The 114,571-nt window shown below is 36.4% G+C and overlaps 1 protein-coding gene across 1 annotated transcript; it reads right to left on the bottom strand.

Annotated features, from left to right (window-relative positions):
* Positions 1-342: 342 nt before the first annotated feature.
* On the bottom strand, positions 343-106,842 carry LOC150086005 (18S rRNA (guanine-N(7))-methyltransferase). Its single transcript, XM_090373649.1, has 12 exons — positions 106,749-106,842; positions 98,780-98,852; positions 86,366-86,403; positions 76,243-76,335; positions 51,593-51,675; positions 47,949-48,045; positions 40,304-40,400; positions 24,192-24,242; positions 21,646-21,731; positions 11,178-11,276; positions 10,733-10,822; positions 343-576 (listed from the first exon to the last, which is right to left on the bottom strand). The coding sequence occupies exons 2-12, from the start codon at positions 98,819-98,821 to the stop codon at positions 522-524; spliced, it is 831 nt and encodes a 276-aa protein (XP_090229775.1). The 5' UTR covers positions 98,822-98,852; positions 106,749-106,842; the 3' UTR covers positions 343-521.
* Between the last annotated feature and the right edge of the window lie 7,729 nt (positions 106,843-114,571).

Here is a 114,571-nt window from a genome sequence, read left to right as displayed (position 1 = left end):
ACCTTACTTGAAACAAACTATATTTCTCAAATGAAAAGTATGTTCCTGTTTATTTGTTATCTAAGCTAAAAACAAATGTGCCTGAAATTTCCATGCATCTGTTGTGGACAGGAACATTACATACAAATTGCAAAATAAGTTGGAGTATTTTGTGGTTTGCAAACAGAGGTATAAAGCAACATATTCTAAATTATTCAAGTTTACATTCACTAAACAGAAAAGCAAATGACTGGATTTCTAAATCAGCAGTCCTATTGCAATAATCACAGAAAAAAAAGGAAAAGTATGAGAGAAACAAAATGGTTGCAAAGTGCATTTGCTTTCAATTTGTTGTGTCCCTTCACTTGCATATTAAATACCACTTAACTCTTCTGAGTTCTTGATGTGCTACTACACTGTAGCAGACAAAAAATATAGGAAGCCTCACTAGATACTTTCAGTAATATTTAGTTTCTTGTTTTTCTTTTATAAAAGAACAATTCACAAGTCATTTTTTATTTTTTTATTTATAAACACCTTTTCTAAAATTTGCCACTTCGCCTCCGGCCTGTATATTTGCTGTCTGCTCTCACCTCTCTGAAACAAAACAATCAGTACAAAAGAAATACATTATGAAATGCAAATTACTGGGATATTAGAAGAAAATATGACAGTTCACAAATACGATTTTAATATAATGTAGAACCTCTCTGAAACAAAACAATTGATTACACTATAATAAAACAGTCAGTACAAAAGAAATACATTATGAAATGCAAATTACTGGGATATTAGAAGAAAATATGACAGTTCACAAATAAGATTTTAATATAATGTAGGATACCCTCTGGCCTAAATTACAAGTCTTCATGGAGCACTTTCTGATTTATGTTTCGATGGAATAATTTTTCCACTACACAGTGGTGGTACGTGGTTCAGATCAGACTTCTAGCAGGAATAATGTGACAAATCACAATCAGTGCCAAAGCTGTCACAGAGATTTGCGAAGGAGAAATATACTTTTCTGCATAAGCACTGGAACAATGCAAGCATAATCAGGAAAGACTTACCACAAAAGCCATTGGTTCCAGAAACAAAGTTAAATTGCTTCTTATCAGAAGTTAGAAATGCCACAGGAGGGAAAAAATGTTCCCCACCCTATTTTTAACAAAGAATTTAACTTTGTTAAAAATAACTAAATTAGCTGAGAAGTTTTCATTAAGTAATGCAGGTGGTAATCATCATTCAGGTTATTCAAATTATAAGTCTTTTAATACAGTAATTCAAAGTGTGTACACTGAAATTGAAATCTGAATTGTGACCTGTGAATAGTTTGTCTATTTAAAAAAAAAAAAACTGCCAAAATCAACTACAGTCAAACATCATTACAATGAAATTGAAAGGGCTATAACAAAAATTTGCTATTGCTCAGCATAATAATTATACACCCTCCCCCCAATAATTGTGTGGTGTGCAGAGAGGGAATTCACATACCTCTTTGCACTATGAGCACAAAAATAATACATTTAAAAATGCTGCAAGCAGTAGCTAACCCACGCTTGACAGCAAGTGGCTGGTTTCTATCATGGTGCCAACTAAAGGTGGTTGACTATTGCCAAACTAAGTTCACGCCAGTTTGCATTACACAGTGAGTTGCTCTCTTAAACTGCATTCTATTAAGAAAAGGAAAGCAACCAATTTTTAAAAATGCCCTATCACTGAAACCAAACAATACTTTGATCAGCCAGTGATAAAAATTCAAAATTTCTAAACACAACCACTAATCTTTGTCATCACATGTATTCATCCAATATCAGAGAATTTTTATCCTCCAGTAAAAAAATACTCTTACACTGGAGGGTTAAAAAAAAATAATAATTTATAACATTTATTAATAATGTACGTACAATGATGAATTTGCTTTTATCAATTTCTCACACGTAAGACTGGTGAGCTGATTGAAGGTCTATACTGATTTAATTTCATTGCACTTAAAGGAGTTGCTACCTTTGCCGCAACTCCCAATTTTTTTTCCTTATCCTTTATTATGGTTCTGATAGTGAACCTCCACTAAATCAAATGTTTTGTACGTTAGAAATTGAATTTGATATTGTAAAAAGACTGGATTCTCCCGAATCCAGTCTTTTGTTATTTCTTGTACATACTGGATACGGCTTAGTCGGGTGTGGTTTTTTTTTTTTTTTTTCAGTTGGCCGTATAGCCAACTGAAATTCTAAATAATGAATTTTACGCTCAGACCTAATCTTTGGAACATTTAGAATTTTTTTATCCAATCAAAGATTCAATGTAAATTCTGTCAAGTTATGGGTTCCACCATAAAATGTCTGAAATTCAGAGAAACCCATAACAGAAAAGGATGTATGCATTCTGCATTTATATTTCTATAATATGCAAATATTTTTCAGCCATCTGGTGGTTCTTAGTGCTGAATAATACTAGAGCATTTGATCCGATCGATCTATGAGCCAGAACTGTGCGGCTCTTCAAATTCCGAGTCACTCATATTTTAGGGGGGTTTTTTTGTAATTAAAAAAAAAAGAAAAAAAGCAATACAACATACACAACAAAGACTGTCACTGCAGCAGATTTACGCACAGCACTGACTCATGTACAGCAAATTCTCTGCAAGTTACAACACTGATTCAATCGAGTTAACTTGTAGCTTGTAACTGGCTGCTGCAAAGAATTTTCTATTACACATGCCAAATAAGAGATAATTTGCAAGGCTTTTTTTTATGAGTTTTGGTAATGAATATATATTAGAATTTGGGGTTTGAATAATTTAACATGCCTAACTCAAATTAGCATCAGAAACCAGTTTACCCAAATAAGCCTTGGCACAACAGTCGTGTTAAATTACAATACGGTAAACCCCCGCTATTCGTGGTCGCTGAAAGTGCCGTGAACATTTTCTGCCATAAAAAAACATGGGCGTCGCTAAAATTATCTTTCCCGGTCAAAACAGCGCTCAGTGAGTAGTGGGGGGTGACAAAATCGCGAGCGTGGATGTTTCTCGCTAATCCTTGTTCAGTTATGTCTTATGCGCTTGTCATGGAAGGTTTCGTCATTTGCTTTTAATTTATATGCTTATAAATTGATATGCTTACAAAAGTGATAAATCTACCGTTTTGCAGTGTAAAACAGACTTTTTCGAGTGTGTTAATGGAAGAAAGTGACTTTATTTGGACAAGTTCTTTCTAACCCGTACAAAAATATGGTTACGAATAAATGGTGTCATCACCTTTGGTCTTTACAAATTTCCAAGGGAAATTTGAAAAGATCAAAGGTGATGACATTAGCGAATAAAATTGAGTTATTAGATAAAATTTCTAATCGTCAAAGTGTCTCCTCAGTGGCAAAACATTATAAAATCAATGAGTCAACGGTACGATCAATCAAGAAATCGAAGAAAAAAAAATCGCCGTAGTGTCCGTGAAAACGCACTAATTGGTTCAAAACTTTGCTCTGTAACTCGTGATGTTAAATTAGAAAAAAATGGAAAACGCTTTAAATCTGTGGATAGAAGACCAAACTCAAAATAAAATTCTGTTAAGTTCACTCATTATTCGTGAAAAGGCAAAACACCTTTATCAAGCACTGACGGGAAAAGTTTTTTATTTAGTTTAGTAAAAGCGCTGGTTTGAAATTTCTAATAAATATTACATTTAATATTAAATTGTTTCTTATTTTCATTTCGATGCCATATGCTTGCATTTCACTATGTACAGTCATATTATGAAGGTACATATAATACATACGTAGACAAAATTTTAAGACTAGTTTTTCTTATATATTTCATACTTTGGAACGGAACCCCTTTATTACCATGGGAGCCATAACTCAGTATTCGCGGCATTTCTCAGGAACGTAACCCCCGCAAATAGCAGGGGTTTACTGTATTTTCAATTTTTTAAAATCACATTGAGGAGCATTAAGAAGTTTCAAAAGGCCCTGCTAGTGGGTGACAACTCCCAAGTTATCTGGAATGAACAGTGCTTTCCGCGGGGGGGGGATAGAGTGCAACTCTTGGGTATCAAAATAGATGCAGAGTGCTACAGCAAACAAAACTGTGATCCACGCTATAGTGATTATGGAGAACTGTAAATTATAGCCTTAATTTAATTTATTTTAAGTATGTTCTATTTTGCAGGGTAACAATCAAAATGCTAGAAATGTAATGTCCTAGAAGAATGCATAAAAAAATAAGTGTTTTGTATGATAACTAAAAGTCTCATATAAATAAACTCTGGGAGTTATGCATAAAATTTTATATTAATATCACAGGAAAATACCACAATATATTCTCTGCTGCATATGTAAAACTTTCATATGCAGAGCATTAATGTGATAAAGCATTACTGTACTTTGTAATATGATAAAGCATTACTGTATTTTGTAAGGAAACTGCAAAAACAGATGAATTGTTTTGTTTTTAATTACTATTCAAAATCCAAAATATATATATAATGTTATCTCATTTTCTAAAAGAAAAAAGTTTTCAGGGTTTATAAATATGAACTGTTTTGCTAGGCTGTTCTGAAATGCTACTGATAGTTTATTTAATATTACAACGCATTGCTAGGCTGTTCTGAAATGCTACTGATAGTTTATTTAATATTACAACGCACAATCTGACAAAAGAATTAACCATTACAAAAAATACAAACTGATAATTGTTTCTCCACTGCCGATTTAAAGGAGGGCGACAAAATTTGCAAGAGGACACTAATCACTGTTTTTATAAGGAACAGCGTAGAAGGTGCAGACTGAGAAGTTAGCAAATAGCACGTTAGAGAGAAGCTGATTGAGGTGTTTAAAGCCCTGAAGGGGCTAAGTAAAATGAATGAGAGAACTACATTCTCACTGGTAGAAGGATAAGAACAAGGGGAAACAAATAAAAATATCTTAAGGTGTAAACAGAAGACTGGATTTCATGAAGAAATCAAAATGTCTTATCATGGGTTGGCAGCTCACACAGAAGCAAAGCATTTCTCAATTTGTTCGATGACTGCTTTTTTACACCAACATGGAAAAACAATGTTCTTGATCTGGTAGTCAGCAGTGATTCATAATGTATAAAGAATCTTCAGGTGACCACACAGAGATATGGGATTTATTCAGAGAAATAACTACAGTCAAGGGTAAAAGGAAGGGATTTTGTTTTTGCAAAAGTGATTATAATACTCAGACAATTTTTAAATACTTATCCGTGCATCCAACTGGTGTCTTCAGAAAATGTAAATTCCAAACAGGAATTGCTTGCAGAGGTAAATAGTAGAGGTCACAATGTTTTATACTGATTAAAAGATGCTGTTTATGACTTAGACCAAAATGGATGTCAGATGAACCAATGAGTTTTGTAGCAGAGGAGAAAAAAATTCACGTGATATTATTAATTGTCAAGGGATACAGAGGCCTATAATAAACTGAATAAATATTTTACATTTGCATATGAAGTTTTTAGAGATTATTTAGCAGCAGTCTAACAAATATTGACTTGGATTTTTCTGTTCTTATGAAACCATTAAATAATTTCATAATAACAGAAAGTAAAGTTGTAGAGAAATTGCTGCAGCTAGAAGTGAACAAAGCACCCGGGGCTGATGGAAATTTATCCATTTATATTCAGAGAAGTTATAAAATGAGGTAGCTAAACCTTTAGCCATAATAATGAGAGCATCCTTATGTTCATGAGAGTACCTGTAAACTGGAGATGTACAAACATATCCTCTATTCACAAGGGTGGTTCAAAGGGTAGAGTGAATAACTACAGACCTGTCAGTTTAACCTCTGTGTCAGGGAAAATAACTGAATCATCAGTTAAAGAATGCAAGATCATCATAATAGAAGTGGAGTCATAAAGCAATCACAAGCATGGGTTTGCTAAAGGGAGATCTTGCCTCACAAATCTGATTTACTACTATGAGGTCTTCGCAAAGGAACTGGATGCAAAGAATTTTTGACATCATCTAGTTAGATTTCAGTATGGCCTTTGATACTGTAATACATATGCGATTGTTATATAAATTGGTGCTATGGCATTATGGAAAAGTTACTACTATGGATAGCTAAGTGGTCACTACTCATGGAATAATGTGATAAGTGGGATTCCACAGGTGCTATTTTGGGTCCTTTACTGTTTTTAATATTTATTAATGATACTAAAGTAGGTATTTTAAGGTTGCTGATGATACAAAGATGAGGATATGATACTTCAAGAGGATCTAGATATATTCATGCAAATGGGCTGGAAAGTGGCAGCTGAGGTTTAACAGTGATAAATGAAATGCACTGCATTTGGACAGCAGTAAACAGAATAGCTGGTTTTTTTTTGTTTTTTTTTTTTTGTACCATCTGGGTGGTACCAAACTGAAGGTAGAGAAGTATGAAAAAGATCTAGGGGTAACTACAGACTGACATGAAATTCCAGAATAGTGCTAAAACAACCCAACATGGGGGTTCTGTCAATGAAATGTAGTAATTTTGCTAGCTGGACAAAGGCGATTATCCCATTGTATAAGACAAAGGTTAGACCACATCTTAAATACTGCATACAAGTTTGGAAACCTCGTTTTAGGAAGGACATAACTCTGTTGGAAAGGGTGCAGAAAGGAGCAACAAGCTTAGGACACAACAGGATATTCTTACCAGGACTTTCTGTTAAATTGCAGTCTCTCGAAACTAGGCATCTGCGGCATGACCCAATTGAAGTGTATATGGCTTTAAAAGAGGTAAGTAAACTAAATGCTGATAGAATCTTGACTCTTTCGGAGATGAGACACATAATGGGAAAAATTTAAACTGGAAAAGACCTTTGAATTTCCCCAAACTATCAGATTCAACAACCGATGTAGGTAGCTTATTCCAGTAATTTATAACTCACTGGCTAAAATAAAACTTCTTGCAATCAAGTCTAAACATCTCAACCCTGTAACTTAAATTTATGGTGCCTAATTCTAGAATCATTTATAACCATGAAAATTTCATCCTCATTTATTTTAATTTGCTTCTCTGTTGGAACAAATTTCCAACTAGTGTTGTGGAGGTAGATAGTTTGAAGAAATTGGGAGGAAAGGACAAATTAAAGGTTTTTTGGTGGCTTTGATTCCTTGCACCATACTGCCAATACTAGCATCTCAGCACAAAATGTTTCTTGCCTTTCTGCACATTGAAAAACTATTTTTTTTTTTTTGACAGATTTCTCTTTTAAACAACTTAGGTATCAGAATAGAGATGAGACAGACTGATGTTTAACAAAAATTAATAATACTTAAAAAAAGAGACTGACATTGGCTGTTAGTCTTTTCTTTTGTTTATTATTTCTATTTTCAATTCTTTTTCATTGTAAGATATTTCATTTAATTCCTTATTCCCCTCTCTTCTTGTTATAAGAATGTATATTATTTAGCTTAGCCACTTTAAGGTGTTTCCCCCCCCCTTTCCTTCTGCCATACACTTTTTCTGTTTTAGGAGTCTAGGTTTATTTTAAGGAGCTGTTGTTAAATAATCATCCTGCCATATACCAATATAGTTAAACTTTATATAGTTATAAATTCCACTATCACAATAAATTTTCCTATCCTATTTTATACATATTTTCAGTTATTTTCTTATATTAGATTTAACTTTTGTGTACATTCTGTTTGTATATTCATACCTAGGTGGGCCAGAATATTAAATAACAAAGGTTACTGCATATTGTGGCCCATTCTTGAACATAAATATACAATTTATTATTATTATAAACTATTTTCTATACAATAAAATAATTTTCCTCCTAATGATATTTATTCAGCCAATGGGAGAAGAGAGGTGCGGGTTACGTGGTAATACGTAACAAAAGCTTGTTTTACTGTGGTAAAATAAACTTCTGTTTACGTGTGGTCACACGCTATGTTTATTTAACATGACCATGCAATACCATTCTTGATTTCCATATGTAACTTATTTATGTAAATTAACTAAATGCAACAAGGAGTAATATTTTAAGAGCTTAAGATTCTATATCTGTATGATATCGATGTAGATACACTATAGACAACTCTTAAAAGAAAAACTATGATTGTAGTGTGAAAGGCACCCACTGATGAAAAGCCAACTAGCTTTGATATTGTTAATTTTTTTTTTTTTTTTTTTATGAGCATTAGCAACTAAGGCCATATTGCTCTGGGGATATGAAGTGGTCATTCCCTGACCTTTCCACATCCTCCGTATTTGGTGGTCATGGGCTCGAACCCTGGTCTAATCAAGAAGCGTGTGCTACGCACTGCTGCTCCTGCCCACCTGGCTACGAAGGCGCCAACTAGCTTTGAAAAGATGCCATCTGGGTGGTGCCCACCGAGAATAAGTGACAATAGTCTTCTCTATTAGTGAAGCATTACTTATTCAAGGTAGTGCAATACATGGTAACTCGTGAAGAATAAGCACAATATGATATACAGAGGAAATGATGCCTTTCACACTACGATAGTAGTTTTTTCTTTAAGAGTTGTCTATGGTGTATCAACATCAAAGTTACATAGATATAGTAACGTATTTATGTATTCACAGCTGAGGAAAACACACACACACACCCGAAAGCTTCTGTATTTTATTTATTTTTATCAAAAGAAGCACAGTAAGCAGGGGACAAAGCCCCCAAGTTATTATAATTATAAATTCGCATTTTATTTCATTAAATTTTTATATATATTTTTATTTATTTATTATTATTATTTTTTTAATTTTAGTTTCTGGGTTCTTGCCACAGTGTAGTATACCCTAAAGGAGAGAGATCATATCATGCAATAAGCAGCATTTCCTGAACTGTGTTCCACGGAACATGAGATGCGAAGAAGTGTTCGGTGAAAACTCGTAATTAATAATTAAAAAAACAAAAATAATAAATTTTGCATATATGTAGCATAACACCAGTTTTGTATCATTATAATTTTAATTTTTTTTTTTTTTTTTTTTTTTCGGTTATTAATATACTGGCATAGACTAATAATCAAATAGACCGCGGAATACTTTATTTTGGCGGGCTTTGCATAGAGAAGTACACGGAGAGGTAATGCCATCTACAAAAAAGTAGCAATGTAGTGATCTAATATGCCATTTGTATGCAATTTAGCCTGGAATACACAGGTTGAAGAAGAGGGGAAGCAAACCGATATCATAACTAAACTCACTTCCTTATATAAATCTTTTTTTATAAATACCAGTATTTCAAAATATTATTAAAATAAATGGCCATGGATTTGTGGTTGAAAAAAGGGACTTTAAAACAAGAGGCAAGTATTTCTAGTATTGCAACTCTGGTCGATGAAAACGAACACAATATTGTCACACTTCAAAGTGAGGATGAACAATCGCAGCCTTTTGTTCCCCAAAAATCTGAAGTGAAAAAACAGAAACCAACTAATAAAAGACGAAAACGAAAGTATGATGACAGTTATTTGAATTTCGGCTTTACATATGTTGGAAATAAAGATGCTCCTGATGCATACTGCATCGTATGTAATAAAATATTAGCAAATAGTTCTTTGGCTTCCACAACTAAACTTGTGTTTCGTAAGTGTTCCGTAAATATACTGTGAGATGAAAAATGTTGTGTAAATATATTACGAGATGAAAAGTGTTCCGTGACTAAAAAAGCTGAATCCAATGAATCTAATTTTTTTTAAGCAGAGCAAATGATGAAAATTTGACACAAATTATCTACTCTGCAATTCTTATGGTATTTATTGAATGTAACATTCTGTTGCAAATATGTATATATTATTCTTATCAAAACTAAAGAACTAAAATGGTCTTGGGCAGGACACATAGCTCGAAGACATGATGACAGATGGACTAAGAAAATAACAGAATGGTACCCAAGAGGAGCTAGAAAAAAACCTAGAAGACAAAGGCGGAGATGGATAGATGAAATTCATGAGTTTTTGGGTAGTAAATGGATGGCCAGTGCTCAAAGTTGCTGGAGAGGCCTTCATCCTGCAGTGGATTGAAAATGGCTGATGATGATGATGTATATATTATCGTTAAAAGAATGAATTCTATGGGTTTTCACTTCGTGACACAAAAAGAATTGGCAAATGATCTGCAAAACATCCATTACACAAAATCCTCATACCACCTATTATATCCTCCAGCACAGATATATCAATTACCATAGCTAATTTTAACATCATCACTACCAGATCCATTATTTTTTTTTTTCAGCTTTCTGTTTACATTTTATGATATCAATCTAAATCTGATAAAACATATTGAGCAACATAAGCCCTTCCAGGCATACACATATAGTACATTATTGTTAGTTTTTAAACTAAACTGCAATGATGGATACACATAGTATAGGCTTATAAGCACAAATAATATAACTAAACTTAATTATGGCAAAAAAAACTAATAATATGTAATTAGGATAATAACATAAAAGTTAAGTTTTGAAATTCAGATATAATGACATCATTTCCTTCTTTGAATTCCAAAGTCCAGTTCATAAAAGTTTATTACCAATGGTAATTATATACATATTTATTAAAAAAATTAAAAATTCTACCAGATATTTGAAATTACAAATATTGTGGAGAAGAGTTCATGCGTAGCCATAATTCGCAGTCACACTTGAGAAGTTTTTCATCAATTGTGTCAGTAAACTATATAATTATAGCATATCCAGAAGTATTATTTAATTCTCTACAAATATAAACTTTTCCTAAATTTTCTTATTGTTTAAAATATTTACCTTCCTTGCCTTCGCCTTCGTTCCTTCTTTTCTAATATCCAATCTCTAGATTTTTTGACAGGTTTTCCTCTAAGATTTTTTATTCTTTTTCTGTACAGCAAAAAAATATTTCTTCATTTCCATCACTTAGTATTAAGTAATAATCTTTTGGTTATTCGAAATCTAAAATGTAATAAAATTCTAGATACTAAATTAAAAAATTACACCAAAAGACACTAGTTTATCAAAATTTGAAAGTTAAATAATTGTTTTATCTTTTCTTTCACTTTCTTGGTCATGAAAAACCCCCAAAGACTGGGTGCAAAACATGTCAACAAAAAAAAGATAGTTGCTTGTCAGCTGAGTGCAGGGTTACCTTCTTTTCAGTCTTTTGCATAATTAAAATTCCAGTACACAATGAATAAATGTCTAATTTAATTTAAAAAAGGAAAGAAAACAGGACTACCTTGCTGCAGTATAATCTGCCTGGGCAACATCTTCCTCTTCTGTACCTAAGGCCTTTGGTAAATTCTGTGGTCCAGAAGTAAACAGTACCAAGAATATTCTTTAAAAAAATAAGATATACATGTATGTATGTGTGTATATATATATATATATATGTTTACAAGCCACATATATACAAATTAAAATCACACATATTCAAAATAAATCACACATATATGCAATTTATAAAAATTACATACTACCTGTATAACAGCAATCATACTACAAGTTGCCAGGCACTTCTAGTTTCAATCATGTTTCTTTATCTATTTTGCAAAGTATCACTACTTTTTAAAAAAAGTATTATATACAGGCCGATCATTCAATTCACAAAGCAGCAGTGCCACAATGCAGCCAATCAAGTTTCAGCAAACTGATAGAGTACACCAAGAATATACTGATCCAATTGCAATTTCTGACATTTTGTCTAGTCGCTGAAAAGTGACCTTAAGTTATGTGCTGTTAGTGTGAACCATTCTGCATAATGGAACATCTGAAGATTGAACAAAATTTTGTTATTCACTATTTTATTCAATGTGGTATGAGTATTACAGACTAAGAGAAATGTCAGAGGTTTACAGCAACAAGCATGTGAAAAAAAAAATGCAATTTTCAAGTGACATAGGTACATTAGTTGAGAATCAACATTTCCACCATCCAATCTCAAAGACATAAAAAATTGGTTTCTGGGAGTGGATTCATTGATAGTGCAAGTGTATACACGTCAAAGGAGGCTATTTCGAAAAGAGAGAGCAACAGCAGACCTCAACAATGAAGATTAAAATTAAAGTAGGTCCATTCTGAAAATTAAATAATTTGTGTAAATACTGCATCCTCCCAGTACCCACAATTTTGAAACACCTTTTTTTTGTTGTTGTTGTTCTTGTACCATTGTGCCAAGTATGTTTAAACTTCAAACACCTGAATTGTAACTAGCTAGTAGAAAAAAAATGTCTATAGGCAATTAACTTGTGTTTTTGTTGTACTTATGATTGTGCAAATAGGATAAACAAAAAGTTACATGAACATAAAATAAGTCCATTTTTTAAATCTGTACACTGTCCAATTAAAACATGGCTCCCTCATGTTTTAAAAATCAGTTATTCCTTGCCTGGGTGCATATGTGTTGCAGTGAGAACAAGTAGATGTAGGTTTGTGGCATGCAATCCATACAAAGTACTTGATCAACACGGACAAGGGACATGATCTGATGGACTTCAAAAAAAGGGATGATTTTTTGGGTACTGGTTGAAGGGTAGCAGTATTATGGAAGCTGCAAATCTTGTGGGCTATTCACAGAGTGTTGCAGTTAAGGTGTTGCAAGAGTGGATGGATAATGGACAAAGCAGCAGTTGTCAAGCCAATGGCAGATGTCCATGCCTCATCAACTGTCATGGTAAGATAGGCTGTCCTGCCTTGTGCAAGCCGATAGTCAGCAGAATGGCTGACCATGGACTTTAACTAGGGGACAACCAGTGGTGTTTCCAAGACCACAATCCTATGACCCCTCCTCCATATGGGCCAACAGTGTAGGCACCTGGTCAAGGTACTCGTGCATAAAATTTGCATCTGAATGGCATCATTAGATGATTGACTACAGGCAATTCCTGCTTTGAGTTCCCGGGTTTAAGAGTTCTGTTTTTCAAGTATCAAAAAAATCCAAAGTATGAACATTAATTGCAATAAATAAATGCTAAAAATTCATAAATACGGCATTTCAAACCAAGTGTAGCTGTAAATACAGTACTACTGTGTGTGCATTTGTTTAGGCAGAAGAGAGCATCTCACTAACTTACATAACATAAGGTAGTTACCACGCTGACATTAAAAACAGTGGTTGTGTTGCTCTTCATTTTTGCTGTCTTGTAGCACTAGAAAAGTTGCTACAGATATAAAAAATGCTTATGCATGCTATCATGAAATTTATAAAGAAAACAGAAGTGGAAACAAACTATCTTGAAATTACTGAAGAAGAAGACAACTCCTTGTGTTTCCAAGAAACGAGTGCTGAGCCAACAATGAGTGATGAACCATCAATGAGTGTGCACTTAGTCAACGATGATGAAGAATAAACATTCTTTAACATTTCTATGACATAAATAATTTCTTTATTATTATAATTTGCTTTATTTTAAAGGCTATGTTTTCATTTCTGTGGGTAAACAAATCATTGTTTAAGCATAAACTATTATTTTGTTGACCTTTATTTAACATTACTATGGTCAAATTTTATTGTTGAGAACGTAACCTGTTTTTAACATTATATCTATCGGAAATAAATTCCCGCTTTACAAGCATGTACTAGGAACGAATTAACTCAAAGTTTGGAACTGCCTGTACTGGAAAAAAAGTTCACTTTTCGATGAATCACGTCTTTTGCCATGCCTCGTGTGAATGGTAGATGGAGGGTATGGTGACAAACAGCAGAGAGGCATCACTCCAATGTCCTGGTTCAACAGAAACAGGGTAGGTGGTAACAGTGTTTTGGTATGGAAATGTTCCTAGGAATCTCTTGGAGCCCTTGTATACTTAGACCACACTGAATGCTAAAAACTACCTATCCATCAGGTGCACCCCTTCATGGGGCTTCCCAGAAGGAGTAGCTGGAACTCCCAGAAGGAGTTCCAGCAAAATAATGCACCCATCCTATCAGTACTGTTTGAGAATGGTTCATCAAACACATAAGTGACTGGAAATCACTTATGCATTTGATGCAATCCTGGCAACATAGTACAACAACATATCTCCTACAATGTTCACAGGCCTTATAGAGTCCATGCCTCACCATATGGCAGCAGTACTGATGGCAAGAGGAGGGCATACTCACATTAGGGTCATAATGTTTTGACTAGACAGTGTATATACATACAGAAGTGTACATTTTTATACAAACATCAATGATCAGTAACCAGCAAAGTTTCAAATAAAATTATAATTAAATGCAAAATTTGAACTTACTTGTATGAAATGAAACTTTTAGACCTAGGTTTTAAACTGCTCAGGGCCACAATTAAATCATTTTCTGCAGATGTACAAATTTTTAATATGGCTTTTAATTACATCATAAAAAAAAAAAACTTGCCTCACATAAACAGGCTTATATGAACAGGAAGAGCACTGCAAAGGCCATTTTACCTCCATTTTTCATATTCATCCAAACACAGAAAAGCCACCATGTTTCAAGATCTGTATCTTCAGTACTCAATTAGTCAAAAGCTCAATAAGTTATGTGCTTAATAGCATTCTAATATGCAGTTCTGAACAAAAACTGGTTCGGTCTATTGGCAATAACAGTAGGTAATTAAGGCTAAAGGTGGATCAACATGTATATACTGCATGAATAAAGGGCTCCTTGAAACATGATTGTCTGGTTATTTTAAATTTTAACAAAAAGTGTGTATGCGCACGCATGTGCATGCAGAATAATCAAAGTAACTTAATATAAAAATATGTATGTTTTATATAAACATATTTATCAGTCTCTGTGCAATAAAACATAATAACTGAGTTGAGTTTAATTGCATGGCCTCAACTTAATTCCCCTCCAACACAAATGCTCCAAACATGACAGGTATCAGAACATTATAGTATTTTGTACTGTGCATGCATTGAAAGGTGAAAAGATGGAAGATATTTGTTGAAAAGTAATACTGACAATTTTTGTATATTCTAATTTTCTGGAAATACACATAAATGAAAGTTGGAGAACAGAAGTAGAAGGGATAAATGAGGAAGAGAAAGTTTATCCTGTGAGTTTGGAGTTTGACAGTGAATAGATGTTGGCTTGGTTGATGCACATGTTCAGAGTGGCTTGGAAGAATGTGATGGAATCACAGATGCCAATTCAAAAGAACAGTGCCCATGGAACTACAGAAAAAGCAGATACTGAACACCTGAGGCAGATTTGTGGAGAGACCTCATAAGAGATAGATCATTGACTAAACTGACTGCTCTCTTTTGAACTGAGTCCAGGAGTTTGAGGGCACTACCCCAGATGAGAGAACAACATTCCATAGTAAAACAGATCTCAGATTTATACGGTCAATGGCTGTTCAGAATAAAAGTAGCGCAGAGGGCAAAAAAGAAAAACCAGTTTTTCTAGTGCAGAGGAAGCAATATTTGTGATGTATTTATGCCAAGAGAGAGAGAGACTAAAAGTCAGGGTAATCCCCAATGGAGATGTGTGGTACTGTCTAGAAACCTGATTTTTACTGAAAATGAATATAGGAACAATAGACTGTTCTGCAGAAAATAAGGCAGCACAGTGTTTCAGAAGGATTAAAGTTAACTTTTCTTTGCCCCATAGAATTTCCAATTGCAGATGTAATGACTATTTAGGCTTGTAATACTTGTCAAGAATCTCTCAAAAATGATTCCATTCCAACGTTTTCAAACAGCAACAGTTTCAGATGTTTTCACATTTTCATGTGTACAGGGTACACACAGGCTTTTTTTCAGGAACTGGCTGGATATGGGCAAATTTCCAATAAGTCAGCTAATAAGTTAGAGAACTGAAGATAAAGCTAATAAGTCAGCTTTATCTTCAGTTGCTGATACAACAGAACCATCAGGTTGTAAAAGTGGTGAGAGTATAGATGGATAGAAGTTGCAGCCAATACTATGGCTAGAAAAGGGAAGGCTTGACTATACTTAGACAAGAAGCAAGTTTTCCACTCTCAGCATTTCAAAATAAAGTTTGTATTCATTAATAATTGTTTTACAATTGTTGGAGCTTTAGTGTAGGCAGAAAAGGAAGCTGGATATTTGGATATAAGACAATTATGATAATAGATTCTTTCTTGAACAGCCTTAGTGCATTTATTGAAAACCAAAGTTGAAATAAAGGGAAAGATTTTAGGTGGAAGGCAGAATAAAAGAATTTATCCCTATAAGAAAATTTCAGTTACAACATCTAAGAAAAAAATTAAGATCAGAAGATTTAAAACAGTAACCAAACCAAGGGAAAAGAGCAATAGTAATCATGCAGACCATGCCATTTCACATTATTTAATGCCAAACATGAGACTGAGAACTGTTGTGTGAGGGAAAGCCTCACTGCAAAAGAAAATGACATCAAGTTGTAATCTGAAATACCTAGATCAGTGTTTCCCAAACTGTGTTCCATGAGATGTGAACAGGTGTACCGTGAAAAATCATAATTAATAATTTAAAAAATAAATCAATTTTGCATATTTGTAGCGTACACCACTTTTGTGTCATTATAATTTTTAACTTTTTTTTTTTTTTTTTTTTTTGGTTATTAATATACTGGCATAGACTAATAATCAAATAGGCTGTGGAACACTTTATTTTGGCGGGCTTTTGCATAGAGAAGTATGGTAGAGGTAATGACATCTATGAAAAAGTAGCAACGTAGTGATCTAATATGCCAGTCGTGTGATTTAACTTGGAGTACACGGGTTGAAGGAGAGGGGGTAGCGAACCAATATCATAACTAACACTTCCTTGTATAAATTTTTTTTGATAAATTTCAGTATTTTGAAATATTATTATTAAAATAAATTACCATGGATCTGTGGTTGAAAAAAGGAACTTTAAAATGAGAAGCAAGTATTTCTAGTATTGCAAATGTGGTCGATGAAAACTAACACAATATTGTCACACTTCAAAGTGAGGATGAACAATTGCAGCCTTTTGTTCCCCAAAAATCCGAAGTGAAAAAACAGGAACCAAATAATAAAAGACCAAAACAAAAGTATGATGACAGTTATTTGAATTTAGGCTTTACATGTGTTGGAAATAAAGATGCTCCTGATGCACAGTGTGTTGTATGTAATAAAATATTAGCAAACAGTTCTTTGGCTCCCACTAAACTTGGTTTCGTAAGTGTTCCGTAAATATATTGAATATACTGTGAGATGAAAAGGGTTCCATGACTAAAAACGTTTGGGAAATGCTGACCTAGAGGATCAGTAAAATTGATTATGTATTCTAAAGGGTTATTGGTGAGAAAAAATTCAAGAGTAATAGGTGTGTGGTTAGGATTATCTGGTATTCTCGTAGGTAAACAATCAAGTTGTAAGGTAATTAGTAATGACAAAAATATTGACATCTCAGCCAGCTGGAGTCACGAACATTAAAATCACCAAGAAAAATTACTTCACTGTTAAGAAAGTCAGAGTGGAGAAAGTAGAGTTTCATAACAGGGAATGAGATTTTCAGGCAGAGAATAACAAATAGAGGAGATTCAGTATTATGAGTCTGACATGGAATATAAGAACTGACGTAAGTACATACCACCCTTAAGCAGAAGAAATTATGGAGTGAATAATTAGGGTAATTGTGATGAGTGATGGTTGAGGAAATGAATATTTAAGATTCTATCAGAAAAAGTAAGTTGGCTTGGCAGATTGATTATATGGAAATGGATTTCATAAGACTGAAATTGAGACTACATTATTTGTGAAATGAATGAGGAAATGTAAATTTGTTCTGTTAGACTGCCCATTCATGACACACTAAGAAAACAAGGTAAAAGTGGGGGGGGGGCTGTACAAATTAATGAAATTTTTGGATATGGCATACACAAGAATATACCCAACCCCTGTCATAACATGGTCTCCACAATGCATCCCACATGCACAATACTCGGGCTCCCTCCAGTCACTAGTTGGCAGAATAGAGGCAGTGAGATTGTAGCACTCAGTTTCATGGACTATATCTAGTGGCCAGCTTGCAGAAAACATTTTAAAGTTGTGCCCTTGAAACAAGGAATTATGGATCTTGCCATGACACCTATTATAAACACAAAAGGCATTATTCATACTGCATGACAGAGAAGATGGGAGGATGCTAGATCATTGCTCTGTAGACTAAACATGGATTTCACAACTTCAAGCTTTGAATAGGCAAACTTGTGGCATTATAAATAACTATTGGTATCTAGTCACAATGTCATTCAATTGAATCAACAATCCCAATTCAAGTAATAAAATTACAAACAGCACAGAAAAGCTGGTCTTCACATTTTTCTAATCGCCCTCTTTTAGTTGTGCAACATCTTCTGGGTCATTTCTGTAGAAGCAGTATTTTAGACACCACCCACAACTAGTAATCAGTAGGGTTCAAATCTAAACAGCAAGGTGGCCACTCTGGTACAAAAGCTTTAATAACCTTTCTTTCATAAAACATTCCCTTAATAATGCACTAACTCTCCAGTAAATCTATGGGGGGATGCCCCATCCTACTGAAAAGATCACCTAATCCATGGATCCAACCCCCCCCCCCAGAACATAATTTTCCAACATATCTATCAATCTCTGCCCATTTGCAAATATAATAATGAAGTATCCTTAACTATTTTTTCAAAAAATGATCCAATTATGAAAGTGAGTGCAAAACCACATCATATTCTTAACAGTGTTTGTTATATTTCAATATCATTATGTAAGGATACTGGGCCTTGAAGTCACCCTGAAGTTCTTACCTTGTTCAAATACTTTGAAAAAGATAAGTCCATATCTGTATTAATAAATTTTTAGTGAGATACCCTTATTATACAGTAAACCCCCACTATTTGCGGTATCTGTATTCGCGGTCGCTGATTTAATATAAATGAAACCTAAAAAAAATGTGAATTTTAAAGCGCCGTGAACATTTTCAGCCATAAAAAAACATGGGCGTGGCTAAAATTATCTTTCCCGGTCAAAACAGTGCTCAGTGGGTGGGGGGTGGGGGGGTGACAAAATCGCGAGCGTGGATGTTTCTCGCTAATCCTTGTTCAGTATGTGTTATGCGCGCTTGTAATGAAAGGTTTCGTCGTTTGCTTTTAATTTATATGCTTATAAATTGAATGAATTTATCAATTTATAAATTGATATGCTTACAAAAGTGATAAATCTACTGTTTTACAGTGTAAAACAGACTTTTTTCGAGTGTGTTAACGGAAGAAAGTGACTTTATTGTGGACAAGTTCTTTCTAACCCGCACAAAAATATGGCTACGAATAACAAGGGAAATGTGAAAAGATCAAAGAAGGTGATGACATTAGCAAATAAAATTGAGTTATTAGACAAAATTTCTAATTGTGAAAGTGTCTCCTCAGTGGCAAAACATTATAAAATCGATTCAACGGTACGATCAATCAAGAAATCGGAAGAAAAATCCGCTGTAGTGTCCGTGAAAACACGCTAATTGCTTCAAAAATTTGCTCTGTAACTCGTGAAGTTAAATTAGAAAAAATGGAAACAGCTTTAAATCTGTGGATAGAAGACCGAACTCAAAATAAAATTCCGTTAAGTTCACTCATCATTCGTGAAAAGGCAAAACTCCTTTATCCACTTTAGCGAAACTGGTGATAGCACTGGTGGGATAAGTTTTTTTTTTTCCTAGCAAAGGCACTGGTTTGAAAGATTTGTTCGAAATTTCTAATAAATATTACATTTAATTTTAAATTGTCTCTTATTTTCATTTCGATGCCATATGCTTGCATTTCACTATGTACTGTCTATGTACATAGTCATATTATGAAGGTACATATAATACATACATAGACAAAATTTTAGACTAGTTTTTCTTATATATTTCATACTTTGGAAGGGAACCCCTTTATTACTATGGGAGCCATAACTCAGTATTCGCGTTTTCGGTATTCGCAGCATTTCTCAGGAATGTAACCCCCACGAATAGCGGGGGTTTGCTGTATATACTCTACAGAATTTTCACATTTCTTTCAATTAAAATATATAAATATAAAGTTTAATCATACCTAAAAGTCAACCTAAAAGAAGAGCTGCTGTAGCTAGTTTTACCAGAAATAACAATTAAATGAGATTAGAAAAAAAATTCATTGCTGTTGCATCCAGAAGATAAATTAAAATCTCCACATAAGAAAAAAATTGGTGAGTAGGAAAACAGTTTATCAGGTAGATGATTTTCACAGATGCATTATTCATTGCACTATTTAAGAATTTTAGTGTTGATAGAAAGGTGCCACTTTAAATAAATTGTTACAAGACAAATTTGATTTTCCATTCAGGAAAACAGCTGTACATATAATTTTGAAACAAGTGTGGTTTAAATGGAAGAAAAAATAAAAGAAGCCAAACAGAAAGTTTTAATGGAAAAAGACAACAAAATATTTATAAGCAATTATGTATTACCACAATTCTGGGAAGAACCTAGTTTTTTTTTTTTTTTTGATGAAACCCAAGTGGACAGTAATTTAAATTTTGGGAAGTGTTGGAGGTTTTATGAATTATCTGGAGTCATGGACTATAGTCATGCTGCAAAAAAATTATTATAATAAATGCAGGAAATATAAAAAGCTTTATTCCAAACTCTACATTTATACTTAAGGCTAAAAACACAACTGGTGACTGCCATGGTCAAATGAATCAACATAATTTTGAAACATGTGGTAAAAGTAGCAGCCACAAATATTCAGGCAAGTTCTGTTTATAGTTTTCAACTTGATAGCATTCAAAAAGACAAGCTTCCAAAGACTTCATCATGGAAACAAGATTTTATAGAGTGGTTGGTAAGACACAAGGTATCATTTCAACATAAATGTAAATTATTAAACCATTTAAACATTCCGAAAACATACAAAGTGGATAGAATACCCCATGATCATGGAAACATTGCCTTAAGATTATTGCCATACCACTGCGATTTACACTGAGCCGACAGAAATCATGGGATACCTACCTACCTAGTAATGGGTAGGCCCATCTTTTGCCCAGATAAGGGCAGTCACACGCGAGGCATTCAGTCCACTACTTCATGAAAGCATTCCACATGTATTTCCATCCATGCTTATTGCACTGCTGTCCATAATTCCATCGCATTCCTGGGTGGAGGATCCAAAGTTTGAACAGACCATTCTACAGCATCCCAAAGACGCTCCACAGGGTTCGTGTCCGATGAATGGGGAGGCCATTCCACGGTGGTAAAATCTGCGGAATGCTCTTCGAACCATGTTCTAATCACCACAGCTGTGTGGGGAGGTGCATTGTCCTGCTGAAGAGTCTATTGCCCTGTGGGTACACGATGACCATAAAGGGATGCAGATGGTGTGCAAGGATGGAAACATAACCTGGACAGTTCAGAGATGCATCTAGACATACCAGAGGTCCCAACTTGTACCAATTGAACACGCCTCAGACCATTACCGACTGTCCACCTGCCTGAACAGTTCCTTGTTAACATGGCATAGCTTCATGCATAATGGTGCCAGTGAAAATAATGACAAGACATTATGCAGTGAGTTGATTGGATGGCATTTTTTGTTCATCCTAACATGATGGATCTAGTTAGGATGCACTTTTGTCAGAATATTGATAAAGTTGCTATCTGCACCTTCTATAATGTGAAGGTTTATTTTTCTAAGGATACTGGTATAAAGAACTTTTCTTATTTTAAAAAATAATAAGTTACCTTTCACAGACTTTTTCTTGAAAAATACCTACTTTTTAGCCTTGGAACTGTTTGGATAATCAATCACAAGACCACCAGTGAATCCAGCTCTCATTGCTTGCTGAGTGATTAATTCTACCTAAAATATACAAATAGTGCATTAGGAGCTCTACAGATGTTTTTCTTTTTTATTTGTTCAACAAAAGAAAAGGTATATTAAATAAAAAAATAAATATGTATGCAAATGCTATATTAAAAATTATATAAAATATTACATACTATTTAAAAATGTAGGCAAGTAGTAAAAATATCAAAAACCTATATATAATATTTAAAAAAATCATAAAATACATTGATACCATATTGAACATTTCAGGATGCATTCCTGAAGAAAAGCTTGTGAGGTCATTACAACATATGACACATGAAAAATGGTTTTAACAGAATGTTATTTTTTTTATCTACGAGTAGTACACAATAGCTTTTGGCAACAGATACAGATATAAGCAAATGAATAAAGAATAAACTTGGGTCTATGCAAACATATTTCAATGCAATATTCAATTTTAAAACTACATGGTATTTAATTTAAATTAAAAAATACTTTATAGTGCAAATGATAAAGAAAATTAAATTGATATAATGCAAATGATAAAGAAAACTAGGGCTATAATACACCAAAACCATGTCCCATACAAGATAACAGCAAAAATTCCAGTGAACTAATTACTTAGGTCACTATGTCAATATGTATTAAAAAAAAAAAAAAAAAATATATATATATATATATATAGTAAAGAAATAATATTAAAATGTAGAGGCCGTCCTGTCGTTTAAAAACCCGAAGCAATCCATAAACTAACCGGACCCTAGGCAACAATGTAATTTCCATTCCTGTGATACGGTTGAAAAGCACTGTCTGCTTCGGGAAGAAAAATAATTTTTCAAAATTTACGTTAAACTTTTTTTATTAATTTTTTAAATTGTTTTTTGAATTTTTAATTAATTTTTGAATTGTTTTCAATTGATTTTTTAGTGTAATCATTTTGCATTATATTTTATTCTTTTTAATTTCTGGAGAGTATCATATGGAATTGTTCTATGTATCATATTGAGGCAAATTTCTCTTATTCTTCTATAAATTTTTATTTTCTATAGGTTGAAGAAAGGATGTCAGCCCAAAACATCACCTTTAGCAAAACTGAAAGTGGAACTGTTATGAAATACCAGTTTCTACGGGGGAAAACACCAAAGGAAATTCACGTTGATATGCTGGTGGCAATAAGAGAACAGTGTCCATGTTATTCAATCATCAAAAAAGCTGGGTTAAAAAATTTTAAATATGGTTTTTTTTTTGACACAGAATGATGGGAGGAAGAGCAATTTCTACGAGAGTGTCTGAAAATGTTGATATTATTCACACCATGATATTGTCTAAAGACAAATTGCTGCTAAACAAACAGCTGAAATTCTAGGCATGTCCAGAGGCTGTGTTGGATATGTTATTCATGACATTTTGGACATGCAGCTTTCTGCTAAACAAGTCTCCAAAGAACGTTAATTAAAAGCAACAAAATTCCTCTTTAACTGCCATTCTTCACCATTTTGAGCAAGCTGCCAATGATTTTTAGTGCAAATTGTGATCATGGATGAAATGAGGTTATTTCATTATGATCTGGAGACCAAATAATAGTCAAAGTAGTGGAGGCATAATGGTTCCTTTGTACAAAGCTGTTCCACACCCAGAAGTCTGCTAGGAATATCATGGCCTCTGACTTTTTGGGACAAGGATGGGATTTTGTTTATTGACTATATATTATTTATTAATCTGCCCTTAAATCTACTCTCTTTAAATGTCTGACCAACAGTCAATTCCTTTTAAATTTTATTTTAAATCTGTTAAATATACTCAACTTATTAAATACCTGAAAGGGAGTAAAACGATAACTGCTGGTTATTATTCATCACTTTTGGACAAACTGAAGGAGGAACTGAAGGTCAAAAGCAGGTGAAAGCTCATTTGAGGAGTGCTGTTTTTGCAGAACAATGCTCCATCACATAGCACATCAAGCACACACCAAATTGGCTGAACTAAGCTTACAGCTTCTTCATCATCCCCCATTTCCACCAGATCTTGCACCTTTGGACTACTACCTCTTCCCAAAACATTTATTAAAAAAAAAAAAAAATTTAATGGATATCAAATTTGCATCAGTGATGAACATCATGCAAGCAATGGAAGCCTGATTTGGGGAGCAGGCTTTCAACTTCTATTTGAGAAGTTTACAAATGCTGGCACATTGCTGTAGAACGTGTGTGGATTTGAAAGCAAATATGTTGAATAAACTATATACATAATTAGATTATCTTGTTTCTTTCTATTGTTAAGTAAGAAAAAGAGAAAAAAAAAAAAGCCCCATCAGTACAGCCATAAAAAGGCATATTTTGTGTAAACATTATGAATAAATCACAAAAGATGGCAAGTATGGATACTCAAAAGAATTCAAACATGTCTAAATATAGTTTGTAGATATTACAAACATATACAAGTATTATAAATCAAGTTGTTTATTTCAAAGAAAAAAAAAAAAATACTTACTTGGTCATTGTTTTCAGGATAAAACTGAAAGACAGCTTTACTTCCTCTTGCCTGTGAGAGAGAGAGAGAGAGAGAGAGAAAAATTCTTTGTTTAGAAGAGCAATGATATGCACAGGACAAAACAATACAATAGTGAATATGCATAGGAACCTGTGTTATGTTGAAATTTCAACATAACACACGACAGTGAAAGAATGATAAAATTAACAAAAGCAGTAAATGTTATAGCAAAAAAAAAAATTAAAAACATTAATACCCATACAAATATAAATAGCTATTAGAATTTAAATAAAAACCATCTAAAATATCTGATTCCTGGCAAGAAATGGGATCCGAACTGCATGAACGGTGTACAGAAAAGGGTGTGATCAGAATCAAGGGTAGTACATCTATGTTAACCATGGCAGCCCAGTTAGCATTTTTAAAATCATTTATATTTAAGTTATCAATATTCCATATAATGCCATTCATCAATATATCAGTAAAATAAAAAGTCTTACTGTCATAGGTTTAGCAAGGCAGGAGAACTAATCAGAAAATGCATAGAATAACACCACACAGCTACTGTCAGCACAAGATGAATAATGATATCTGTTATGTTGTTGGTTGGTTGGTTATTTGGTTTTTAGGAGCATTAGCAACTAAGGCCATATTGCTCCGGGGATATGCGGTGGTCGTTTCCTGACCTTTCCTCATCCTCTGTATTTGATGGTCACGGGCTCAAACCCTGGTCTAATCAAGAAGCGTGTGCTACGTACTGCTGCTCCTGCTCACCTGGCTATGGAGGCACCCATACCTATTATGTGTTAGCATAACACAGCTGTTGTCAGGCATCTCATACTAGCTTAGGCTGGCCATTTGTGAATAGTAGTGGTTGGAACCACAATTAGAAGCGCCAACCCGGTTCCTCCATTCAAACATATCATATACGCTGCTCGAGTAGAGAAACTGGCTACATTTGTTAGACACATAACCAATTCACTGCCTTGGTGATGTTATTGGAATAAAAACAATATTGGTAATTTTATGTCAACTTGTGAATAAACATAGTTGTTTCTAAAGTTAGCATAAATCAAATCTCTGTCACTGGAGGGACTATTGTCCCTCCAGTGACAGGATAATGCTGTTTTGTGTTATGTTTTTCTGGCTAACTGCTTGGAGACAAATGTCTCCAAGCAGTTAGCCAGAAAAACATAATACAAAACAGCATTATTTTCTCATACTATTTCAATACGTGCATTGCAATGGGGCGACTTCGTAGCCACGTGGGAAGGAGCAGCAGTGCATAGCACACGCTTCTTGATTAGACCGGGGTTCGAGCCCATCACCACCAAATATGGAGGATGTGGAAAGGTCAGGGAATGACCACCGCATATCCTGGAGCAATACGGCCTTAGCTGCTAATGCTCCTAAAAACCAAACAACACAACACACTACACAACGCATTGCAATGGTATCCAACTTTTAAAAAAAGGAGGTGATTTTACAAAGAAAATAATTTTTTTTAAATAATTTTTACAATTTTTTAAAGCAAATAGCAGCATTAAATCATCCAGATTTTTGTTTCTAAAATTTAGAAAAGAAAAAACCTACTACAATTGTGAATACAATATTTCATTTCCATTAAAGCATAAAATATTGCTGACCACTTACAAAGCACTAAACTAGTCACTTATGGTGGATTTTTTCTGTTTCTTTTTTTAAATAACAATAACATGAAAACAGTACTTCACAACTACATTACGAGCCAATATATTATTGTAAGAATATTTAATAAGAAGCATTTAAATGTTAAGATTACCTTATAGTCAAATGCAACTACTATATGATCATATATTATTACACAATATTATAAAGAAAGCACCCTTTCTAAAAGATTATATGCAGAACCCCCTTTTTAAGAGCTATATTCTTACTTTGGTATTCTTTTCATATATAATATTGATTTTTTTAAGTGTGCTTATTAAGTGATGGCTTATGTAAGTTGGAAACCTGCACACATTTTTGGCACTTTAAAAAGAATGAAATTTTAAAAATATTTTATTAAATTAAACTAAACATATGAATATGATAAAAATAACAGTGCAACCTCAATATAACACAGGTGTCAGGAGACAAGTTTAACACCTGCATTATAAGCAAAGTGCATTATAGTCGAAAATAAAATTTATCCAGTTTTTTAATGTGTATACACAAAAACTAAAAGACACCGTATGAAGCAGATTATTTTTTTTTTTTTACTTTTAATTTTACTATTTTGTTGTCCGAAGATGAAATATTTTAAATGGCAAATGCACTGTTATTGTAGTTTTTTTTTTTTTAATAATGCTGTAGTTTAAAATATTAAACACTTCAGATGATTAAAAAATAAAATTTTTAAATTGTCAGTTTCTTATAACAGTACCATGCTTCAAAATGAGACATTTTACAGGAATCCAATTTATTGTATAATTAATGCATTAATGGGAAATATGGAACAGCGCAGCCACATCTAATCTAATGGCCACTGCAGCTAAATGGTCAAAAGTAAGGATTAAAAAAAAAAAAAAAAAAAAAAAACCTGTTTATTACTATCAGGTACCACTTGGGCCAGTGGCGCGAAAACTTATTTTGCTCGCAACCCCCTTTATTAAATATAAAATTGACATGACCCCTCAATGTAAAGTCTGAGGGGATGACCAGATTTTTAGAGAAGAAAAATGGCATTTTATAATTATGTAAGTAGAAAATTTTATTCGAGTACTGAGAGAGGAATAAAAAAATTGTTTAATATTTTAAATGAATACAGCAAAAACATCAAATCAAATTCTTATTCTTCAAATAAGATTACGAAACAATAAAAAATGGATTACAAAGCAAAACAATTAATGAGAAGGACAAGCCTGGATAACTGATAATATCTGGTTCATATTTTGGTGCAATGTTTGATTTAGAAATCTCATGTCATCTGGATCATGCGTGGAATGCTTTATTTATATAGCTGTTAATTTCGAGAAGCCAACCTCACATAAATATGTAGACCCGAAAGGTAGCAACGTTTGTATCACCATTTTCGATAATTCTGGATACTCGTCTCGAAGAGAAAGCCAAATATTTTCAGCAGTTTTAGTCTTGAAACGAGCACTTATTGCTTCGTCAGACGAAAGGTCGATAAGACCTTTCTTTTGCTCAATGGTAATTTTGGGATGTGAAGATATTTCAAAAGCACAGGGATCACGAATCCAATACAACTTTTGTTTTCTGGAGATACATTATATCATTTGGAAAAATTGTTAATTAGCATTGTTAGGTGGGTGGCAATAATATCCTTAAATCATAAAATGTCAATATTATAACAAAATCAGATATTATAAAATGAACAGAAAATGGGAGGCTGAGATGGTTGCGACATCTGCTGCATATGAATGAAGTGAGATGGCCTAAAATTATATATGAGTGGATACCACAAGGGAAGAGAAGGTGAGGATGCCCTAGTAAAACATGAAAGATGCCCACATCCAGCAACTTTGGAAAATGGGAATGACAAGGCGGTGATCTGCCGTATTAAGTTGAGCATTAGCATTAGTAGAGGCATATGATGCAAGAAACCAAGCTTATGCAGCATCGGCCAAGAAAAAAAAAAAAAAAAAATGCTCCAATTTCACCCCTCCTTTCGTTCCAAATACCTGTTCAGCTCAGCCTTAAATTTATTTAGGCTAACAACTTCCACAACAACAGATGGAAGTCTCTTCCACCAATCAACTACCTGCTGGCTAAAGGCAAACTTCTGCACATCTATCCTACATCTGTCTTTCCTCAATTTGAATTTATGCCCTCTCAGGTGATTATTCTGAGCAAGAGGAAGAATCAGCATTGAGCATACTCAAACCATTCAAAACTTTATACACCTCAGTCAGATCACCTCGCAGGTGCCTAGTCTCCAGACACTAATTTGCAAAACTTAAGCCTTTCTTCGTAAGAGCAACCCTTTGTTCCATTCACTAATCTTATTGCCCTTCTGTGTACTCGTTCCAACAGCTCTACATCCTTCTTAAAATGAGGCCTCCAGACCTGTATACAGTACTCACGGTGTGGTCTGACCATTGCCTTATACAAGGGGATAATCACCTCCTTATCCCTGCTAGAAAATTGCTGTATATCATTGACAAGACACCATGAGCTACTCTTGCAGACCGTCTGCATTGCTCAGAAAACTTCATATCTGCCTGCACAATTACCCCCAGGATCTTTTCATTCTCTACCACTGTCAGCATAGTACCTCTATATCCTTCTTAAAATGAGGTCTCCAGACCTGTATACAGTACTCAAGGTGTGGCCTGATCATTGCCTTATACAAGGGGATAATCACCTTCAAACTAAACAGGCAATTACAAACACCCCAACACTCCTTGTTGGATATCAAAAGGTATAACCTCAAAAAGGCAAACTGGCAGATTTTTGCAGAACATACAGCAGCTCAGCTGCAAAGACAGGAAAATGAGTGGTCTAGATCAAGCAACTGTAGCCCGGACAAGCAAGCACTGACTATGACAAACATTTTAAGAAAAACAGCAGACCTGTCTATCCCATGGAAAAAACTGAGGAAGCAGGCAGTCCCCTGGTGGTGCCCTGAACTGACTTTACTCAGGAGAAGGGTGCATCAGGCGAGGAGAAATTTTCAGAATATCTTGGCCACAAAATGAGGTGGATGCACTGAGAGATTCTTATAGAATCTCTCAGGCTATTAATACAGCCCTCATAAGAGACAAGAAAAAGGAATGCTGGAGGCACTTGGTGGGAACCACTGGAAACAATAACCCTTGGGGAGTTCTCTACAGAATAGTGACCAACAAGCTGCCAAGAAGAGATGTCTTAGAAACAACTGTCAAACCAGATGGAACCCCAACCCTGTGTTGGGCGGACTCTGTAAATAACATCCTAGACAATATTATTCAAACTGAAACTGGGGACCTTTCCCCCAACCCAGCTGTACATTATAAAAGAAAACACTGAATATGAATGCCAATATCGAACCTCTGTTCACTATACAAGACTTAGAAATAGCACTATCTAAAACCAAAAACAATAAATGCCCAGGTTTTGATCTCTTAGAGGTTGAGATTATTAAAAAATTGGCAGAAATAGCACCAGACAAATTAATAGCAGTATATAATAACTGAATGATAGAAGGTATATTCCCAAAAATATGGAAAAAAGCAGTGTTAAGATTAATTCTCAAAAACCCTGAAAAACTTCCTACTGATCCCAAATCATATAGAACAATAGCCCTACTCCCTGTACTAGGGAAAATATATGAAAGACTAATATATAGCAGATTAGCCCAATATTACACAGAAGCAGATTTACATTCCAACAATCAGTATGATTTTAAGCAGGGCAACTCTACGGAGGATGCCATGCACCACCTACTGACAACAGTTAAAAACACAGAGGAGAAATATATGCTGGCAATCTCCATTGACTTTGCTGGGGCATTTGGCTCACTCTGGTGGCCTAGTGTCCTTAGGAGACTCTGCCAGGCAAATGCCCCACAAAACCTCTATAAGGTAATAAACAGCTACCTTACAGACAGAAGTGTCTCAGTGCGCACAAGGTTCCAGGAATTGACATGCCCTGTGAATAAAGGCTGCCCGCAGGGTTCACTCCTTGGCCCTTTCTTCTGGATGAATTTCTGATTTCTGGCCTTGGATCTGGGCTCCGTGGAAAGCCTGACCTTTGCAGATGACATGATTTTCCTTGTAAAAGGTAACACACGAGCGGTTGTAGAGCAAAGATCAAATGCCTCCCTCTTGCAGCTGCAGGAGTGGGCACAAATGCACATGCTCAAAATATCACCTGAAGAAACCAAACAAATACTTCTAAAAGGCAATTTGGACATAAGAAGACTTCCATAAATCAAAATTAACACAACCACTATAAAAATGGTAACAGAACTAAAATATTTTGGAGTGGTCTTTGATTCAAAATTAACTTTTTACCCCCATTTGATCTACTTGGTGAAAAAAAGTGAGAAATTATGCAGGTATGATTGCCAGGATCAGTCGAGCAGACTGGGGATTCAAAAGAAAGACCCTGGCAATCACATACCGTGCAATGTTCCTATCTGTTGTCACCTATGGAGCCAGTGCGTGATTCACCCGTTCGGCCATAGTAAGAAATAGGAATAAATTAGAATCGATACAAAGGACAATACTACTCGCTATTACCACAGCATGTCGCACAGTTAGCCCACCTGCGCTACTGTTGCTGGCCGGAGCTCTCCCACTTTACCTGGAAGTAGCCAAAAGAGGCTTATATTATAGATTTAAAAAAGGCATACCCACAGAATTTCTGGGGATAGCCCTTGATACAACCAACACCTTCAATGATGAAAAAACAAAAAAAAAAGAATAGCCACAAAACTCCATGAGCTATGGCAAACAAAGTGGAAGCAGGAAACCAGAGGTCTGGTTACCAAATGGTTTCTGCCATGGGTGTCAATGGTTAGCCCAAAGCCACCTAAGTGGTATGCCTCTGGACTTTTTACAACATTTATATTGACAGGTCACAGCTCCCTAAAGGCAAAACTAACCTCCTTAGGGCTGACTGATGACCCAAACTGCACTTGTGACAAGAGTGAAGACTGGGCACACATTCTATATGAATGTATAATATATGACATCCCAGAACAGAGCTAATAGCACAGATTGGTCTCCTTCCCAGGGAAGAAGAACACCTGTTCATCATAGAAGCGTTAAAATTATAGTTATATCGTTCTTCTTTCCAAAGCTTTGCAAAATAGAAAATCCTCCAAAGTATCTCCCTCATCTGACATATACAATAAGTTGAGCAAGGTTTTAAATATCTGTGAATTCATCCAACTGTATTGCAAAAATTGGACTTTCTCTCAATCGCTTTAATAAATTGAATTTTATGTTGTCCGTGATAACTGTAATATGCTGCGAGACTGTGGTGGCTCTGGATAGAGGAATAGTATTTAAATCGTTGCTGTACTTTTCTCCATACATAATTGAAATCATTTTTATAGCAGCAGGGAGAACAAGAGATTCCACAATAGTATGTGATTTCAAATTTTTTCCTATTAAATATGAAACTTGCAATGATTCTCTTAAAGCTTTACAAGGAACTGAAATGTTTCTTCATGAAAGTTTTCACACCTTGTACGGCATCGGCATCTCCTTTGAAAAGGATTCATTCTTTTTCATTATCTCTGGATGTTTCATATGTAAGTGTCTTTTTCATTTAATAGGTTTCATGCTTTTGTTAGCCAGTTTTTTGTAACATATTACACACACTGGACGTTGTTCATCATCAACCAACACTGTAAGTACTTCATAAATTCTTCTTGATATTTTCTACTATTTTTGATTTGGAATATGACAGCTCTCTACCAGAAATTGGTGGTTGCATACACTTGAAATAACATTAGTGTCCAAATTTCACAGGATACATTTCTTACCCTTTCGGCTTCTGATGTATCTGTAGCAACATTGTCTTCACTCCTCGACCATTTTGTTCTGATTACCCAATTGTCCATGGTAAAATATATTTTTTAATTCTTAAAAACAACGATACTATAAAAAGTAGCAGAAGAATGAAAAACACATCCAAGTTGACGTGAAAGCATAGAATTACGAGGCAGAATAAAGCGTGCATGCAACAGATTTGCTATTTATTGCCACCGAATATTCACACCTCTGGCCTTTAGGAAATTCCTGTAGGAAGCATGAATTAAGAGCTAAAGAGATTACGGTTCAGTAATTGAGGAGTACTGAGAAGTATTAATACATACTCAGAAGTCACAATAGCCAGCTACTTTCTGTGTGTCTATAGCCAGTGAGCAAATTAAGCCGTATTACTCACAAGGACAATAAGTAAGAAAGCCAACTGCATTGCACGTGAAGCCACCCTAAAAATAAAATGGCAATAGGGTTCATTCATATCTCAGACTTTGAGTAGTAAGGTCTCTACACCTACATATTGAAAAAATAATTTTAACAAGTACATAAAGGTTTTTTAAGCCTTTATGCACAGAATAACTAATTTTATTTAAAAATTGCTGTGACCCCTTTAATTTATCCTGCAACCCCCAGAGGGGTCAAGCCCCATAGTTGGCACACCACCGGGTTAGACTTAAGATATTCCTGAAATCACTGGCTTACAAAATCGTTTTCCATAGAAAATAGCATAATATGGCTGAGTTACATTCTGGATCAAAATACCCCCCCCCCCTTCCATCTCAAGGATGTACTACTTTGAGTTATAAACAAAAGTGAATTTTACAGTATGGTACTGCAGAATAATTACAGAGAACACTACACTACATAGTTTTTGCCATTGTAAATGTGATTTCACGTTTAGAATGACCTTGAAAAGAATGTTACATGCTGTTTACAAAAATTTATAACTGAATACAATACACCTAACAAATACAGTAGCTGGTCCCCCTCTCAGAAAGAAATATTTAGTTCTGAAGGTGTCCTTGTGTGCAATTAATATTTCATTGATGTATTTTTTACTTCATCTCTATGTGAGATGATACAGGAGGAATTGAACATCTACAGTAATTATTCTCGAATAAGTTCTGTTTATAAAAATTGAATCACCTAATTGAGGGAATATACCACAGAAGAAAATACAACAGCTCAGTGATGATCCACACTCTGAAAACCAGTTGCCATTGGTGGTTCCCCTCTATGAGGTATAAAGTCCATTTCTGCTAGTGTCTATTGTGAAATTCGTGGTTTACCATAAACTGCAATTTTTTATGAACCTCTTGGGGGATGTGATCACACTTGTGTTACATCCAAAACTTGAGTATTACCATGCATGATATATTGAGGTTGCACTGTATTAATGCAGTCATTAGTGAAATTAATTAAAAGAGAAATTTAACTCTTGCAAAAAGAACATTTGAAAAACGAGAGATGTGTCCTTAGACTTCACAAGAATCTATGCCAAAGCATAGGTTCTTGAACACATTCAGCATAGATTCTTGTGACATGCTTTAAGACAAGTTAAGAAGAGAGAAGAAGAAAGTAGTGCTTGAGCATGTCCAAAGCATCTACAACTTTGGTACAGGCGTAGTAAGCTAAACATTGATATCATCATTACCTTTGTCACTCTCTTGTCCATTAGGTGAGCCTTGAGTGAAGTTTCTGATAGTTTGTAACTTGCTGTCAATGAGATCATCATCTACAGACAGAGTCATCAAAATCTGAGGGGTGATAAACGCAACAATAAATGGCTGGACAATGAGTTGTAAATGGCCTCTCAAAGCTTTGAGTTAAATACTGTATAAAATAAACAATCATTTCTGATACATGTAATATACACCTGCACATTCCTAGATTTATCCCGGGGGCTCACATCTGGTGAGTATGGGCTTGGCACACCCAGGGTCCTGAGCTGGATATCATCATTCTTCTCTTTCTTGGTGATTCCCTTCTACTTTTGACTCTCTCTCTCTCTCTCAGGGTTACTCGGGAACTTTTTTTTTTTTTCCTGGTGCAGCATAAGCCTCAGGCTTCCTTGCATCATATGGATATTAATAATAATAATTTGGTCTCTATCATCCCTTTCCTGAAACTAAAAATCAAGAGAGTTATATCCAGGTAGTTTACTTCCTGGAACCTTATTAAAAAAAATTTAAAAAAAAAGTATTAAGTGGGAAAGTGTCGTGAGTGCTATAGATGTTAAAAAATGTGCCGCACACTTCACAGGAATTCCAATGGAGGGACTGAAAAGCATTAAAAGCTGGATCATCATTCTTCTCTTTCTTGGTGATTCCCTTCTACTTTTGACTCTCTCTCTCTCTCTCTCTCTCTCTCTCTCAGGGTTACTCAGGAACTTTTTTTTTTTTTCCTGGTGCAGCATAAGCCTCAGGCTTCCTTGCATCATATGGATATTAATAATAATAATAATAATAATAATAATTTGGTCTCTATCATCCCTTTCCTGAAACTAAAAATCAAGAGAGTTATATCCAGGTAGTTTACTTCCTGGAACCTTATTAAAAAAAATTTAAAAAAAAAGTATTAAGTGGGAAAGTGTCGTGAGTGCTATAGATGTTAAAAAATGTGCCGCACACTTCACAGGAATTCCAATGGAGGGACTGAAAAGCATTAAAAGCTGGATGATACTGAAGCAAGAGAATTCTAACTGGAGTTTACAGTATTTGGTTTACAGGGTACGCCAAATGTTGTGAGATACTTTTTTTTTTTTTTCATATTTAAAAAACTCAGCTGAATATATAATGTAATTACCATGATACAAAATAACATTTCGTAAACTTTATAATTATCCAAAGTTAGCCTGATGTACAAAATGACAGCAATTTTCAATAATACAAAACTATTTGTGAAAAACATCACCACCATAATAACAGTTGTTTCTATCTAATATATTATCGTTCAGATAACCCAACATAAAAAAACTATGGGGGGGGGTAAATATAGTAATCTTGGCACATCCACTTTCCAAGAAATTTTTCACATAGATATCATTGCATTGCAAGAGAACAATAGGAAGGGCACTATCCTGCAAATAATTCTTTACCTTGATGAAATCATTTATCACGTTTAGATATGAGTAACCAAGAAAATTAAGCGATAAAGGATCTAAGCCAAACAATGACTCCAAAAAGAATCAATTTATTTTTCAAATTGAATGTGATTCTTTGTTGCCTAATACATAGAATTATGACAATTAACAAGTCCAGTTTATTTGGGAAACTACCTCATTAGACCAATCTGGTTAGGAAAACTGTTATCATTCATTTGCAGAAAAATGTTCACACAAGTGATCTTCACCAAGAGGCTGACTAATTTGGGAAAAAAACTTGAATCCAATTCACTTTAAAATTCTTTTTATGGAGGTTCTTGATATCTTTATTTCAATGGAAATTCTGAGTCAAATTTTGTCTGCACTTCTCAGGTTGATTTCCTGCAGATTTCCAGTACCAGATTTATTTGTAATTGTACTTGCTGTACCATTATCTTAGAAGATAATGCTATTATATTATCAGACAATTGTATTGTTGTTCTGTAACTGATCTTGAGGATGCTGGAGTAGCCATAAGCCCTTGCACACTATCCTCTACAACTTTTACACTTTGGTGTTTTATATAACCACACTTTTCCCCATTTGTAAATGGAATTTTACAACAAAGGCAGGAAGATTTAAAAAAATCTTTTGTGACTTTTTCAATTTGTTCAGAAGTATCAGTCCAGTACAGTTTAATTAAATTTTTCTCTTTTTACCTAACATAACAAAGGTGTGTTTGTCAATACAAAAAAACCACAGCAAAATGTAACATAATGTCTTCTTCTTCTTAGGATTTATTCCGTTATTACAACGGTTCTCTTCAACCTAACATGAAGTCATTCCTTTATTCTTTTTTTTCCATTTTCTTCTATCTTCCCAATTTCCATCCACCAGTCCTCTTCTATTCATGGCTGCTCTCACACCCTCTATCCATGTCGTTCTCGGTCTTCCTCTCTTTTTCCTTCTCCATGGCTCCTCTGGGCAATCTCTTGTCCTCCATTCTCTTCACGTGGCCAAACTACTCCAATCTTTTCTCCTCTAATTTATTAATGATGGTCTTTTGGGCATTCATTGTATTCCTTATCATGTCATTTTTAACTTTTTCAGTCCTAGACTTTCTTGCCTATCTTTGCCAAAAATCCATCTCAATGGCCAGTAGTTTATTTTTTTGTCTTTCAGTTAAGGTCCAAGTCTCACATCCATATAATAAAACACTTTGTAATATTGCATTATATATTTTATGTTTAGTTTTGTTAATAATATTTGTATTCCACAGCACAGAATTAAGCATTCCTATGACTTTCTTACCTTCACCCAGTCTTCTCTCAATTTCCTGCACAGATGATTCGTCAGTCTGAATAATTGCAACCAGGTATTTAAATTGCTGTACAGTTTTCACTTGTATTCCATCTAAATCCAGAACCTCCTCACTTTGATTCATGTACTCTGTCTTATTAAAATTAACTGTCAGTCCCTCCCCATGTTTTATATTCTTCTAGTAACTTTCTGCCCGTGTAGTTTACATCATCATTGTCCTGTACGACCACAACTTGGTTGTCTGCAAACAGTAGATTGTAAAGGTACAATCTACTGTTTGCAGACAGCAAATTGTAAAGGTACTTATTTTGACCAAGGGGAACACCCATTGAACTGCACTTCTGTGACCATGGTCTTAGAACAACTTCCAGGTACAGCTTAAACAAAGTAGGTGACAAACAGTATCCTTGAAATAGTCCTTCTGGAAGTCTTAAATTTTCTTGATATTTTTGAACCAATTTTTATACAGCATGTATTGTTCTTGTAAATTCTTCTAATTATTTCAATTAATGGCTGGCTTAATGACATTTTTTCCATAACCTTCCACAAAAGATTTCTTGGCACATTATCATACACTTTCTCTAAGTCTATGAACAGCATACCTACATCTTGGTTTGTAACCTGACATTTTTCCAGAATTTGCTTAACAGTGAATAAATGGTCTATACATGAGCATCCAGTCGAAAAGCCACACTGTTCCTCAGAAATAACAATCTCTTGTTCCAGTTTTGATTTTATCACTTTTCCAAATAGTTTAGCAATAGAGCTCATAACACAGATTCCTCTATAGTTGGAGCATCTTCTTCTATCACCTTTCTTGAAAATTGATGTAATGTATCCGATTGTCATCTCATCCAGTATTTCTTCGCCATCGCATAATTTGTTGAACGATCGAGTTAGTGGATTTATAATTTTTCGACCTCCATATTTAAGCAGCTCCATGTTAACTCCACCAAGGCCTGGTGCTTTTCCATTTTTTGCCATTTTTATTTCCACTTCCTTAATTTGGATGTTCAATCCTTTTTCCATGACAACTGTCTCTGTTTTAATTTCTCTAAATTCCTCTCTTCCTTCAAAAGCTGTTCATAATAATTGACCCATTCCTCCAGATCTATCATTTCCACTCTAGCATTTTGCTTATTGAAGTTTCCTTAAACTCTTCAATACTCTCCATGCCTCTACAGACCTTGTACATCCTAGTTTGCTGTTCACCTCAGCACATGCTCTATCCCAGGACTCATTCTTTGCCTTGATGACTTCTGCTTTCACTTCCTTATTTTTTTCTTTATATATTTTTCTATGAACTTCACTTTTTAAGCTTAGCCATCTTTGGTATGCTTCCTTTTTTTCCTTTATTAATTCCTTAATTTCCATGTTCAGCCAATCATTTTGTTTCATTTTTTGAGATTTTCCTATTGCCTCTCCAGCAATTTTCTTCACTGTTTCCTTTAGGTATTCATATATATCTTTTGCACTCTCCCCACAGGTTTCATCTAATTCTTGGTGTAATCTTTGTTGATACAAGCCCCTAGTGCTCTCATGTTTTAGTGAGTCCACATTGAATCTTTCGGTATCAAGTTGTTCACTCCTCTCAAGGTCTTTCTTCCTTTTCTCCTTCCATTTTTGGCACATCCATGGGAATGACAACATAGCCTTCACCAAAAAGTGATCAGAGCCACAACATGCTCCTCTCTGGGCCCTAACATCACAGACAAAAATTCTGCTTTGTTGTTTAGTGATCACATAATAATTTATTGATTTTAGTCCTTTTTGTTTCTTGGAACCATGTGAACTTATGAATGTCTCTATGTTGGAAGAAGGTGTTACTAATCCTCAGCTTATATTGAGAGCAAAGTTCTATCAGTCTCTCTCTCCATTATCATTCTTTACATTTTCTCCATGTCTTCCCACCACTTCATTGTCAGCAGCTTGTTCCGCTCTGGAGTTCAAATTCCCCATTATAACTATCAATCTGCAATGTGGAATTGCTTCTATTACTTCTCTCAGGTTTTCCCAGATACCTTCTTTAATATCTGTAGGAGATTCATTATAAGGAGCATATACCCCAATAATAGTAATTTCTCTTCCATATATTTTAATTTCAAGGGTCATGATTCGTTCATCAACAAAACTCCATTATTTTTCAATAAACTTTCTGAGATTCTTGTGAATAAGTACAGCCACTCCTGCCTTAGCTCTTATATGTCGGTCGACACCAGACCAAGGGAAAATATATTCTCCAGTCATTTCTTCACCTCTTCCTTTGCCCTTTGTTTCAGTTAAGACCGCCACATCCAATTTATATTTTTCCAATTCCAATAAAATTTCATCTTGTTTTGTGCTAACTTCTTGTACATTCCAGCAGCCAAAATTTGTAATCCATTTCTGTTTGCCAGTTATCCCTATTTGTCCATCCAATATTTTCTCTTTTAGGTCTTTTAGCATTGAAAGAATGTTTTATGATGAATGGGGAGCTGACCCATTGCATCAATTCCCAATCTGGAGGACCAGGGTATCTTTTTTCGTCTGGTCTCTAGCTACAAACCTTCTTGGCTTGGGGGGGCTTTGCCAGTAGCAAGCTACCATGGTAAAGATACCATCGATATCTTGACCTTGTCGGTAAAATATACCATACAAATAACTCAAAAGTGTATATAGTCCTCCATGACAAGAAACGGGTTCATCAGTTGTAGCTCATATGGAGAGATCTGGATATAAAATCCTACTTGTGAGTGGAGGAACGAACACTCAAAGCCTCTTAAATCATAATTGCAGTCAGTCAATCTCAGGAAGAGGAGTAGTCTTTTCCATCATGAATCATTCAGTGTTTTTCACCTTCACAACATACAAATTAGCAAGTGAACACATACTTATACAGGCAATACACACACACAAAAAAAACCCACATATTTTAGGAACCATGGCAATAATCATTAAAGTAGTTGATGACGCAAGAAAATCAAGAAAAACAACAACAATAAAAAGTGTATACTATAAGTTTAATAATGGTTAACTATCTGAGAAAGAAAACTTCTGTTACTTCCTCTTATACATCAAAAATCAAAATGATATTCTCCTGAGCTCAAATCTCTACAACCATACACAACATTCATTCTTTAAACATTCAAAGGTAAAGTTGGTTTAGAAAGCAAGATTAACCTTCTTTTGCAAGTACAGTGGGTGCCACTTATTGTGTTCACACTTGGTTTATGAAAATTGATAAAATTAAGCAGAGAAGATTTTTTTGATGAAATATAAAAAATTTTTATCTTACGTTATTTATTATCCAGTACAGCATATATAGTACTCTACATACACGACTACAATATAAACACATATCAACCAATTTCAGTGTTGAAATTAAAAAAAAGAAAAGGAAAAAAAACGAATACAAACACACATTATAAACATACCAACCTATCTAAAAAATTTATCCAATGTTTGTTGTTTAAAATCCTTAGCAGCTAAATTTTCAATACTTTCTTGTAACCTGTAGAATAATTTGTAGTTCACTTTTCCCTCCCTTAAGGTCTAATACACCCTGTAACGCTTCAAAAGATTTCCTAATTTCTCTGGTTGTTGGCATAACTCTCTGGACCATGATATTTTTGTTATCAGAATCCATTTTCCTCAATGTCAGGTTTATTTCATATAATTCCATCACTTTATTTCATATAATTCCATCAACATCCTGTTATCAAAATATTTTCAATTTTTACCCACTTGTCAAAATTGTGTGTAATATTAAATGAATTACTGATATATTCTGTTGGCACTGCAGTACTTTCTTCAATATTTATAACAACACCTAGCTGAATAAATCCAGCTTTAAGAAACAGTTTGTGACTTTGTTCAAAAATGAAATCCCAAGCACTAGCAATCACATCCATTGCATCTAATAAGTTAATTCTTTTTTTTTGCTGTTTCCTTAGTTTGGGCATCATTGCTTTCTTCAATGATTTTTCGTTGCATTGCACTCAAGTTAAAATTCAAGTTAAAGTAAGAAATTAATATTTAAAAGCATTTATGTACAAAGTCTTTTTATTTTTACAAAACTTCAAATCGTGAAGAAACTCACTCCCCCACAGCCCACCACTATCAAAAATTCACTACATGGGACTGTAAGGGTTAAATACTAGTAGAAATACTCTTATTACCCAGCATTAACAATTTTATAATATTAAAAACAATCATCTTAAAATGTCAAGGTATATATACAAATAAAATGCATATAAAGTAAAGAAGCATACCAGACATGCATAAAGTGTGGAGAAGAATTTATATAATCGTCTTGATGGTTTGTGACTCTTCTTATCAGCATTACATAACCACTGTAAGGCTGAAATACTTCAAAAACATATATAAGGTCAGCTCACTATTATACATATATTCTATACTCTCAAAAGCACTTAAATACCAATAATTTTCAAGAAAATTAGTAATATATGGCCGTAATCCTATCAGGGATACTTCTGACCAATTCACAATAGTAAACAATAAATATTTTTCTCCACTATTTCTTCAAAATAGTCATCAGCTGAAGAACCAAAGAGGTGAAAATTGTCTGTGGCCTTATCTTGTATTCCACCCCAGAAATGTTTCAGTCAGAACTCTGTACTACCCAGGTGCCCATCAGCCTGGTTTTGAGACCTTAAGTAATTACTACACTGGTACACATGCAAGATTCCAAATTACAAAGTGTAATATGAATCCGGAGCACATAGGCCTCTTTCACCAGAATGGAAGTGTCTGAAAGGTAGGCTATGATCATGTGTCAAGGAGCCCTGGTCCAAGTTGAAGTATCCCTAGGCAATTTCTTTTCAGATCTCTCTCTCTCTCTCTCTCTCTCTCTCTCTCTCTCTCTCTCTCTCTCTCTCTCTCTCTCTCTCTCTCTCTCTCTCTCTCTCTCTCTCTCTCTCTCTCTCTCGGTAAAGTCTTGAGCTACCAGATCACTTCTAACTATTGCATTACTCTTTTTCTTCCATTTTTTCACACCAACTACAGTTGACTTTGGAAGGTTTAAATAGATAACAGGAACAGGCAATATAAAGTGACAACCAAACTTCTTTGAAATACCAAAAGTTCTACTTCTGTTGCTATCAGCATCTGCAGTACTCTGACACTTTTACATCTTCTCTTACTTTGCTCACAGCTGATCAGTCCTATTTCACTAATATCATAGATGTCTAAATACTTTTGAAAGTATAGTATTCATAACATTTAATTTTTTAATTATATAAACTTTTATGAAATTCAGACATAAAACTTCAAATTAAGGCTCACCTTTAGCCTTAGTGACAACCATAATCCTACTAGAGATAAAGTACATTTTACTTTATATTTTATTTTAAATGGAAAGCTGAAGACTAGGAAACAAAGGTTAAGAAACTGAGAGTCATACTGTGGGCAAAAAAAAGTAAAATATATGTTAAAGCTCTACTACAGATTGAAGGAAGAAGTAGGAAAATACTGCAAAGCTTAGTGGTCAGATGCCTTTTCACAAATACAGTAGAACCTCATAAATCTGGTACCCCTGGGATCGAGCAATGCCAGATTTTTGAAAATTCTGATTTTTTTTAAGGTTATGCTCATACTCTTTCAAGCATTCAGACTAATTTGTTATTTTTAATAGATAATGTAGTAGCTCTGATATTGTACCAATCCGGCAGTATGGGTTAACATGTTGACTAAATGCTGGTGACTATCGTTCTGTGGAAATTGAGTACAATTGGTATAGATTGGTACTTGCCTAAGAAATAAAGGTGTGTTCAAATGCTGCCTCTGGTATGAATAGTGCAATTGTCCAATTTTTTTAAATATGAGTTATAAATTGCAATATGATTTCAGCAATATAATCACCTTAAAAACTAAATACATACTACTGTACTATGAAGTACACTAAGTGGATAGAAATCATGGGATACCTACCTAGTAACGGGTAGGCCCACCTTTCGCCCGGATAAGGGCAGTTATGCTGTTGTTATTTTTTTTTTTTTTTTTTTTTTTTTTTTTTTAGGAGCATTAGCAACTAAGGCCATATTGCTCCGGTGCAGTGGTCATTCCCTGACCTTTCCGCATCCTCCGTATTTGGTGGTGACGGGCTCGAACCCCGGTCTAATCAAGAAGTGTGTGCTACGCACTGCTGCTCCTTCCCACCTGGCTACGGAGGCGCCTATATAAGGGCAGTCACATAGCGAGGCATTGAGTCTACTAGTTCACGAAAGCCTTCCAAAGGTATCTCTATCCATGCTTGCTACACCACTGTCCGTAATTCCATCGCATTCCTGGTTGGAGGATCTAAAGTTCGAATGGACCTTTCCACAGCACAGGGTTCATATGTCCAGTGAATAGGGAGGCCATTCCATGGTGGCAAAATCTGCAGAATGCTCTTCGAACCATGTTCTAGTCACCATAACTCTGTGGGGAGGTGCATTGTCCTGCTGGAGGAGTCCATTGCCCTGTGGGTGCATGATGACCATGAAGGGATGCAGATGGTCTGCAAGGATGGACACAGAAACTGGACCATTCAGAGATAAGTCTAGACGTACCAGAGATCCCAACGAGTGCTGGATGAACACAGCCAGGCCATTACCGACCACTCACCTGCCTGAACAGTTCCTTGTTGACATGAAGGGTGCATAGCTTTGTGCAGTTTCCACTAGATACACACCCTCCTGTCCACTCAAAATAACTAGAAATGGTACTCACTGGACCAGGAGACCTGTCTCCAATCATCCAAGGTCCAGTGCTGATGGTCTTTCGCCCAGTTGAAGCATAGAGTACTGTGTCGTGGTGTTTGGGACTCTGGTGGGTTGGTGGCTCCCATAACCTATTGCAGCTAATGATCGCCTGATGTTCTTGGTGGAGATGTTTCTGGCACCTCCCTCATTGAAGTTGGCAGTGATTTGTGCCACTGTCGCTCTCCAGTTGGCTGAAACGATGCGAGACAGACGTCGACGGCCACATTCATCCATCGCCTTTCTCCACCCACAGCGCTGTCCACAATGACATGTTATTCCAGAAATAGCATATTCCCAATACACTCTTAATACTATCGAACAGGGATAGCACAATTTCTGTACCACCTCCAAGATAGAGTGACCCATGTGTTGGGCACCCACTATCATCCATCTTTCAAAGTCAGTTAACTCACGACATTTATCCATACTGATATTGAATTACCATCTATGTGAATGCTGCGTACCTATATACCTGAAAAGTGGTGGGTTTGTCCACTAGTGAGAGGGGGGGGAGTGACAGCATCGAGCTGCCCAGGAACCAGGTATCCCATGAATTCTGTCCTTTCCATGTACTATACCAAGAACTAGAATGTCTTGCAAAATGAATGATTTTATACATAAATTTTACAATGGCATACAGTGTAAGAAATATGTAGAACAGAAAGAAACTGGTGTTGGAAAATTATTAATGGATCATAAGGCATAAATCTGTTAGTTACTGTTACCTGTGATGCTCTTTTTAAGGCCTATTGCACCACTGCCTTGTACGGTTGACTGCACTTGGAGGAATATTCAAAAAAAAAAGTGCCGGATTTTTGAAAATTCTGTATTTTTGAATATCGAATTTTTGAGGTTCTACTATATTAATGCACCTGAGATAAGAAGTTGTGTTTTTAAAGTACAACATTTGCAGAATTAACATTTGTATATTCTACTACAGACTGGAAATGTAAAAATAACATCCTCATATAGTAAAAGGCAAGCAATTGGGCATCCAGAAAACTCATGCAAATGACACATTTTAAAAATTATACACTAAAAAAAAGGAGAGTTGCACCACCTACTTATCCAGTAGCAAAAGAGATCATGAATTAAATAATTAAACATTACAAAAATGGATTAAATAAAAACTAATGTTTAAGAGAACTGAATTACAACTTATTTTTATTATTTTAGAAATAATAAAATAATTTCTTATCTTATTATTTCTATACAGGCAGTTCTCGCTTTATGAGTTTTTTTTCCCAAGTATCAGGTGTCGACAAAATCGAAAATAAGAACATTAATTCCAAAAAACGAATGTTAAACATTCATAAATACCGCATTCCAAACCACGTGCGTAGCTATACAATACAGCAGGGGTGGGCAACAGCCAGCCCGCGTGCCACATCCGGCCCATGACGATGTTGAATCCGGCCCCCTCGGTAAATGCATAAATATAGAAAATCCATACCTGACTACACTCGCCGTAAACGTTCAGCTTAATTCGGTTCAATCGGGAATCGCGGCTAGTACAACAGTAACCAAGTGATTCTATGCAGCATCAAAGAGTTATTTCCTAATTATTATTGTAGCATCGATCGAACAAAGTTCCTTTGGGTTTGACTTCTTATTGAAAAAAATAATATTAGTGCGAGATATTTTATGTTTTATGCCTTTTCTAATTATTACAATTTTTAATTTAATATAATTTATAGCCCATAAAATGAGCCAATTAAAAAAAAAAGAAAAATTTATGCCGAATGCCGCATTTTCAATGATAATTGGACATTCAGATATTTTTTTTAAAAATACATTAATAATTTGGTAATTTAAGTAATATAACATTTTTTAGGTTCTGATTTTTTTTATTAAATCGTTCAATCTATTCCGGCCCGCATCATGATGCGAAAATTTCATTCGGCCCGCTGACGAAAAAAGTTGCCCACCCCTGCAATACAGTATACCCCGCTTTACGATATTAATCAGTTCCAGAGACACCATCGTATCGTTAAAATATCGTAATGTGAACCCAATAACACTGTGTTTTTTTGGTAATTCGTTTCAAGATCTTAGAAGTTGAAATTTTCGCTGTATAACCAAGCTATTTATCTCTCTAAAATGTCATTTTAAGGTCACAAGCATGACCTTAAGGCCATACAAAAGGTTATGAGCGTGGTTTGTAAATTGTATTAGTTACCAATTCAAATCATTAAAATGCACTACCCTTTCATCGTTACCATACGTTCCGTTACAAGAATCAATTTTAAACGCCTTTGTAATATTTTTCTAAAGCACATTTCTGGAGGTCACGACGATAAAACAATAAAAACAATTTGCACTTTCCAGTTTATTGGGCTTTTCCTTAGTACCAGCAATTATAAACAGGTAGTAAATGCGATGTTATTGCATTTGTGAAAATACCGATAGCTGGAATTGTGTGGGTTTTTATGTTATTATGGTGAAATGTGCTTCCCCTTTACTGAAATCTTCAATCGTATAAAAAACATAAATAAATTTTCAGAATCTTCTCTTCATTCCATTTTTTTAAGCTTCGTGACTTCTTACTCCACTCGAATCATGTTAGTGGCAATTTGTTTGTGCCGTTAAAAAATGCTAGTAGTAGTAGTGGCATGTGATGCAAGAAAGCAAGTGTATGAGCTTATGCAGCATCAGCCAAAAAAAAAAAAAAATTACAAAACAATCCCTTCTAAATGTTTGTCCAGTTTCTCCTTAAATTTATTTAACCAATAAACTTCCACAATGACAGATGGAAGTTTCTTCCAGCAATTAACCACCCGCTGGCTAAAGGCAAATTTCCACACATCTATCCTTCCTCAATTTCAATTTATGCCCCCCTTAGGTTCGTAATCTGAACAAGTGGAAAAATCCCATCAGAATTGCGTGCTCAACCCATTCAAGGCCTTTTACACCTCAATCAGATCACCTCACAGGTGCCTAGTCTCCAGCTGCTGCAATTTGCAGAACTTAAGCCTCCCCTGGTAAGAGGATTCCTTCATTCCCCCCTCACCTAATCGTGTTACCCTTCTCTGTACACGCTCAAGCAAATCTACATCCTTCCTAAAATGAGGCCTCCAGACCTGCATGCAGTACTCAAGGTGTGGCCTGACCATTGCCTTATACAGAGGGACAATCACCTCCTTTTCCCTGCTAGCAAAATTCCTTTATATCATTGACAACACTCCATGACCTGCCCTGGCAGTCGAACCATCGATATCAAGGGGATCAATCAGATTCATCCCCTTCCTTTTAGAGTTTATATAAGTAAAGAAATCCTTGCTGTTTTTCTTAGCATTCTTTGCCAAAGATTTCTCGTAATCTGCCTTCGCCTGCCTAACCTCCTTTATGACTTGATTACAGACTAGCTTATATATATATCATAGGCTTCTGTGTCGCCTGATAATTTATATGCATCCCATGCATTTTTCTTCTCTGCCACGATCTTCTCTGTCATTATTTCATTTTACAACCATTTAGGCCTAAACCTTGAACAATATTTCTTAATAGGTATGAAACGTTTAGTAGCTTCCACTATTAATTGCTTGAATGCTTCCCACTTAGAATTTGCTGTTAGTAACATCATCAGTTGGTCCCACTGTACAGAATTTAACAACTATTTGAGACCACTGTAGTCACCTTTACAGAAGCAAAAACCCTTTCCTTTACCCCTGATGGTAATTACATCTTTAAGTAAATCCCACATCGGTACACTGTGATCACTGCCATCTAATGGTTCCTTTATCTGCAAATTCTTAATACACAAATGATCACTGCTGATAACCAGATCAAGAGTATTACCTTCTCTGGTTGCCTCTTGAACATACTGCTGCAGAAAACAATCATCCATGTTTTCTGCAGGCGTGCAAAAAATTATGCATGCAATCGTGAAATTTATAAAGAAAAGAGAAGATTATCTTGGAAACAAATGCCTCTTAAAACATTTCTGAAGACGACGCCTCCTTGTGCAATAAATCAATGAGTGCCGACCCAATAATGAGTGATCAATGAGTGCCGACCTAATAATGAGAGATCAATGAGTGTGCATTTAGTCAATGATGATGATGAAGAATAAACATTCTTTAGCATTTTTAAGTCATAAATAATTTCTCTATTATTATAATTTGCTTGATTTTACAGGCTACGTTTTCATTTCTTTCGATAAATTAATCATTGTTTAAACATAAACTAATCAGCTAACTAATTTCATTGTTGAGAACGTAACCCCTATTTTTAACCTTATGTCTATGGGAAATAAATTCCCACTTTACAAGTTTTCGCTTTACGGGCGTGCGCTAGGAACGAATTAACTCGTAAAGTCGAGATCTACCTGTATTATGTTTATTATAGTTATTTCTTAATTTTATAATAATTTATAATGTCATATGTTTTGGTCTGTCTTTAAAATCTTTTACTCTGGACGAAAAATAGTCTAAGCCCTAAGAAATTTATGAACTATATAATATATGCCTATAAATTGTCATTCCTGCAATTGTTAAAACTTCAGTGGAATGTGGTACACTGTTATTCTCATATTACTTTCAGGACTAAAAAAGTGAACTCGGTATTATACTGTTAGCTATGATTTGTTGAGTTATGGCTGGAGCTGGTTGACTGTTTTCTAGCGACTATACTTACGAACCTCCATAAGCCTGCCACTGTCAAAATGGGTGTCAATATGATACTACTCCTCATATTCTTTGTCACGACATAGAGGTTTTGCCACATCACTTATTTGGAGAGGTCTGGAGGATTTCTTAAAGCCTCCTCAATCAGGTTGCAGTTAACTGATCTCAGGCAGAGAAAGTAAGGTTTGTCCCCTGTGAGTTATCTGGGTGTTTCAGCTCAAAACATAAAAATCAGCCCATGAGCACAAAATACCTGTACAACATAATACACAGTGAAATACAGCCTTAGATGGCACATTTTACTTTACAGTTGCCTTTAGAAACACTACTCTTAAAAACATGCAAGCACGAGTTGCTGTTTAAGCAAGTTTATACTATCTTTATTAGTTTAGATGATACTATCTTTAGTAGTTTAGATGATACTATCTATTTATAGCAATTGAAGTCCTGCTAGCTCCAAAATACATAAAAGAAAAAGACAGCCTTCAGTTTACTAAATGATATCTCAATGAGAGGATAAAAAACATTACCTAATTGCTCCATCAAAAGATCCTGCTCTAAAGCAAAAGCCTTGGCCAATATCTGAAAGCATAGTGTCTCCATCCATTTCTCTTTCTACAGCAATATCTAGGAAAAAGAAATATGGAAAAAAAAAAAAAAAAAAAAAGTAAAATATTGAGGTTGTAATAAGACTTAATATTAGATAAAGAAAGAACTTCCATACAGTTTTTCTCTTTGATTTTTGAAAGACACTGTAGACAAATGAATGCAACTATCAATGTGTGATTGGCAGTAATTTGTAGTAAATCTCTCCGAGCTTTATTACTTGATGTACTTCATTATGCCCAGCTCCCCTAGTGAGCCAAGTGCATATCCAAGCAGGTAATCAATTTGCTGACATTTTTGTTGCAGCATAGCAACATCTATCATTGCATATATCATGACATTCGTCATATGGGTCTGAAGACTCATATCATGAATCCCACCAATCCCTTGTTCATCAATCCAATTGGCTGTAGTGTGATATGCCTCCCCCTCCACATAAAGATGTCAAGAGAGGTTATGTCTGCAAAACGGGATGGCCGATCTTTGATTTTTTTTTTTTTTTTTTTTTTTGATTTGGTAGTTGTTGGCGCATCAGCTTCTGTGGCCATATTGCACCTCCCAAGGTTTTTGCAGTACTTTGATTCAAGCCCGAGGCGGGAATCGAACCCACGACCTTTGGGTTGCCGGGCAGGTACTTTACCCACTCGGCTAGCCCGGTCGGCTGATCTTTGATGTAATAACTTGCAGCATTGAGATAATAAAGAACAGCTATACCACAGTAAGGGGTTTCATTAAAGACCTTGTATATCACACTAGTCATCTGGATTGATCAGATAAAGACCAATACCACAAATGTCACAATCAATAACAATAAACACTGTTATTCTGCAATGAACATGTCAGAAAATCGATAACCAGTTGAATATACTCCATAACACAAGGGTTCCCATGCCAAGGTATATCAAAGTAGGCAATGAAATGTTGAGAGGTTATTATAAAGTACTGCACATCTACAGTTCCATTTGTTTGTCTCTGCACAGAAAATCTCAGAGGAACTTTATGAAAATCCTGTATATTATACACTTTAACTACTGAATGCACTCTTCACTGCAATTGTAGGATTTATATTTTTTATTATATTGACATAAGGATCACAAAAAACACAGTTAAACCTTTTTTTACTCAAAATGCAGAGTACTTATGTATTTCAAATTTAACATACTGAAGTTATCCAGAATTTTTTTAACAATTGTTAAAAACAACAAAAGTTTTAAAAACAGCACATTTACTATATTATTGCCAATGCTGTGGTCCACAAAATCCATAAAGTAGACATATGCTGAAAACTGTACGGATTATAAAAATCAATTCAATTTACAAGGGACTAAATTACCTAAGAAAATTAATATGAAAATTAACTGCATATTAATTTATTCAGAAATACAGAGGGTTACTATAGTGAAATAATTGTGTCAATTCAATGGTTCTCAACAATGGGGTCACAACACCCCATTGTTTGGCATTGAAAACAATACCTTTTAGTGTATTTCACTAATCCAACTGTTAAATCTACAACTAGAGTAATCCTTATATTATGTGATTTACTCAGATAATTTTTCTTTAATTTAATATAATCTGTATGATACTTGGTTCTGCTCTGAAAAACTTGACTTATGAGCAAAAATAATGTTTCCAACAGTACATACTGTACTTATAAACCCTATAATAAAAACTTTAGCAAAAATAAATGCTTAAAATTATATTTGAAATCGATATGTTATACATGAATTATATCATTTGCAGAGGTATGTTTGTTGCCAGAGACTATCCATGAACAGGTTAGGTTTGCCAAAGTTCAGATTTTTTGATTTTTTTTTTTTTGTTTTTAAATATCATGAAAAAGTGGGGGAAAATAAAAAAAAAAAAACCATCAGAATGGCACATAAATACAAAAATGCTGAATGCAAATCACAATAGAAATAAAACCAGAACTAAAATTTGAAGAATGGCATTTAGTTCTACCATTTGCACTCACTGAGTATTATAACTGCATGTTGTTCAGATCTGTTCTCCAGACATAAAAGAGCTTTTATGTCTTTTTTTTTTTTTTTTTAATTTATTTATTATAGTGACGGCCCATTAAGACAACAGCACTTATATAATGTTACAAATAACCAGCATTTTACCAATAAGAGATGTACAATTCTATTAATTATACCTCTCTTATTGATCATTCTTACAGATTACTGCAACAGTAAACCATTTTTCTGATCTATCAACCTATCTTTAGCTCCCTTTTGTCTAATACTTGCTTAGACAAGCCATTGGCTCCCTTTTGTCTAATACTTGCTTAACACTATCAATTTAAATTCCTCCTGGTCTGCCACCATTCATTTTTACTTCAAATATCTATTTAGCTAATCTCTCTTCTTTCTAAGGTATTCTTTGAGTGGCATGGTGCATAGGTAAACTGTGATGGTTGGTTGATTTGGGTATTCTACTGGCACATTAGCTTCTATGGCTATAGTGAGCCAAACTTATGATTTGAGATTTATTCGCTAATCTTTTATATTAAATTATAATAGTTTATTCGTTTCAGAAACTGGAAAACTTGGTAAATTGTGTTGTTTGAAGATAATGTACAAGTGCTTGTGACCAAAGTGAGCTTTTGTGATATTGCAAAGACAGCTGTTACTAAAGAAGTGGTAAGAAAATACCACAAAATGCTTGACCGCCATTATGTACATATTTCCAATTCAGGAAAAAAACATAACAATACCAACGTAAGTTTTGAGTGCTTTATTACCTTCAAACAATCCCTTCTTTCTACAAACCCGCAGCATCTTAAGTTTGCCTCCCTTACCCACAAATGGATACTTTTTGCAAGATTTTTTCCAATTTCCTTATTTGTAATATGACCTTGCCACTGCTTCCATCTTTTTCTAAACACCCCCACTTCTAAAGATTCTAATTTTTTATCTCTTTATTTCTTATCAGCTCCAAAGTTTAAAATAGGCTTAAAAAAAAAGTATTATAAACAGCTAATTTTATTTTTTGTCTCATTTCTCTTTTGTTCCAAATGAATTTAACTGGCTTCCTACATTTTCTGCTTTATTTATTCTATTGTTTATTTTCATGTCTAATCTTCCATCTTCATTAAAGATTGTTCCTAGATATTAGCTTGTTTAATTTTTATCTATTTAGTTGACACAATAACTTTCTTGTCTCTCTCTCAACTTTAATAAATTGTGTTTTCATGTAACTAATTTTCATGCCAAATTCTCTATAACCTTCATCTAGTTTATCCAGATTTCAAGCTACTATTTACCAGCATAATATCATCTGTCTATAGTAAGACCCAGTTAATCTTAAGTTCGAGGGGCCAAAGTATGTCCATTTCGATTTAAGTACAGGTTAATTTATTAATTAGTGTATTGCAGGTTTTAATAATTATTAATGTTTGAGATTGTTGTAAAAATAAATAGATACATTTAAAGTCAAAAACTTGTAAACCAATTTAAAAGGCTAACTAATTCAATAATATTCCAACAGAATTCTGGATAGTGGGAAGTTGAAATATACTATTACACATCTAACAAAAAAAAAAAAAAAAAAAACAGACACTTACTTAGCATTGCTTGACTAATATCTACTCCAATCCAAAAGTGACCACTTTCTTCTAATGCCTCTCCACTCAATCCTGAACCACAACTATCAAAGGAAAATTCCATTTCCATTTAATGGCTTTTTTAAAATTTATGATCAAAAAATTAAATTAAATTAAATTTAGAGCTTCAAAGTTATAATATAGCTAATGCTACATAACATTAAAGAAACTGTTTTTTCATGTGAGGGAATGATAATTCCTTTCTTTACCTGAAGTTTGCAGAATTATCAGGTAATGCTATAATAGACTTTTGACAGAATATTGTCACTAGAGACCATCTGCTACCTGATGAGAGACCAGTTTGTCCTGAAACAGTCCGTCACAGCAATCTCATCTTTTAAAGAAATGGCAAACTTCTCAACAATACCATCTGTTTGAAAGTAGTGCACTACCTGAGTAACTCATTGTGAAAGAAACGTTTGTTCTATTATGAGCATTAAAATCACTGCATTACCTAAAATAAAAGAGTAAAGTAAAGTAAAGTGCAGCCATTATCAACCCACTGCAGGATGGAAGCCTCCTCAACAATTCATGCTGAGGGAAACGGACCATTATCTGCCACGCTGGTCCAGTGCGGGTTGGCAGATCGACCGTATTCAGCAGTCAGGGACTTGAACCCCGGTCTACTCAAAGAGCGTGTGCTACTGCACTCCCGCTCCTGACCACTCGGCTACGGAGGCCTTTCTGCATTACCTAAGCAGTTTAAATCCTGCTAGCAATTATATAACTTTTAAGCATTGACTTCATATACCAGCTAGCACCTCACATCAAACAACTTCTTTACAACTGTTTTTATCAAAATATTGTCACTAGAGATCACCTGCTAACCCATGAAGACCAGTTAATCCTGAAACAGTCTGTCACAGCAGTGTATCATCTTTTAAACTGGCCAAATAACCTTTCAGTGAGGCCATCTGTTTCAAAGTAATGCAGTACCAAACATTGCAAAGGCAAAGTTTGCTTTGTTGTAAGCATTAAGATTATTGCATTATGTAAGCAGTTTAAATCCTGCTGATTGTATGAAGACAAGACAGTCCTGCTAACTCCATACAAATTAATTTTAAAATGTTGCAATTATAAAAATACACATTATATACAAAAATTTACAGAATACACAGCATACAAAAGGTAGTTCTCAATTCTAAATCTGCATCTTTGCTTTTTTTTTTTTTTTTACCAAATAATCTGAAGCATGGAGTTTCCCTCAAACCTTATTCACTTGAAATGCACCTGCATTCTTAATATATTTTTACATGCTGAAATACATTTTACAGAGCATGGAGCAAGTCAGATATATGTGACAAATTCTTCAGCCTATCTGCAGAAAATGATATAATAGAAAGCAAAGTCTGGATTATACTTATAATCCATTTTGCAAGGATGTGGTCTGCAACAAATTCCAAATTACAAAACTTATTATAAAGTTAATATAAATCTAAACATCACAAAGATAGAGTTAGCAGGTTTAGCAGTTATTAAAATGCTATATCTCTTGATTGTTTCAAATGCCAGTGCCTTTCAATTCTTTATGAGATGGAATCCCAGCAGATGAAATCCTTCTTTATTCCAACTTATATTTTAAATGTATTCTATCATTTATCTTTCATCTCCTTCATTTGCAAATCTAAAAACTCAAAAGCATATGCTACAAAGAAGACATGGTCATCTCAGCAAGCAATGTGTACCTTCACGGTTCCAACGATCATTTCTTTGTATTTCAACACAGTGCAATGTTATGCGAGTAGAAAATATGAAATTACTTACTATTAACAACAAATAAAATAAACTTTTGTGCATATGTAACCAAAATGTCACCTACTCTAAAAAAAAATTCTAGACATTGCTCTTGTGTGACAGGCATGGCACAAGCAGAAGACAATTAACTTTAAATAATAAAACACAACTCCACACAACAAACAGAAAAAATTAGTTTATTGGTTCCTTAGTGTAGCACAATTACTACAAAATAAATTTCAAATAGCCAAAATGATCTTACCCTAAATCCGACAACATTTCACAACCCTCTTTGGGCTCCATTATCAAGTTTAAAGAAAGTAGAAAGGGAAGAGTGAGATAATATACATTTGAAAACACAAATTACTATAACATCTTAATCAAAAACTGATATTTTAAATATTTCTAATCTAACTAAATTATAAAAGATTTGGTATTTTAAATAAAATAGTTGTAAATTACTATTGACAGAGGGAAATGACAGAAATTATCAGCTCCTTAAGAAAATGTTAATAATAAGCAGTGAATAACTAAAATCTGTTATACCCTTGTATAACTTTATATTTTATAAATTTATACTTCAATATCTTAATCTTGTAGCTAGGAGATTAAGTTACATCAGACCCAGATAGGGTGAATAAAAGGAAAAATTAAGGGTTGAGAGAGATTAAGAGTAAGTTAATCAGAGGCCATAGAGGCACTTTTTAAAGTGGTGAGGCATTTAAACAAAACCTAGGGAATATTTACAGAGAAGATGTGAGGTATAAAGATAAAAGATGGAAAGCCATCTGATTATCTCAGTATTTTTACACAAGATGGGAAAAATAAATCGGAATTTAAAAAATAAAAGCATAAAAAAGTAAATCAAAATATTAAAAATTACTTAAAAATTAATATTAAATATAAAATTAATAAAATAATAAAATGAAATGAAATAAAATAAATTTTCTAAACCAAAAACAACCAGCTACTTCAGAAGCAGTTCCTACTTCTGAAGTAGCTGGTTGTCCTGGAAGAATTTTTGCTGGCTTACCCTTAGATAGTGTAGTTGTTTGTCTCCTCTCAATTCAGATTGCTTCCTTCTGTATTCCTTTTGTGGTCTGTTACCACTGGAACCCTGACGCTGCTCTTCTGGTTCTTCAGCTATTGTGGAGGATCTAATTTTTAAAATGGAGGTACTCTAGCCTAAACTTTACACCTTCTTTTCAGTTGATAGCTTTTTTATGACTCCTGTTGAGAAAGTATTTATTGAAGTTTCTAAGTATAGTCTGAATCTGTAGACAGTATGGAAGCAGAAATTAAGTTCCACTCCAACCAGCATTCGAAAGCATACAGAGCTATGTTGAACTTGTCTACCCTTCCATACTGTATTCTCTAACCTCATCATGAATCTTCAATATCTCTGACACATTAGCATTAGTAGAGGCATATGATGCAAGAAAGCAAGCTTATTCAGCATCAGCCAAAAAAAAAAAAAAAAAACACACACACACACCACTCCCATTTCACCCCTCCGTCCGTTCGAAATACCTGTCCAGTTGAGCTTTAAATTTGTTTAGGCTATCAACTTCAACAACAAGTGATGGAAGTCGGTTCCACCAACCAACCACCCGCTGGCCAAAGGCAAATTTCCGCACATCTATCCGACATCCGTCCTTCCTCAATTTGAATTTATGCCCTCTGAGGTGATTATTCTGAGCAAGATGAAGAATCCCATTGGCATTGAGCATGCTCAAACCATTCAAAGCCTTATACACCTCTATCAGATCACCTCGCCGGTGCCTAGTCTCCAGACTCTGTAATTTGCAAAACTTAAGCCTTTCTTCGTAAGAGCAACCCTTTGTTCCATTCACTAATCTTGTTGCCCTTCTCTGTACCCGTTCCAGCAGCTCTACATCCTTCTTGAAATGAGGCCTCCAGACCTGTATACAATATTCAAGATGTGGCCTAACCATTGCCTTATACAAGGGAATAATCACCTCCTTATCCCTGCTAGAAAAATTCCTGTATATCATTGACAAGACACCATGAGCTACTCTTGCAGCTCGTCTGCACTGCTCAGAGAACTTCATATCTGCCTGCACAATTACCCCCAGGTCCTTTTCATTCTCCACCACTGTCAATGTAGTACTGCAGAGTTGATACGTTGCTCTGGGGTTAATGTTAAACTTCATTTGCCACCTCTCAGCCCATCTGTTCAACCTTTCCAGATCCTGTTGCAGCAGCATAGCATCAGTAGTGTCCTTAACAACCCTGCCAACCTTTGTATCATCTGCAAACTTGGACATTAAACTTGATATCCCATCATCAATATCATTCATAAACACCAAAAACAACAACGGACCCAACACTGAACCCTGAGGAACTCCACTAATAACATTAGTCCACGTTGAGCAGTGTCCATTGATTACCACTCTCTGTCTTCTGCCACTCAACCATCCCCTTATCCACAGCAGCAATTTGCCTCCAATGCCACACTGCTCCAATTTGTGCAGCAGTCTTCCATGTGCAACAGTATCAAAAGCCTTTCTAAGATCCAAATGTATAATATCAAAGTTATTCCCTGCATCCAGTTCTTTTGTGACTACATCATAGTATCCAATCAAATTGGTCAGGCAAGACCTGCCCTTAACAAAACCATGCTGCATCTGAGCTATAACTGAATTCTTGTCTAGATGATCCTGCAGTGCTTCTTTAACCAGTGCCTCCATTAATTTACCTGGAACAGAAGTTAAACTAACAGGTCTATATCATCCAGCTCACTGCCAATGTTTACTTTACCTACATCATTCTCCTTCCTGAATAACTCCTCATGCGTGAATGTAGATGCAAAATACTCGTTTAGATTGTTAGCCACCTGAGCAGGATCCTCAACTGTTGAACCATCAATATCCAGTGGACCAATCTGATTCATCCCTTTCCTTCTTGAGTTTAAATATGTAAAGAACTCTTTTCTGTTTTTCTTTGCATCCTTTGCCAAGGATTTTTCGTAGTCTGCCTTTGCCTGCCTAATCTCCTTTGTGACTTGGTTACAGACCAACTTATATCTATCATAGGCTTCCATGTCACCCATTAATTTGTATGTATCCCATGCATTTTTCTTCTCTGCCACATGTCTCATTAGTTCATCTGACAACCATTTAGGCCTAAACCTTGAACAATATTTCTTAGTTGGTATGTAAAGCCTGGTAGCCTCCAAGATTAGTTCCTTGAATGCTTCCCATTTTGAGTTTGCTGTTGGTAACATCATCAGTTGGTCCCACTGTATAGAACTTAAATACTGTCTCAGACCATCATAGTCGCCTTTACGAAAACAAAAACCCTTCCCTTTACCTCTGATGGTAGTTACCTCCTTGAGTAAATCCCACTTCAACACACTGTGATCACTGCCACTTAGTGGTTCATTTATCTGCAGATTATTAATGCATGAAGAATCACTACTGATAATCAGATCAAGAGTATTGCTCCCTCTTTTTGCCTCACGAACATGCTGATGTAGAAAACAATCATCCAATAAATCCACAAAAGCCTTGCTAGTGTGCGAGTGACCAACCCACAAATTCCAGTCAATATCTGGGAAATTAAAATCCCCCATTATAAGACTCTCTGATTTACTGGCCCACTCTATTTCCCTGTACAATATCGTATTATACTCATCAGAGTCATTAGGCCTATAGCACACTCCTACTCTCAATTTTGATTTCCCTATGCTTATGTCACACCAAACTGACTTGACACTGCCCTGTCCATCGATGTCGACTGGCTTCACTTCCTTGGACTTTATGTGTTTCTTAATTAATAGCATAACCCCTCCTCCCCTCCTGTCCTGTCTATCCTTTCTATACACATTGTATTCCCCAAATTCCAGTTCCGCATTACTTATATCTGTGTGACACCACGTCTCTGATATCCCAACAATATCTGCCTTTGATGTTTTGAGCAATACCTCAAATTCATCAAATTTATTTACCAAACTCCTAGCATTGGTGTACATGCAGGTATACATGCACCTGTTTCTATTCTTAGCTACCCTAACACAAACCATGTGTTTACTTGTACCGCAATGACTCCCAGCAGTCTCTGAAATATCCTGCATCTTGTTTTTCAGGCTTCTGCTCATTTCAAGAGAAGCAGTGCAAGAATCACTTCCACCTCTGCCAGTGGCTACTGTTAATCTATTAGTCCTTGTATCCCCCCCAACTAGCAGTTTTCCGACCCACCTAACACTGCCTCGACAGCATCAGCAAAAATTCTTGCACCCTTTCTATTTAAGTGTATCCCATCCCTGTAGAAGCAATCTCTCTCCTGTTAACAAGTACAGTCCAGGCTGAAAAAAATTCTACCCCTTGAGCCTTGCACAATCCCTCCAGGGCCGAATTGATCGACAAGGCTCTCATCATATACTCCCTCCTATCGTGTCTGGTTAGAATTGTAGACACTTTCAAATTCAACCCTAAATTCACGGCTTTTTTTCAACAGTGACCTGTACTTGCTAAGTAATTCCGCCGGTCTCCTACTCTTAATATCATTAGTGCCAACGTGTACAACTATATCACCTTTTGTGCCCTTAAAAGATGATATCCGCTCTACAACGTCATCAACCTTTGCCCCTGGCAGACATACCCTGGTCCTATTCCACCTATCCTTTTTACAAAGCATGTTCCCCGTTTCCCTGACAATAGAGTCACCAACAACTACTAGTTCCTGTGGGACCAGCGCATTCTGCCTAGGGGGCTGCCTCTGTGTTGCCTGATGACCAAGTGCAAGCTCTGGCGTTGATGTGGGCAGCTGAGAGCTTGATGGGCCCCTCAATTTATTTCCTTCGAGGGCATCCACCCTGTCCTTCAAGCTCTCATAAAGGCCCATAACAACACTGAGTTGTCGCCTGATTTCCTTGCACTCCTTACATCGTGCACACACAAAGACATCCCCCTTGGCAGTATCATGTCCCGTACCCGACTGCTCCGCAAACATCAAGCAAACAGTGCATTTTAAAAGAATGTGATTCAGAGGGCAACTGCCCCCCCTCAGTCCTCCCCTGAACCACAGCACTCCGATTAGCTTGAGCCTTTTGCTTTGCTGCTCTGGTCAGAGTCATGATTCCGATTTAATTCAATAAAATTTCAAAACAAAAATTAAATCCTTAAGTTATATCCCAAAACAGTTATGTTATATATATATTTTTTTTTTCGGTATCTAGTGTTTTCTACGAGTTCCCTTTATACAACTTCCGTATCACGTGTACCACTATAGTTATGTATTAATTATTTGTTATACAGAGAAATTAAGTTCCCCTCCAACCAGCATTCGAAAGCATACAGAGCTAAGTTGAACTTGTCTACCCTTCCATACTGTATTCTCTAACCTCATCATGAATCTTCAATATCTCTGACACATACTTGGCTATCTATGTATATACAGTGGAACTTCTCTATTACGAACTTCTATTTAATGAATTTCTCTATATTACGAATTTTTTCGCAAAACATTGCACCTTGAAACGAAATTACATGTAAAATTAACCCCATATAGCAAAGTGTTAGTCTCTCTAAAACAAATTTTAAAAAAAATTAGTAAAAGCATTTTAAGATTTTCAAGCATTTACTGCTAAACAGCTAAACAAAATTGCGCATTAGCATCTGGAATTAAATAATCATCCTTTTAGTGAACACTTGTGGCCATTGACGCCCGTAGGAGGGTTTTTATTTCATTTTTGTTACAGTCATTAAACCAAATGGGTTTTCTTAACTTTACAATAAATAGGATAGATTTGTAAATTGATGTTGGCTCAGGGGAAAACGAAATTCGCTGCAGTAAACTTGAGCATGCTGCGGCAGCAATACATTGAATATTACCATAGTCAGTTTTTAGTAACGCCTACTGAGTGACATTCACTTCTCACTTCAACTGTACCATGTGACCTTCCTGTCAATCATTATATGATATGTCCGTTCTCATCTAACTGGACTCCCAATAGATGGTTTTCACGAATTTTTTTTTTTATTTCGTTCGTCATCAATCACATAGGCTATATGCTCTTGTATTTTTTTTTCTGAAAAGTAACATACAGCATACATTAACCATAAATTTTCTTTCGTTTATATATGAATGAAAGCAGAATAAAAGAAATTCACAAAGTCGCATATTTCTTCAAAGTGATTGATAGGAAAGGTCACATGATACTGTTGAATTGGCAACAGTATCACTACTCAAAGCGAACATCATTGAGTAGGCAGTACTAACAATTCACTATATGGCCAGTGCAGCGAAGTTTGCGGTGTATGCATCGGCAAGACTGCAGTCAAGTAATTTTTACAATTGTGGAAACAATGTTGAAAAAAAAAGTGTTTAAGTATTAATGATAAAGCAAAGATTGACATGATATTGACCACGTTTTAAGAAAAAATATGTTGCGGAGAAATATGGCATACCTGCAAGCAGTTTATCCATGATTTTAAAAAATCGAGAATCAATTTTAAATGCAACCGAAGGAGGAGCAGACAAGAAATGAATTAAGTTGTGTATATACAAAGACGTTGATAAAGCATTCTAAAATGGGTGCAAATGATACGTGAAAAGAATATACCAATATCGGGCCTAATAATTAAGCAACAAGCTCTGAAATTTGCACAGTCCCTTGGAATGAAATTCCAAGGGACTGTGCAAATACAGAATTTAATGCGAGCACTGGGTGGCTAGATAAATTTAAGAAGCACCACAGAATTGTGGAAAGGGTTATTTGTGGAGAAAGTGTTAATGTAAGCGAAGAAGATTGCAACAGTTGGAGGTACAATACCTTAAAGAAGATTTTGGAAGAATATGAGCGTGAGGATGTTTTTAATGCTGACAAAATGGGTTTATTCTTTTAAATGTTTACCGAATAGAACACTTGCTTTTAAGGATAATAAATGTTTTGGTGGAAAACAAAGCAAAGACAGAATCACTGTGCTAGTTGGAGCAAATATGAAAGGAAGTGAAAAATTAAGACTTTTAGTCATCAGAATATCAAAAAACCCAAGTATTTTAGAGGCACAAAATCTTTGGAAGTTGACTACACCTTTAATAAAAAAGGATGGATGACAAGTGATATTTTTGAAGAATGGATATTAAAACTAGACAAGCGTATAACAAAAAAATTAAAAAAGGAAAATCGTGTTGGTAACTGACAACCGTCCGGCACATCCTACCAAACTTAAAAGTGCAAAGTTGTTGTTTTTACCACCAAACATAACTTCAAAACTCCGTCAATGGACGAAAACATTATTAAATATTTTAAATTTCATTATTGAAAGAGAATAATAATGAAGATTGTCAATGCATTATCAGAAAATAGAAACTTGGAGATTACAATTAAACTTAGAGATTGCATCTCTGAACTGGCAAAAGTTTGGACAAACGATGTCACTGAATACACTATTCAAAATTGTTTTTCGAAAGCAGGATTTGCATTGAATACAGAAGTCGAACAACGACTGGACGAACAAGATGAACTGCCTCTTTCACAACTGAAAACCTACTGGACATTATTAGAATTGTCTGGAAACATCAAAAATGAAATAACACTGGATAATTATGTTTATGTAGATCATAGCAGAACATCCAAATGAAGATGAAATACTGCTGAACAGTGTTAAACACAACCATGATCAAGAAGAAATTAACGACGATGCTGAAGACGAATCAGAACAACCCGTAGAAAAGCCAACTCGCAAAAAAATGATTAACGCTTTTAAAACGGTTCGTATGGGTCTAGAGTTTTGTGAAAATGTTCCTGATAATGTTTTTAATGCTCTGAACAAATGTGAGGTTTTTTTTGAGAATCAGACAATTTTTTAATTGTACTGTGCAAACGAAAATTACATATTTTTTTTAATTTGTGATACTTACCGGCAAAAATTGTGTAAACATGATTTAAATAAGTATGTTTTTGAAATAAAATACATTAAAAATAAATGTAGATTTGTTATCATTTTCTAATTAGATAATTTCTAATAAAAAAGATATTCGCTGTATAAAGAAATTTCTCTATATATATATATATATATATATATATATACAGAATGGATCTCGATAAACAGCACAAAAGAAAAGGCAATAGTCAGAATTGACGCATGGCTACACAAAATTTATTTATAGCGGTCAGATTTACACAAATTACGATTATTGATACATACAAAAACCATGTCTATGTCTTGAATATAACATCTAGCAAATGACCTTCAACAACATCAATGCATTTCTGCAAGTACTGTGTACCCACTGGAGAAAACTGTTTTTGAGATATCCCCAAAGAAAAACGTCTGGGGTTGTCAGGTCTGGAGACCTAGCCGGCCACAGGATATCCCCACATCGTGAGATCAGTCTATGTGGAAAGAACTGCTTCAGCTTAGCCATCATGGTACGGGCTGTGTGGGCTATAGTCCCATCTTGCTGGAACCATGTCGTGTGGAGAATACTTTTTCTCCATACTTCTGGAACAAAAAAGTTCTCCATGTTCCCATTACTGCTTGGCACTGACAGTCACCGTGTGTTTTTCATTATCTTCAAAAAAAATACGGCCCCACAATGCCTGTGGAAACTCTGACAGCACACCACATGATGACCTTTGGGCTACTGTGAGGGATTTTCATGAAGAAGGTGCAGGTTTCTGTCTGCCCAGTAACGGAAGTTTTGCTTATTCACAAACCCGTTAAGATGAAAGTTTGCTTCATCAGACAACCAGAGAAGTGAAAATTAACTCGTCCTGCTCCAGTATCTCAAGGAATTTTGTGCAGGAGTCTCACCTGCTCACTTTATCTGCCGGCCGTAGCTCTTGAACAACTTGCAATTTTCACAGTTGGAACTTTAAATGAAACTTCACAATCCGACGCATGTGCAGTGTCCTTGCATGACGACGAACCGATCGCTGGGGACTTTTCTACAGAGCCTCACGGACTCACTGGACATTTTCAGGCATGCACACTGTCTTTTGGGGCCCCCTCAAGCTTCTTATCGGTGATTAGACCCGTTTGTCACCACTGTTTCACTCACCTTGATATCATCCTTCTGTCAAGCACACGGAAATGGTGGTCGTTTCCAAGCGCAATTCATGCTGCACTGCTATAACACTTCTCACGCACGTAGGCCTCCACAGTCTGAATACACACCTGCACTGGTCAATGACTCATGGCAAACTAAATGGCATACTTTTGTGTTCCAGTTGAGCAAGACAGGTGGCATCACCACACTTTCCTATCTGCGGGGTTGCCACTTGTACTATTTACCGAAACTCACCCTGTATATATATATATATATATATATATATATATATATATAATGGAATGCATCAACAGCCCAAGAAGCTCCATATACTAGCTCACATATGAGCAAGTATATCAGGCCCTCATGTTATTAATGCATTCCCTGAGTTTTAGTGGTTGGGTAGTCCCTGAGTAATTGTGGTTGGGTAGTCAACAGATTACAAACAATTGGAAAATGATCACTGCCCGTGGGATCATCCAGGGTGGACCATTGCATAGCTGAAAACAGTATCGGGGAGCAAATCGACAGGTCAATGGCAGAAGTCTGTCCATTAGGTAACTGTATATAGGTGTGCGAGCCACTGTTAAGAAGAGTGAGGTTTTCTTTTTCCAGTAAAGTTTCAATCAGTCGGCCGCGTGTGTCTAATTTAGATGAACCCCATAAAGGGTGGTGGCCATTGAAATCCCCTAGCAGGCAGATAGGGGAGGGTAGCTGTAATAAAAGTTCTTTAAGATCATTATAAGAGTAAGTATGATTTGGTGGGAGATAAACTGAGACTAGAGTTAATGCAGTCTGAGTAATCAGACGCACAGCGACAGCTTCGATTTGGGTTTGGAGAGTGATTTGCCTAGCTGGAATCCTTGTACTAATTAAAATAGCTGCACCACCACGAGCAGAATCGGACGTATTCCGATCTCGTCTATAGACCGAGTAGTTTTTTATAGAAATGGAAATTTGAGTAGTTAAATAGGTTTCTTGCAGGCAGAAACCAACTGGAGAGTAGCGATTAATTAAGTAACGGATGTCGTCAATGTTTCCACGAAAGCCTCTGCAATTCCATTGCAAGATGTTAGGCATTACTTGAATTTAGAAGAAGAAACTGTACCTGACGTGGCTGTCTTATGGCGTTCTGGCTTTGGTTTGTCTCTTTTTGGAAAGGAAGGGCGACCGGTGTCCATCTCTTCTTCTGCAAATATTTCCAGAATTGGATCTTCCTGTTTGGATGGGTACTCTGCCTCCATCGATGTGCCCCGAATAATCTTTTTTGAAGTCGAACTATCATTATTTGTAGTAGTGGCATTCACTGGCGGAGATTGAGATTTTGCTGGTATAGTGAGAGGCGTATTATTTGCTTGGTCTGAGTGCTTAAAGGGACTGGACTTTTGCTGAGAGAGGACAGCCCGAGCCCAGTCAGAGATGGAAGTGTTTGAAGGAACGGTAACATCGGTTTGTGTGGCAATGGTTTGATATTTTTTTGCAATATTAGCATAGGTACGGTTAGGCATACTGGGTGCAATTAATTTTCTTGCCTCTTGATAACTAACTCTGTTTTCAACTTTATATTTTACAATTTTTTTCTCTGTTTTCCACCTCTCACACGTCTTAGAGTAGGCAGGATGGTTCCCTTTGCAGTTGGGACATATCATTTCTTTCGCCACACAATCACTTTGAATGTGATTGGAGGATCCACAGTTGGGACAAACTGGGTTGCTTCTGCATGTCGTTTGAGAGTGGCCATACTTTTGGCATTTATAACATCTCAACGGATTTGGTATGAAAGGACGAGTGCGGCAAAGTAGATATCCAGCTTTTACTGATGAGGGCAGGTTTGGACTGTTGAAGGTAAGAATGATATTTCTGGTAGGTGTGAGAATATTGTCTTTTTTTATCATTATTCTTTTTACAGCTATTACATTTTGTTCCTTCTTTAATTTCTTCCTCCATCACATTCATGAGGTCCCAACTAGATATTACACCCTTTGATGTATTTAGGGTTGCATGTGGAGTTACTTTCACTGGAATACCAGCGAAAGTTGTCTTTTTTAGTAATTTCTCAGAGTGCCTGCTATTCAGAGTTTCAATAAGTAAGTCCCCTGATTGCAGTCTCTTAACCATCTTGGGAGACCCTGCAATACTTTCCAGATGTTTTTGAATTAAAAAGGGGGATAGCTTACTGAGAGGTTGTTCAGATAGTGAGTGCATTATTAAGAATGCAGGTAAGTCTGTCGCCGAGGGATTGGTTTTCAACCTCTTTGCATGCGACGAATCATGGTCATGGTCATGGTCATTTTCTGTGTTTGGCCGACAGCTTGACGGCTCTAAAGTTGGAAACATATTTTGTTCCATGTTGGCTCCTCTTAGCCCCTGGCAGATGGACTTTTCTGCCAAGGTTACCGGCCCCGCCACGGGGAGGCAGGAGCAGTGCCTGGTGTGACCAAGCGAAAAGTAGTAAGTGGTTAGTAGTAAACTAGAAGAAATAAAGAAAGGTGCCTTTCCTTTCTTGCTCTGTACAAGTGTTTTTGTTACAAGAGCTGTTTTTAAAGAATAAATTTATTAACGACAAGAACGTAAAATAACTATAGATCACTTTTGGGAAATCGCAGTAATAGCACAGAGAAATCGCTCAGTCACATTCGCTTGGCACCCGGGGCCACTTTCACTGATGTGCTGTGGTCTTGCTTGATTATGAGATGTCTAGAAAGAGAAATTTGTGATCAACTGCTTCTATTGTAAAAGTGATATTGGGGAGTGACATCTGTTGAGGTTATGTAAGAATTTGTTGAGTTCCTCAACAAACTTGATCTCATATGGCCAGGACATCATCAATATATCTGTCCCAAAATTTAGGGACAGGCACTGCTTTTTCTAAAAAAGATTTTTCAAAATTCTTCTGCAAGCATCTGAGGTAATAGGTTTCCCATGCTTAAGCCAGATTTCTGGAAGCAGAAAGAGTCCTGGATTTTGAAGTAAGAGTCACCAAGCAATATAACTGGTTGTTGTTGTTGTTGTATTTGAGGTTTTTGGCACAAGGGCCTCTTGGGCCATATTGTGCCTGTTCATGGTTTAGGTATCACTGATTTCACATTATGATTAAATGCTATATTATACAAATTTATGCGTTTTAAATATTTAAACAGATCCTTGAAATTTTCTTCATTCCCAAGAATATGTGATAAGGTTAAGGGTTCCTGCAAGTTGGAGAGAGAGATAAAACTGGATTTTCAGACAGATGAAAGTTGAGGACATTGAATGAGAATATGTTTTATTGTTAGGTGTGACTGGCAAAAGAAGCACTGAGGAGGAGTCTAGTCCAAAAGCAAATACAGATGAGTTGGATGTGAAAGATTGATGCGGAGCCTTGCCAGAATTACTTCTTGTTGCCTGCTTCTTCTAAAAGATATCCACAGTTGTGGTTCTTTTTTTTTTTTTATCTGCAACAGTTTATTGTTGATTTGAGTTTGCCAGAAGTGAGACCATTGTTTCCAATATGTTTTTTTTAATAATGGATTTGTAGTCAGCGTAGGGAACTTTCAGTTGACTGTAAGATCCAGAGTCGGGATGTTTAGCAGCCTCATCGGCACGATCATTACCTTGGATGCCAACATGACCAGGAATCCAGTAGAAGGTAACCTTGCGGTTGGCTGTTTGATGGTAAAATAATTTAGACCAGATCTCTTTAAGAATGGGATGAGAGGGAGAAAAGGTAGATTGAATGGCAGTGATTGCATTTAAGGAGTGTGTATATATTAGAGATTGTTTGATATGGTATTTGATTATGTTATCTAGAGCCAGTTTTATTGTAAATAATTCCGCAGTACAGATACTGCATTCAGTGAGAAGAGAGGCAGCTATTAAGAAAGTGAAAGAAACTGCTGCTGCTGCACCAACAGCCGTATTTGTTTTGGAGTCATTGGTATAGATATGAACTTTCACTGAGTTTTCCAAAGAATGCAATTTGTGTAACTGTTGAAATTTGGTATTTGCCAGGGAGGATTTTCCCTATCTTGAAAAGAAATTGTCACAGAGAGGTATGAATTCAGTCCAGGGAGGTTCAGGATGAGCAAGGTCTTGAAATATAAGCTTCAAGTTAATTTTCCAACTGATGAGTTCTTGCAGTCGAATCCCTATGGGGCGGTTTTCATTAAGTTTATTGTGATATAGCAGGGTGTGCTGAGGATCAAACAGATACTACCAGCTGAGGTGGGCTGGAGTACTTTCAATCTTTGCTCCATAATTAAACAATAAAATTTCTCTCCTGAGATGAAGAGGGGGGATTCATTTGCCTCAAAATACAGGCAGTGAACAGGAGATGTTCTGAAGGCTCCAACAGATATCCTAAGGGCACTATGCTGGATGGTATTCAGATGTAATAGAGAACTTTTCCTGGCAGAGATGTAGATAGGTGCTCCATAATCCAAGTGCGATCTTATTAAAGCTTGTTATTTGTTTGTTTTGTTATTTGGTTTTTAGGAGCATTAGCAACAAAGGCCATATTACTCCGGGGATAAGCGGTGGTCATTCCCTGACCTTTCCACATCCTCCGTATTTGGTGGGCATGGGCTCGAACCCTGGTCTAATCAAGATCTTATTAAAGCTCTATAAAGATGTAAGAGAGAGCTTCTGTCAGCACCTCAGGACATAGGAGAGACAGCTCTTAGGACATTCAGTTTTTTAAGACAAGTATTCCGAAGGTATGCTATATGTGAAGCAAAATTAAGTTTATTATCTAAATGTAACCCCAACAGACGAAAATTGTTAGTGACAGGAATCTTTTTTTTTTTTTTTTTTTTTTTTTGTTAGTTGTTGGCGCATCGGCTTCTGTGGCCATAATGCACCTCCCAAAGTTTTTGAATTTTACTCTGATCCAAGCCCGAGGCAGAATTCGAACCACGCGACCTTTGGGTTACCAGGTAGGCACTTTACCCACCTGGCTAGCCTGGTCGGCGTGAGAGGAATCAGGCTGTTTTTTAAAAATGTTTCTATATCCAAATGTAGTTTGCGTTTTTTCACAAAAATGAATAGCAGTGGACTTCTTTTCTGCTAGGGAATAACCATTCCGCAATGCCCATAATTCTATTTTGGCTATAGCAATTTGAAGTTGCCTTTCAATGGTGTTCATAGTTTGGGATTGAGTAGAGATAATGAGGTCATCTGCAAACATATATGATTCTACTGTATTTGGTACATCCCTTGTCATGTTTGTGATTCTTATTGCAAATAATGTTGGACTGAGAATGGAACCCTGTGGTACACCTTCCTCTTGTTCAAATGTTTTGGATAAATTATTCATGTATCTGACCTGAAAAGTTCTGTGGCGTAGGAAGTTTAGTATAAATTGCGGTATAAATGACCTCTCAAGCCGAAAGAATGAAGATCTTGAAGAACACCATATCACCAGGTGGTATCAAAGGCTTTCTCAATATCGAGATTAATCATGATCAGATGTTATCCCCTTATGAAGACATTACGTTTAACATGGAACAGATTTTCGAAACCCGTACTGATTATTATTTAGCAAGTTGTTAGTTTCCAGGAACCACATTAACCGCCTGTGAACCATTTTTTTCAGGACTTTGCCTAAACAACTAGTCAGTGAAATTGGCCTATAGTTATGTGGAAAGGTATGATCCTTTCTGGGCTTTGTGAAGGCTACAACTATTGAGTGACACCAGGAGATTGGGTAAGCATTTTCTAAGAATATTTGGTCATAATAGTTTAACAATGATCTTTTTGCTCTGTTGTTCAATTGTTTTAACATTATATAGTAGATCCTATCTGGACCAGCAGCACTATTGGATGTTTTATTGAGCGCTTTTTGAAGTGCTCAATAAAACATCCAACAGAACATCCAAAAAGTTCTGTTAATGTAAATGGCTGGTTGTATGGGTGTGAAACTATCATGGAAAAATTAATCTTATGCTGCTCTGCAGTTTCTTTAATTCGCTGAAAGGTTTGTTTGTAGGTGGCTACTGCTGATATACTGACAAATGATTCCACTAAGGCATTTGATATTTCTTCCGGTGATGACAACTTTCCTTTCCCAGTTTAGTATTGTAGCTGGGGACTGAACATATTTGCCATTATATTTTCCTCCAGATAATTCTGCTGTCCGTATCCTTGTTTATACTCGAGGAAAAACTAATCCAGGAATCTTTCTTTGCTTCTTTTGCTTTTCGTCTTATTTGGTGGAACTTTGCTTTCAGTCTTTTGAAGTTAATTAGGTGTGAGAAATTTACGAAATAAATTCCAAGCTCTGTTTTTGTACTGTTTGATGTGTGTGCAATCTTGATTCCACCAGTAATTACTGTGTTTCCATTTCCCCAGTAAAGATTTTGGTATTGCAGAGGTAGCAGCTTATAATATTTGATTAGTTACATGTTCTGTGACATTGTCTATGGGTTGGGATTGGATCATTTTATCATCTAACTGGACATGAGATACATATTCATTCCAGTGTGCCCTACAAAATTTCCAAGTGGAGCAACGTAGTGAAGGCGAGTTTGCCCATGTTTGCAGCTTGCAGAGAATAAGAAAGTGATCACTGTTTAGTGGATTTTCAAGAAGAGACCAATCCATAATACTATATATGGAGGGAGAACAGATTGACAGGTCTATTGCACTCGTGGATCCTGTCGAAAAACGAATATAGGTAGGTACACCAGTGTTCAAAAGGGTAAGTTGATAAGACTCAAGAAGGGATTCTATTAACTTGCCTCTCTTGTCAATTGTTGGAGATCCCCACATCAGATGATGAGCATTAAAGTCTCCAAGTAAGCAGAAAGGAAATGGTAGCTGTTCTATTAAATTTTCTAGGTCATCTGAAGAAAATGAGAAATTAAGAGGAATATATATATAGATGCTATTGTAAAAGTGATGCCAGTTTCAATGCGCACTACCACTACTTCAAAAGGAGTCTGAAGAGCAATATGTTTGGATGGTACGTTGTTTCTTATAAGAACCGCCACTCCTCCACGGGCTGGCGAGTCCATATTTCTATCTCTTCTATAGATAGTGTAATTTTTTATAGTAGGACTTATTTAAATTCACACTTGTGAATTTAAATAAGTTTCCTGTAGGGATATGCCTGCTGGATCATAACAGTGGATGAGATCATGTAAATCGTCTTTTATACTGCAAAAGCCTCTACAATTCCACTGAAGAATTCTTTCCATTAAGTGGTTCTGTTGGTTGTTTTTGTTCCTGACTGCTTTTTAGTTGTGACTTGTTTGCATCGATCCAATTTTCCTTTTTCTTTCTTTGGAAAGTAGGGATGTGTTACATCCATCTCATCAGTCACATGAAGTTCTAATATGGCATCTTCTGAGTCATTGTGACTGGTAAATATCCATTCCGGTTGAATTTGGTGGTTTTAGTGCCATAGTTTCTGTCACTTTTGGTTTTGCTGTTGGGGGTACATTGGCTGGAATGGTGATTGGGATATTACAGGCTTGTTCAGTTTTTTGTTTTGAAGAACACTGTTTGGGGGCAGAGAGCATGGAGCGTGCCCATTGTAGGTGGTAGATGACTTTCATCAACCAGTGAAATACCACCACTTTGCTTATTGGAGGCTTGAAGTGGTGAAACCCATGTTTAGTCTCTAGAGAAAAGTTTCCGGCATCCCCCTCCCCCCATACTTCTCCTTCAACCCACGCACAGTACTAAGTACTATAGGTTTTGATACGTTTCGTGTTTGCGGTTTTCATAAAAAAAAAATAATAATAAATTAGCGATAGACATATTTGGGGGAATAGCAATATCTGTTTGTATACCTATTGACTGGAACTGTTTAGCAGCCATCGCATATGTATGTTTTAGATCTGTTTTCAGTATTTGCCTTCTCGCCTCTGAATATGTCACTTTATTCTTAACTTTATATTTCTGGAATTTTTTTCCTTGCTTCCATAGTTCACAAATTTTGGAGAAAGCTGGGTGATTACCCTTACAGTTTAGGCAAAAAGAAGTGGTAGCAATGCATTCAGTTTGATTGTGCTCCTTCGACCCACGATTTGGACATATTGCCTCACCTCGACATGCAGTTTGGGAGTGTCCATATTTTTGGCACTTGTAGCACCTGATTGGGTTCGGGATGTAAGGACAGATATGGCAATGGAGATAGCCTGTTTTAACAGATGATGGTAGGATGGGACAGCTGAAAGTGAGAACTATGCTCTTAGTGGGAACAAGAACACCATCTTTCCAAGTCATAATTCTCCTTGCTTGTATGACTTTTTGTTCACATAGCTCTTGAACTATCTCCTCCTATGATACAGTTAACAAGTCCCATTCTGCGTTTACTCCCTTCAAGGAGTTTAGGGTGGCATGGTAGCAATGCATTCAGTTTAGGGTGGCAAAAAGAAGTGGTAGCAATGCATTCAGTTTGATTGTGCTCCTTCGACCCACGATTTGGACATATTGCCTCACCTCGACATGCAGTTTGGGAGTGTCCATATTTTTGGCACTTGTAGCACCTGATTGGGTTCGGGATGTAAGGACAGATATGGCAATGGAGATAGCCTGTTTTAACAGATGATGGTAGGATGGGACAGCTGAAAGTGAGAACTATGCTCTTAGTGGGAACAAGAACACCATCTTTCCAAGTCATAATTCTCCTTGCTTGTATGACTTTTTGTTCACATAGCTCTTGAACTATCTCCTCTTATGATACAGTTAACAAGTCCCATTCTGCGTTTACTCCCTTCAAGGAGTTTAGGGTGGCATGGGGAGCAACTTTTATTGGTTGTCCGCCAAAAGTAGTCATGTTTAATAACTTTTCAGAATGCTGGGATTTCATGGTCTCTACCAGAAGATCCCTAGACTGGAGTCACTTTACTGTTTTTGGTGAACCTGCAGCAGACTCCATGCATTTTTGCACAAGGAATGAGGATAGTTTACTCAGAGGCAGCTCTGATAGACAGAGTGCAGTATAAGGAATGCTGGTATTTCCTATTGAGGGGTTGTTTTCAACCTCTTAGGTTGAGAATAGTTATTTTCAGTGTCATTTTCTTGTCTTGAGCTCGATGGCTCTAAAGGTGGAAATGAACTATTTTCCATCTTTGCTCCTTTCATCCCTGGGAGAGTGGATTTCTTCTCCTAGGTTACCGTTCCCACCACAGGGAGGCAGGAGTAGTGCCACTAGAGTGACCAAGCAAGCGGTGTAAAAGTTAGTAAGTTAATTTAATGGAAAAAAAAAAAAAGGTGGTTTTCCTTTCCGTAACTTAATTACAATTCGTAATACTAAGTTAACAATTAATTAATGGGAACATAAGAAAACTTTTACAAATGAATAAAACTATAGCTTTGATAAAAACACTCTAGAAATCACTTGATCACTATAATGCTTGGCACCCGGGGCCGATATAACTGGAGAATGTCATATACAATCATAGAACATATGAATGTTTCAATCAGCCTACCTTCCTTAAGATGGGCTTTTGCTCCTTCTAAATATAAGAAGACAAGCATACCATTCGTGTCAAATGAATGTCCTGAGGCTGAAAGTGAATCTGTTGAAGTCTAGAGATTAGATCATCAAAGTTTTCGATGAAGAACTGGTTAGGATGGACTACTGTTATCAGGCATTTAACTAGCCAATCAGAAATTCTTCCTGGATGGAACCTGCTGCTGATGATCAGTCTTGCTAAGAATTTTCCTTTGTGGATTTTAATATTTCACAAATATACCAATGAGCCAAAACATTATGACCAGCGAGTCATTATGCAAATCGAAGCAACTGCAGGATAACAATGCCATGTGCACAGGTCAGGACACAGTATAAAAAATGATACTGAGCTCCATTAATCAGTGTTACTCTTGTTCTTCAGATGGGAAAGGCAGCGGACATAAGCGAGTTTGACAAAGGCCAAACTGTAATGGCCAGACAACTGGGTCAGAACATATCCAAATTGGCATGGCTGGTGAGGTGCTCACAGTCAGCCGTGGCTAGTACCTACCGAAAGTGGTCTGAAGAGGGAAAACCCATGAACCGCCAGTGAGGTGTTGGACGACCACGGCTCATTGATGCTCGATGCGAGCGAAGGCTCTCCCGGATGGTACATGGAACAGAAGGGCGACTGTGGCGCAACTCACTGGTAATTGGAATGCTGGTGATGGGAGTAATGTGTCACAACACACAATACATCGAACCCTGCTGAAAATAGGGCTGCATAGCCACAGGTCACTCCGAGTGCCCATACTAACCATGGTTCACTGGCAACAGCACCTACAATGGACACGCGAGCATCGAAATCGAGTGATTGGAAGAAGGTCGTCCGATGAATCACATTTCCTGTTGCACCATGTGGATGGTTGGGTACATGTGCATCATTTACCTGGGGAAGTGATAGCGCCTGGATGCACCGTGGAACAAAAACAAGCCAGTGGTGGCAGTGTCATGCTTTGGGCAATGTTCTGCTGGGATATCCCAGGTCCAGTCATCCATGTGCCAGGCACTCTGACGTCTACCACCTGCCTAAACATCACTGCTGACCAGGTGCACCCTTTCATGGCAACAGTCTTCCTCTCTGGCGGTGCCATCTTTCAGCAGGATAATGCACCATGCCACACTGCCTGGATTGTTCGAGACTGGTTCATGGAATATGTGGAAGACTTCCAGGTATTGTCCTGGCCTCCAAATCCTCCAGACATCGATCCCATTGAACATCTGTGGTTTGTGTTGAACAGCAACTCCAATCTGTGGCGTCTCAACCACAGACCTTACTGAAATTAAAGGAACTGCTGGTTACGTGTTGGCACCAGATACCACCAGACACATTTAGAAATCTTGTAGCGTCTATGCCTCACCAGGTACAAGCTGTTTTCGTTGCATGTGGAGGACCACCATTATATTAGGTAGGTGGTCATAATGTTTTGGCTCATCGTGTATATATGGAGCTTCTGAACTGTTAAAACTTCTTTTCATGTAAAAGTTTTTATATTAAAAATTCTTGAAGCTTGGTCTTTATCAATCTGTTTGTCTGTGCTTCCAGCAGGAGATTCTGAATCTTTGATAGATTTCCCTGTTTAGTGTCATTGTTTTGTGACACTAAACAGAGATATTCTTGATTACATAATAAGAAATTTTTAATAAATTTCCAGGTATTTTTAATAAATTTATTCCTGAACTTTCTGATCCTTTCCTGCACGTACATGAATGATGGCATGCACAGTGTCAAGAACTAGTTTGTAGACAAACACAACCATTCAACTTATCTATACAGTTGGAAAAATTATAGGAAATCGTATAGATAATTTTTTTTGTGTGTGAAGAACCTGGTAAAGTAGAAGATAAAGATTACTTTGATTTAGTAAAACAAAGATCATTCTCACAACAATGATTAATTTAGCTTCTCTGGATGAACATATAGCTTGATACTGACTTATCCAAGTGAATTTTAACTCATGTATCAGCATGGAAAGTAGAATCCACCCCTGAGCAAAAAATACATACATATTATGTACATATTTTTATACAGATTAGCCAGTAGCAATAAACCTGATAAACTTCAAAGAAAACAAAGACCAGTGTAAAGCACAGAATCAGTGTATTTCTTCTGATTATAAAAAGGGACAAATTGATCAAACAAGTACAGTCATTTTGCAGATACAAATTTCTATTCTCCCTCTTTGGTCTACTTAAAAAGACAGTTTCAACAAAATTAGATTACTTAAGAATAGGCTTAATTTAAAATTTGGTGAGATAAGGCCTAAATATTTGAATAGAAAGTTAATTGACCTCTAATTTTTAAAATAAGCTTATTCCAAAGAGAAAGTTCACACCTGAGACTATCTTTCTAGGACATTCTACCCATTACAGAAGAAGAAGCAAATAGACATTGTATATAAATTGTAAAACAGCACAAAGGAAAATGAAATGGAATGTACTGAAATCTAGAGTCTGTTGCTTTCCATTTAGTGCTTGCAAGAACTAGATACAGAATGCGCATCAGCAAACAGAAGCTCGGCAATGTAATAGTTTTCAACAATTTTTAATTTTAAACAAAAAAATAAATAAGCAGGACAAAGTATAACCATTATAGTAATTCTCTAAATTTCAATTATTGCACATATTCATTCTTAAATTTCCAAATTAAATGCATATCTGTTAGCATATCTTATTTTTTGCCTTAAATTTTATTTTCACAGTTTCTATTTACAGAATGAAGTGTTCCTTTAATTGGAGAGTGGGAAAATTATACAGAAAGCAACAAAAAAAAAAGTTTTTTTAAAAAAACTTAATTGCTATGAGTATGAACACTTATTTTTAAAGTAGCCATAATATTAATAACCATATTCGGAAATATTCACAAGCATTATAAGCTGCTAAAGAGTGTTATGTGAAAATCAGCATTTTCAACTCTTAGGTTACAAAATTAAAAACTACACTGAGTGGACAAAAATCATTGGATACCTACCTAGTAGGTAGGCCCACCTTTCACCTGGATAAGGGCAGTCACACAGTGAGGCATTGAGTCCACTAATTCAAGAAAGTGTTCCACAGGTATTTCCATCTATGCTTGCTGCATCACTGTCCATAATTCCGTCGCATTCCTGGGTGGAGGATCCAAAGCTCGAACAGACCTTTCCACAGCATCCCAAAGATGTTCCACAAGATTCGTGTTTGGTGAACAGGAAGGCCATTCCATGGTGGCAAATTCTGCTGAATGCTCTTTGAACCATGATCTAGTCACCACGGCTCTATGGGGAGGCACATTGTCCTGCTGGAAGAGTCCATTGCTCTGTGGGTGCACAATAACCATGAAGGGATGCAGATAGTCTGCAAGGATGAACACATAACTTGGGCTGTTCAGAGATGAGTCTAGACGTACCAGAGGTGCCAATGTGTGCCAGTTGAACACGCCCCAGACCATTACTGACTGTCCACCTGCCAAAACAATTCCTTGTTGACATGATGGGTGCATAGGTTCATGCGGTTTCCACCAGATACACACCCTCCCGTCCACTCGAAATAACTGGAAATGGGACTCAACGGACCAGGATACCTAACCCCAATCATCCAAGGTCCAGTGCCAATGTTCTTTCGCCCAGTTGAGGCACAGAGTGCTGTGTTGTGTTGTTAGCAATGGAACCCTTGTGGGTCGGCGGCTCCCATAACCTATTGCAGCTAATGATTGCCTGATGGTCTTGGTGGAGATGTTTCTGGCACCTCTCTCATTGAAGTCGGTGGTGATTTGTGCCACTGTTGCTCTCTGGTTAGCTGAAACAATGCGAGACAGATGTTTACAGCCAAATTCATCCACCACCTTTCTCCACCCACAGTGCTGTCCACAATGAGATATTATTCCAGAAATGGTGTATTCCCAGCACATTCTTCATACTGTCGAACAGGGATAGTGCAATTTCTGTACCACTTCCGCGATAGAGTGACCCATGGTCAGGCACACACTATCAATCGCTCTTTCAAAGTCAGTTAACTCATGACGTTTATCCATACTAACATTGAATTACCATTCACGTGAATGCAGTGTACCTATATACCTGCCAATCAAGCGGTGGGTTCGCCCAGAGAGGGGGGGGTGACAGTATCGCATTGCCCAGGAACTAGGTATTCCATGAATTCTGTCCTTTCAGTGTACTTCCATTATATTTAATGTTACTAGACAAAGTGGCACAGAAACCAGGAAAAATAATTTGAAAAACAGTCAAAACTACTAGTGCTATAAGGGTTTTAAAATGGGTGTATTATACATCCAAAACCAATTCACGAATTAGAATCTCATGATGCTAATAAACTACTAAAATTCTGTGTTATTTTATTTCATTCTTCTTAAATGATTTAAAAGATAAGGCACACATTAAGAACACCTAAGGAAAAACACAAAAGGCACAACTTTTCTTACCCAATATCAAGAATACAACACTGCATATCTGGTAAAGAAAGAAGCTCAATAGCTCGTTCTGCCATCAGCTTTTGTATATCTATCATGCGAGAACTAGGAAAAGAAAACAATACATTAAATTAAGTACAGTTCAAGTCTTCTGAAATTTTTTTTAATTAATCCTTTAAACTACTTCAACTGAATGTAGAAAAATTCATATTTAATTTCTGATACAGCATTTGTCATAAAGTTCGGTTTGGACTTTCTGTAAGAAGTAAACTCAACTGAATTGAACTATTCTGTGTTGACAGCTAGTGGCCTTCACCTAAAAATTTTTTATTTTATTTTTATTTTTTAAATTCTATTATGGAACAGTAGCATACAATGGCATAAACCAGGGGTAAGCAAACTTTGTTCAACCACAGGCAAGAAGAAAGAGAGAATGTGGAAGACAATGAATGATGAGACCATCCAATATCCATTAAAACTGATGTAAATGTGGACCAGGTAAGGACATTGATTAGAAGTGATCGTAATTTAAGCATTACAATGGTTGCAACAGAACTCATTATGGCCAAAGAAACAGACAAATTTTAAGTAAAAATTTATGCACGAAAAAAGTATGCACCAAGATAGTGCCAAAAATTTTGAATGAAGATCAAACAAAGGGAAGGCACCAAATCTGTCATGATGCTTTGAAATACACTGAAGATCCAGAATTTCTGAGTACTATAATTACTTGCAATGAAAGTTGGCTGTTCCAGTGCAACTCAGAAACTAAAAGACAGTCAATGAAATGGAAAACAAAACAATCCCCCAGACCAAAAAAGCAAGAATGTCAAATTCAAAATGAAAACCATGCTTGTTTTATTGGAAAGGAATTATTATGACTGAATATTTCCCACCAAATCAGACTATCAATCAAACAAACTACACTGAAGTTCTGACAAGGCTGCATGAAAAAATTTGAAGGAAGTGACCCGAATTGTGAAAGGATGGTTGGAGCTCCATCAGGACAATGCTCCAACACACAGCATACTCTCTGTTTGCCAGTTTCTGGCCAAAAAACAAATCCCTGTGTGTGAACATACATCCTACCAGCCAGACCTAGTGACTTTTTTCAGGAAAGAGAAAAAAAGCCCATTGTGACTTTTTTCTCTTTCCTAATCTGAAAAGTGTACTTAAAGGTACCCATTTTCAGTCCATTGAAGCATTCAGCAAAAAACAACTGAAGCATTATAAAGGGCTTACGAAGATGACTTCCAGTGTATGCAAACATAAGGCAATTATTTTGAAGGGGATAACTTGTAAGGTATGAAATATTTCATTATATTTATTTTATTGCAATAGTCTCATTATTTAATAGCCACATCTTGTATAGTGCATGTCCTTACATATAATAAATGCATATACAGGGTGTCTCAAAAATATTTTTACAAACGTTTAGGGGGAGGTAGGTAACATCTAAAGGAATGTGAATCGCATAGGAACCCATAACCGGAAACGTCACCATAAGTCGGTACACGGCGCTGTTTATCAGTTCGCGAGAGGAAAAATTTATGGTTTACTCATTCAAGCACTAGTTGCCGCACGAAGAGCATGCATCGATATACGAACTGTGAGCTGGCAGACATGCACCTAATGTATGGATTAGCAGAGGGCCCACACGGTGTGTGCCCCCATGTGGCACAACATCGCTTCGCAATAAATGTGTGGGCAGGTATGGTCGGTGACTGTTTAGTCGGCCCATACCTATTACCATCCTGCATGAACTCCGCTAAATATCGGATCTTTCTTGAACAAGTTCTACTAGGGTTACTTGACGATGTTCCAACAAATGTGAGATGCAACATTTGGTTCCAATATGATGGGGCATCTGCTCTTTATGTAAAGTGTGTTCGTGACCATTTGAACGGGCGTTTTGGGCGTCGATGGATTGGTCGTGGTGGACCCGTTGCCTGGCCCCCACGCTCACCTGATTTATCGAGCCTTGATTTCTTTCTGTGGGGCGGGGGAGATTCTATCGTGTATGAATCGCCTGTGAAGACGGAAATGGATCTCGTAGCGAGACTCGTCTGCGCTGCTGCTACTGTCAAAGAAACTCCAGGTGTGTTCAACTGTGTCCGCCAATCCATGCTGCGTCGGTGTCACGCATGCATCGCGTCTCATGGTGGAACTTTCGAGCATCTGTTGTAACATCATGAAACGCATCCATCTCGTACTCCATTGTTAATATTATGTCAAATAAATGTCTGCCACTAATTACTGTCTTGTGTCATTTCTGCTTCTTGTGCCTCTGCTACTACTTTCCAGTGACATTTCCGGTTATGGATTCCTATGCGATTCACATTCCTTTAGATGTTACCTACCTCCCCTAAACGTTTGTACCAATATTTTTGAGACACCCTGTATAAGGACATGCCTTAATTTTTATGGCAACTATCAGATTCTAACTTGAATTAATAGTAAATCAAAATAATTATCCAATACAGAAATGAAAGTGATCAGCATTTATAATGTGATATATGGCTATTTGGAAAGATCATTTCAAAAAAGAATAGCCCAATTCTACCAAAAATCTATGCAGTGACTGTTTTGTGTTTAGGGTTATACAGTGTATTAGAAACTTTGGTTATGGTACCACACACACACTGTAATTTTCCAAGTGCAGTCCTCACAAATTACATGGGGGAGGAAGGGGGGAATTGTCTTTTATCCAAATTTCTCTATGTTAACATCTCTTTTAAAGTGAAATATATCCCATCTGTCCACAAGATAGCACAATTATATCAGAAAGCAAACCTCATAATTTTATCAGGGAAAAAAAAAAAAGGAAAACAGGGCTAGCTGAACAAAAGGTGGTATAAAATGGGGATACTTGGACTAAAGTAGCAAGCAGTCTTCAAGATTTAATGCTGGAAACCCTCTTGTTTCTACATTTCCTCAATGATATTGGTGAGGACACAGTAAAAGCTGGCACCTCTGTAGCCAAGTGGGAAGGAGCAGCAGTGCGTAGCACACGCTTCTTGATTAGACCAGGGTTCGAGCCCAAATACAGAGGATGCGGAAAGGTCAGGGAATGACGACCGCATATCCCCGGCGCAATATGGCCTTAGTTGCTAATGCTCCTAAAAACCAAATAACAAACAAACACACAAACAGTAAAAGCTGTAAAAATTTGCTGATAATTTAAAGGTAGACAGTAGGTAAATAATTGGAATACAGCCAGGCTTCGCATAACACAAGTTCGATTAATGCGATTTTCAGTTACCGCTATTTGAAAAAATTTTAAAAATTATACCACTTTTCACTTTACATGATGCAAATTTCCAGTTAACGCAATTTTTTTTTTTTTATGTGATAATTAAAAAATATTTGAATGCCGTGTTAAGCTTACCGCACGTCAGACGGGCAATAAACAAACGTTTGCCTGCTGCCCACCTCAGTGTGTTCCATCAACCATCGGAAGAAGACGTGTTACTTGTCTCCCGCTTATAAAATCAATGCAGACTTTCATATAAAAATTCTAATTTTTAAATGAGCCAGATGAAGATGTTACCATGAAGGAGATAATGGTAAAAGAACTAGATGAAATCTTTCGTATCGCAGAGAATCTCAAACAAAAAGTTTGAGGTTCTCTGCGATATTTATTTCGCCAGGGCCCAGAGAAGATTGTTGTCGGCTCTCGGAAACTGATTGATGAAAAGAAAAGGTCAACACAGTTCAAACGACTCTGTTCAAATATTTCCGTAACAAATTGTTTCTTCATTGTGTATTTTATGTCAGAGGTACCTAAACTTCCTCGGTTCACGGCGCTCTAAAAAAGGTGTCTCAGTAATTTTTTCAGGGTGCACCTAGACCAAAAAAAAAAAAAACCAACAGTTCCATTTATTAAGTAGTTAGGTCCAAACAGGTCCTTGAGGTTGTCACAGACATTTTCTCAGATATGCCAGACAAGCTGTACTTAATACGTGGGAGTCTAAAACGCTGATGGAACTGATATTTGGGTGACACTCGTCAAGTGGACCCAATTTCGGCGAAGTCCAGGTGGTCTGTGACAGCCAAATCCTCTGCTTGCACCTTCACGATGGTGGGACTGTTATTAATCTGGGTATAACCTCCGTGAACAAGCACATGGTGGTGACCACACAGGTGTGAACCGACGTAAGCAGGTGTCGAGGTGTGGCGCGCACACCACATGGAGGAATGCCACGGCTCTGTGTTACCAGGCAGTACTAGGCGGTAGATGACTCTCATCAACCGGTGCAATACCACCACTTTGCTTATTGGAGGCTCGAAGTGGTGGAACCCATGTTTAGTCTCTGGAGCTAAGTTCCGGTCAACCCTTCCCTATCTCTTCTATCATGCAGTATGATTGATGACTTTTGAGGTTATGATGAACATCGTGGCGAGATTAAATATTCCTTACTTTTCGAGGGTACAGCTCTAAAATGGTGTTCGCAGGCCGGCCGCTAGTTAGTACACCAGACCGAACCTATTGGTAACACTCTAGGAGGCTTCTGGATCAGCTAGTGTATAATCTTGCCACCTCTACTCTGCCAGATAGTGATTGGAGGGAGTCCGAGTAGTGTGTATACGGGGAGCATTGTCGAGGCCATGTTATGTCAAGGATCTGGGTATATTCTTACCATGTGTACGCCATATCCAAAATTTCACTACTTCATACAGCATGTCCCACCCCCCTTTTCTTACTATTGAATACACCATGAATTGTCAAACTAATAGAGTAAGCTTATCTGCGAAAAGATCTAAACCTCCCAAACACTTCCTAATTCATTTCATAAATATACGTGGTCTCAATTCTAATCTCAACGATGTCCATTTCCACTTGCAGCCTGCCAAACCGCACGTACTTTTTCTGACAGAATCTCAGTTATCGGTTGATTCAGCTACTGCTCATCTCAGTTGCCCAAATTATTTGTTGTACGATTCCTTTCACCTCAAAGGTGGTACTTGTGCGTATGTTCGTTCCGATATTCCCTGTCAGAGACTGGGTAATTTGGAATCTCCTCTTTTCGATCTTCTCTGGCTTAAAATTTCTCTACCTCATTGTGCCAAATTCATCTGTTGTCTCTACCGTTCTCCCAACTCCACTAATCACTTGGAGCTCTTTGACTTCCTCTCTTTGCAACTTGACTTTCTCCAGTCCAACTTTCCTAACAGTGAGGTAATTTTCCTTGGCGATTTTAATGTTCACAACTCCATCTGGCTTCCATTTTCTAGTCACACCGACCAGCTGGTCGAGATGCTGAGGCCTTTGCAATTACTAACGACCTTGCACAGATTGTTCATCTACCTACAAGAATACTGGACAATCCTAACCATACAGCCAACACGCTTGATCTTTTTCTCACAAAAAACCCTTCTAAGTACACGGTCGAAGTGAGATGTCCTTTAGGCACCTCAGATCACAACTTGGTGATTATCTCTTCTCCAATGAAGCCTTTATCTCATGGCTATTCCCAACCTTGTATTGTTTAGCATTACAAGAATGCAAAATGGGATGACCTGCGAGATTTCTTTTCTTCTTTTCCTTGGTCGGATTACTGTTTCAAAACTTCTGATGTCGTTTGCTCAGATCGTGTCAGTGAAATTATTCTTGCAGGAATGGAATCCTTTATCCCACACTCCACTTTAAAATCTTGTCCTTTATCTAAATCTTGGTTTTCCAATAAATGTGCTAAGGCTGTTCAAGAGAAGAATGTTGCATATCGTAATTGGCTTGTTTCTAATTCTTCAGTTTCATTTTCTGCCAACACCAAATCTCGCAACAATTGTAAAGCAGTCATTAATCAGTCCAAACTAGATTCTGAACAGGCTAAGAGTAGAAAACTTGCTTCTTGATCTTATGGTAGCCAAGCATTCTGGTCTCTTGCCAAAGCTATTGGGTGCAACTTTTGCCCATCTCTGCTCCAATCTCTGTCCAAACCAGATAGTTCTGTTGTCACTTCAGCCTGACCTGCTAGCATCCCATTTTTCTTCTAACTCGTGTATTAATGATCTTGGTAAAACACCTCCCACCATTCCCAACACGCTCCATTCAATGCCTCCTGTGGTCTTCCATTAAAAGGATGTCAGAAGGATTTTGACGAATCTTGATGCTAAGAAAGCTCCAGGTCATGATGGTATTTATCCACTTGTTCTCAAAATTTGTGCTCCTGAACTTACTCCAGTTCTGTGTTCACTTTTTTCACTTTCTTATTCCAAAGACTTTTTTCCTTCTGCTTGGAAATTTGCTCATATCCAGCCAGTTCCTAAAAAGGGTGACAAATCCCTCCCATCCAATTATCGTCCCATTGCAATTACTTCTACTCTTTCTAAAGTAATGGAGAAATCAATTAACCACCAACTCTTAAACTACCTAGAAACCTTCCGTCTGATCAACAATCACCAGTATGGATTCCGTCAGTGTAGATCCACTGGTGATATTCTGGCTTATGTTACCCATTTATGGACTAATTCAATGGAAAAGTTCAGCGAAACACAAGCAGTTGCTCTTGACATCTCAAAAGCTTTCGATCATGTTTGGCATAAAGGTCTTCTAAACAAACTTAAATCTTATGGTTTGCCAACTGTTTTTTGTAATTGGTTATCCAGTTTTCTCTCTGATCACTCACTGAGGGTGATGGCAGATAGCTCTCTGTCTTCTAACTTCTCCACTAATGCCGGTGTCCTCCAAGGTTCAATTCTTTCCCCCACTCTTTTCCTCTTGTATATTAATGACCTTCTTCCATTGACTGGAAATCCTATCCATAGTTTTTCCGATGATAGCATTGCATTCCACTTTCCATTTTGAGAAACCTTGCCCTGCTGAATCGGCTTCAACTTCTCAAAAATCTGCTACCAATTCCTTAAATGCCGATATCCAGGTAATTCTCCAGTGGGGCAAAGACAATTTAGTTGATTTCAACCCTTCTAAAACTCAGTCTTGTTTTATATCTCACAAAAAGGATTCTTCTGCTCCTATGCTTATCTTTAATGACACTCCAATTTCTAGGCAAAATGATATATCTCTTTTGGGGATTACCCTGACTTCTAATCTCTCTTGGCACAAGCACATTACAAATATTGCTTCTTCTGCATCTAAAAAACTTTGGGTTTTTCTCTTTCGCTCTCGGCATTACTTTTCTTCCAAACAGCTGTTCACTCTGTACAAATCGCAAATCCAACCTACCATGGAATATTGTTCCCACATCTGAAGTGGTTCCCCCAAAACTTCTCTCAGGCTTCTTGATTCCATTCAGAAGAGGGCAGTTAGGTTAATTAATGATTCATCTCTAACAGTCTCTCCACTTGCTGTCCCATAGACGTACTGTTTCTGCTGCATGCCTCTTCTATAGATATTTCCATGGACACTGTTCTTCTGAATTGGCTTCTATAATTCCTGCTCTCTCTTTCAAAACAGTCCAAACATGTGCCGCCACCTGCCAACATCCATTTACTGTCCAACTTCAAACTCACAGAACCAACCTTTCATCTTCCTTGTTTATTCCTGGAACAACCTTCCTTCATACATTATTTCCAGAAAATTACACTCTACAGAAGTTCAAGTCTAATGTCAACAAATATCTTCTTTCGTCTTCTCAACCTCCAACCCAAGCACGGTACTAAGTACTATAGGTTCTAATACCTCTCGTGTTTGGGGTTCTCATAAAAAAAAAAAAAAAAAAAAAACCACAACTTAATAAGAAATGTTGAAACTGTGAACTACCTCGAGCTAGTAGTTCGCGCGGTGTCCAACAGATGCCGAGTATCACCGTGCTTCCGTCGAAAATTTGAAATTATTACATGGCACACAGTTTGGGAACCGCTGTTTTATGCAATCAACATTTAATTCCATAATTATTTTCATTATCTTTTACAGGGTATACAGTTAAAAAGTTATTTAAAGGGTATTTGTAAAATTCTTTATGGACATTCCTGACGGTCAAGGACCAATTATAATTTTTCCTATTGATTATTATATTAGATTAACATGTTTCCATTTTGTGCGATGCACTCGTGGGACGAATTAATCGCGTTAATTGAGGTCAGCCTGTAAATAATATGCTGCTTTAGAATGACTTGGACTGAGGATATACTGTCAATGATACCTTTACTGGCAGGGAAAAGATGTTATTATTCCTCTTTATAAAATGATGGTGAGAACACAATTAAAATATCCTATTCAGGTTCACAGGCTGCACCTAAAAAAAGAGAAGGCATTAGAAGGAATATACTGCAAAAACCTGGAAACTAGACACCTCAAGAGTAACCTGATATAAATATTTAAGACCCTTAAAGGAATAAGCAGAATGAATGAGAGAGGTATTTTGGTGCTGACAGGTGGAACTAAAACAAAAGAATGCAAATATAAAATTTTTTGTTACTAACAGAAGATTAGATCTCATGAAGCTTGCCTTTGGGACACATATTGTTGATCACTGGAGTAAGTTCCCTCCCAATGGTAGATGAGATAGAGAATCTGACAAAGTCAAGGAAAAACTGGATAATTCCTTTTAACTGCACAATTTGGCTTGATAAATACTAATAGCTTTTCTTTAATGTTGCAAACTATTTTCACCAGAATAAAGTGCAGTATATTCCAGCCATAGCAGCATTTGTGGGTTCTTCATTTGCAGCAAATATGCTTATAAAAAAAAAATTATAAAACTTATAGGCAATAATAGACAGAAGGAAATGAAACCATTTCCTTCTGTGTATCATATTCAATGAAAAGGGAAAAAAAGGAAATGATACACAGAAGACATGCAAGATCGTGTGTCTTCCACATTAAATTTATCATTTGCCAATGATAAAGAACATACAAATGTCAGTATTAAGGGTTTAAATATTCTAATTTATTCAGTATATATTTAATAAATTGTCCTGTTTTCACCCAATGTGAAGTTGAGCATTTATTCCTTGTAGGAGTAGATATTGCACATTTAACTAGACTGTCTGATTAATCTATAATTTTAACAAGATAAAATTTTAAGGACTATGTTTGAAATGCCACTGACTTAATATTAACATATCCTTTGATTTTAGTTTTAACAAGTAAATAATTCTTGGAACTCTTGGGAACTTGGTTCTTGCTAAAGTCTTAGAGTTAATATCAAAGTAAGTTAAATCTGGTAGTAGTAGTATAGTAACTGTTTATTCAGAGCTGTGGGAAAATAAAGACATATATGATACAGCAAAAAATAATGATCTAGAACTAGTAATCATCAATTCAAGGATCTGTATGTTGTTTTTTAAAAATTATAAAGATTTCAAGCACAATACAAAAAAACACAAAGGCAACAATGCAGGGCAACTAATAATTACAGCTGTGTAACGAGAGAGTGGGATAAATCTTAATCTTTACATACTAGAGTAGTACCATACAAAAGAATACAATCTTAAAAAGATGAAGTATTTGTAATGAAACAAATAATAATACTATTAAAATTTAACTTTCATGAATTTTTTAAATTATTTTTGGTTATGCTGGATTTGCAACACCAGATTCTCCACACATCTCTGAACAAAAAACATTTTATCTTTATTTTAGACACGATTTTAAAATGAAACATATTGCGCATTTGGATTCTCTCCTGTGAACATGATGGAATGTTAAAAAATTTGGTCCCCTTAAGGAAGCAAGTTTTTTTTAGGAAAATGTTTCATTGTAATTTATTTATTTTATCATTGTAGTTTTTTAGTATATTCCGTGACACTTTTAGCAATGTTTATTTTTAATTTTTGACATAAGGTCTTCAGCCACTCGAGGCTGCGAAGTGTATTGGATAAGTCTGGGGTTGGGTTGGGACTTTCGACTGTGATCCAGGGGTGTCTGATCATTCATGAACTAAGAGGATTGAACACATTTAATAGTATTTTAATGAAGTTTATGTAATTTTAAATCATTTTAAAATCATGTCTAAAGTAAGTCGGGTTTGGAGAGTTGTATAGAGAAGGAATCATATGAAGAAAAGAATGAGGTAACTCTTTTGTGATTTTAAAATTTGATTAAAATATAGGACATATTGAGCCTTTGGTGCTCTTAGTTTTATAATATTTTATCTTTATAAACATAATATTTTCCATATATATTTGAAAATACAGTGAAATATATTTATACTCGTAAATAATGACTTACTTCGAAGTATATTTTCTTGCTTCTTCCTCATTGTAAAACTAAAAATAAAAAAAAAATAAATGAACAGAGAAAAAAAAATCACAAAATGTACATTCTATTATCTATAAGTGAAGTTTATGCGCATGTGTACTAGGGATTGCAATACTAGTATTTCTAAAAAATACTGGTATTACCGATATACCTAAATACCGGTATTTTTGTTTAGTAAAATATCGGTGTTTTGGTATTTTTGCTTTTTAGCCTTAGATTCTAGAACTGAAAAGTTAACTTTTTCAATTTATATACACACAAACACAAACCATTTCAATTTGCTATATGAAAGCTGCTTGTGTAAAGCAATGATGTGCCAATAACTGGCCCTGAGCGATGGGATTTACGACAATTAGGGCAAGTGACACCTCGTGGCCCATTAATAAAACTGAGAAACTGTTCAAAAATCACTGATTGATCTTAATTCTAAAATTAATTTCACAGAGAACGAATTCAATACTATATTAATGGCAATTTCAGTTCATCTTCCAATGAAGATCACCAGTAAAACATTGTCACCATGATGCCAATTTGCTAACTGCAAGTGCAACTATACAGTTTATGATGAAATCACTTGCTAAACAAAGCTCTTCTCTGTCCAAAGAGTTGTACATTGCATTAAAATTTCAAGTAGAGCAAAGGTGTGCACTGATTTAGAAAGCGTTCTTCTATACTCCATAATCCTGGAGAGGACAAAGAAAATCAGAATCAACAAAGCAAAGCTAACATAGTTGGAGAAGAACATTACGCGGTAGTTTTCCATGGAATCTAGATTTCTATAATGACCACACTTATACCACATGAATGTTCGGACAGTTTATTTAGCTAGTAACTAAATCGCTATACATTAAGGTAGCATTTCAGGAACCCATCCTCAGACCATACATAGGCTGATTTTTAAGGGCAGAAAGGAAAAAGAATAAACCAAATTACTATTATGTTAAAGTTAATATTACATATACAAAACTTCTAGTGGATAATTACTATATGCAATTTATGCATAGTACATTATATATTATTTATTACATTATGTATTATTAGTTTATACTTATTCTATTCGATTTAAGCAGTATAATTACCAGGAAAAATAAAACAGTTAATCAGAATTTCTTACCTGTTGGCCAGCCTTCTACTTGCTGAATATCTCAATTCCAACTGCCCATTTCTGGCAAAAGGTGCTCTCAACAGTTTATTTACACATGAGGTTTCTAAATAACTGTCCAATAGCAGGATGCCAAGTAGTATATTCTGGATCCAGTGATTTTTGGTGAATTGTAGCCCCGAAGTAATTGGACCCAAACCTCGTCCCCGAATCCTCTGTGGAGTTGTTGCGATGCCTATTTCCAGAGGTGGTGGTGGGGAGCACTGAGCTTTGGCTGTTCTTCTGGGTCTTCCCCTATTATCTTTTTAAATATGTTAAACTATTATTAAATTCAACCCTTTGTTTTATGTTTACAGAAGTGGCCTCAAACATTTTTATAAAGAATGTTTCCCTAAATTTTCTTTTGTTGTACTGGTGGTCTGTGGAAAGGACTCTAGTATTATTGAACTGCCGTATATATGTTCCCACATTTGAACACATGCAGGGACATGCCAGATTTTTGTATTCTCCCATATTGAACGTCTCTTTTTTTGTTTTCTTTAATTCTGTAATTGAGTCTTCTGTATGACTTTCCTATGTACGTACTACCTCATTTGCAAGATTTTTTTTTTTTTTTAAATAGGCCTCTGGGATTGTTGTAGTTGGATTAGTGTTTTAGTACGTTGTAGAGATGCCAACCCCTTGAAGTTCAAGGGGCTGCATGGGAGGGTACAAAAATCCGACACAGCCATACATGCATTCCAATGCGAGGACATATGACAGTTTAATAATACTAGAATCCTTTCCACATACCACCAGTACAACAAAATAAAATTTAAGGAAGCATTCTTTATAAAAATTTTTGAGGCCACTTCTGTAAACAGAAAACAAGTGATTGAATTTAACTAACAATACTTTAAAATATTTTAAAAGACAATAGAGGAAGACCTAAAGAAACAAGAAAGAAAACTTCAAATACTGCAAAAACAGCATAAGCTCAACCCACCCCCAACACCACCTCGAGAAATAGGCAGCACAACAACCCGCAGAGGATCCAAGGAAAGTTTGGGTCCATCACCTCAGGGCCGCAATTCACCAAAAATAACTGGATCCAGGATTATACTACTTAGCATCCTACTATTGTACAATTATTTAGAAACCTTATGTATATATAAACTGTTGACAGCACCGCTTGGCAGAAATGTGCAGTCAGAATTGAGACATTCGGCAAGCAGGAGGCCGGAAACAGGTATGAAATTCTGATTAACTTTAATTACAATTTATTTTATTTATCCTGGTAATTATATACCCAAATTGACTAGAAGAGGTAAAAACTAATAATGAATGAGGTAATAAATAATATGTAATGTACTATGCATAAACTGTATACAGTAATTATCCACCAGAAGTTTTTTATATGTAATATTAACTTTAACATAATATATAGGTGCAAAAGCATCATTTTAACATAGCCATCTACCAAAGTAATTAAATTAATTAATTAATTAAATTGGCATCATTTTGGTTATATCTCATATTGTGAATGCCTTCACAACGAGTTCCCATGGTATTGTACTACCCCGAATAAGTAATACTTCACCAGTGGAGAAGACTACTGTTATTTATTCCCAGCAGATACCACCCAGACGGCACCATTTCAAAGCTTTTCAAACCGAAGAGATGCCAACAAGCTTTGATGGGTATTGGTATCCGCTGATAATAAATAACAGTAGTCTTCTCCATTGGTGAAGTGTTACTTATTCAAGGTAGTACAATACCATGGCAACTCGTCATGAAGGCATTCACAATATGAGATATAATCAAAACGATGCCAATTTAATTAATTAAACTACTTTGGTAGATGGCTACGTTAAAATGATGCTTTTGCCCTAACCTATATGTTAGTCATTCTACCTCGTAGTATGAGGACATTGCCCTTAAATATTTTATAGTCTAACATAATAGTAATTTGGTTTATTCTTTTTTCTTATTACCTTTAAAAAACAGCCTATGTATGGTCTGAGGATGGGTTCCTGAAACATTATCTTAATGTATAGTGATTTAATTAATAGCTGATTAAACTATCTTAATATTCACATGGTATATGAGCAGTCATTATAGAAATCTAGATCTCAAAGCAAAGCTTCAATTGCAAGAATTATTTATACTCTAGTTCAAAGACTTTCAGAAACAGTGTAACATTAAGAATGCAATACTGATGTTGAAAATGAAATTACTAACTCCACCTTGGCATCTTACGCATGATCAAACTGAAGAAGCTGAAAATGAACCAGAAATGCTTTCAATGAAACAAAACCCAGATAAAAAATATGCCATAGATAAAAATATTGCAGTCCCTACAAAAAAAAAATTTAAAAAAAGTTCAAAACAGCAGTATGAAAAGATCTTTTAAAAATTATCAATCAAGACATGAGATTTGAAGAGGAAGAAATTAGAGAAATATAACTGAAATTGGCATATCAATACCTCACCATTCCTCCAACAAAATTCACTTGCAGCTAAGCAATGCAGACAATGCACTTTGTTTTTTAAGATCTCGCTTTTTAAACAAAAGTATGAAATAATTTTACTTTTGTATTTTTTTTTTCCACTGATTGGTTTTTAAAATAATTATTTTTAAAAATTACATATGATTATATCAGTAAACATGTTAATTTCAAAATTTACACTTTTTTTTATGTTATATCATAAAACATTACACATTTATATATTTTTTATCCAAAATAAATATTTTGTTTCTATTTCCAATTCTATTTTTGTTAGGTAACATACCAGCATTACACAAAAAAAAAATACTGAAATGCCACTTTTTCTGCTGTGGTATTACAATCATTAATGTGTAATCCCAGGGGCTCACATCAGGTGAGTATTGGCTTGGCACACCATGGATATCATCACTAGGTGGCAGTGATCACAGTGTACTGATGTGGGATTTACTTAAGGATATAATTACCATCAGGGGTAAAGGAAAGGGTTTTTGCTTTCATAAAGGTGACCACAGTGGTCTCAGACAGTTTTTAAATTCTGTACAGTGGGACCAACTGATGATGTTACCAACAGCAAATTCTAAGTGGGAAGCACTCAAGGAACTAATTGCGGAAGCTACTAGGCTTTTCAATACCGATTAAGAAATATCTTTCAAGGTTTAGGCCTAAATTGATTTCAGATGAACTAATGGCAGAGAGAAGACAAATGCATGGGATGCATATAAATTATCAGGCGACACAGAAGCCTAAGGCAGATAAAAGCTAGTCTGTAATCAAGTCACAAAGGAGATTAGGCAAGCGAAGACAGATTACGAGAAATCTTTGGCAAAGGGGATGTAAAGAAAAATGGCAATGACTTTTTTACTTATATAAACTCTAGAAGGAAGGGGTGAATCAGATTGGTCCGCCTGATATCAATGGTTTGATTGTTGGCAATCCTGCTCAGATAGCTGATAATCTGAATAAACATTTTGCATTTATATTCACACATGAGGAGTTATTAAGGGAAGAAAATGCATGTTTATCAAACTGTAACAGGGTGCTTAAAGATTTTAATAACTGAGAGCAACATGAAGGAGAAATTGTTGAAGTTATACATAAGAAAGGCACCAGGGGTGGTTGTGATGTATCCATTTATATTAACACGTTGACTGCCGCTTCGTTGCCTGTATATGTCCAACACCATTACGTTTTTAAGGCACCACGTCAGACAAATATTGCCGACACCCACTGTCTCAGTGGAAGCTGCGTCAGCTGTATAGCACTGACGATTGTTGGAAATTTACATTATTTTTGAAAAGCATGGCCTCCGGTGATACATGTGATAAAATTTACATGGCACTATGAGAAAAAATAAGCAAGTAACTGGTCATTATTTAAAAATTCTTTATTATTACGAATTTTATAATTACAATATTATGAATATTTATGGTGTTGTCCAAAACGCTCCAAATTTGAATACAGTTTGGGCAATACGTCAAAACTCTTCCCTTTTCTGCTAGCAACTGAGCTTCCTACCGACTCTCAATTTTGCGTAACAAAAAATTAACATTCTTCTAACTTTCCTGTTGTTTGCTTCAAATTTTGTCATTAGTACATGAGTGTTGCCACATTCTGGCTTTTCACGTTTCTCTTTACATTCTATATTTAGCAAATCCATAACTACCTCTTCCCGAAAGCTTCTTATTTTATTTGTTTTCACGTGGCACTCTTACGTTTTTTCACGTACGCATTGACAACTGATATTCCAAGTATATCGCTAATTTCTGGTACCACTTTACCCCCTTTCTTAGCATTGTGGCATATGAACTCATTTGATCCGACAGATCAATGCCTGCTTTTTTTTCCCTTATTATATGCTAGAATAGGAAGTAGGTTTTTTTTGTCTTCTTTCCATCTTCCTTTACTGGTGGAGTCCAACCATTTCTGGGGCATGCTTTGTTGTTAGTAGTCTCACATCTCGAGCATCTCGCCACTTTAGAACAATAATTCCATTTTTTTCTTCCTTAGCAATCATCTCCCCTTTATTTATCTTAGAGTACATGACTTCTTTGGGCATAAATTTTTTACTCGCTCGTAATGTACCAACAACGCGAGTTTTTTGATGAAGAAATGATAATTCCAGATGGTATGTTTGTTGTTGTTTGTTTGTTTGTTTTTAGGAGCATTAGCAACTAAGGCCATATTGCTCCGGGATATGCGGTGGTCATTCCCTGACCTTTCCGCATCCCCCGTATTTGGTGGTGACGGGCTCGAACCCCGGTCTAATCAAGAAGCGTGTGCTACGCACCGCTGCTCCTTCCCACCTGGCTACGGAGGCGCCTTCCAGATGGTAGCTGTATAAAAATTGTCTACATACAAGGTGCGACCTTCATTTAGAAGTTCTTGCGATAACTCTTCGCAGACCTTTGCAGCTAAACCTATGGATTTTATATAATTTTCAGATTTACCTGAATAGATCTTGCTCAACCAGATATCCTTCATTCAGTGGAACATAATGTGAACAGCTTGATTCCATACCTGTGTGCTTTATTTGGTATATATTGTTGGAATATCAGCCTGCCCCTGCAAGGAATAAGAGTTTCGTCGATGATGAAATCTTGGCTGGGGAAAAATATTTTCTGATATTTCAGCTGCAAAACATCTATCAGGTGTTGTATCTTACTAAGCCTGTCCCCTGGAATAGAGATTTCATTATCTGAAACAGCTATTCTAGGTTAAGCACAACAACAATTCAAATCTGTTGCGAGACAATGTTATTTTTATAGATAGGTTTGGTTGACCAGTAAGATGCAATACTTCCCAATATTACTAGTCCCATCCGCATAAGCCCGAAAAACTTTCTCTTTTCATCAGCAGTTGTTCGAACCCACTTTTTTAGACGACTCTGCCGCAAAGCTCGGGTACTCTGAATTTTCTGTTCGGTATATATGTTTGTTTCTGTTACAATAAGATTTATTACTTCTTCATCAAAAAAAAAAAATAATGAAAATGCCTCAAGATGAGTGATGTTTCTTGATACATCTATTTGCTGTCCTGATTTGCCTGTAAAATCAAATCTTTTTTGGCATCCTTCATATTCAGTCCATTCAATAACTTCATTTGTTTCAGTCACTTCAATCTCAGGTTCTTTGGTCTTTTCAAATTGGTCATCAGTATTTTCTTCTGCCATCCAGTCTTGAAACACTACTTCTTCAATATTTTTCGGTATTTCATTATCTCCTTCAATTTGAAGAAATATCCCAGTCAGGATCTTTTACCAAATCATCAGTCAAAATCTTCTTTTTCATCTTAAGAACTACTATTAAGATTGTCAGAAATTTCTCTCAGTTTCTCTTCTTTCAGTAATTTGGTGTTGGGCTTGGGTTTGGTGTTGGGCCCACTGTTGTTTTCTTTATTTATCAATGATATGGATGAAGCTATATCACGCTTAATATTGCAACAGGATCTAGAAAATTTGGGGAGATGGGCCGAGAAGTGGCAACTGAAGTTTAACATTAACAAAAGCAAAGTGTAGAAATAACCCCAGAGAAATGTACCAACTGTGTGGTATTACACTTAGGGTGGTAGAAAATGAAAAAGACCAGGGAGTAATTGTGCAGTCAGATATAAAGTTTTCTGAGCAATGCAGACAGGCTGCCAGAGCAGGTCATGGGGGTATTGTCATATACAATATACAGGACTTTTTGCTAGTAGGGAAAAGGAGGTGATTATCCCTTTGTATAAGGCAATGGTCAGGCCACGCCTTGAGTAATGCATACAGGTCTGAAAGCCTCATTTTAGGAAGGATGTAGAGTTGCTTGAGCGTATACAGAGAAAGGCAACAAGATTGGTGAGGGGAGCAAAGGGGTCCTCTTACCAAGAAAGGCTTAAGTTTTACAAATTGCAATGGCTGGAGACTAGGCACCAGCAAGGTGATCTGATTGAGGTGTATAAGGCTTTGAATGAGTTGAGCACACTGAATTCTGATGGGATTCTTCCAGCTCCTCAGATTATGAACCTGAGGGGGCATAAATTCAAATTGAGGAAAGACAGTTGTAAAATAGATGTGCGAAAATTTTCCTTTAGCCAGCAGGTGGTTAATTGCTGGAACAAACTTCCATCTGTCATTGTGAAAGTTGATAGCTTAAATGAATTCAAGGAGAAACTGGACAAACTTTTAGAGGGAATGGATGTGTGAAATTGTTTTTTTTTTTTTTTTTGGCTGATGCTACATAAGCTCATACACTTGCTTTCTTGCATCACATGCCTCCATTACTATTACTAGTATGCGATAGAGGTGAGTGGTCCTCTAGGCACCTCAGATCACAACTCTTCTCCAATGGAGCCTTTCTCTCATAACCATTCTCAACCTCCTCTTGTTGTTTGGCATTACAAGAATGCAAAATGGGATGATCTGTGAGATTTCTTTTCTTCTTTTCCTTGGTCATAATTACTGTTTCAAAACTTCTGATGTTAATGTTAGCTCAAATCGTGTTGGTGAAATTATTATTGTAGGGATGGAATCCTTTATTCCACCTTAAAATTTCATCCTTTATCTAAACCTTGGTTTTCCAATAAATGTGCTAAGGCTGTCCAATAGAAGAATGTTACACATCGTAATTGGTTTGTTTCCAAATTTCCAGGTTCATTCTCTGCCTAGGCCAAAGCTCACAACAATTGCGAAGCAGTTATTAATCAGTCCAAACTAGATTTCATAGAAAAATAGTAGAAAACTTGCTTCTTGTCCAAATGGTAGCTGACCATTCTGGTCTCTTGCCAAAGCTACTGCTGCAGATTTTGCCCATCTCTGTTCCCACCTCTATCAAAAAGCAGATGGTTCTATTGCCATTTCAGCAAAAGATAAAGCTGACCTGCTACCATCCTATTTTTCTTCCAGCTTGTGTATTGATGATCTTGGTAAACCACCTCCGACCATTCCCAGTACATTCCAATGCCTCTTGAATCTTCCGTCAAAAGGATGTCAGAAGGATTCTGATTAATCTTTATGCTAAGAAAGCTCCAGGTCATGATGGTATTTCTCCACTTGTTTTCAAAATTTGTGCTCCTGAACTTACTCCAGTTCAGGAGCACAAACACTTACTGTGTTGCCTTTTTTCACTTTCTTATTCCAAAGGTAAAATTTTCCTCTGCTGGGAAATTTGCTCATATCCAGCCAGTTCCTAAAAAGGGTGACAAATCCCTCCCATCCAATTATCGTCCCATTGCAATTACTTCTACTCTTTCAAAAATAATGGAAAAATTAATTAACTGCCAACTCTTAAACTATCCAGAAAACTTCCATGTGATCAATGATTGGCAGTATGGTTTCCGTCAGTGGAGATCCACTAGTGATATTCTGACTTATGTTACCTGTCTGTAGACAAATCGAATGGAAAAGTTTGGTGAAACTCAAGCATTGCTCTTGACATTTCAAATGCTTTTGATCATGTTTGGAATAAAGGTCTTTTTCTAAATAAGCTTCCATCTTACGGTTTACAAACTTTTTTTTGTAATTTGTTATCCAGTTTTCTCTCTGACCACTTGCTACAGGTGATGGTGGATAGCTCTATCTTCTAACTTCTCCACTAATGCTGGTGTTCCCCAAGGTTCAGGTCTTTCTCCCACTCTTTTCCTCTTGTATATTAATGGCCTTCTTACATTGATCAGAAAACCTATCCATAGTTTTTCTGATGATAGCACATTGCAATATACCTTCCAGTTTGAGAAATCTTGCCCTGCACAAACAGCTTCAACTTCTCGAATATCATTACCAATTCCTTAAATACTGATTTCCAGGTAATTCACCAGTGGGGCAAAGATAACTTTGTTGATTTCAATCCTCCTAAAACTCAGTCCTGTCTTATATCTCGCAAAAAGGAGTCTTCTGCTCCTATGCTTATCTTCAATGACTCCGAATTCTAGGCAAGGTCATATATCTCTATCTGGGATTATCCTGACTTCTTATCTTCACTTGGCATAAGCACATTGCAAATATTGCTTCCTCTGCATCTAAAAAACTGGGTATCCAATCTCTCTGACCATTCGCTACAGGTGATGGTGGATGGCTCTTTGCCTTCTAACTTCTCTTTCACTCTCGTCATTACTTTTCTTCCAAACAGCTGTTCACAGCTGTGCTACATAAATGTAATCGTGTACCCAGTCTCCATTGTGATCCATATTCCAGTAAAGCTGTGAGCAATTTAATAAAGAAATTTTAGATCATGGATTGCATCTGTGACAGATAAAGAAATGACCCTCTGCCAACAGTAAAATTCCTGAAGTCTTTGCTGTAATAGAAAACAAAAGAGCAGAAATCCAACATGTACCCATAGTGCATGTTTTGCTTCTCACCAAATAGACTGCCATTGTAGTGTGATGTTTGACACAAACATGTAGTGTTGAACTATGTAATATCAAGCAGATTACCTTCAGCATTTAGCAAAGAAGATATACTACAACATATGGAAAATGAGACTAATGCTAGAAAAAAATAATGATCCAATGTATGAGTAAACTAAGCTTGGTTCATTCAAAGTAACTTCCTCCTGCATCCACACACTGCATGCAACAATCATGAAGTAATTGGAACAACTGGTGGAAGGTGGAGACTGGTATACTGTTTAACGTTCTCATTACAGCTCTTTGAATGGTGTCAATCTCATCAAAATAACAGCCTTTCAGTGGTGCCTTGAGCTTCAGAAACAAAAATAAGTCACACGTGGATAAAACTGGTGAATAAGATGGGTGCGACAGTATGCAGACTTTTTGCTAGCCAAAAACTCCAGAACAATAAGAGGCGTGTGGCTTGCATTGCCAAGCAAGAGGAACCAACTGCTGTCTTTTCCATACTGAGGCTGCACATGAGAGATTCCCTGAAACAAAATGTTTCAAAATGTCCAGATAGTAGGCAGCAGTAATACTTTGGCCATTGGGCACTAACCCTTGGTGTACAATTCCCTTGCTATCGTAGAAAGTGGTAGCATGGCTTTGATTTTTGACCTTTTGATTATGTTGAGTTCGTCATAACATGATTTGATTGTACAGTGAACCAATTGTAAAAAAAAGGGGGGGGGAGGTACATTGTATTTTTAACTATTTACGTGAAACTTCGGATAATTGGGCCAAAATGCACTCATCCCGATGTGTCCCAAATAACCGGAATGGACTGTATTATATTATAAATATAATTCCACTTCCTCAGAGATGAGTACATTATATTTATATTATATTATAAATATATTACAAATATAATGTACTCATCTCTGAGGAAGTGGAATCCACAAAATATCAGATTTAGGTAATTATATCTTCCAGTTTATCTGCCAGCATAAACACCTGCATGTGGGTATACAATTCTCAGTATCAAAATCAGTTTCCCACTGCCATAATAAACTACATACAACCTATGCATATAGTTCAGAGTGCCTCCTTTATTCACTAAACCAGTGTTTCTCAAAGGGTGTGGCACGTCACATTAGTGTGCCGCAAAATTTTCCAAGTGTGCCGCGAAATTTAGAAATTTCTTCTTCTATGACTATGTAGGTGTGCCGCGAAATTTTTCTTCTTTGGAAAATGTGCCACGAGAGTAAAAAGATTGAGAAACACTGCACTAAACTATAGTTTCTTTATAATAATGGTTAGTCACATAAGTTAGAGTTCAAGAATACTATGGATGTGACTTTAACTGCCAAGAGCCCTATCAATACCCAATTTGTATATCATCTGCAAATTCATAGTATAAATAAACTACTCACTGTCACTAAACAGAAATGTGGCACTAAGATGAAAACACAGCTGAGATTGTGAAACTCCATTACACCTGTGGAAATTATAGTAAAGCAGCCCTTGAATTATCAGCTGCTGATAATTCAAGGGCTGCTTTACATGAACAATGCTCAAATTAAGAAGTTCATGATTCACTGTGGACAATGCTCACATCAAAATCTTCACGATTCACCATGGACAATGTGCTTTGTGAGCTCATGAAGTAGATAAGGCCAACTCAATCTTGTTAGTGATCACCACACATATGCACAATGGCATGAGTTGGGAAAAATAAAGTCAACATCACACTTAGAAAATCTTACACAAAGCTACACTTATACTGTCGTATGTAGTGTCATGACTAGATCTATTTACCATGCTTCTTCAAGGAGAGAACAGAATCAGTACTGTGCACATATGCTGTAAATGTTGATATAATGATCACAATGTATGTCTCCATCCCAATGCCATAACAGTACTACACAAGAAATATCATCTTCAAGCAAGATGCCACACTTCATATCAAGAAAGTGAATATCTCTATAAAAAATATTTTCAAGACAGAATTAGAATTATCTCCTAGAAACAACAGCATTCTTCTAAAAACTCATAGGTTTAGAATGTTGTTATGTGAGACAGGTGACCAGCATACAAGACAGTGGATGATAGACATGATCACATCTCATGATCATAAGAGAAGCAGATCACTCAGTTCAACATCCATGAAATGCAATGTACTCCTGGATATCAAAGAGACCCACAGTAAGCATGTGCAACTGGATATCAAAGAGACCCACAGTAAGCATGTGCAACTGGATATCAAAGAGCCCCACAGCAAGTATGAAAAACACCTGTGCAGAAGAAGAGAATGGTCAAGTCCAATGCAATAATCACATCCTCTCACACTGTCAAAACCTGTAACCATTACTTTTTCAATATAAAATATTCAAATTCCAAAGTTCCTTTATAATCATTGTGTAATATCATGATTTTTAAGGCTGCTCTTGTCTATTAAAAGTTACCTCAAATGAAAAATTAAAATGCACTTACTATTTCTGGGGGTGCCCTGTGCTCTGGACGATGGCCTGACATGCTTTGAAATTTTTGACAAAATTATAGACACCTACAAGAAAAACTACATAAATATTATTATTCTAATTAATAGCTACTCAATCCTAGTATCCTACTGTTTTTATGTACCAGAGCTACTTCATTAGTGTTAATACGAAAACTCATACCAATCAAACTCTTAGAAACAGGAATACAGAAACTTTTAATACAGATCTGTATTCAATAAAAATGACATTCTGGGATTTCTAATAAATTTATAAAGTAATGATTGTTATACAATGCTGTTATTCTTTAGAATTTATATGAAAGCAACTAAGATATGAAGCATCAGTATAATGTGTCTATAAATTGTAACATGATGTGAGCCCAGGCTTGGCACACCCAGAGTCCTGAGCTGGAGGTGGTGTAGGTCATTCAAAAAATGAGGCTACTGACATCTAAATACTCTCTGTTCAATAGGAACCAACTGTGAGTCAAATGGACTAAATTTCCATAAAGTCCAGTCATCCTACGACAACTAAGTCCTCCACTTGTACCTTTATAACGGTGATACTGTCCTAAAAACACTGCAACTAGCATACTAGAGATGATCACCCAGGTTTGAACCAATGCAAACAGGGTTCAAATGTGGAAACCATATCACATAAAAGAATGCTACCCTCTGTGTCATGAGGTAATACTAGCTGGTAAATGTTTAGATGACTTTCACCATCCAGTGCAATATTACCACTTTTCTTACAGGAGGTTTGAAGTGATGAAACCCACATTTAGTCTTCAATGCAAAACTCCAGCAATCTCCATCATTTCTATCATGCAATATGAGTGATGTCTTCTGAGGTTATGATGGGCATCACAGCAAGATCCAATATTCCTTACTTTTTGCAAGTACAGCTCTAAAATGATTTTTGCAGCTGGCAGCTAAGCAATCCACCAGACCAAACTGATTGGTAGCCCTCTAGGAGGCATCTGATTCAGCTAGTGTATAATCTGGCTGCCTCTATCTACTCTACTCTACCAGCTACTGACTGGAGGTAGTATGCATTGGGTGTATGCAAAAGGCATCATTGAGACCACATTGTCAGGAGCTGGGTTATATTCTTGGTGTGTGTGCATGATAGGACTTAACAAGCAGGATCACTGGATACTGTGATAAAACTGACAACTCATTATCCCGGGAAAATGTCAAAAAAAAAAAAAAATGGGATAATCCCATTTTTTTTTTTTTTTCCAATACCTTCATTTTTTTATTTGATGAAGCAATTCTGATGAAGCAATCACTTGATTGGTCCCTTCAAAGTTATGTTCTGGACTGCAGATAGATCTATGCAGTATGTACTCAGATTTAAGGAGTCATGCAGGCTTGAATCAAACTCTGAAAACATGCCATTTAGCAAAAATTAATTTTCACCCTGCCTCTGCTCTCTGATGTGACATCATATAGGGGTGCCATTTCATCAACTAGCCTCAGGTATCTAAATAGGGCGCATCCGTAGCCAGATGGGAAGGAGCAGCAGTGCGTAACACACGCTTCTTGATTAGACCAGGGTTCGATCCAGTCACCACCAAATACGGAGGATGCGGAAAGGTCAAGGAATGACCACCGCATATTCCCGGAGCAATATGGCCTTAGTTGCTAATGCTCCTAAAAACCAAAATAACATAAAAATAATGTATCTAAATAGCTTGGCATCGAACTGATGGTGCCTGTCAGTGGCACCCTTCTGATACCGACGCCCTTGGCACCTGCCCCAGTGCCAAGGCGTTCTTATACTATCGTGTATATTCATCTAATGAAATTGTAAATCTTTTGCCATCTGAAATTTTCTTAGCTATTTCTTCAATTACAATTTGTTTTGCAATTGTGTATTGCTTGTGTACTATATTCATCACGTTATATGGGTTTCTGGGCAAAATGAAACCTTTATCAGGCAGCGATTTTCGTATGAAGTCACTGTTTATAATCGCATTAATAGAAAATCCATTGATAGAGGCTAATTTTGTAAAAATTTCTTCTATACATTCTTTTGGGGTATACTAATTCATTTGTCAATTCCTTATGAGCTCTTTTTAAATGATGAAGTCCACTTGTAGAAGATCCTTTACGTTGTATTATGGCATTACACTTTTTGCATGCTGCAGTGCGTCTTTTTTGAGCATACAAAATATTTCCATGCTTTGGATTCACTCCAATTTATTGTACTTGACATGATGGGTTAAACTTAATATTTTATAATTATAACACTACATTACAAGGTATAGTTGCCTTGTTCTCACTTAAAAGGTTAAAGGGTTATTGTCTAACCTTTAAATTTGTTTAGCCGCATTTGCATGATTTGTCTTGTTTCGTATGTAACAATGTTAATCTATCACTTAAAAAGGTTGTCTAAAAGTATAGAGTCCAGATTGAGTATTGTAACAGCTAAAAGGCATATGATTTTCTTGTAAAGATTTTTTCTTATTTCATTTTATTTTATTTTATATTAGTTAAGAAACTATTTATTTGATCTAATATTACTCATCACTTATCCTCTAAAATTCTTTTTCTTCTATCTCTCTATACATTAAAAAAGTTTTCCTCCTAGTGATATTTAGATTAATTGCCCCTCCCAGAAGAGGGAGGGGACAATTACATCACTACAAATGTGTAGGTAGATAATTGCATTGGTAATTTCCTGATTAGATTTCAATCAGTGCATTATAATGTTAGTATAATATTATTATTATACAATACAAAACTATACAAATATTTGTAAAATACTAAACTATTTACAATCATATCTCTACTATATTGGGATGATGGGTCCCTTCATCAGCTGACATTAATATACAAAAACTGTTATGATTGAGCATCATATGATGCCAAGCGTGGTCATGTATTAGACAGTGAAACACGTGCACAAGGTTGGTGAATGTTAAATGGAATGAACACAAATGGGTTACTGGGCTGAGTCAGACATTTGCTGTTGACAGTGTAGAGCATGTACGTGGGATGCATGCAAACGTTTGTCATATTGCAAGACAACTGCCTCCATAATGTTCACCAACCTCGTGCACATGTGCCCGGCATCATTTGATGTTCCATTGTAACATTTTTTTGTATATTAATGAAAGGACCCATTGTCCTGATATAGTAAGTATATTTGTAAATAGTTTAGTATTTTGTAAATATTTTAAATATTTGTATAGTTTGTAAATATTTTAGTTAAATATTTTAGTCCTGCTCTTTCGGATATAACAATATCCTTCATGCATTATGAAACCTGAAGCAAAAGCCCTTTTCCTAGGTGACCTATGTAAATGTAGGTAAATACCGTAATTACATAGTGATATTTATTCGACCTTAAGAATACCATGTGGTGGGGTAGCCAATGGGAGAAGACGGTGCAGGTCACGTGGTACAAGTGGGTGGGCCAATTAAGTTACTATAATTGCACAGGTAAATAATTCGATTAGTGTCGATTGGTGCGTTTCAACAAATGTTTCTTTTACGTAGAAAAGATTTGATTTACTCCGTCATACCTCTACATTTTACGTAGAAAAGCGTGTGCGGAGGTTGGAGAGCAAAACAAGCAGGGGCAGAGCCCCCTAGTAATTTATTAAATAAATTACTAGGAGGCTAAACAAAGTTGCAATATATTGTTTTCTGTGCCTCTCATTTGCATTTTGCACAAATAATGTTCCATTTTGGGTTATAAGAAGACATATAAAATGGATTTAAGGATGGAACCATCTAAATCCAAACGTCTAAATATCTCATGAAAAAAATGTTACAACACAAACAATTTCACAAAATGGAAATTGTTAGAAAAGGGTCTTCAAAAAGGTGGACTAATTGGCGACATTGTACAAGCAGCACTAAGAACTACATAGTCATTGTACAATTTCTTCTCTTTGTCCACTAGTAGATGGGAAAAACTATCATCAGTCATAAAAATCAGCCTGAAGAGACATACTGATACAAGATGGTGTTTAAAGTATATGGGCAACTCAAATTATTTCAATATTAGACAAAATGAAAGATGATTATTTACTTGGTGACACATTTATCTTTAAACCATTACACCATAAAATGAGTGGTTACAAGTTTCAATTTTTAAGTCTGTGGAATTTGTTACTGGAAAGGATAAATACATTCAACATATCACTGCAAAAAAAAAACGGGATATTTATCATCATCCATATTAATTAAATGGCTTGTAGATTATTTTAAAGATCAAGAAAAAACGAAATTTATAACATTTTTACTGAAATTGAGGGAACTTGCAAAAAAAATTAAGAGTACCAGTGGAAAAGAGGAAGGCGAAATGAAAAAAAAAAAATGCCAGGTGTGCATGCTGAAGATGAATCATCGAACTTCGAGAGAATAAAAATTTCTTATTTTTCAATAATTGATTCTATTATAATGCAGTCAGATGAAAGATTTGAATTTCTAAAAAAGATAGCAGAACACTGTTTTTGACTGGTGAAGTGGTCCATTGAATGGCAAAGCGAGGATTTAGAAACTAAAGTTATTTTATTGTCAGAAAAATACCCTGAAATTAATCAAGACCAATTTAAAATTGAAAACAAATGTTTTAAACACCAAATAATTTAAATATTATAAAATAAAAATGCCCATACAATATATCACTTAGATATTTTAAATGTATTGGCTAAATGGGAGTTGCAAGAAACCTATTCAAGTATTGAAGAAAGTCTTAAAATATTCCTTACAATGCCAACAACAGTAACCACTGGCGAAAAGAGTTTTAGCAAGTTAAAACTTGTTAAGAATTATTTGTGATCGATGTCAGGACAAGAATGCACATCATATCTATGTCTCCTTTCAATTGAACATGAATTTGCTAGCAAAATATACTTCTATTAAATTATCACAAATTTTGCTAACACTAAAGCAAGAAAAATTAAGCTTTGATGTAATTTAATAATTTTATGTTCCTATATAATAACTACTGCCTAAATTGCTTGAAAGCCAGAGGTGCGAACGATGCATACCCAGTTAAGTCTCTCATAATCCATTTGTTATAGGGAAAATTTTCTTCATTCTATGGAAGCTATTTTAAATGTAATTACCAGGGGAATTTTAAAAAAAATTCGCTAAATAGAAAAATTCACTATAAAGAAGTTCGTTAAACAGAGGTCCAACTGCACCTATTATTATTTATTATGATTTTGCCAATTATCAAAAAAAAAGGCACATAGCTATGAATTTGCCAAAGGCACCGAAAACCTAGCTATGCCTCTGAATATGTCTCTAAGAAATCGTCGCTACTCAAATATCAGTGTGCATTCGAACCCAAAATTCTGGAATTTGAGTATGGTGCAAATATTTGGGTCACTTCCAGCAGAGAAAACTGAAGATATATTAGAAAATAAATTGACAGTTTAATCTATTTACAAAGAAGCATATTATTGCTGTTGTAACTGACAGTGCAAGTGTTATGTTAAAATTTGGTAGCAAAAGCGATATTCATCACTAGCTGTGTTATGCACATGGGTTTCATTTGGCTATATGTGATATGTTGTTGTTATTTGGTTTTTAGGAGCATTAGCAACTAAGGCCATATTGCTCGAGGGATATGCGGTGGTCATTCCCTGACCTTTCCGCATCCTCCGTATTTGGTGGTGACAGGCTTAAACCCAGGTCTAATCAAAAAGCGTGTGCTATGCACTGCTGCTCCTTCCCACCTGGCTACGGAGGCACCATATGTGATATACTTTACAAAAAGATGTATTTAAAAAGTTCTGAATTTGATGTTGAACATGAAATGAATACCGAATTATCCTGAAATTAAACTAATGAAGAAGAAAGTACAGAAGACAGTGAATTTGCAACTGCTACAGAAATAAGCAACAATGATTTAGATTTTAATTAAAAATATTGAATTTGCTGATCAAATTGAAAACAATGTTAGTGTGGCTGATGTCATTTTCAAAGTATGAAAAATTGTTAAATTATTTCACAAATTGCCAGGAGTTTGATGTTATTATTGCCATCATATCATCATTTCAGGTGTATGTCACATGACACGATGTCACTGGCAAATGCAAAATTCATCCCTCATGGTTTCATTTGCATGCTGGTTTCACATCTGTGTTGCTCGTTCAGTTACTGCTTGCCACATGGTTGCTCGTTTAGCCCTGAGTTTCTGTGTAGTGTATCCTGTTCCATCCTGCAAGTAAACTGTTTCATTGTTTTTTTGCTGCCATGTATTGCAGTCACATTTTCTTATTTTTTTTTTCATTTCTTTTTGTGTTTTTTGTGTTTTTTTGACCTTTGTTCAATCCCAATGGAGTGAGTGAGAGAATGTTGCATGGTTTGGAAAAGGACAAATGTAAGGCTGTGGTTGAATCATATATGAGTGTGAATTTGATTGCTTCTCAGTATAAGTGTTTTTGGGTTGGATGTTCGATGAAATTGGCCGAGCGACAATACGCCAAAATTCTATTGGCATATTGTGCTTATACAAAGAGGAATTTTATTGTTCATTGCACGAGTTAACTGACTTTCATTTTGTGTTTAGCGAAAAAAGGTTAGGTTTTTACACGACTTCGGGAGGGATTCAAGAAACACTAGTCATTGGACGAAAACAACAATTATAAGAGGAGTCATGTTTTTAATTGACTTTCATTTGTGTTTAGTGAAAAATGTTTGGGTTTTTAGGTTAGGTTTTAACAAGACTTCGGGAGGTATTCAAGCAAAAACCAGTCGTTTGCTACATGTCATATTACTTTTTGTTTCTTGTTTTCAAAAAAAAAAAATTCCTGTTTTTGTGTTAATTTTTCTTCATTTTAACTCTTGAGATGTTACATTACGTGACATATTATCTTCCCCGAATAAATTGCATTTCTATTAGTTGCTGCTCCGAAAAAATTGCCATTTTGCTGTTAATTTTGTTGTTTTTCGGCTCCGACATACTGTTATATCACACGACATCTGCCACATGCAATCGTCGAGAAGAAGAGGGGAATGCAGTGAGTGGGTGGAGTTGCAAACCATACGTCACTGCTTTCCCTCTCTTCTTCTCGAAGCCATAGGCACCTCCGTAGCCAGGTGGGAAGGAGCAGAAGTGCGTAGCACATGCTTCTTGATTAGACCGGGGTTCGAGCCCATCACCACCAAATACGGAGGATGTGGAAAGGTCAGGGAATGACCACCGCATATCCCAGAGCAATATGGCCTTAGCTGCTAATGCTTGTAAAAACCAAACAACAACAACAACTCGAAGCCATTTTGTAAAGGGTACCATTCTCTGGAGTATTACCTTTTTTTGGCTGGTGCAACATAAGCCTCAGGCTTTCTTGCACCATATGGCTAATAATAATAATAATAAATAGTTCACCTGTCTCAAACACATGTTGCCGAATATTTCTTCAGAATTTTTAAAGCAGAAAATGAAATGTTAAATCTAGTTATTTACCTAGATCTAGCTAAGTGGGAGGTTATTATCCAACATAGTTTGTATGGGAACAAAACTAAAAACTTATTGTTCCTTCATTCGATTTCACTCTTAAAAATTATACAGAAAATATCTTTACGATTTTACTAAAAAAATTTACGTAAGCCCGAAGTTACGTAAGTCGGGGTTTAACTGTATGTAGTTTCATTTTCATTACATTGTAGTTTTATTATATAATGACATAGTGTGATTAATGAATAATGTAACAAAATTTTGAACCTTCCTAGCTAAGATTGCTTTATCTGGGTGACTACTAAATTGATTGAATAAATAAACCTTTGCTTAAAAATTGGAGAAAAAAAAAACAAAAGTTCATTTTGTTGACCGCTGATATCAAACAATTATTTCCATGTTGCGTCACCGGTTCTAGTTTTGAGCTTTGTGCACAACAGAGAATAAATATTTTTCATTTTTGTAAAAATCTTATTTTCATAATTACTACTGATTTCATAATTTCAACGATTTGTTATATCATAATTAATTCTTACCTCACCAAATAATGTAATCACTCACAACTAATGAAGAGTAAGAAATATTACAAGTTTCACCAGAGTAATATCTTACTACTCTTCGGGTTTCACTAACACACCGAGTTATTAACACATGTATAAGTTATCACGTGTTACAACTAGAGACGCTGGAAGCAGTAAAAGGGACAGAAAAAAAAAAAAAATGTTTAAGCAAAGCATAGTGCTTATCAAATCGGTGGTATAATTATGATCTTGCCGCTTATTCTTCAGAGACTTGTAGTAAATTTTATATTAAGTAAATGAAAAGATTGGCAAAATCCTGCTCAACGATGAGATTCCAAACAGAATCGAAAATCGAGTCTAGGCAGTAGTAAACATTTTAAATGAAACAGCAATATACTTCGCCAATGTTACAGTGCCTTTTATTTGGAGTAGAGCAATGACAAGTAACCTTGGAGAAGGTGTCACCACAATATCAGGAGTTTGCTCAACAGTAAGAAGCAAGACGCTTTGGTCACAACTTACATCACTAAATTTTATAAATTTACTTATTGACTTTGTTAATCAGTAAATTTAACGTTTGAAAGTTTATTATTTTTAAAACCATCCTTTTCATAGACAGTAGAAGCCTTCTTAACTGCCCTCTGCTTAATCGGCTCAGGGGAGCAACCGATGCTTTCCTTTACCTACTTCTCTTTAAAATAACTGTCAGATGCGCACGACAGTGTTCCATAGGCCCCGTCCAGTATGCTTGCAGGTCGCTTATCCGACGTGATCGGGACAAACCAATAGTTGGTCGGTTACTGGGAAGAATCAGTTAAAGCGGGAAATTAAAAAAAAAATGTATACATATGTACACTCATTATCCAAAACATTATGACCGCCACTGTCTCCACGAGTGGACGAATACCACAAGGAGTGGCGTCACCAACCGGCAAAGCATAGATAGTGATGGCACGGATAATACCTGCCATTTCGTCAGTACGAAGCCCGTGCAACTTGTAAGGGAAGGATATGGCGGAGTTTGAAAGGGAAATGATTTGTGGTGTTAGGAAGGCGGGGGTCAGCTCTCAGCAACGGCAGGCATTATCCATTGGCAGACATAGTGAATGGTGTGTTGTGGCGAGAATGGTCTGAAGAGGGACACACAAGACCCAAAGTGCCGGGAAGGGACGACCACCACTGGTTGGCAGTCGAGGTGGTCTGCGCGGTAGCACAGTGGTATCGTCATCGTCCTCCTCACAACGGGTGGAAAAGGGTTCGAATCCCGTCGAAGACGCAAGGAACTTTAATGGGTTTTTTTCACTCCGTGGCTGAGTTAGTCGTCTCAGGAGTAGATAGCAAGGTTTTCACCCCCCCCCAGAAACTGGGGTTTTTCGTCCAGCAGACAGACAAATCGACCATAGAACACATGCAATTAACAGACATAAGACACAGTATGGCAGATGAATTTAATTATTCGGGTGGCCTAAATATAATAGTTTAGTTTTTTGGTTTTTGGCAGTCGAGGTGAAGGGCAATTGGCACATTCCGTCCTGTGCTACAGGTAGCTTACAATCCTTCAATTAATGTGAGACTACAACCAGGTGATACAAAAAAAAACTTTTTGGGCACATCATCCAGCGGATGATTTAGTGTATATGGAATAGGCGACATGCTCCTATGCCCACGATGACCGACAGACACCTCCGTCTGCAGTGGCACGGGAGCACCGGTCCTGAACATTAGATGACTGGAAAGGAGTTGCTAGTCTAATGAATCAAGGTTTCAGCTCATTCATGTAGACGGAGGGGTGCGAGGAAGTGAAAACTGCAATATTCGGCGGCAAGCAGGTGAACAGGTGAATGAGACTTAACGTTTGGACGAAAACAGGCTGAGTGCAGTAGTATCATGGACACCCCTGGAAAGTGGTTTATAAAATAACCACAAACAAACTCCCCAGAGAAAGGTTTAAACAACGGCAACCAAGACGCCACAAGGTAATGTAACAACAACCTGGGAGGGCTCAACAACCAACATGCTGAATACAATTCTACGGAAAACACCGAGCATGCTGACACTTCATCAAAAGACCATCTGTCAGGCAATGCATATACTATACAGAGGATGAAAACACAATTTACAGTGGACGAACTTCAAGTTGCAGCTGCGCAAATGAGAAACAAAAACTGTCCTGACCCAGATTTGCTGCAGTCAGAGATTATCAAGAAAGTGATAGAAATGGATCCACACCTCCTACTCCAACAATTCAACTGCTGCCTCATGGCAGGAAAATTTCCAACTAGAAAACTGCAAACTTGAGGCTGATTATCAAAAATCCAACAAAGAAACCGAATATGCCAGACTCCTATAGGCCAATTGCTCTGCTCTCCATGGTGAGCAAATTGTTCGAGAGACTTCTACACATGATAATTACCAGCTACTATAACTCAGCAAACCTTGCCTCTAGTAGACAATATGGTTTCACACCAGGCTCTCAACAGTAGAGGCACTCCAAAACCTTATCCAAGCAGCAAAATCATCTCCACCGTGGAGGCGAACTCAAGGGCCGGCTAGGATATCGAGGCAAACAGGGTGCAGAAAAATCTACTGGGATGGACAAAGCTGCCATTGACAATTTCGCCGACAAAGACGGGCTCAATCCTATTAACAGAGACACTAGACACTCGTCGGCCCCCTATATTAAAATTGAGGGAGCAACCATCAATCTTAGCACGCAATTAAAGTATCTTGGAATCATTTCAGACTCAAACTTATCCTTCCAACATCTCCTCTACCGGAAGGAGAAACTCAGAAAATACACGGCCATGATTCTAAGATCACTAGAAAAGACTGGGGACTAAACGAAGAACTCTAGCACTCTACTACAGAGGGATTTTTATCCCGGCAATAACTACGGCTCGCCTGTAGTTACAAGGCAGTAGCAGCCGTTAACAAAAAAATTCTTCACACGAACCAGAGAAATATTATATTTCTCTGATTTATAAATATTATAAATCAGAGAGTCTTATAATGGGAGATTTTAATTTCCCAGATATTGACTGGAATTTGGGGGCTGGTCACTCACACTCTAGCAAGGCGTTTGTGGATTTATTGGATGATTGTTTTCTACATCAGCATGTTCAGCAGGCACTTAGAGGGAAGAATACTCTTGATTTGATTATCAGCAATGATTCTTCATGCATTAAGAATCTGCAGATAAATGAACCACTAGGTGGCAGTGATCACAGTGTGCTGAAGTGGGATTTACTCAAAGAGGTAACTACCATTAGGGGTAAAGGGAAGGGTTATTGCTTTCGTAAAGGCGACTACGATGGACTGAGACAGTATTTAAATTCTATACAGTGGGACCAACTGATGATGTTACCAACAGCAAATGCAAAATGGGAAGCATTCAAAGAACTTATCTTGGAAGCTACTAGGCTATACATAACAACTAAGAAATATTGTTCAAGGATCAGGCCTAAATGGATGTCAGATGAACTAATGAGACATATGGCAGAGAAGAAAATGCATGGGATACATATAAATCAACATGTAACACAGAAGCCTATGATAGATACAAGTTGATCTGTAACCAAGTTACAAAGGAAGTTAGGCAGGCGAAGGCAGATTACGAGAAATCTTTGGCAAGGGATGCAAAGAAAAACAGCAAAGAGTTCTTTAGTTATGTAAACTCTAGAAGGAAGGGTTGTGAATCAGATTGGTCCACTTGATATCGATGGGTCAACTGTTGATGATCCTGCTCAGGTAGCTAACAAACTAAATGAATATTTTGCATCGACATTCACACATGAGGAGTTATTTAGCGAGGGGAAGCCAGAGGTGTATTCAACTCTAGCAGTAAGCTAAATAATCTTGTAATAACTGAGAGTAAAGTGGAGGAGAAATTGTTGAAGATAAACACAAGAAAGGCACCCGAGGTGGATGGGATCTATCCAGTTATATTAAAGGAGGCAGCAAAGGAAGTAAGCAAACCCTTAGCCATAATTATGAGAGCTTCCTTGGACTCAGGGGGAAACCTGGGAGGTACCCACAGACTGGAGATGTGCAAATGTGACCCCAATTCACAAAGGAGGATCAAAGGCTGACACAAGTAATTATAGACCTGTGAGTTTAACTTCTGTTCCAGGAAAATTAATGGAGGCACTGGTTAAAGAAGCACTGCAGGATCATGTAAACAAGACGTTAGTTATAGCTCAGACACAGCATGGTTTTGTTAAGGGGAAGTCTTGCCTGACCAATTTGATTGGATACTATGATGCAGTCACAAAGGAATTGGATGCAGGGAATAACTTTGATATTATATACTTGGATCTTAGAAAGGCTTTTGATACTGTTGCACATGGAAGACTGCTGCACAAATTGGAGCAGTGTGGCATTGGAGGCAAATTGCTGCTGTGGATAAAGCGGTGGCTGAGGGGGAGAAGACAGAGAGTGGTAATCAATGGACACTGATCGTTGTGGACTAATGTTATTAGTGGAGTCCCTCAGGGCTCAGTGTTGGGTCCATTATTGTTTTCTGTATTCATAAATGATATTGATGATGGTATATCAAGCTTAATGTCCAAGTTTGCAGACGAAAGGTAGGCAGGGTTGTCAATGACACTACTGACACTATGCTGCTGCAACCGGATCTGGAAAGGTTGAGCAGATGGGCTGAGAGGTGGCAAATGAAGTTTAACATTGACAAATGTAAAGTACTACACATGGGAAACAGCAACCCCAGAGCAACGTATCAACTTGTGGTACTACACTGACAGTGGTAGAGAATGAAAGGGACCTGGGGGTGGTTGTTCAGGGCAGATATGAAGTTCTCTGAGCAGTGCAGACGGGCGGCAAGAGTAGCTCATGGTGTATTGTCAATGATATATAGGAATTTTTCTAGAAGGGATAAGGAGGTAATTATTCCCTTGTATAAGGTAATGGTTAGACCACACCTAGAGTACTGTATACAGGTCTGCAGGCCTCATTTCAAGAAGGATGTAGAGCTGCTGGAACGAGTACAGAGAAGGGCAACAAGATCAGTAAATGGAACAAAGGGGTGCTCTTACGAAGAAAGGCTTAAGTTTTGCAAATTACAGTGTCTGGAGACTAGGCACCAGCGAGGTGATCTGATAGAGGTGTATAAAGCCTTGAATGGTTTGAGCATGCTCAATGCTGATGGGATTGTTCCTATCGCTCAGAATAATCACCTGAGAGGGCATAAATTCAAATTGAGGAACGACAGATGTAGGATAGACGTGCGGAAATTTGCCTTTAGCCAGCGGGTGGTTGGTTGGTGGAACAGACTTCCGTCCCTTGTCGTGGAAGTTGATAGCCTAAATAAGTTTAAGGTTCAGCTGGACAGGTATTTTGAACGAACAGAGGGGTGAGTGGAAGTGGTGTTTTTTTTTTTTTTGGCTAATTCTGCATAAGCTTGCTATCTTGCATCAAATGCCTCTACTAATGCTAATATTTCTACTAACTATAATTCGTGCCTGCTGTACGGTGAGTACCCGGGCAAAATCTCTTGATCTTGCGATGGTGCGTTGTGGGCTAATGTACATGCTCTCTAGTGAAATATAAATGACATTCATAGGGTACATAACAGATCCGGCGAATAATCGGAGACAGGAAAAAACGGGGCTGGTGCTGCACCTGCGGCAGGCATGGTAAGAGAGAGAGAGAGAGAGAGAGAGAGAGAGAGAGAGAGAGAGAGAGAGATGTTCCAACTCCTGTAAAGGAGAAATCAAAAGAAAATTCATATCTCAAGTCAGCAGAGTCTACCCCAGAACCCCACATTAGTTCTTGGCAGGATTACAAACTATATACATACATACTGACGAGCCATGGTGCCATAAATGCCAAGCTAAATAATATGAGAATTGAAGACGACCCAAATTGTGGATGTGGAGAGTTAGACACCTGGCAACACATAATATATGAATGTGAAAATTATGAGGATCTTCGAAGCATTCCTGATAACCAAGACTACATACCTTCTTCGTAACCGGGAACACCTTTTACTGGACTCGGTTTTTTTTTTTGATTTGGTAGTTGTTGGCGCATCGGCTTCTATGGCCATATTGCACCTCCCAAGGTTTTTGCCGTACTTTGATCCAAGCCCGAGGCGGGAATCGAACCCGCGTCCTCGGGTTGCCGGGCAGGTACTTTACCCACTCGGCTAGCCCGGTCGGCCCTGGACACGGAAGAAGAATACAAAGCGCTCAGTAAGTTCGGGCAGGATCATTTCACAAGGAGGAGAATATTGATTGCGCTGCATAACAACGCAGGAGATTAACAAAGCAGACCATAGATCCGCACCAAATGAGCAAGGAACCTAAGTAAGGGAATGGTGTCCCTATCAACAAATCCTTACTGACTGAACACCCAGAAATGACACCTGTACTTGAATTTGCTAAATAGGGAAGGCAATGAACAAAGAGGAGGATGCCTATGGCGAAACGACACTGTTGATGGATATGTCCCAAACCAGCTTCATGTCTAATGGAACTTAACTGACTACCCACAGTGCGCTAAGTAGGAGTAAACTATTCTCCCCACAGCGGGTGGAAAAGGCCCGCGTTCGAATCCCGTCGATGACGCGAGGAACTTTAGGGGCTTTTTTCACTCCGTGGCTGAGTTAGTCGGTCCGAGGCAGAGACAGCATCGTTCTTTTCCCCAGAAACGGGGTTTTTTCACCAGCAAACAGCAATTCGACCAGAGAACACACGCAATTTACAGACATAATCCATATTTGGGTATATGTAATCATGTACGGGTGACCGTAATATAATAATAATAACAATAATAATAATAACAACAATAATAATAATAATTAATAATAATAATAATAATAATAATAATAATAATACGAAACTAGCAAATGGAAGAACTGGAAATAGAACTGAAGTATCACAAGTAGCAACTAATGGAATGACCTTCAACACCCCGACTCAGGGTGTTAGGAAGAACCACATCCTGAATCTGACCTTCTGCCATTTGGTGATCTAAACTGGGTGCTCTAACCTGGTTTCTTTAAATTCCCATCCCTAGCAGGGGAGAGTGGAAGGTTCCCATCTTCCCCCTGCCCCCCTCTTCTCCCGGTGGAGACCGTCCCCACTGATCTTCATGGGGACGCCTTCCCTATTGTCCCGTTATCTCTATATATTCCCACCACACTTCAGTCTCTCCCCCCCCCCACAAAAACTTTACTTACCGAGTATGCCCATAAAGTAATTTTATTGAACTAGCACAAAATTTAGCCCCTCTCGCTTAAACCTATACCCCAATTCAGCTGCAAATTCACAGCAATGCTTCTTGATTTTTTTTTTATTCTATAGGTCTTTGCCACTGAAATCTTCGAAAACTAGGTACAGGGCCTGCCAGAGTATTTAAAAATCTAGTAGATGCCTTTCCTGCCTCCTCGTGGCAAAGTGTGGGTAAAGAAGAAGAAGGAAAAGTGAAACTTGCTTCTCCATTCATAGGATAACATGTTATGAGAATCCCATTCTATTTCTTCAGAATCAGCAGCAATTATTTAATCATCTTGATCTCTTTCAAGAAGAAAAATCCAAAACTTATGGAGAAAATCATGCCCGATGGGTAATTTCAATTCATAGGGCATTAAAGTTACTTATAACAATATACTCTATATGCAGGGAGTATATTCTTGGACACTCTCAGGTCAGTGCAAGAAACATAAAGATAAACACTGTCCAGTCAAACCAATCAAGCAAAACATGTCATGTTAATCTATAAATCCTGTCAAAATGGAGATACAGTATGAATCGTATTACTATGAATTCCATTACTATGAATCGTATCAGAGTAACAATCCAAAGTCAAGTAAAAGTCGC

This window comes from Mastigoproctus giganteus, chromosome 5, assembly GCF_048544385.1.
Source record: "Mastigoproctus giganteus isolate SK-2022 chromosome 5, ASM4854438v1, whole genome shotgun sequence".
Taxonomy (NCBI): Eukaryota; Metazoa; Arthropoda; class Arachnida; order Uropygi; family Thelyphonidae; genus Mastigoproctus; species Mastigoproctus giganteus.
This window is presented reverse-complemented; position numbering and strand designations above follow the sequence as displayed.

Coding starts and splice junctions, on each gene's coding strand:
- LOC150086005 (XM_090373649.1), bottom strand. CDS start 98,821: ATGTCAGGCCATCGTCCAGAGCACAGGGCACCCCCAGAAATA. Junction 51,676..76,242: donor TGTTGTATTCTTGATATTGG/GTAAGAAAAGTT, acceptor TTCCTTTGATAG/TTGTGGTTCAGGATTGAGTG. Junction 48,046..51,592: donor TATTAGTCAAGCAATGCTAA/GTAAGTGTCTGT, acceptor TCTTTTTCCTAG/ATATTGCTGTAGAAAGAGAA.